Below are 144,179 nucleotides of genomic sequence, written 5' to 3'. Positions count from 1 at the left end.
CGAAGGACCCAACTCTGGGATGGATTGGATGGCTACAGTTTTAAACTATGTGTACTCAACAAGAGTTAACTGTCATGGACCCATGAGAGCTAGCCTGTTGGCAAAAAATTATGAAGGGGTAGAGACCATGGGTTCAAGTGCAAGAGAAAACAAAAGGGTTCGTTGTAGTCTAGCGTAACACCGACAATTTCACCATACTCAAAGAGAATAAGGTGTCTCACCCGAGGTGTGTCGTGACCTTACTTAGTTAAGGGATTGGAACTAGACATTGAGAGAAGTAGCGCATAGGTTAACAGTTTCATTTAATGTAGAAATATGGTATCAGAAGTATAACCATCACGAAAGACAACAAATAAAGCATTCAAAGGAACAAATAGTATACACATGCATTCATAATTAAATTTTAAAAGGGCCCCATAAAATCTACGCATGCAAATCCATAAACATACTTGCAACTCCTTTCCATTAGATTCATCCATCAATACATCATTACATTCAGGCTCTGAGGCTTTTCTAATAGAGACATGAAATCATAATACAAACCAATCCAAAATCAGATAAACACATAACACAGTTAAGTCCATAGACTGAACGACAACATTTCAGTACACAAGCCTCTTCCCTTCATTTTTCCTTTTCCCTAAGATTTTATGCACTTCGCTTGCCTGAACTGTTTATTTCTTCCTCGAATTCCCCACCCTTTTCTTTTCAGCTGCTTATGTAGCTCAACTATGACTGCTTCCTCATTTCGGCTTGGTTGTGACTACATGTCTCCCTATTTTCCCTGGCCAACCTTCTACAACTGATAGATCTTAGTGGATTTCTTCTCATTCCTCGACTGCTTTCTCTGTGACTTCCAGTCGGTCATATTTGGTCAAAACATATCAAAGCTTTCTCCCCAAAATGAAGGACCCAACAGGGCCAGACCATAATAAATTGACTCATCCCCGAGTCAATCATTTATTGACGCTTCTCGTGCTTCTTATTGTTGTGGGGCTCTTGCTGGTGCTTATATCCTATTACTGCAAACAAAGGACCCAACTCTCAGACGAATTGGATGGTTTCGATTTTAAACTGTGTGTACTTGGTAAGGGCCAACTGCCATGGACCCGTGAGAGTGCTAGCTTGTTCGATGAAGTGTGCAATGAGTTCAGATGTTGGTTGAGTGAGTCTTGCAGTCATGAGATAATTCCATTGAGCTTTTTCTATTGCGTTGATCTGTTGTAGTTTCTGGAAGTGGACATGTGTAGGTGGATTAAGGTTGTGGAGCAGAGTTTTTGTGGCGCGTAATTTGTCCTCAATTTGCTGGATTTGTTTTAGGATATTAGTCTGTGCAAAAAGCTCCTTTTGTCAGTTGAGGTCAAGGGAGGTCAAGGATTCATTGAAGAGTTGATTAGCTTGTTGGCACAAAGCATAGACCAGTTGATTTTTATTTGGAAGGAACCCTAACCAGTCGTGAACTTGAGTGAAGATTTCTTTAGCTTCTCCCGTAGCCTGTCGAGTGGAGGCTTTCAAGCAAGCCACTTCAGTGATTTTCTGCTCGATGTCACTGGCATAATAAGTTGTTGGATGAGGGAGCGCCCTTTTGGTGGCAGTAATAATTCTCTGAAGCTCCTTGTTTGCTAAGAAAAGGTCAGTGCATGCAGTTCGTATATGATTGCAGCAAACCAAAAGAGTGCAGGTCAAAAAGTCTTTTGGTGCATTTGGTATTTTCCGACAACTCTGGGCCAAAGATCCTAGAACTTTGCACTAATTTCATTAATTTGTTGTTGTACCTCTTGCTTCTCCTTGAGAAGTTGATCTTGATCAACCACAATAGAAAGAAAATGTTTTGTTGTTGCTCGTGCTCGGTTGTCAAATTGTTGTGCAATGCCTTTGCTTGGTGTGCAACCAGTTGAATAAAAGTAAACAATTGAGAATATGACCAACTCTGGAGGTCATAAAGTTTCATAGTAGCAGGTGGAGGATATCGAATTTGCAGTGGTTGGTTGTTGGCAACTGATTTCTCGGATTTCCCTTGGGGCAAAGTCTCCTGTTGTAGGGTCTCAGCGGTGTGGGTGTTGGTATGGTCTGGAATGGAATGTGATGGTGAAAGGGTAGTGGGGTTGGATGTCAGAGGCAAGGTGTGTATGACTTTTGTGCCCTAGGTATCAAAGTGGATAAGTTGAAGGATTATTATGAGCAGCCATAAAGCTAGCAACAAAGATAACATAGATGTATTAACTAACTCTGTGTTTGTAGAGTGAACAATGAGTGCATATTTGGTAGTGTCAGTGATAGACTGGATTACAGAGTCTACTTCCATTTCAATTTTGGCACTAAGGTGATTGTTGGAGGGAGGAACGTCTGAAATAGTGGTCGAGGGGGAGGTTGTGCGGGGTGATGGGTTGTGTGACGTTGGGTGTTATCACTCAGGTTGTTCCCAAAAGTTGTAAGAAAGGGAATACGGACGAGGTAACCACAGACCAAACTTTTAGATACATATTCTAGCCAATCTGTATCCAGAGAGGGCTCTCTCTTTATGATTTAGCTTTGTTTTTTAAAGGTTTTAGGCTAGTTATGAAGTACAAGGGTTTTCTTTGAGTTTGGGTGGTGAGATTCAATAGAACAGTGAGGTAAAACTGAAGAGTTCAGTCCATTGGGCATGATGGAGTCAAAGGAAACAGGCTTCCTGGATTCGGTTTCTAACAGAGGATGGCATCACAAAGCAAGGTACTCAAACCTGGAAAAATTAAAGAGCTGAAATCAGATGGAATGGGCTCAAATGGGTGAAGGGCAGTTAAGAATCCTTCATCATATTGAAAAGATGGAAATTGAATGATTACTGATAAGGAGCAGTTAAGAATTCACTGTTTTATGCTAATTCTGAAGAAAACACAGAGAATAATAAAGACTGAAAACAGAGTGCAGCTAAGCAAATTCTGAATTAATCTTTTTCTTTATCATTCATATCATGAAACACAGATGACGTAATAAACATGAAAACTGTAAAACACAAGTTATAAGGGACTTATTGATCCGGAGTTTGATTCAAGAATTCTGTGACAGGTCCTCTGCTTCAATTCCTTATCTAGTAGGCTAGACAACAAATGGTTCCAACAGCTCTTTATTCCAAAGTTCAATATTACAACAAAGTCTAAGGAAATCTACACATACCCAGCCTCTTCAAAACTCTGATGAAGGGCCTATTTATACAATAAAATATGTACAACCGGATGTCTCATCAAGGCTATGAGATAATATCTAAGTTTAACTTAAAGTAATTTACAAGCAAAGTAGAAACAGCTCGGGAAAAAATATCTGATGTTGTGCTGGATGCGGGCCTATTAGGTTTCAGCCTGCAGTTGTCTGAAGTAGCTATGCACCGACTGTTTGCATTAACTGTTCTTTAACTTCTGACCTGCTTCTCTTAGTTGGCTCGGATACTCTTTAATGCTGACTTGACTTGCCTTTATTTCTGCACTAATACTCTTTATGGCACATCTGATACTCTTTAATGTGTTTTGACTTTGATTTGATCCTCTTTAACTTGCTAAAATCGACTCCTCTGATACTCTTTATCGCTGATCTGACCCCTGCTCATCGCTTTTCTAGCAAAATGGAACTGCAAAATGTCTTCTCACCGCCTTTACTTTGGCCAATTCTGTGTCTGTATGTTTCTGCTGGCTGGGGCAGTAAGAATCCCTGTAAATCTCCATTTCTGTCTTTTGCAGGCTGGGAATCCTTCAGCGTTGTTTCGAATTGTAATAAAAGGAAGAAGAAAATGCACTGTGGAGGTTGAATAACAGGCTGTGGAGCTCGCTGTGGCCTTTCTGGTCGAAACATTGGAAACGCGACCACGAAATATTTGCATGCCCGGAGCACTGTTTTTGCAGCGAAAACATAAAAAATGACCTTTTTTTACCCTTCATTAGCCAAAAAGAATTTTGGCGGGAAAAAATTGATTTTTCGGGCGGGTGACGTCAGTGTGACATCAACGGGGGTACAGTAAGGATGTTGTGGCAAGTGACATGGCAGGATGACGTCGGAAAAGGACGGCTGACATCAGCGAGGGTTGGCGGGAGGGCGGTAAGTTGTTTTGCCCGCACCGCTTTTGGGCTAGGGCGATTTCGGACGGAGGGGCAGCGATCACGCTAGGAGAGCGACGCGTGGCGCTTGCACGAGGGAAATACCACTGTCTCCCCGGGCGGTAAAGTTCAGCGGATGAGGGGGTCGTGATATGTTTGTCAGCCGTTCGATGCGAGGGCGTCGATCAAACGGAGGGCGCTGTGCGGAGATGGAGGAGTTTTAATGCGCGGGGCCCGATCATATTAATGTTAAGTTAATGATATCGGGCGCAGTTTGATTGGTTGCGGGGTGATTAGGTTGTTAATTAACCAGATGTTAATTAACCCTTGAGCGTGCGGCGAGGGTTGTTTAATAAGCTCCAGATGAACCATTAATTCCCAATTTTAAATAGTGATATGGTTTATATTTAAACCAGGGCGGGGAATATTAATACATGGGGTTTTTATTTTATATACATATTACGAGAAGGGGAAATAAAGTATGGGAGTTATATAATAGTAGTCAATGGTTAATATGAATTTTTTGAAGTAAAAAGTGCTAAGTCATATGGTTAGAAACTTAGGCTAAAGGAAAAAATGTTTTTATGTGAGAAATATGGTTAGTCTCCTAAGTAAAACAGATTCTTACTTAGGCAAATTTTATGGAATGAGATGAGTGATTCAGTGATATTAAGCAGATCTTAATACCATTTGGGGAAGTTAGTAAATGATTTGGGAAAAAACATGAAGGGAAGTTAGTCATGCCTCGCTTGAGTTGCTCCAAGAGAAATATTTGTCGTAGTACTTGTGATAGAAGTAAGATTAACATTTTGAGAGACAAAATCAATCACAAGTCTCATTCTACAACTTCAAAACTACCTACCCAGACTACTTTTCCTAGCATTTTTTCTTCTTTACATTTGGGTGCACCTAGACTGGAAAACCCTCATCAACTTTTCTTTTATTTGTATGATAAGCCTATCTAAACCTGCACTTATTTCTTCCAAGGGCTCAAATTAAACAGTTGAGCTCCTTTGCTTCTCTACCTATCTACTTATCTGCCAAGATTAAGCTGTTTGGAAAGATTTTTATTCTCTATCTCTAAAACAGGAAATTAAAACATGAACTAGCCAAGATTAAGCTGTTTGGCCATTCACCAATTGTGGCAAAATTTCAACAAGCTGTACATGATGCTTTATTTACAGAAAATGAGATAGCAGTGGCATTTGGACTTGCACACTTTCCTGGTCTTTTTATTTGGCGTTCATTTTTCATTTTTTCTTTTGACCATTTATTTTTTTCACCCTTTGATTTTTCTTTTAGGGTATACCCTCTTTACATTTTTTAATTTTTATTTTTTCATAATATGGCAACCTTTACAGCAAGGAAAGGTATGAACATATTACAGAGCTCAACCAGTGACTCATGAAATATGACACCTATAACTATAGGATTATAACACTGGCTCCACTTGGGGATGGCTTTCCCTCGTGGAAAGTCAAGAACAATAGGTCAGATGGCCTTCTGCATAACTTTTGCTCTGCTATGAAATTTTCCTTTTACTGGCTGCTTTATTGTATATATGACAGCACACTTGTGGAGCTTAGGGCCTTCTCTTCGGGCTTCAACTGCAGCAAGTTACTATCCAATCCACATTTAAACACACATTTTTTCATTTTTTCTTCCTCCTTGAATCTTGCTTGAGCACCTTATCTCTTGGGCAGGAGCTTTTAGCCTTGGTCCTTTTCATAAAAAATCTTCTTAATTTTCTCCTGTACAACTTGAGATCTGGCCTGAAACAAAAAAGTGCTGCAACTTTCAAACCAGATTAGTAAATCATCAAAATCTTTAGGGCCTTTTGATTGGATTCAAACATTTAAGGATTTATTTTCTAACTTATTGATAACTGAATTAAAACAAACTGAAATCCTACCTACTTTACTCTAATCAGCTTTCTGACTGCTGGTTAGGTAAAATGAAACAACCAATGCAACCACTTAAGCATTATATACATCAATGACCTGTATTTCTTGTGTTTGATGGTGTTTAAAATTGAGATCTTACAATCAAATTTGGCTTTGTTAAACTTTGAGAAGATAAGGAAATCCCTGATCTCCTTTGCTAAATCTAGAAACTGAACAAAAGGGTCTTGTAAAATATATACACTATTCTTGAACCGATTCAAAGAACTGTACAAATGTCCTGGATAGCTCTCATGCCATGAAACTGAAATATCACCATTGTCTTTATCACCATGTATGTTTTCAACTGTTCTTTGTGGTGATATTTTAACTGATTGTAATGCCTGTCTTGTAAAACCATTATCATCTTGTTTTTGACTCTCACAATCTATTAATGGAGAAGAATTCTAATTTCTTTCATCATTCAACCTGTCAGTTGCTGGATCATAGAGAACTTGGAAGGATTCTTGCAACTTATTGCACACGGGTTCAAATGGAACTTGACAGATTTCTACCAGTTGTTCTTCTTTTTCTTTAAACAATTCAGATGATTCAAAACAAAGGGGCAAGGAATCAACTTGGGCTTTTTGATCATATGTTGCTGTTTCCAAGTCTTCTTCTACAACCTGACATTTAATGGCATTTGGGGCTGCAAATCTAAATATGACAAATCTTGAACAACGATTTGATTGCCCTCTAGATGGTTAATATCGGGACTTGTTGACATTTGATTTTTAATTGCCTGATAGTTATCTCTGATAAACTGAAAAGAATCAAAACAAAATATTAAAGTTCCTTTATTGATTTCAAAATTTTCTGCACTTTCCTCCCCATTCTCATTGCTGCAATGAACAAGTTGATCACTTCTTTCAAGCTGTTGGTCCTGAATTTTGTTATTCCCCAAATTATCTTCTGATTCCTCTGCAAGGTTAATTTGGATTTGAGAAACATAATCATCATCATATTGATCATATTTGGGTGAGCCATTGAAAGAAGGAATGTTATCAAATGCACACAGTAGATCAGGAGATTGCTCCTCCACACATTGCTCTATGAATCTGTCTTCTGATCTATGGTAGGTTGAGTTGGTAAAAATTTGTTCATGAATATCAACCCTTTCTTCTTGTGAAACAAATGTGTCATGATGATTTTGAACAAAGCATTCAACTTTCATTGTGATCTTCTGTATCATTTCCTCTGCTTTCTTTATCAAAATGTCAAGTTTTTCCTCTTTCTCTGTTTTCAACTTTTCTTTTCTAATTTTCAGATTAACCTCTACATCCACTGCCATGTTCTGCATCTATTCCATAGTGGAGGGGTTTCTCTCTCTCAGATGAAATTCTATCTCTGAATCAAATGCTCTTGGGTAATGCAGTAGAGCTGAATCAGGGGGAGGTTTTATATTCAATGGTATTGAATGATAGATTTGATTGAATCTGTCTGAAAATTGTTGTACTGTTTCATCTGGATGTCTTTTTAACTGATTATATTCTTCTATGATCATGAGGAGATTGACTTTGATTATCCATCTATCAAGGAAGAGTTTGAGAAACTGCTCAAGATTTGAGATGCTTGCCTCAGGCAGGGTTTTGAACCAACTCCTGACTTTGCCTTGCAAAGAAAGAGCAAAAAGCCTAATACTAACATCCTCTTCATCCACTTCAAATAAGTTAAGATAATCTTCAAAAACTTGGATATGCTTTTGGGCAGTGACACCATTCTCTCCATCAAATCTTGGGAGATACTTGGGATAATCGTTAGGGAAAGCATGGACTGTAGGAGGCAAAATGAGTGGTTTATACCTATCACGAACTTTATGAGGTACCGGAATATGTTCAGGGATTAGATGATTGGTCTTAATTTTTTGATTCTCCTTAACTGAAAAATGATCTTCATAAGAATTAGAAGACTATTGTTCAAATGTGTAAGGAGAATTTGCATCTATATTTCTGGAAGGAAAATAATAAAAATTTAATCTAAAGTCATCTCTAAAATACAATATACATTGAAAAATCTTGTCAATGAGAAAGAACATAATGTCTTGGATAACAATCCAAATTAAAAGCCCGATCTTTTGATACAGTTCTTTCAGGTTCATTTCTCCAGTGGAATCTTGATTGTGAAATTGATGTGGAGTCGTCAGGTGGATGATTTTAACCTTTGTGTGTCTGATCCCTGTCCACCATCACAGATCAGATCTAAACCTGTAAAACAGCTCTGAAGAAAAGGTTTAGTTTCTCCAGGAAACAAAATTTTTGAGTTTTTTATGATTATTTCGATTTTTTATGGTTTTTTCAAAACAACTTTTATGATTTCTTTAATAGGTTTTTTGATATGAGCTTTAAACTTTCTTAAATACTTTATTTGACAAGAGGAACTGATCAAGAATTTGAAATAACTATTCAAAACATAAACTAGATTGGAGATAGACTGAAGCAGCATTTATTTACTTCTGCAGTTGCAAAGCAAAAGCAGTTTCAAAGGCTACCTGGCTAACTTCAAGCTCCATCTGTAGCTTATGAAACAAACAACAGTAAAAAACAATTATTCAAATCCCCAGTGGAGTCGCCAATGATGTTATCACTCAGGTTGTTCCCAAAAGTTGTAAGAAAGGGAATACGGCCAAGGTAACCACAGACCAATCTTTTAGATATAGATTCTAGCCAATATGCATCCAAAGAGGAATCTCTCTTTATGATTTAGCTTTGTTTTTTTAAAGGTTTTAGGCTAGTTATGAAGTACAAGGGTTTTGTTTTGAGTTTGGGTGGTGAGATTCAATAGAACAGTGAGGTAAAACTGAAGAGTTCAGTCCATTGGGCATGATGGAGTCAAAGGAAACAGGCTTCCTGGATTCAGTTTCTAACAGAGGATGGCATCACAAAGCAAGTTACTCAAACCTGGAACAATTAAAGAGTTGAAATCAGATGGAATGGGCTCAAAAGGGTGAAGGGCAGTTAAGAATCCTTCATCATATTAAAAAGAGGGAAAGTGAATGATTACTGATAAGGAGCAGTTAAGAATTCACTGTTTTATGCTAATTCTGAAGAAAACACAGAGAATAATAAAGACTGAAAACATAGTGCAGCTAAGCAAATTCTGAATTAATCTTTTTCTTTATCATTCAGATCATGAAACACAGATGACATAATAAACATGAAAACTGTAAAACACAAGTTATAAGGGACTTATTGATCCGGAGTTTGATTCAAGAATTCTGTGACAGGTCCTCTGCTTCAATTCCTTATCCAGTAGGCCAGACAACAAATAGTTCCAACAGCTCTTTATTCCAAAGTTCAATATTACAACAGAGTCTAAGGAAATCTACACATACCCAACCTCTTCAAAACTCTGATGAAGGGGCTATTTATACAATAAAATATGTACAACCGGATGTCTCATCAAGGCTATGAGATAATATCTAAGTTTAACCTAAAGTAATTTACAAGCAAAGTAGAAACAGCTCGGGAAAAAATATCTGATGTTGTGCTGGATGCAGGCCTATTAGGGTTCGGCCTGCAGCTGTCTAAAGTAGCTGTGCGCCGACTGTTTGCATTAACTGTTCTTTAACTTTTGACCTGCTTCTCTTAGTCGGCTCGGATACTCTTTAATGCTGACTTGACTTGCCTTTATTTCTGCACTGATACTCTTTATGGCAGATCTGATACTCTTTAATGTGTTTTGACTTTGATTTGATCCTCTTTAACTTGCTAAAACCGACTCCTCTGATACTCTTTATCGTTGATCTGACCCCTGCTCGTCGCTTTTCTGGCAAATGGAACTGCAAAATGTCTTCTCACCACCTTTACTTTGGCCAATTCTGTGTTTGTAGGTTTCTGTTGGCTGGGGCAGTAAGAATCCCTGTAAATTTTCATTTGTCTTTTGTGGGCTGGGAATCCTTCAGCGATGTTTCGAATTGTAATAAAAGGAAGAAGAAAATGCACTGTGCAGGTTGAATAGCAGGCTGCGGAGCTCGCTGTGGCCTTTCTGGTCGAAGGCGGTCGAAACATTGGAAATGCGACCACGAAAGATTGCATGCCCGGAGCACTGCTTTTGCAGCGAAAACATAAAAAATGACCTTTTTTTACCCTTTATTAGCCAAAAAGAATTTTGGCGGGAAAAATTGATTTTTCAGGCGGGTGACGTCAGCATGACGTCAGTGGGGGTATGGTAAGGATGTCGTGGCAGGTGACATGGCGGGATGACGTCATCAAAGGATGGCTGACGTCAGCGGATGACGTCAGCGAGGGTCGGCGGGAGGGCGGTAAGCTGTTTTGCCCGCATTGCTTTTGGGCTAGGGCGGTTTTGGGCGGAGGGGTAGCGATCACGTTAGGAGAGCGACGTGTGGCGCTTGTACGGGGGAAATACCACTATCTCCCCAGGCGGTAAAGTTCAGCGGATGAGGGGGTCGCGATATGTTTGTCAGCTGTCCGATGCGAGGGCGCCGATCGGACGGAGGGCGCTGCGCGGAGATGGAGGAGTTTTAATGCACGGGGGCCCGATCATATTAATGTTAAGTTAATGATATCGGGCGCAGTTTGATTGGTTGCGGGGTGATTAGGTTGTTAATTAACCGGATGTTAATTAACCCTTGAGCACGCGGCGAGGGTTGTTTAATAAGCTCCAGATGAACCATTAATTCCCAATTTTAAACAGTGATATGGTTTATATTTAAACCGGGGCGGGGAATATTAATACATGGGGTTTTTATTTTAAATACATATTAAGGGAAGGGGAAATAAAGTATGGGAGTTATATAATAGCAGTCAATGGTTAATATGAATTTTTTTGAAGTAAAAAGCCCTAATTCATATGGTTAGAAACTTAGGCTAAAGGAAAAAATGTTTTTATGTGAGAAATATGGTTAGTCTCCTAAGTAAAACAGATTCTTACTTAGGCAAATTTTATGGAATGAGATGAGTGATTCAGTGATATTAAGCAGATCTTAATACCATTTGGGGAAGTTAGTAAATGATTTGGGACAAAACATGAAGGGATGTTAGTCACGCCTCGCTTGAGCTGCTCCAAGAGAAATATTTGCCATAGTACTTGTGATATAAGTAAGATTAACATTTTGAGAGACAAAACCAATCACAAGTCTCATTCTACAACTTCAAAACTACCTACCTAGCCTACTTTGCCTAGCATTTTTTCTTCTTTACATTTGGGTGCACTTAGACTGGCAAACCCTCATCAACTTTTCTTTTATTTGCATGATAAGCCTATCTAAGCCTGCACTTATTTCTTCCAAGGGCTCAGATTAAACAGTTGAGCTCCTTTGCTTCTCTACCTATCTACTTATCTGCCAAGAATAAGCTGTTTGGACAAATTTTTATTCTCTATCTCTAAAATAGGAAATTTAAACATGAACTGGCCAAGATTAAGCTGTTTGGCCATTCATCAATTGTGGCAAAATTTCAACAAGTTGTACATGATGCTTTATTTACAGAAAATGAGATAAAAGTGGCATTTGGACTTACACACTTTCCTGGTCTTTTTATTTGGCGTTCATTTTTCATTTTTTCTTTTGACCATTTATTTTTTTCACCCTTTGATTTTTCTTTTAGGGTATACCCTCTTTACATTTTTTAATTTTTATTTTTTCATAATATGGAAACCTTTACAGCAAGGAAAGGTATGAGCATATTACAGAGCTCAACCAGTCAATCATGAAATATGACACCTATAACTATAGGAGTATAACATTGGGGACACAATGGAAGTGGACGATGGGTTTTTCTCAAGGACTGGTGTGCTTGTGTGGGATTGTGGTTCCTCTTCGATGAGAACGACGATCTGGGCAGAGGTAACTTTAATGGGTTTCCTAGGAAGTGGTGGTGGCCTGGTAGCAATCAAGTGAGTATCTTGGATGGTGGGTTGAGTAGTAGAGTGGGGGCCCACAGAGGGAAGTGAAGCAATGACTGGGCTGAGTGACAAGGCAGTAATAGGACTAATAGTAACAAATTTAGAGAACAAGGGAAAATGACTTATCGATGACCTGAGACCCTCCAGAGTGTTGTGGACTAATATCAATGTTGTCTCAAACCTCTTGAAGACCGAATTGAGTGTCTCCTCTGCTACTCGCTTCCGGGAGATGGCGGAGGGGCTCTCACTTGAGAGTGGTTTAGGCAACATTCCTTCAAAAGAATACATCTTTTTGTTGTCCTGGACTGTACCAACAACCCCTGGTTAGGAAAGAACTTTGTTATGGAATGCCTCCTTAGAGATAATGTAAGGTTGGGCACACATCTGGAACTTGTCCAAATTGACACATTTAGGGTGAATCCAGGTGTTTCCATGGCGAACACCAAACCATATTTGATGTGAGTATTTGTCTAGAAGCATTGTTAGGATTCTGGGATTGGCTTTGGTGACAATTAACATCTTTTAATACCATCTTACGAAAGAGGCCTCATTTATTTCCTTATTGTTCAGGTCCCCTGAGGTCTGCCATGGTAAGTACTTGAGTGCTAGAGGTTGATCTTCAGAGACAGGTGCTAGCTCTCTGCCTTCCAGAGGGCACCACTTCATCATAGCCATAAAAACTACAAGATATCCATAGATGAAGTATGTTTCCCTTTTGTACACATATTCACGGGCTTCAAAAAGCTTGCTCAACAAATAACTACACCAATTCAAGTGTTTTCCCTTCTCGTAAGCTTCTGCCATTGAGATTGTGTCCAGAGTGCACTTGCCCTTTATGTAATGGCGCATTATTTTCCTAATAATTATATAGCAAGCTAATTTGATGGTGGGAGCGTTAATTGGCTCAATATTGGCTCCCTTGTCACCATGCTGAGTCTCATACTTGTTGTATTAATTGTTGTCACTCGTCTTCTTTCCACACTTGGAAGTAGTCTGGAATGTAGATGACATTACGTCCCTTCAGTGGATAGTCCTACCAATTACTAAATGTCATTAACATTTATGGGGTATTCTTTGTCTAACCAGAGAGAGCCTCCATGCAGTCGACTAATAAGGAGTTTAGTACACTTCATTGTTGCCCCTGAGGTGTCGAACACTGGTAAACCTCACAAATTCAGCAGCGTGGACCTTTGTATTCCTCTAAAATCCTCTTTGATTCTGGATGAATGCCTTCCATCTGTTCTAGTTACTGCCTCTGTAAAAACTTCACTCTTGAGCGCAGGGAAATGGAAAGAATCTGATAGGTCGTTATCCATGAGCGTGGCCTTCTCATATTTTCCATAGAGATTCTCAATATCAGTGACTTTGGAGTCCAATGGAGGGGTGGGAATAGAGATTTTGGAGACTTTGGTCATGGCTTCAATTCTACAACTATACACAATATACATAGGGGGTTTGAATTTGGGCTAAGGACCGAGGGAATTCGACACAGAAGTCAGACTGAGTAATTGGACCACTTACGCTTTCACAATGAAGAACTTAATGTGTCCATGCAAACTAAATTGAAAGACTTGACACGATGCTTTTGATTAGACCGTTTAACTAATTAATATGACAACTTTCTACACTCGATTCAAATCGTGGAATTAACGACGACTGTGACCTGAACCTGACCCGGATGACGTGAAAATTGGAAAGGCAGGTGATCATGATGATTAATTATGATGAGGTGATGGAGGAATCCAAAAATATGATAACCAAATTGTGTCAGGGATATTATGGGAGAGATTTAATCCAAACTTGAAATGACTTAGGGAATTATTACTAATTATTGTGGATAAGATGATTGCCACATGTGATTTCCCAGCCACAAGCAGTTGCAGAGGGTGCACTAGACTCATTAACAGACCTAACTGAGGTAGCTTTATTCGCGACTGACATATCTGAGATGATTGACCTGACTAACACAACTGAAATACCTGACACAACTGGAATAAATGGCGCAACTACAAAATTAACTGGCTTACTCTACCTAAACCTAATTACGATCACCTTAGAAGGTTTTCATGCATGTGTCGTTCACCCATCCAAGCAATAGGAGTCCATCCAATTGTGTGATTTTGACAACTCTAGACACTCTCAGTACTACAACAATGAATGGTCCTAACCAGTGAATTCACAACTTTCTAGGATGTTTTAGAAACTTATTGTCATATAAGAGAACTTGGTCCCCAACTTCAAAAGACTTTCGTTTTATGTGTCAGTTGTGTCATGCTTTTTGCCTCTCCTTTTCGAAAGTTTGGTCAAAATTTGCCAGAATCGGGCTTCGTCCAACTCCTAGAGCTCATCCAACCGCTTTGTATTAGATTCATCCTCTGACATGTGAGTGGCCAGTGCAATGAAAAGTTTGGGAATAATCAAATCGACAGATATTATAACTTATCAACCATAAACAAGTTGGAACGACATATATTTGTGCAGGCCCTTGATGGTTGTACAGTAGGCCAACAAAGTAACTGGTACCCACTCGTCCCAGTCATCTCGGTTAGCAGAGCATATCTTAGTGAGGCCTTTCTCTAAGATTTTATTAAAAGATTCCACAATGTTGTTTACTTGTGGATGGTATGGGTTTCTCTTGTGGTGCTGAATCATGAAGTTTTGCAGTAGTGTGGCGATTGTCTCATTAATAAAGTGGGTCCCCTAGTCACTTGTCAGGCTTTGGGGGCACCCAAACCGAGTGATAATATTTTTGAACATGAACCTGACAACAGTGTCTGCAGTGCAATATTTAACTAGAGTAGCTTCGACCCATCTAGTAAGGTAATTTGTGGAAGTGATAATGTACCGGGAATGGGAGTGTCGTGATGGTGGATTAATGGGCCCCACAAAGTCTATCACCCATTTCTGAACTACCTGGAGTGCCCACCCTTTGGCACTGCAAAGTAATTTCATCCTGGTGTGATGGTCATCCCACCCTTTGGCAAACACCATATCTCTTGGTGTACTCTTTTGCATCTCGGAAGAGTGTGGGCCATTAGAGTCTTGCTTGCAACACTTTTATCGCAGTAGATTTCCCACCCACATGTCCACTTGCAACTCCCGAATGGAATTCCCATAACACATCCTACTTCTCATGATCGAGGACACACCGTCAGAATATCTTATCAAGGCCCATCTCGTATAACCATCCTGTGATCAATTGGTAATCTGTAGCTCAAACTACCATGTGCCTTCATTGTGTCACTGTATACTCTTTTGGACACTTCCTTGTGGCCATAAATAATGCAATATCTTCCAAGTAGTTGGGTATGGATTCAACCTGAAACAGGCCAACATTTGATAGTTGATCATCAATTGACCCCCCAGCTTCGCCTAACTCTAGTTGGGAGAGATGATCAGGACCCACATTTGTCCTACTTGGTTTGAGGATTACTTCGAATGTGAACTCCTTGAACAATAGAAGCCATCTTTAAATCCTTCCTTCGAGCACATGCTTATTCACTAGGTACTTCAACATGGAGTGATTAGTAAAGAACTTGAACAAACCCCCCAGAAGGTAGTGCCAAAACTTCTATAGCAAGTACACCATTTTGAGAGCTTCGAGCTCGGTTGTGGTATAGTTATTTTCCATCATGGAAATTTTTCTACTGGCAAAGTAGATCAGGTGATTAAGGTTACCGTCTCCAGGCTGAGCCAAAAATACTCCCAGAGCAATTCCTGATGCGTCAATATGGACATGAAATTGCTTGTTCCAATCTGGGTAAACCAAGATTGGTGTGCTTGCCACCTTCTCTTTGAGAACATCAAAGGAAACATCACATTCGTCAGAGCAGGCAAACTTTTTAGATTTCTTCAACAACTTCTCCAATGGCGCAATGATTGAAGCATAGTTGCGGATGAACCTGTGGTAATATCTTGTGTGCCAAGAGTTGATCCCAGCTTCTTAGCACTTATCAGTCGAGGCATATTCAGAATTACCACAACCTTGGCAGGATCGACACACACTCCCTACTTACAAACTATATGCCCCAAGATCGTCCCAAATGGGACAACAAAAATGCATTTCTTCAAGTTCAAGGAGATCTGCAACTACCTGCAGCGGTCAAACATCACTCAGAGAAAACTGGAGTGTCTTTTTAATAACTTGTAGATTGTCCAATCGTCCATGTACACTTCTAGAAATCTATGAATGTAGTCCTGGAAGGAAGTGGTTACAATCCTTGAGAACATTGTTGGTGAATTATTTAATCCAAAGGGCATGCCATGGTAGGAATAAAACCCCCATTTGGTTGTGTAGGTGGTTTTATTCTTATTCTCCTCTGTAATACGAACTTGGTGGTAACCCGAGAACCCATTTGTGAGAGAGTAGGATTCATTACCTACAACATTATCGAGCACTTCGTCATTGAGGGGAGTGGGGAAGGGATCGTGAACACAGGCACTGTTCAGGATCCTGTAGTCCACACAGACTTAGATTTCTTCAAAATCCTTCTTGTTTTGGATGAAAATCAGACTGAGTGACTCAGCCTCATCAACAGGGAAGATAAGCCATGCTGCAAACATTTTGTCAATCTTCTTTTCCACCTTCTCCTTGACCCTCAAATTCAATATATATGGTCAGTGCTTTACTGGTCTCACATCTAGATTTGGTATGATCTTCATTTCACCCAACTCCCCCTTAATTCATTTAAGCTCCATAACATATGAAGGGAACAAGTCTTCATACTCCCTTAGGAGATAAAATATTTCCTTGGTAGTCTACTCATCCCAATAGTCCCCAATCAAATCTAATTTTGGCTTCTCTTCAATGCCGATAATGTGCTTCTGAAGCTTCAGAGGTTTTAGTTGTGGATACAGGCCCATCTTCGATGTTATGCTCCCCTTCAGATTCCTAAAATGTCAAGTGCCTTAACTCCTCTAAATCATCTCCATCAAGTTCAAGTTTTATCTTTCCGCAAGCCACAACTTTGTGGAATCTAGATTCATATATGTGATCGAAGGCATCCTAATCAAAGTAGTCCTCATTAAGCTTAACTACCGGGAACAAGACCCTCTTAACTACTTTCAGAGCATCGTTATCCTCTCGTCGTCATCAATGAAGAAGAAGTCACAGATGAAATCAATTTCCATACAATCACATTCACCGGTTTGTCTCCTTATTTCCTCCTTCACACACTGCACCTATGGAAATGTTCCCACAATGTGGATGAAGCTATGCACCCACGGAATTTCCAGAAGTCCTTCCCTGATCCACCTAGATTTACAACTTTGTATATGTTAGTGAGGATCAATATACCCTTCATACTTAGTGAGAATGGATGAGCAACCTTTTGAATGCCTGAATCAGGCTACCAATGCTGAACTAACCACCTCCCATTCTCTAAGATGGTTGCGGTGAGAGCCCCACCACCTTGCAGGCATCGCTTGAAGGGAAACATCCAACAAGGGAAATTTATGTACTTCCAAAACATTCAAATCAACTTCATTGATAAAATCAGTAACAAAACCCATACCATTAAAAATAGGAAATTCTCGTACCTCGGTAGCAACCCAATGGACATGGTGGATTGTTGCACATCGCCTTTTGTTGATCTTGTGTCTACCTTGCTGCCAGTCGTCCCATGCAGCTTCTAACTTGACTTCAGAGCTTTGAACACTTCTCCAGTTGATCGACCCTCCTGTTGTAGGATTGATGTAATCTTCCCTTTTCCTTGTTGCAAGCCGGTATAACTGGTCCAATAACTTAGGTTCTTCTATGTCGTCCACCGGCTCGGTGAACCTAGGGCCTTGGTAGGGGTCCAAGGGATGAATCACCCAGACTCCATCCACTTCAAAAGTCATGGTTTCTCTCTTTAGGTCAATCACTGCATAGTTTTAAAGGCCCACAACAATGTTAGATAGGGGTCTTTGTCTCCCATAATGTCTATTACCTCAAAATTTGCATATTTCTTTACACCTGCTATGTCGACTTCTACATCTTTCAGGCGTCCAATCGGGAGGATATAATATTGATTCACCATGGATAACTGAATCAGAGATAACACTAACTTGGGCCTTCCAAAGGCTTCCTAGGTCTTTCTTTGGTAGAATATTCACATATGAACCCAAGTCTAGCATTGTATCTTTAATCTGGAATCCTATAATCTAGGCATTGACCTGAAATTCTCTCCCTATCCTCTTCTTGTTCCTTCGCACCCATCTATAATTCCTTTCAGGAAAATTGGAAGAAATGAGCCCTTCAAAGAAATCCTCTGATCCAGATTGGATCATTATATTGTTTTTCATCCATCTTGATGCATTTGGAGTGGAAAAAGTGGAGGAATCAACACACGAGACCGTTTTTTACCGGCGGGACCCAGTTTGGAAAAACAGGGTCTGAAACCTTCCAGGTGTGTTTTGAAGCATCAAATGATGTTTTTTAGGGGTAAAACTTTTTCGCTTTAGCATTTCACCATTTCATGTTATTCTACACACAAAGATCTTTCCAACGGTGGAAGAAGCACGTCAATCGAAGTTTGTATGCAAAATCTATGCTAGTCAGAAGTTGAACTTCCTATTTTCACACCTACAGTTCGGGAGGATGCCGTGTAAGCCACCATTATTCATGGAAAAGGGGCTAGCCACATGATTATGATGTAAATGACTCTAGAAGAGTTTATATTATAACTCTAGTTAAGAGTTGATGTAGTCAAAATTAACCACTAGTAGGCTATCAAGTTGTGTTACAACTAGGCCACTAGGAGGAAGAGATATTTCATTCTTTTGAGAGAATTTGGTTCCATATATGAGAAAATATAGCCAAGAGTGTAGGTTTTCACCCCGTATATAAATTACCTACATACGAATTCTAAAACACAGAAAATAAACAATGCGAGAGCATAACACATATACACAGAGATTTTCCCTTGGATCCTAAAATCGGTACTACCAGCTTGATTTTTAATTATTGTCCTTTCAATGTTACAATACATATTTATACATGCCAAAGCATCCAATACCATGGACCGAAAACCATCGCGTCGAAAACCATGTGCGAAAAATCATGCACAAAACCATAGGTAGGTCCGACCAACCTAATATAGGGTCCAAAAACAAAATTTTCTGGGGCGCTGCCTGGTGGGCTCCAGTATTGCAGCAATAATGTTGCAACTCCTGGGACTCCCTTCTTTACTTTTATCAACCCAGTAGTTCGTAACAAACTTGGAAGCGACGGTGCTATATGCACAAGTACTAGCTCTTGCCGCAACTGTCACTGGATCAGCTGGCACAAGTCCGCTAGGAGCTTAAGCCAACTTCTATGAGCTCTGAGAAGAAGCTTTTAATGGTGATGGATGAAAGCTAACTCAAGGGAAGCTAGTCTACTTGCAGAAAGAAGTTGAAAGTGAAAAAGGAATGCAAACCCTAGCAAACCCTAGTTCTACAGACTAACCCTACCGGTGCAAGGAAAAAGATGAAAGCAGCAGAAATGGATGCCATTGACTTCTAGAAATGTAGAATGCATGTGACTAAGCTACTCTTGCAGTGAAATCTGAAAAGGAATGTCTTTTTGTATTTTTGAGTAATCTTGTAGAATTATTATGCATGTGCTTAACTATTTTGACTGTGTAGAGGTTTATTGATGGAAGGAAATGGCGAGGGCGCTTGCAGGAGGTTAGGAAGGTGAGAAGAGGGCCTAAGGGGTCCCTAACACCCTTCCAAAGAGTTTCACAGTGATCGGATCTCAAAAAACCGCTCTCGTGATCTTCTACAGGAAGTCTGCAGGGGTTCTACAGGATGTTCTACAAGATGTTCCGAAAGGAGATTTTGGAGGGTTGATGGTGGAAGAAAGGTGGAGAAGTGGAAATGGAGGTTGGATGAGGGTGTGAAGAGGTCTAAGACCTGGAAATTGGAGTTGAGAAGTGATGAGGATGGCTGGATTTGTTCAAGGGTGAATAGAGCAATGTTGCACAAAAATATGGAAATTAGGTCAAAGTGAGGAAATGTGGAAAATGAAGGGCAAGAATCTGAGCTATGGGATGGAACAGGTTGTGCTAATGGAGAGAGAGTAGGCAGGGAGGTTTATTAGGTGTTCTGCACACTACTTCTTGAAAGTGACCAAACAAAGATCATGCAAACCAAGTATCTAGCTATTCTAACCTAATTTGACCTAGGAACTAGCAATCATGATGAACAGAAATCCCTTGGTAGAAAATCATGTGAAACACTTATGAAAACCAAGCAAGAATGAACCTAAGCATGTAATCACATATGGTATCAACTTTTACAAATGAGAAACTAACACTAGCAATTGCATGAAGAAGCAAGAACAGTGTTTTTGTGGCAGCAAGGACATTGTGGCCTCAACTCATGGTCCCAAGGAGGGAGAGGTGAGATCCAAGGTTGCTTGATGGCCTTTTTCAAAGATATTTTCTGCTATCAACCTATCACATCACTCTGAAACATGAAATCTTTTTCAATCATCAAAACTGCCCTAGATAACCAAGCAAGATTTTGATCTACTAACAGAAACTATTTTATGAAGACAGTAAAGAAAAACATATAACAATACATGGAGGAGGTCCTGGAACTTGGGTTGGGCCCAACCCCAAGAGCTACAGGCTCTTAAAAGAAGCTCAGAACTAATGCAACATAAAACTGGTTTCCATTACTCAAAAAACAATCATGTCCAAAATGTGTTACAGCAAAAGCTTCAAAATGGGCTCAGAAATAAAGCAGCACTATAGTGCGAGATACAAATGTTCAACGAGTAACCTACGAAGGCTAGAAGCCTTCCTACTTATGCACTATGATGACCTCCAGCAGTCCTCCTTAATTCAAGGGGCTTGGCTGCTCAAAACTACAGTACTCAATCACTTCATAAAAGCTGCTCGGCTGCCTTTGGAAATCGACTTTGGTGGGCTGCTGAACTCCGAGCTGATGGTGGAGAACTCGAGGAAGGAGTCATTTAGTGCAGGAGACACCTTTCCTACGAATCCTCAGCCCTGTCCCCTCATATTTGGCTGTCAAATGGTCCATAAATGCTTGACCTTAGTCCAAAAGTTGTCCAAAAATCTGCAGCAAACACGTATTAGCCTTCATGGTCAAGTGACTATTCTCATTCATTCAATTAACATAAACATACTTCAAAAGAATACATAAACTATGAAGAATGGTGGATAAATGGAGAACAATAGGCAAAATGAGCCCAATAAGCTACCCATTTTTCGGGCTCATCATCACCCCCCTGCTAAATGGGTTGCTCATCCTCTGAGCAACTAATCTAGCTCATCATCCTTGATAGCTTTCACTGCCTCCCTCACGTCCCAGGTCTCCGAGGTGATGTCTTCTTCCCGGTCATGAAATCCTTGCATTGATTGTTTATAGAGGGGTACCCTTGCCAAGGCCTCCCTCATCCTGGTTGGAGAGTGGTATTCTCTTATCTTCAAACTGTGGGGCAGTGTGTTCCACCTCCTTGTGCAAGCATGAATGCATTTATCCCCCAACAATATTTCCATGTCCTCAAAGTGGGCAATAGCTTGAGCTTTTTGTTCAATGTAATCTGGTAAATCCTGAGGGTTGTTGGCCAGGTGCTGATGGGCATGTATTAAAGCTGATGTATCCTTTGGTTCTGCCCTGATCATGAGTGGTTCACTCAGCTCCCTGTTCATAATATCCCGAATCTCTGCTGCCCTCTTTTCCTCATGATTTAACCAGGAGGCCATGGCCATAAGTTGCACATCTCCCAATGTAGCATTGGGGTCCCAAAGAGTCATGTTTGGAAGGGCCAAGTTGTGTAAATAGAATTCGGATAACTTAGCCTTATCCTCTGCTGAGCTGCTATCACACAAGGTCATGAATTGATGGTAGCTTTGAAATGGAATGGTGCCCCTTTGGGCCAAGGTGTTAATCTGGAACTGCAACCATTGATCTTTAAGATATAGGGCATATGACTTGGCAGGTTGCCTACACTGCAAGGCCTCTACTGCCCAACTGGCCATGCAGGCTAGTTGGGCTTCCTTTTCTTGTACCTGTTGCTTTAGAGACTGTATTTCCTCAGCTGCCTGTGACTCCTTCTCCTGTAGCTGTTTTGTTAGTGCCTCAACCTTGGCCTGCAGCCCGTCCACTTTCTGCTGTTCATTAGAGGTTTCTTTGTCTGCTGAAGGCTTTTCCTATTGCTGTTGTTCTCCTAGAATGGAGGGCCTGTCGTCCTTATGAATTTCCTGTAGCTGTAGCTGCTGTTTCAGCAGCTCGTTCTCTTCCTGTAGTTTGGCCCTCTGACTGCTTTCCACATGCTTCACCATGGCTAATTCTCTCCTTGACTCCCTGAGTTGTTCTTCTAGGGGGCCTATGTCCGCCACACCCTTGGACTTGGCAATCCTCATCCAAGTGTGAGTCCTAATTCTTTCTTCTTCCAGTGCAAAGAAGAGTGGCACTGCAAATTTCTGGGGAATTATTTTCCCGGCTTCTAACAGGTTATAGTATGAGTCCAAGCTGGGCTGAGGGCTTGGTTCCAATATTTCCTCTGTCTTTTCTTCCTCCTGTGATTGTCTGGCCGCCTTTTCCTCCAATTTCTCGGTCGCTTTTAGCTTAGCCCGAGTTTCCTGTAGAGATTTCTCAGCTTCCTGTAGAACTGTCTTTGAGTCCATTGTCTTCAGTCTCTCTCTCCAGGTGGAAGTTTTTGGGCTTCCTCGTTCATAGGTGATGGATATCTTTGAAGGAGACCCTTCCTTTGGTTTAGGTGTTGTGTCCTCAATGATAATTGGCTCCTTTGACTGCGGCTGGGGTCTGCCTACTTTGATCCGTGTGCTCCTCCTTGCTTTAAAGTACATGGAGGTTTGCCTCTTTCGCTTCCCTTTTTGTTTTGGAGGTGTTTTTAAGGCGGCAAGCACAGCTGCTGCCTCTCTTGCCAATATTTCAGGTGATTTCCCCCTTTGCTGTTCTTTTTCCATGCTTCCTGTAGAAGTCCCTGTGTCAACTATTTCTGCCTGTATTGCAGCCATTTCAGGATCTGTTTTTCCCTTTTGTTTTGGTGTGACTGCTTTGGCTGTGACAGCCTTCACTTGGGATGTTTCTACCTTCTCTGCTCTCCTCTGCAGTCTCTTTTCCCTTGGGGTTTGTGTTGTTGTTCCTTGCTCTGTTTTAGGCTCAGCAATTTGGCCCTCTCCCCCTTTTTCTTTATGTCCTTGTTGTGCTTGAATGTCCTGTGTTCTTTCATCATTGGTTTTCTTACCTTCTTCAGTGTGTTCTCCCTCCTCACTGTTGGATGAGGTGATGTCTTCAGCCAGGATTCCAATATCGTCATCCCGGGACATGTTTTGGAAGATTTCCCAAGATATGGGGACAGTGTAGGTATGCAGGGCATCTTCCACTAATAGCTTAATGAGCCCATGATGGGCCAGCTGATCTGGGGTCCCTTCATTCAATTTTGTACCACATTCAATGAGTGACTGAAGAAGAAAATAGGGAATTCTCAGCTTCTGGGTTGGAGGTGAATCAATCTCATGCCTTAGTTCACACAACAACCTGAAATGGTATCCATAAAAAATGCTAAACCTCCCCTCACATGTAATGTACTTCATAATTTGAAGACTAACCTCACTCTAGAGAGGAGGCAAGCTGGTTCTCCTAACCCCGTTTTTGTCTTCTACAGGATGTTCCTCTGGTAGGAAGAACGTTTTCTTGGCAACCTGGCCCAATGACCTCTCTTCTTTGCTCCAAGGGAGCCCTAATGGCAGACCAGTAACACAGCTGATGAGCTCAGGGGTAATTTCTAGGGTCAAACCCCTAAAACTTACTGTGGCCTGTGTCTTTGATTGAGGTCTCAGGGACATCAAAAATTCCTCTGTTATCTCCTCGTCATGACCCCAAATTTTGTCAAAAAATGTCATCCAATTGGCCCGGGTGAAAAGATCCACCACCTCAGGATGCTCGTGCAGTTTGCTGGTGTCTGAGGGTTCTTTCCTTATGAATCCCCCTGGCATGGTGAGAGTGTTTTTCTTTTTGCTTTGATCAGAAAAAGGAATGTTGCTTATGGTTTTCCCCCTTAACTCAAGAAGGGATTTCTCGGGTATCAATATTAATTAACAGCTATTCCCTGGTTTTCAAAACTGTTGTTGCCCAGAACACGGCTGCCTGTTTATGAAAGGGAGAGTTTCGTTTCTACAGACAGAGTACAGAGCTCAATTTTCCTTCCCAACACATATACAAATATTCAAATTCAAAATTTCATACACAGGCTGACGTCCACAATTGCATATCTTTCTACAGGAGAATTAAAAAAAAAAAAAAAAATAGGAACGTGGAGGAGAATTTGGATGTAAAAACAACTAAGAAACCCAGTGCAACACGCAGGCAAATGTTTTTTTTCCAATCCCCAGGCAGATTTTTCTCTGGTTCCCCACTCTAATATCATTCAGTTCACCACCTTTTCAAATCAAACCATGCATAAAGAGGTTTTTTTCGAGCCTACCTCATTTGGAGCTCCAAATTCGGTGACGAGAAATCCCAGTTTTTTCTGCTCTGGAAGGATGTGCACGCTTTCCTGTAGAAGACTTCCCTAGTTCCTGTAGAATATCTCTGTGCTTCTGAGTGAGCCTGATATGCGGGTGATTCTTGAAAACAGGTAGAAATACCGGTGGTGGACGACTTGTTAACAGTTTCTGGAGTGGAGGACGCGTACTTCAGTCGAGGACGTTGCAAGTGCAAATGAACAGAGGGTGGTGTGAGTTTCAGCCAAGCATCTTTTAACTGCGGCGTAATTCGTGGCGAGGGGATGAGGTGGCCGGACCGAGCCGTTGATCCAACGTCATGGCCATAATTTCTCTACGTGTCTCTGGCTGCCATCACCTCCCCTCTGTTGTTAACCGCCGCCACCACTGCCAGTCCCGACGATTTCTCCCGGAGTGGACACTCCACACGTGTTGGATGCACGTCTCGTTGGAAATTTGAATGTAACTGAGCTCGTTCGGATCCCACGAGGCTATGACCAGTTGACTGGCCACCGATCCCATTCTATCCAACCATTTCCATAGGAATGCGGCTTTTTAAAATATAGTTTATGTAATTGACGAATGAGTTTAGACACTTACCTGCGTGGTCACGGCCACGTTATGCAGATTTCGGGTCTCTGAACCATTTCTTCGTTTGCTGCTGCTTCCTGCACGGGTTTTGGAACCCAATCCTTTAGTCGTTGACGTTGCATGCACGTGTTTCGGAATTCATTCCATTGGTTGTTGTCGCTGCATGCTCAAGTGTTGCTTGGTTTCAGCTGCTGACGATGTTTCCACATTGAAGACGAGCTCCTTGCATGTTTCCTTTGCTGTTTTTTGACTGTCCTCATCTCCAGAATATGTCTTCCAGAGGGATCAGCTGCTACAGGGTTCCTGTAGGATGTCCTGTAGCTGCTTGTCCTCCTGGGATGCAAGCTAAACGAGCAGGGCTATACTGCTGACAAGGGATTCGGCTGATGAGGGGTCCAGATGGAGATTGACAGGTAGGGAGAGCAAAACACCACTGCTAGATATGTCATTCAAAGTTCTTGCTGGCAGTGTGAGGAAAACAGGGTTGTTTTTTTTTTTTTTTGACTGTGCAGGCATATATAACAGAATGGGCGCAATAGAGGTGTGAGAAGATGAACAGGGTGATGTATGGCGATGGACGGAAACAGGGGTGGTTGCAGGCTTAATAAGCAGATTCCAACCTTCGGATTCCCTCCCACGATCAATTTTTGCCTGTCTGGAGGTTCTACAGGATCTTCCTGTAGAAGATATAGAACTTCCTGTAGAAGGTGAAATCTTAGCCTGAATGCGATCAAATCCTAGGAAAGGGGAGTGGTCATGGAGGAGGTGTGTGTGAGGGATGTTTGTAGTCTGGTGTTGACCTCTGTCCTTGTTTTGTGCGCCCCCCCGAACCTGCAATGTCTTCCCTGCAACCTGCAATTATTCAACAGAAATTAGGCCTATTTTTTTTATTTTTTTTGGTGAGACAGCTGGGGCGCCTCCAGGAGGTTTTCACCCTCACTGTCTGCCCCGGGCGCCTCTAAGAGGTTTTCACCCAAGGATCTTTTTATTCCTTTTTTTTTTATGATCAAGGTGTGGATGGAGTAGAGACAAGGCCCTGCTCCACTACCAGCACTGACTTATCCAGAGTTTCAATGAACTCCTGCTTGGAAAGGGGCTTCCTATAGATTTTCAGCCGGTGCCCGTTGACGAGCATGGGGATGGCTTCTTCATCAATGGTCCTGATAAGGACTGAACCATTGTTGTTGCATTTCTCCACTGCATATGGTCCCAGCCACCTTGTCCTCAACTTCCCTTTGAAATCCTTGTATCTTGAGTCATATAACAGTGCCCAATCTCCTGGCTGAAATTGCTTTTCGTTAAGGTGCCGATCATGCCATATCTTTCTCTAGAGCTGAACTACTTCTGAGTGGAGGAGGGCCTACATTCTCTGTTCATCTAATCCGTTCAGCTGTAGTAACCTTTCCTGTTGCGCATGGCTGAGATCCAGGTCCAGCTGAGCTGCCAACCTTAATGTGTTGTACTCGAACTCTATGGACAGCAGAGCCTTCTTCCCGTAGACCAGCTCATAAGGTGTGGAAGCTGTTGTGGTTTTCCAAGTGGTGTTGTAGGCCCAGGTGGCCTCAACCAAGTGATTTGCCCAATATTTTCTGCTGCTGCTCACCACCTTAGTCAAAATTTCTTCTAGAGCCCTATTAGTGACTTCCACCTGCCCATTTGCTTACGGATGATAGGGAGTGGAAGTTCTGTGCTTGATCTTGTGATGGGCGAGTAGGTCTTCAATCAGGTTAGAGGTGAACTGACTCCCTTGATCCGTGACTAATTCTCTTGGGTAGCCAAATTTGTAGAAGATATTTTCCCTTAAAAACTCAACCACTTTTTCTTCTGTCGCTGCCTTGATTGCCTTTGTTTCCGCCCACTTTGTCAGGTAGTCTGTGCACACAATGATGTAAGACTTTTGCTTTGAAGGAGGGTTGATAGGACCCACAAAATCCATGCCCCACTTCTCAAATGGCTCGAAAGTCACTTGAGGTTGGAGGGGCATTTCATCCCTCGAAGTCGGTTTCCCCATCCTTTGACATCGGTCACATTGGCTGATGTATCTTCTGACATCTTGATGAAGAGTGGGCCAATAGTAGCCTACCTGTAGAATTTTGAAGGCAGTCCTTTTTGCTGCAAAGTGGCCTCCACAGGGTCCATCGTGACAGGTTAGGAGAATGTCAAAAACTTCCTCCTCCCTAACACAATGCCTCAGGATCTGATCTGGGCCGAGTTTGAACAAGTTGCCCCCAATCCAAGTGAAGGGGGCGCTTTTCCTCACAATTCTGCTCTTTTCTTTCGAGGATAGGTGTGGAGGGAACTGTGCTGAGACCAAGTAGTTTTCTATATCAGCAAACCATGGAGAGAGTACTGAAATAGCAAACAGGTGTTCATCTGGCATCTGGTCATCCACCGTCCCTTCTTCATCTGCAGGCAAATCTAATCTAGACATAAAATCAGCAACGACATTTTCCTTCCCTGGCTTGTCAACAATGGTTAAGTCAAATTGCTGCAATAAAAGTAACCATCTAATGATACGAGCATTCACATCAGGTTTATTCATCAAATACCTTATCGTAGCATGATCAGTGTGTACAAATGTTTGATAACCAATGATGTAGTGTCTGAACTTATTTAGGGAATGGACTACAGCTAGGAGCTCTTTCTCAGTCACAGTATAGTTTAATTCTGCCTTGGATAGGTTTTTGCTGACAAAGTATATGGCATATGGTAGCTTCTCTTCAATTTGTCCTAAGGCTGCCCCTATGGCTTTGTTCGAGGCATCAGTGTGGATGTGGAAAGGTAGGGCCCAGTTTGGACCTCTCAGGATTGGGGCAGTTACCAGTTTATCTTTTAACTCATCCAGAGCCTCTTGGCAGTTGTCAGTCCATTTAAATTCAACATCTTTCCCCAAAAGACCAAACAATGGCGAGGCTAGCTTACTAAAGTCTTTGATGAATCTTCTATAGTATCCTGCTAAGCCTAGAAAACTTCGAACATCTCTTACCTTCTGAGGAGGTGGAACCTTTTGGATGATAGCAATTTTGTTAGGATCCACCTGTAATCCTTGCTAAGAGATTGTATGGCCTAGCACGGTCCCTTCAGTCATCAGGAATTCACATTTTTCAGGACTGAGGGACAGGTTCATCTCAATACACTTGGTTAAAACTTTTCCCAGGTTAGTCAATGCTTCTTGGAAGTTGGACCCATAAGGAGTAAAGTCATCCATGTAGATTTCTACTGAATCATGAACTAGCTCAGAAAATATGCTCAATACTGCTCTCTGGAAAGTGGCAGGAGCGTTGCATAGCCTAAAGGGAAGGACCCGGTAGGCAAAGGTTCCCCAACGACAAGTGAAGGTGGTCTTATCTTGGTCTTTCGGGCTGATTTGGATTTGATTATACCCGTTGAACCCATCTAGGAAAGAAAAGAACTTCTTCCCTGCCAGCCCATCTAGCACTTGATCTATGAAAGGCAAAGGGAAATGGTCCTTCATGGTGGCTTTGTTAAGTTCTCGATAATCTACAAAGATTCTCCACTTCCCATTTTTCTTGGGCACAAGCACTAGAGGAGAAACCCATTCGATGTTCGAGATGGGGTAGATGAATCCTGCATCCAACAACTTTTGCAATTCTTCTTTAACGATGTCCTTAAGGGCTGGATTCATTCTCCTCTGAGGTTGCCTGACTGGTTTAAAATCCTCTTTAATGTAAATGTGATGGGTACAGACCGACAGATGGACTCCTTTCATTTCCTTATAGCTCCAAGCGAAAGCCTCCAAATGGCGGTTCAATAGGCTACATAGCTCCTTCTCCTGAGAGGGAGATAAGGATGAGCTGATCTTCAAGGTTCTTTCAGGGCCAAATTCCACATTCTTAACTCTGGGAGAGGTCGGATCAGCCACACAGAGGTCCACTAAAGCACGGGATTGGGTACTTTCCACCAACTTCTCTAATGGCAACACACTAGGAGGTGGATTTTGAATCAACTTCTCAATTACGTCATCCTCGGTTTGAGGACCCCCCCGGGTGGCTTCCATTGTGCACACTGGTGCAGAGTAGACTTCGTCCTCATCTTCCTCCTCCAACCAGAGAGGTAAGTCATGTTCTAGCAGAGGTTGGGCAAGAGGGTATAGGACTAGCTGTTTGGACATAGGCCCATTCTTGATGGTCATGCTCCCAGCTCGACAACTGATGTAAGCATCTGCAATAGCTAACCAAGGCCTTCCCAAAATGAGGGGGTATCCAGTGAGTTTTGCTTTTGGCTGAAGGACCAAAAAGTCCGCAGGGTACTCCCAAGAATTAACAGAGACCAGGACATCCTCCACAATCCCTTCGGGAGTCATGGTGGAGCGGTCTGCTAACTGCAGTACTGTCAAGGTCTTCCTTAAGGAACTCTGAAGGTTGAGTTTGAGCATAGTGTCCCTGGTCATCACATTAATGGCAGCCCCTAGATCGATCAGGGTGCGGGGGATTATGGTGCCATTGATGTGGACATCTACTATAGGACTCCTAGGATCCAAATATTTTGGACAGATTATTTTCCCCAACATCAGATCGGACAGTTGTCCTATGACATTAATAGTCGGGGCATCTCTCTTGCGCCTGCCTGGGTGCCTGAAACACTTCTCCTTGATCAATTTGTTGTAGATTGGTACATCTTTTATGGCCTGGAGAAGTGGGATTTTCACACACAACTGTTTAAGTTCTCCCAAAAGTTCAGTCTCCTCTGGGTTTGGTTGCGTGGCTACTGTTAGTCTCTTAGGAAAGGGTGGAATGGCTTTGGGTTCACTTTCCTGTTTCCCTTCCTCATCCTCTAGGGGAGGAGGTTGGCGATCTGGAAGGACCTTTCCAGATCGTAGGTTGATCTCCTAAATCTCCACAACATAGGTAGGGCATGTTGTCTCTCCAGTGTATACCTGCTGGGCCTGTCTATTGTTGGGGTTCGGGTTCGGTTGAGCAGGCATCTAGGGTTGTCTTGGAGGAGCAGGAGGTAATGGTTGTGGTTGAGCAGGAGGTGGAGGCAAAATAGCAGGAGGAGAGTTGTATTGGGGCCTCCACCCCGGTTGAGGTGCATTCCACTGAGGTTGTGGCTGAACATGAGAGTGAAACGAATGAGCAGCAGGTTGAGTATGGTATTGAGATGGATAAGACCAAGGAGGAGGTGCGGACCAGGAAGGATGAGCAGGGGGGCCCCAAGAAGGCATATGAGCGGATTGGTTGGGGTTGTAATAGGTTTGGGATGTTCCTTGCATCCCCTGCTGGTAAGGTCTGGATCCATGCGGCCTCCTTTGGTTAAGGAAGTAGAGTGGCTCAGTGGCCCCTTCAGCCCCTTGGTACATGGCTTTAAGTCCGGGTAAGGTTGGGCACTGGTTTGTGGGGTGGTCTTCCTCACAAACGAAACATACCTCCACTGAGTGCAATGGACACTCATTCTTAGGATGCTTCCTTGTACACCTGGGACAAAAGATGGCCAAAGCCTTCTCAACTTCCTCCTTCTTCTGTTGGATTCGGAAGGTATCCAGTTGCATGGCAATGGTCTGTCTCATCTCACTTTTGAGGTCTTCCATCTGATTTGCAAACTCATGCTTGGAGAAGGTGGCACTAGCTGAAAGTGGATTCCCCCTACCTCTTTTCCGGGCTGCCCTAGAGTGGTTTCTAAACATAGTCTTTATGTCCTCATAAGGTAGTTGGTAGATGTCTCCTCCAGCTAGCAGATGGAGGGTATCTAGAAGGTCTTCAGGGACTCCTCAGAGCAGGACCAGCTTCAGAGATTCGGGGTCCAGTGTGCACCTGGCCCTTTTATAACTAAGTTGGAACCTTTCTTCATAGTCTTCTAAAGACTCATCACTTCCCATGGTCATCCGAAAGATCTCTCCCTTCATTTCCTTTGACCTACAGTAGTCCCAGTATTTGTTGTTAAAGGCTTGCTGCATCTGAGCCCAAGTTGTGATACTGTTTCCAGGTAACCCCATGAACCAGTGTAGTGCTGCATCCTTGAGGGTAGAGGGAAAGAGTTTCAACTTTTGCTCGTCTTCTGCATAGTCATAAGTTCGACAAAGGACAACAAACTCAAACAGGAAGGTATCAGGGTCTTCAGTGGTCAATCCATGGAAATGAGGTAAGGCTAAGGGACTTATGTTTTTCATTTTCATGTCCCCGTTGGTCTCTTGGATGGGAAAGGCACCTTCTATTCTCTCCTCATCTTCTCTACCGTTTCTGTTTTCAGCCATGGTCTCAAGAAGAACGTTTTCTTGCTCTTCTTCTGTTATAGGATTGTCGTATATCTCTGGAGGTTCACCTATAGGTTCTTCTGGATCATTGCCACCGAAGAAAAGAGAAGGGTGACTCAGTGATGTGGTGGGGGTGTTGGGTAAGAATTTCCCTGTATTGTCTCTGTTCCTACGAGGCATGAAATGGAATATTTTTGGTGGAGTTTTGGCGTTTTTTCTGCTTGTACCTGCAAAACTGAAATAGATTGAACTGCAACTAACTAAAATCTATCTTGCTGAAATGAAAATGCGGAATTGAAATGAAAGCAGGAAAGGACTAATCTATTTTGCTGAAACGAAATTGCGGAATTGAAATGCTAATCTACGTTTGCAGAATTGAAATGCTAATCTACGCTTGCAGAATTGAAATGCTAATCTACGCTTGCAGAATTGAAATTGAGGAATCGAAATGCTAATCTATGAAAGCAGGAAATATCTAATCTATGCTTGCTGAAATGAAATGAAAGCAAGAAATGTCTAATCTACTTTTGCGAAAATGAAATCGCAGAATGGAAATGAAACAACTATTCTACTCTTGCTGAAATAACTACTTAGCAGAAGATTGAAGTAGAAAGTAGAAGAAAAGCAGCAATCACAAATACTCTGACGCTTCCCCGGCAACGGCGCCAAAAAGATGGTGGGCTCTAGTATTGCAACAATAATGTTGCAACTCCTGGGACTCCCTTCTTTACTTTTATCAACCCGGTAGTTCGTAGCAAACTTGGAAGCGACAATGCTATATGCACAAGTACTAGCTCTTGCCGCAACTGTCACTGGATTAGCTGGCACAAGTCCGCTAGGAGCTTAAGCCAACTTCTATGAGCTCTGAGAAGAAGCTTTTAATGGTGATGGATGAAAGCTAACTCAAGGGAAGCTAGTCTACTTGCAGAAAGAAGCTGAAAGTGAAAAAGGAATGCAAACCCTAGCAAACCCTAGTTCTACAGACTAACCCTACCGGTGCAAGGAAAAAGATGAAAGTAGCGGAAATGGATGCCATTGACTTCTAGAAATGTAGAATGCATGTGACTAAGCTACTCTTGCAGTGAAATCTGAAAAGGAATGTCTTTTGTATTTTTGAGTAATCTTGTAGAATTATTATGCATGTGCTTAACTGTTTTGACTGTGCAGAGGTTGATTGATGGAAGGAAATGGTGAGGGCACTTGCAGGAGGTTGGGAAGGTGAGAAGAGGGCCTAAGGGGTCCCTAACACCCTTCTAGAGAGTTTCACAGTGATCGGATCTCAAAAAACCGCTCTCGTGAAGGGGTTCTACAGGATGTTCCGAAAGGAGATTTTGGAGGGTTGATGGTGGAAGAAAGGTGGAGAAGTGGAAATGGAGGTTGGATGAGGGTGTGAAGAGGTCTAAGACCTGGAAATTGGAGCTGAGAAGTGATGAGGATGGCTGGATTTGTTCAAGGGTGAATAGAGCAATGTTGCACAAAAATATGGAAATTAGGTCAAAGTGAGGAAATGTGGCAAACGAAGGGCAAGAATCTGAGCTAGGGGATGGAACAGGTTGTGCTGATGGAGGGAGGGTAGGCAGGGAGGTTTCTTAGGTGTTCTGCACACTACTTCTTGAAACTGACCAAACAAAGATCATGCAAACCAAGTATCTAGCTATTCTAACCTAATTTGACCTAGGAACTAGCAATCATGATGAACAGAAATCCCTTGGTAGAAAATCATGTGAAACACTTATGAAAACCAAGCAAGAATGAACCTAAGCATGTAATCACATATGGTATCAAATTTTACAAATGAGAAACTAACACTAGCAATTGCATGAAGAAGCAAGAACAATGTTTTTGTGGCAGCAAGGACACCGTGGCCTCAGCTCATGGTCCCGAGGAGGGAGAGGTGAGATCCAAGGTTGCTTGATGGCCTTTTTCGAAGATCTTTTCTGCTATCAACCTATCACATCACTCTGAAACATGAAAGCTTTTTCAATCATCAAAACTGTCCTAGATAACCAAGCAAGATTTTAATCTACTAACAGAAACTATTTTATGAAGACAGTAAAGAAAAACATATAACAATACATGGAGGAGGTCCTGGAACTTGGGTTGGGCCCAACCCCAAGAGCTATAGGCTCCTAAAAGAAGCTCAGAACTGATGCAACATAAAACTGGTTTCCATTACTCAAAAAACAATCATGTCCAAAATGTGTTACAACAGAAGCTCCAAAATGGGCTTAGAAATAAAGCAGCACTATAGTGCAAGATAAAAATGTTCAATGAGTAACCTACGAAGGCTGGAAGCCTTCCTACTTATGCACTACGAGGACCTCCAGCAGTCTTCCTTAATTCAAGGGGCTTGGCTGCTCAAAACTGCAGTACTCAATCACTTCATAAAAGCTGCTCGGATGCCTTTGGAAATCGACTTTGGTGGGCTGCTGAACTCCGAGCTGATGGTGGAGAACTCGAGGAAGGGGTCATTTAGTGCAGGAGACACCTTTCCTACAAATCCTCAGCCCTGTCCCCTCGTATTTGGTTGTCAAATGGTCCATAAATGCTTGACCTTGGTCCAAAAGTTGTCCAAAAATCTGCAGGAAACACGTATTAGCCTTCATGGTCAAGTGACTATTCTCATTCATTCAATTAACATAAACATACTTCAAAAGCATACATAAACTATGAAGAATGGTGGATAAATGGAGAACAATAGGCAAAATGAGCCCAATAAGTTACCCATTTTTGGGGCTCATCACTGCCCCAGACCCTATAGAGTGGGGTTACATGCACCCCTCAAACCCCCTGTGACCCCCCCCCCCCACCCCCTGCTACGCAATAGACGCATCGAAGGGGGGGCTCCGCCCCCCTTCTAACCCTCCGGTTAACTACGTCGGCTAGTCGTGGAAAGAATATAACACAACCCAACATTCTCCCACTTGTTGTTTTATTTCCACATGGGGCCATATGAGAGCTTAGTCATTTATCCAGCCCTGCAACGCCCATTTTTTCTCTACACCAAGAGAACTTCTCAAAGCTCACATATTTTGTCAATGCATCTGCAGTATTCTTCAAAGTGTCCACCTTTACCAGCAACACCTTTTTGTCTTCTATCATATCCCTCACAAAGTGATACTGAACATCAATGTGCTTTGTCTTTGAATGATATGCAGGGTTCTTTGCCAAGAAAATTGCACTTTGTCTATCACAGTCTATCCTTATAGCTCCCTGTACTAACCCCATACTTGAACACAATATCTTCAACCAAACTGCTTCCTTGCTTGCATGAGTGGCTGCCATGTATTCTGCCTCTGTAGTTGATAGTGCCACTACAGATTGTTTCTTGCTCATCCAACTGACTGCACCTCCAAATAGGTTAAACACATACCCACTTGTAGATCTTCTCTGATCCAGATCTCCAACCTAGTCTGCATCAACAAATCCATGAATATCGAAATTGTTGTCCAATCCTGGTCTTCCTTGGTAGCACAAACCATAATCACTAGTGCCACGCAAATACCTGAAAACCCGCTTCACTGTTGTCTGGTGCTCCTTCCCTGGTTTTGACATAAACCTGCTCAATACTCCCACTACATGTGCAATGTCTGGTCTAGTACAGACCATCGTATACATCAGGCTACCGACTGCACTTGCATATGGAACACGGGACATGTCCTCTTCCTCTTCTTGTGTCTTGGGACACTGTTCAGCAAATAGCTTTACACCTACAGGAATAGGAACCTTCACTGGTTTACTATCCTGCATATTAAACCTCTGCAATATTGTCTCGACATAATTCCTCTGGTTTAACCTGAGCTTCCTCTTTGTCCGATCTCTTTTAATTTGCATGCCCAAAATATAGTTTGCAGCAGCAAGATATTTCATGTCGAATTTGGAGGACAAATGGGTCTTCAAATACTGGATAATTTCTTTGTCATTTCCAACTAGCAACATATCATCCACATACAAGACCAGATACATAACACGATCACCAATTAATTTAAAATACACACTGTGATCTGCTTTGCTTTTGGTGAAGCCAAGTCCCTGTATAAATGTATCAAATTTCTGATACCACATCCTTGGTGACTGTTTTAACCCATACAGAGATTTCTTTAACTTGCATACCAGTTCTTTCTTACCCTTCACCGCAAAACCTTCAGGTTGCTTCATGTAGATCTCCTCTTCCAGATCCCCATGAAGAAATGTTGTCTTCACATCCATCTGTTCTACCTCAAAATCAAAAGCAGCAGCAACAGATAGGAGTAATCTAATAGAAGCTACCTTGGCAACACAAGAAAAAATATCACCAAAATCAATTCCCGGCACCTGGAAATAACCTTTTTCCACCAACCGAGCTTTGTATTTCTCCACCTTTCCTTCTGCATTTGTCTTCTTCTTGAACACCCATTTGTTGCCAATGGGTTTCCTTCCAGCCGAAAACTCCTCCAGATCCCATGCCTCATTTTTGTGCAAAGATGCCATTTCATCAACCATGGCCTCTTTCCAGAGTTTGCCATCCTTTGAATCTAGTTCTTCCTTCACAGTTCTGGGATCATCATCAGTAACAGATAAAGCAAAATTTGAACAGAAAGTAGATGGACTATACCTTTCTGACTGCGTTCTTTCTCGAACTGATCTTCTCACACCCGGAGTTTGTGGCTCTTCATCTTCTGATTCCTCCTCTGCTGTAGAGTCTGAATCTTCCTCCTTAAGCTCAAACTCTATCTTCTCAGGTTCCTTTGGTTGGACTTCATGTTTAATAACACCACATCTCGACTGTACACAACCTTCCTTGTTATTGGGTTCCAAAGCTTATAACCCTTTAAACCATCCTTATACCCAATAAAGATGCACTTTTCAGATTTACTATCCAACTTGGTTCGTTTCTCCTTTGGAACATGTACATATGCATCACATCCAAATACCCTCAGATGTGAAAGAGAGGGTTTCTTACCAGTCCATACCTCTTGTGGAGTCTTATCCTCGGTGATTTGTTGACCAGGTAACATGTTGTCTCCACCGCCTCTGCCCAGAATTCCTATCCTAACCCGGCACCACTGAGCATGCTTCTTGCCCTTTCCATCAACGTCTTGTTCATTCTTTCTGCAACTCCATTTTGCTGAGGTGTATATGGAGTAGTCTTTTGTCATGCTATACCACACTTCTTACAGAATTCTTAAAATTCCTTACTGCAAAACTCTCCACCGTTATCTGTCCTCAATACCTTTATCTTCTTTTCTGTCTGGTTTTCCACCATAGCCTTAAATTCTTTAAACCTGTCAAAGACTTCATATTTCTTCTTAAGGAAATATATCCATGCATTCCTTGAGAAGTCATCTATAAATGATACATAGTACACATACTTACCCAATGATGGAACCTTCACAGGTCCAAACACATCACTGTGCACAAGCTCTAATATATGTTTCGCCCTCTTACCACGAGAGGGGAAACTCACCCGATTCTGCTTCCCATATACACAATTTTCACAGAAATCAAAATCCAGAGAGCTATTACTCATACCTTTTACCATACCTTTACCATGAAGTATTAGAAGGCCCTTCTCTCCAATATGTCCAAGCCTTTGATGCCACGGCATGGTCTTCTCTCCATAGACCATTAGATTTTCCGCTCCACTTTCAGGAACCACGGAACTGTTGCACCCATCAACAACAGTGCTACCTTGCAGCTTGTACATAGTTCCAATTCGAACTCCCTGCATAAATACTAGTTCCCCCCGAACCATCTTGCAGGTATGCTTCTCGAACACTATTTTTACACCTGCATCATGCAACTTGCTTACAAAAATCAGATTTTTGGCTAATGTAGGAATATGCAGAACACCCGAAAGTGTTCTAACCCTTCCACCTTGCAACTTCAACTTTACTTTTCCACGACCAACGATTCTAGCCTTCCTATCATCCCCCAAGAAGACATCACCACCATCATATTTCTCATACTCGCAGAACCACTCTCTATGGGGAGTGAAGTGAAAGGATGCACCTAAGTCAATCAACCATACCTCATGATCTACATGTGTACTTGAAGAAGCCAAGTACACATCCCCACCTTCATCTGAGCTGGTTTTCGCCTCTGCGGAAGGAGCATCATCAAATCCCTTTCCTTTATCAGGAGCTTTAGATTTACAGTCCCTTTTGTAGTGCCCTTCCTTTCTGGATTTCCAGCACACCACCTTTATAGGTTTTCCTGGAGATTTAGATCTCCCTCTAGATTTAGATCTCCCACTCGATGACTTATTTTTGTTTATGTTCTGGGACCGTCCTCATACAGACAAGGCATCACCATTCTGACTCTCCATATTTTTCCGTCTCATTTCCTCCGTCGGCAAGGATGAGACTATTTCATCAAACTACAAGGTAGTTGCATTGCTACCTATTGCAATAACCAAACTATCCCATGAATCTGGTAGAGAACACAACAAACTGATGCACTTATCTTCATCTGAAATTTTAATTTCAACAGATAATAATTGACTTACCACAGTATTAAATGCGTTCAGATGCTCTGTCACAGAGTCTCCATCTTTCATCCTCAGGTTATATAGCTTTCTCTGTAGGAACAGTTTATTCACCAAATACTTAGATTGGTAGAAAGTCCCTAACTTTTCCCACAAAGCCTTCGCCGTAGCTTCCCCTGATACATTCAACAATACTGAATCTGAGACACACAATCGTATTGCGCTCTTTGCCTTCCGATCCAACTTCTTCCTTTCTTCATCGGACACTTCTGTTGGTTTAGTACCTGGATCTACCGCGATCCACTGATCTTTATCCACCAACAGATCCTCCATCTTGAGTTTCCATAACTCAAACCTCTGACCATTAAATTTCTCGATCTTTATCTTTCCACTGCTCGCCATGTTCTTTCACCACCAAAATCGATCTCGCAGATCTCCCATTGAACAGGGTCTACCACAGGCCTGAGCAAAACCCCTCAGCAACAAAGGCATCCCCTTGAAGCCAAAACATGGCTCTGATACCAAATTTAGGTTTTAACCTCGTACAGAAATTACCTGCATACGAATTCTAAAACACAGAAAATAAACAATGCAAGATCATAACACATAAAACACATATACACAGAGATTTTCCCCTGGATCCCAAAACCGGGACTACCAGCGTGATTTTTCATTATTGTCCTTTCAATGTTACAATACATATTTATACATGCCGAAGCATCCAATACCATGGATCGAAAACCATCGCGTCCAAAACCATGTGCGAAAAATCATGCACAAAACCATAGGTAGGTCTGCCCAACCTAATATAGGGTCCAAAAACAAAAAAAATTGGGGCGCTGCCCCAGACCCCATAGAGTGGGGTTACTTGCACCCCTCAAACCCCCTGTGACCCCCCCCCCACTATGCAATCAGCGCAACGAAGGGGGGGCTCTGCCCCCCTTCTAACTCCCCGGTTAACTACATCGACTAGTCGTGGAAAGAATATAACACAACCCAACAAAGAGAGATAAGAGGTAGAGCACATAGAGAGGATTTGTGCACTGTAGTAGCCCATGGGCCATAGGCATTACTTCTTTGTACCTGCGGCCATATTTCCATACAGAGAAAGAGATCGGAGTGATCTCACCTTCCAGTTGGGTTTTCTCCTGAAAGGTTTCCTAGAGAACATATCTTATGTCTTATGTGTGATTATTTTTTCGTTTTCTACTTTTCTGCATAATTTCCATTTGCATGCATGCACTCATTAAAGTTAAATCTACAGATCTTAAAATTTAATAAAACGGTAATAGTGTAGAATCTTAGATTTTTAATATAATATTATCAGATACGTTGTGACAAACTGTCTAGTGGAATATCCATGACAGTTTACATATCATCCCCTAGCATTTTCTCGTCGTTCACGATTTGCAATAACAACCTGAACTATTCTGTTATAGGTTGGGAATTAGTCTGTGGCAGTTTCAGACTTCTAGACTTCGAAGATTCTGGTTATTCTCTTTGGGGCTCATCAGTTGGAATCAACTTGTTAAAAATATTTGTGGCATCTTTGTAGTACTGATTTTGCTGGCTAGAATCATATGAGCACTTTGATGAGGCAGGCTTTATGATCATTGGTTGTTTAGAAGCTCCAAAGTTGGCTTCGGTCTTATTTCCTCCCCCGGTGACTACGTTAATGCTTTATAGGGGAGCTGGCTCGGGTTCCCTCGGTTCCACATTAATCAAAATTTCTACCATTTAACGGTTTCACTCCTCCCATCTAGTGATTAGCCTTGCGAAATCCTCTGTTGCATGCGTATTGACCCTACACTGAGAGCACAAGGGTCTTCTAAGTAGCAGGCAGTCTCTTGCAACATGCCCCTCCTGATCACAATTGTAGCAATGGATCGGACCTTTGCCTCCTATTCCTCAACCTCCTCATCTTCGAGGAGCTTCATTGATCCTCTAGGAAGACTGATCCAATCAGTATGTTAGGGCATCTAATGCCCTACACTGATCAATGTGGTGAGTCGACGAGCCACAAAACTCATAGAAAACGTTGTTTGGAACATTTAAATACTTCTATAAGATTGGACAGAGGTAAGGGAGATGCCCGTAGATCCTGTAGATTTCACAATATGTATTTGGAGTTGTACCCTGTTGATTAGGAAAGGCGTGGAACTATGTGTAACCTATATATAAACCTTGCATACCAATCTGCCCAACTCTGGTAGCGATCTAAGACGCAGAAGGCCCCACTGGTTTAGAGGGAGTGCTTGGGCCCCACAGTCTTAGGCATTCTATGGCATAATGCCCCTCAATAAGGAAGTTGGTAAACCACATGTGCGGTCGCGTAGGTCATGTCGGTTGCATGTCTCTCAACTTCTCTGTCATGTCAGCAATCTGATGTTGCAATACTATGAGAGTGGGGTCATGGGAAATCATTCCTCCTCGGTGTTCATGTGGATATCCTGTCATGGCCTCAATTCGGGTTGCTTGCTCGAGGGCGTCTTGCAGAGTATCAATCTTTTGTTGAGTCAACGACATATGGGTAAGTGGCAACAATGCTTTGATGAACCAATCTCGTTGATGATTGGGATCAATATGGTAGCTCATCTTTCCAATAACATCCTTAAATATTTGCATCATCTCCGAGGAAATTTCTCTTTCCGTTGCTTGATTTCCCACAGTTTGGATAACCCCTATTGGTTAATCTGCAAAAGTTTAAACTCTTGAACAAACTCCCGCCAAAATTCGTTTATCGTTGGATTCTGCTGTAACGCAGACCACTTGATAAACCATCTCAGTGCTATTTCTCGAAGAGTGGTATGAAATTCAATCAACTTCGTGGCATCTAGAGTTTGGCGAGCCCTCCAGATAGCCTCACATAGGTACCAATGTTGTTCGACATCCTCATTCCCTCTCCCAGAGAACTCAAGATATTGAGTTAAGGATCCCACCATATTACCATCCATACATGGTTGAATTGGCGAGATGAGTATGAATCCTTGGGAACCAAGTTGCGATGATCCTTGGAGACCTAAACTACAACTACTATTTCTACCACTAGAGGTACCAACCTTGTAGGTATTATGTACTCTGTGGACCTTTATAAATTTAATTATTTTAGATAAAAACTAACCAGGATTGTGACAAAGTACTAGGGAAAGGTTGGGCGAAGTACTATCTGAACTGTTGGGCAATGAGTCACTATTCTCGGGAGATGAATCATCCTCAGAAAACAATCTTATCATACTAAAGTGCATGTCATCATTTAGGCCCTCCTTTTGTCTTGTAGGACCCGATCCATCTGGCATCTCCATCTCTTCCGGTGGAGGGAAATATCTATTGCTTCTCTCAACTTCTGTCACTATGGTGGATCCAACCTCTCTTGCTGGACCAAGCTTCACTCTATCTTCATCCGCATCGATCCACAACTTCAGCAAGATTCCTTCTCCTTATCGTGCATCTGAGCTTCTTAACACCACTCCTGCTTGGTGTAGCTCCCTTTGTCGTCTATGGATCTCCTACAAAGATTTTTCCTGCTATTCTTTAGCTATTTGCGCTCTCCTTTGTGCCCTTAGATCTCTAGCCTTATGGAAGTCATCTACGCCCATCTCTTCAACATCTTCATAGCTCGTAGCCAGGTAGCATTCCTCACCTTATATCCTTCCCTTGGTACCAGGGCTTTAAGCTGCCACAGGTGGCCCTTGAAACACCAGCAAGTTCTCTTATACCATTAAGACTTTAATCTATAACAAGATATCCTTCAACATTCTTCCCCAAAATCCTAACTTGAACACGACCTCAGCCTTGGAAAAGGACAGATGGCCCTTTGCAACAAACTCGATGATGTACCCTTCCAAAGTGGTTTTCACCTAGAAGTCGACAACTCAAGTTAGATTTGTATCGAGGCAATGTAATTCAACGATGTCAGCCTGTCCAAGTACTAGGATATCTAATATGGTTGTCAGTATTTTCTTTTATCCGCAACCTTCACAACCAATTGTAGAGGTCCTTAAGGAACTTACACCAAAATATTGTGTATTGGTCGCTCACAAGCTTCGCATACAAAATTTATTCCTTCACTCACTTCACACTTCAATGATGAAGTTGCACTTGTTGAGAGGTAAAACTCTCTAACTATTCATGCCACCAATCTTGTAGATCCTTCTTAAAAATTCTTGACACCATGTTCGAGATCCCTTTGAGAAATTTCAGGTCCCAACAATGGAACCATTTGTTGGCAGAAAATTATGAAGGGGTAGAGACCCTCGGTTCAGGTGTAGGAGCCAACAAAAGGGTCCATTGTAGTCTAGCATAACGCCGACATTTTCATCTTACTCAAAAAGAATAAGGCATCTCACTCGAGGCATGTCGTGACCTTACTTATTTAAGGAATTGGAATTAGGCATCATGAGAAGTAATGCACAGGCTAATAGTTCAATTTAATGTAGAACTACGACATCAAAAGTAAAATCATCGTGAAAGATGATGAACAAAGCGTTCAAAGGAACATAGAGTATACACATACATTCATAATAAAATTTTAAAAGGGCCCCATAAAATCAACACAGGCAAATCCATAAACATCCCTGCAACTCCTTTCCATTAGATTCAATCATCAATACATCATTACATTCAAGCTTTGAGGCCTTTCCGATATAGACATGAAATCAGAATACAAATCAATTCAAAATCAGATAAACACAGAACACGACTAAGTACATAGACTCAACAACAACATTTCAGTACACAAGCCTCTTCCCTTTGTTTTTCCTTTTCCTTCAGCTTTTATGCACTTTGCTCACCTGAACTGTTGGTTTCTTCCTCGGATGCCCGACCCTTTCCTTCTCAGTTGCTTCTGTAGCTCGGCTGTGATTGCTTCCTCGACTGTTTCATCTTAGTTGTGACTGCATGTCTCCCTATTTTCCCCGGCCAACCTTCCACAACTGATAGATCTTAGCAGATTCCTTCTATTTCCTCGGCTACTTTCTCCACGACTCCCCTCGGTCATATTTGGTCAAACAAATATCAAAAATTTGTCCCCAAAACGAAGGACCCAACAATGTGTGTATATGGTTTAGAGTTTGTGTGCTTATGCGTATAATGCTTTTATATGTTTTGAGACTTAAAAACCTGATATTATAAATAGGTTAACTTATGCATGTTAATAAATACATTACAACTACAAACAAGATCATACAAAAAGAGTATGGGGGGCCAAGTCTCCATGGAAATATAAAAAGGGGTTGATAAGTTTTAATAAAAAATAAGAAGAGATCACATGCATATAAAAAAAGTCCCTTAAGTGACTTTGTAGGGTGCCATGAGTTAGAAAAAGGCCAAGCACATAAAAGAAAAGAGGATGGTATGATGAGGTAGTTAGTAGGAGTGGACACTCACGATGGAAATAAGAACTCCTAGAGCTCTAGTGCTAAGAACATCCTTGCCCGCCAGATTTGAAGTCCCTAGAGGTGGTATCACAACCCGAGGTACTGCAGGTGCAGAGAAGGGTGTGCACCACTTGAGTGATGGTTGATGGGGGATGTGAGATTGGAGGTTGTAGGTTATAGGGTTTGATATGAGGGTCTGAAGGGTACTTGGAGACCCTAAAGGGTAGCATGAACTCCTGGAGCCACAAGAATATGAGAACGTCCCTGTCCAGCTAAGTAAGATTCCCTGAAGGTGGTGACACAACCCGAGGGACTACAGGTGTAGAGAAGGCACCGCTTGGGTGTTTGCTGATGGGGGATGTGAGCCTGCAGGTTGGAGGTTGTTGGGGTTTGGTACCTTGGCCAATTTATGGTGCTAGACATATATCTGAACTTGAGCAAGTTGTTGCCCAATGTAGTTGAAGCCTTAACTCAGGGGTGACCCATTGTTGAGAGGAAATGAACATTGTAGTCTACGACTGGGAGGAACGTTGAAGGTTTGCAGCTAGCTAGCCATTTATTAGATAAGTGCTTTGTTAGCATTTACTTAATTATGTTGTAATTAATTGTGTTTTTCATGTGATGCATGCATTAATTTATAATTATTGTGTGTGAAAAAAAAACAATTACATGCCTACATATGAGTAAATGCCCTTAGAGTGCATTTAGGCATGCATAACACCCATACAAAAGCAAAATGAAAGGGGTTTTTTAGGAAATCGAGTCACATAAGTAGAAGGCACATAAATATGCCTTATCGAGTGGCTGGAGGCATCATTAGAGTTAAAAAAGGGAAAATGTCAATAACCCAATTTATAGAGGGTCATTGGGCATGGATACTCCCTACAAATGATTGAAATAAGCTGACAGTGGGTTCGTAATGTTATAGGTAGAGTTGATAGTGGGTTGAGGACATTACATGGATTTTATAGCAACCCCCAATCTACAGGATTTGTGAATGTATTTCAACATTGTAATATGATCAAACTTGATGTTATTCCAACGAGTCCTGTAAAAATTGGTTGTGAAACCATCAAGGCAGTCTTTGTCCAATTTCGTGCTCTAGTTGACCTCTATCACTTCATTTTCCCGAATCTCCTACATAAGAGAGAGTTTGTTTTCACATGTAATGAGGTTGGGGTTAATTTCAAGCATCTCTGCCACTGTTTCAGGGTTGGGGGTTGGGGGAGTGGAGAATAGATCTTGCAAATGGAGGAAGGCTTCATTTTTAATGGTAGGGAATTTTTATTATAATATTAATATTAACAACTTCTATAATTAAATTTGAAACATTTTTTTATTATCTGGAAAGAGTATTTATATTATATAAATTTGTGCTTGGCTCACGACAAATACATAAGGAATTACATAACAACTTCTTCAAAAAAAAATTCATTTTTTTCTTATCCAAGAAATATGCTAAACTTTCTTGAGGAGCATACTGTTGAGAAACAAAAATGGGGTTTCTGTATGTGTATACCTAACATAATTTCCATAATGGAACACAACATTCACAAAACATACAACTACTGATTAATAATAAAGCCCTTGAACAGTGTGAACCTACTAGAGTCCTGCAGAGGCTCATTGATGACTATGAACCATTATCTTGAGGGGCTAATTTGGACGTTGTTGACCTCCCTACATAACATAGATATCTTCTAGTTGCCACGAGGCCTCTATGGCTTCCCATTTTCAATGAGTTGATTTACATTGGGTTAAATTAATTTTTGAGTTATTAGACTCCATTAAGGGATGATTGATGGCCTAATTTGGCTATCTTGACCAGAGATTTCACTTCATCTATCCTTTTTGACAACTCCACTCCCATGCAATTCCAGGAGAGGACCCTCATTACTTGTATGAGTTTCCCCTTGCTAAGGAGATGATTCGCCTCCTTTTTTGGCATTTCTATATCCCTTTAGTTTTAGATCTAATATTGCTTGTGTTCTCATTTCCTTATCCTTCTCTATTTTTTTGTGCCTAACCTCTTTATTAGTCTGTCGACTAGCCTTCCGTTAAAGCCTTTCTAATTCTTTTTCCTTCTCTGCCTCTAACTTCTTGTCTCTTAAGATTAGAAAGGAAAGCCCCAATTTGGAGCTTTTAGGGGAGATGAATTATTCCTCTTCCGAGGAAGATTCCACTATTTTCTGCTTTGGTATTGGATCATTTTCTAATGGCACCATGGATTCATCATTTTGCTCTGGTTCACGCCCTCGTCCAGAATTTTCTACCTGCTCTTGTACATTGATTTTGAGAATTTCCCCTTCTTTAGTCACTAAATTGAGAGCCTTGAAGCTGTTATTTTTCTCATTTTGGCCTTTACTAGATCCTTCCCCTCCCCCCAGAGTGGATCGCTTAGGGGAAGTTGGTCCTTTCCCTTTGCTCCCATTCCGATCTAGCGAATTTGGTGGATTACTTTGTTGTTTAGTTGGTTCTCTTCTCCTCTTTTCTTGTTGCCATTGTTCTCCTTCATTCCCTTGTTTTTGCTGCTCCTCATGCTTTATTTTGCAGCTTCTTGCAAGGTGGCCATATTCATGGTAAACTTTGCATTTAAAAGGACATTGATTGTAGTCAACCTCCTGCATATGGTTCTAACTATCTAGGTTTAGGGTTATTGCTGTCGAGAGCTCCTTATCCAGATCTACCTCCATGCATATCCTTGCACAGGAGAAGAGCCCCTCTGGTGGCTCAACTTGATTAATGTAATTCCCAAATACATTGCTGATATTTCTGAAAGTAGTATCATTCCAACATTGCAAGGGAAAAAAAGGGAGCTTTACCCAAATAGGAACAACATATGGGATATCACTTTGCGGATTAAAATATGGGTTCCATCGATCCGAATATAACATTCGAGCCCTCATGAAGCAAGGCCTGCTTCGAATGATTAGGCCCTGATCATCCTTGTTCTCGAAAAATAAGGTAAAAAAAAAATTCCCGTAGAAAGCCGAAGTGACAAAACCCTCGATCATGGGTTGCCATTTTTTTTCAACCCATAATGTCACTAGATTCGGGGAGGGCCAAATCCCCATGAATTGGCCTACCAAGCCATGTTCAACCATTTGCAGGACTCGTGCTCTTGATTGTGGCCTAAAAACCTTGACCTTTGTAATGTCTTCCAACGTCTTGACAAAATGAAAAGTTTTTGCCTTCTGGTACCGTGGCCTATTTGTGACTAATGAGTTAAAAGCAACAATATCGAGAGCATGGGGTGGGAGCAAAGGTGAAGACCAGTCCGATCTAGCCATCTAGCCACAGAAAAAAGTGTTATATCCACTGAAACGCTCAGAGCCTACAAATATCCTAGTAAAACCCTATAATTAAATTTTAATTAAAAAATTAAAAAATATCTTTTCATAAAGGTCTACTAAATCTAATATAATTTTAAAATCATATTTAATAATAATATATTTTTAACTAAAAATTAAGTAATCATCTTAAATAAAATCTTATAATATTAAATTTAATATAATTATTTATTATTATTATTTTTTTGATTGGCTTGACCAATGGAGAATTTGAATCTTGAATCACATGATTTACATAATACTTCATAATATGACAATCACCAATTAAACTACTCCATACTTCATTAGACGACGATCACCAAGTAAACTACTCCATAAACATTTTTTAATAAATTACTTTAAAAATAATAATATATTAATCATTTTATTAAAAATTAAATTAAATTACTATCTATTAATTTTAAAAAAAATAAAATTACTATCTATTATTTATTAAATTATGATTTAATAATAAATACCATTTATAAAATTAACATTTTATTTATATTTATATTTTAATAAATTTTATATTCATTAACCATTATAATTTATTTTTCTAAATAAAATAAAATAAAAAAAATATTTAATTTTTTCAATTTTAAATATATTCCTATTGTATTATTATTTTTTTGATTACATTACAATATTATCAATATTTTTGTATTATTATTTTTTGATTACATTACAATATTATCAATATTTTTTTTTTCAAATTAGCAATGATGCTACAATATTGACTTAAACTACTAAACTTAATATTTAACATATAAATGATGCTACAATATTGACTTAAACTACTAAACTTAATATTTAACATATAAATTTTATGGCCATATTAGTATTGAGATCTAGCATTTTATTTAACAATATATGTTATTTGTTTCTTTTATTCTTTCTATTAGTTTATAAGTATGTGTGCTTATTGCTGAAGATTGTGTATGTCACACAAGTGAAGTACTACCGCAACCATTCGCAAGGAAGGGCTATCCTCATCTTTATTGAGTTTGGAAATAGTTTAAATTGTGTATCTCACACAAGTGAAGTACTACCGCAATCATTCGCAAGGAAGGGCTATCCTAATCTTTTTTAAGTTTGGAAATACTTTAAAGTTGCAAACAGTTGTGCCTACATATTTGTGTAAATTTGTGTAAGTTAATGATTTATAATATTTTAATATTATAGTTTCGTTTCAGAGGAACAATTATCAAGTGATTGATATAATGGATTTTATTTCTTTTACTTGATTTCAAATCTTAAGGAACGACATTTTTGGCTTTTTGTGATAAGGCTCAAGGAATAGGCTCCCCCACTTTCATGGAGTCTCGACTCTTACCAAGTCATAAATTCTTGGTATATCTAGCTTAATGTTGGATATCTTGGTGTTATGGTCATAGTCGCTAAGTCATAAATTCCTGATATATTTGGATTGTTGTTATCCTTGTGGGATGACTAAGTGATTGGTACAATGGGATGCTATCCCCTCCACCCAATTTCAAATTCCACGTGGGAATATCTTTGCCCTGTTGTGATAAGGCTCAAGGAGTAGGCTCCCCCACTTTTGCTCAGTCATAATTTCCTGGTATATCTGGATTATGGACTCTTGGAATACTCTTGGTGTTATAGTGACAGATGTTAGGTTTGAACTTGGGCCTCACCTAGATTACTCCAACGAGTTACCGATTCACCATGGTAAAAGAAGAAGATTAGTTTATCGTTGGATATACTCTTGGTATTATAGTGGCAGCGACTAGATTTGATTTTGGGTTCAAAGAGTTAAAACAAATAAAATTTAATATTGTAATTAATTATATATATTTTTAAATATTATTATATACAAATATTTGGTAAAAGAAGCATTTTATTTTTTATTTTACAATGGTTTTATGAATTTCTATTATTACAAAGTGTTTTTTTAATATTAATGAAATTAATTTAAATAATTAGAAGTTACAATTATTACTTTGTAACTTGAATATTTTTTATTTGTATTTAGTGAATAATGGGTAATTGGGTTGGTCTCGTACTTGTGTGACACGAGGTCGATTCCAACAACTACCACTATAACATCTATGTCCATACCTATGCCCCTTTCATAGGCATAGGTGAATCAAGAGGATTTGAAACTCAAACTTCCTTTTGCATAACACTTCATTTTCATTACCATCACCAATTGAGTAAGGCCCATTTTTTTTAAAGAAATATTATTATAATCAATTTAAACTTTTATTATAAATTTTATCATTAAAACTTATAATTAGGCCGATAGGCCTTTCTTTTGAATAAACTGATCTCCAGTTTTCGTCTATTTTTTCTGTTTAAACATGACATCTGTGGACCATATGACCATGACATATGTCTAATTCAGTTCCAAATATGCCCCACCGAATCAGTCAATCCCCACGCTTTGTTTAATCTTTGGAGCCCCATCGAGTCAATCGCCAAATTCTACGTTGGCGAACCCCATAACGCACAACTCACAACAATTTGGGTTTTGAAAGACGTTTAGTGGCAAGCGGTGAAATGGTTCTTCTTTTTGTGTCATTGCTTCTCTGCATCGCTGCCTCTCTACCTGCAACAATGACTATGAGGAATCCATATTCCCATCCTCATCTGCCTTCCATTGCTAAATGCATGGTGGAGGAAGATGAATTCATGTTATCATCAATGGATGCCCACGAGCAAAGGGACGTTGCTGCTCTCTTGTCATTCAAAAGCTGCATCACATCTGATCCCTTCGGAAAGCTCTCCAACTGGACGGCCCACAACTCCCACAATATCTGCTCCTCATGGTATGGCATTCGCTGCAGGCCACACACAAACAGAGTCGTCGCAATTGACCTTCATGTAGATGAAGATGAAGATGGAGATGAAAATGGGGTATTCGAAGGAGGATTGGAAGGTAGTCTTTCATCATCTCTTAGCAGCCTCTCATTATTGCATACTTTCAATATTTCTGGTAACTCTTTGACAGGAAGAATTTCGCCCGAATTTGGCTAGCTGAAAGCATTGCGAGTACTTGAACTCAGAGACAATGATACGAGTGGTTCTATTCCAGTTGAATTGGGCCTACTGTAGAAAGTACGTTCCTTGGACCTCTGCGAGAATGTGCTCAACGATTTTATTCTAGTGGAGTAACTGGAGTACTTGATTCTAGAAGGCAACGAATTCTTATGCAATAAACCGAGTTCGTTGGGTAATTTGACACACCTTACATATCTATCCATTTCTAGCCTTAATATTCCAGGTTCTATTCTTTCTGAAATATTCTGTCTATCTGTCTCCTCTCTAATTCTTAATCTTTACCACACAGGGAATATATACAACCATTACCAATTTGACCATAGGCCTTTATGACATTGGAGTCACTCATATCCCTCAAAGCATTGCAAACTTGACCAAACTAGCCTATTTAGTTTTGTCTTCAAATATGCTCACGGATAACATTTTTGTAACCGTGGTCAATTTGAATCAACTGAATTTTTTGTCTCAAAGATAATAAGTTGACTGGTAATATTCCTATAACTCTAGCAAGTTTGAATCAATTAACTATTTTAGCTCTTGACGATAACATTTTGATGGGGACAATTCCAAGTTTTATAGGAAAATTTTATTCATTGACTTTCTTAAGTTTGTCTTCAAATAAATTAATGGGTGAAATTCCTAAAGTTATTACCAATTTAGGAAAACTCAAATCTCTTTTACTCTTAGGCAGTAGTTTGATATGGGTAATTCCAAGTACAATAAGAAATTTAAGAAAAAATGAAATCTTTTTACTTTCAAATAATAATTTGATCGAGGTAATTCCAAGTACAATAGGAAAACTTCAATCATTGAAATATTTATTTTTGTATTCAAACAAATTAACACGTGGAATTCCATAATTAAAACCCTTTGTATACTATACATCTATAATAATAGATTTTTTGGGAGTATTCCTAACAATATCAATGGACTCCAAATTGGTGTATAAGACTCCATAATACCCTCTTGTTTGTGGGATAAAATATAATTAAAACCCTTTGTATACTATACATCTACAATAAGGAGTATTCCGAACAATATCAATGGACTCCAAACCAAATTGATGTATAGGACTCCATAATATGCTCTTGCTTGTGGGATAAAATATATGTTTTAAGGCAGTGATTTACTCTGTATTAACACAATGATTTACTAAAATCTGCAGTGATTTACTATCTGTTTTAATGTAGTGATTTACTAAAATCTATATAAAAGTAGACAATTCTCTTTTAAATTTGCACTTATACATATAATTTTTAAGCATAAACTCTTTTAACTATAATTTTTAGTAAAGTGCTGAGCTTGTAATCATGATTTACATATTTTTGACCTTTTGACAACATAGGGTAGTTAGGTAGTTAGCCTTATGCATTCAAGTTTTTTAATTTAATTTTATAATTATGACATATGGCGAGATAAATACATTATTGCTGGAAAGGGTTAACATGTCATACATGCTTTTTGAAAATTAAGATAGCGAGTTTCAATGAGTCAATCTTTATTAGCATCACGAGAAATATGGAATAATATGGGATGGATGAGAGTTAGTGTGTTAATCAAATTTAATTAAATATACAACTTAAATAATAATTATAAATTATGTTAAATAGCTAATTATTACAATAATAAAATTTTTAGTAAAGGTTCGGTAATTTTTTTAAGAAAAATAATATTTAAATGATTTAAAAAAAATATATTTTATACTTATTATAATATAAATTCTACGATGAAAGTATACCTTTCCCATACAACTTTTCCAAATTAACAAACAAATACCTTTCTCATCTGACTTTTCCAAATTAACAAACCTATCCACTTCCATTTACACTTTTTAAAACAATTGCTAACATACAAACCTATACTTTTCCCATAAAATAATTTATATCAACTACACAAATTCATTATTTTTATTCTACATAAAATTAACTATTATTTATTTTTATTTTTATTTTCGAGACATGAATAAAACAATTGCAAACTTTTCCTGACAAATTATATTCCAACCATTTTTCTCGTGCAGAATTAGATACCATACATCACGTGGCGTTCTCGTTGAGAGGAAAGTGCACTCCGACCATACAAATAAAAATAGCATAAATAGATTTGGCTTTTGCTTTGCTCGAACACATTTTTCCACAACAGAATCGCAACATTAGACACGCAATACCTTTGCCAGATAACTTGCTAACGATTCATATTTATATTCACAGTTAGCTTTCATTGTAAGGAAGATCTGAAATATTCCTATATAGCCGACGCTTGTGTAGGAGCTTTGAATTTTTCAAAGAACAGGAATACGAGCAAATGGGCATTTAGCACCGATTCTAAAAGAAATAGATAATAAAAATGTTTTTTGTGATTTTTTTAGATTTTTTGGTGTTGGAATTTTACGGAAAAATTTGTGGTGAAATATTGATTTGTGTTATTTAAATTGGTGTTATATATATATATTCAGCATCTTGAAAAATTCTTGGGCACTTTGATTGTACAGGGGTTACCTATCAAATTTGTGATTTCAATAGACACTGACCAGATTATAGAGAAATTAACCCAAAAAAACCCACCCTAAAAATTTCCAAAAAATCTCGCCAAAACTAACTAAGAAAATCAATAAAAAACTCAAATTACAATTATTCCACCTTAATATCAATAAAAAACTCAAATTACAATTATTCCACCTTAATATCTGATTTTTTTAAAGTTAAAAACTCAAATCACAACCATGGTAACGGTCATATTTGATAAAATTAGTTGAAAACTCAAATTTTAACCATTGTTGTACCTTTCATATCTTAAAAAAATCAATAAAAAATTCAAATTACAACCCTTGTGCCTGTCATTTATAAATGAAAATGTGGAGTAGAAAAATTATGTTTCAACCTTGAACTTTGCAACTTTGCCCACTCTTAATCAAAGTCAAAATTGAGCGCATTCATGAATCAGTTGCAGATCCAACGATTGCTTGTTGACCATTGGTCAGAGTACCAAGAGAATTTGCATGTGGGCATTCTAAATCCATGGCCCACTCATGTGAAGGACATATTATATTATATGTATGAATTCCATATATTTTTTTTAAATCCATGGCCCATTCATGTGAAGGATATATTATATGTATGAATTAAAATGTAGTTAAAAACTCAAATCACAACCATGGTACCTGTCATATCTGAGAAAAATAGTTAAAAACTCAAATTTGAACTATTGTTGTACCTTTCATATCTTAAAAGAATCAATAAAAAATTCAAGTTACAACCCTTGTGCTTGTCATTTGTAAATGAAAATGTGGAGTACAAAATTATGTTTCAACCTTGAACTTTGCAACTTTGCCCACTCTTAATCAAGGTCAAAATTGAGCGCATTCATGAATCAGTTACAGATCCAACGATTGGTTGTTGACCATTTATCAGAGTACCAAGAGGATTTGCATGTGGGGCAGTGTAAATCCATGGCCATTCATGTGAAGGATATATTATATTATATGTATGAATAAATTTTTGTAAATGCATGGCCCAATCATGTGAAGGATATATTATATGTATGAATTCCATATAATTTTCTAGAAGAGGAAAGGGCAATTTCCCTGGGATTGCCCAATGGAGCTTTAACTGAATTCATTTTACCCACAAAATAAGTTTAGAATTTGGAGTCTATTGCGGAGATCAAGTCAGTTTGGTATTGCGGAGATCAAGTCAGTTTGGGGGAGCGGAGCATGAGCGTTAGATAGACTGCATTAAATGATTTAGGTGGCGAATATCTTTCATTTCATTGGGATCTTCGGATGATTCTTTTCTTTATATTGTGTCCCAACACAAGAATAAATCCAAATCTCATACCCACGATCGTCTTGGATCTCATCCGCTCGCTCTGGTTTCTGAAGAAGCTCGGGCATGTTGGTAGCTCGGAAGAAGGTGAGTCCCAATTGCCCATCTGAAGATCTGAATGAATGCATATGCTGGTGTTTGGGCATCTGGTATGAAGCTTGAAGGTCAATGGCAGTAGATTCAATCTTTGTCTGGTTCTGTATTTAAAATCTCAGAGTCATATGTGGCCTGAATGTCATTGGCGGTAGATTCAGTTTCTCTCTTGTTCTGTATTTTAAAATCTCAGAGTCTCATGTGGGTCGTTTACGCACATTCAAAATGGTAATGATGGGTTTAAGCAAGGGAAGCATTCATCCGAATTTATCTTCTGTGATTTTCTTTTCAATGTTAATTGAAGCTGTATTCCTTATTTCTGTGGCCTTTGCATTCCTTCTTATTTTCGTGAGTGGTGCTTATCTTGAATTGTTCAAATTGTGTAAACCACTATCTTGGTTCACGGGTGTGGTGGACGGAGTGTTTAAGATGTCCACCTGGTTCTCTTCTTTCCGTGCTCTTGTTGTTTTCTTCTCTCTGTTTTTCATCTTTCTTATTTAACAGATGCTCCCCATTTTTTTGGCTAGAGTGGGGTAGCAGGCCTTAAGGAGAACGTGGGGTGGGCTTTTTTTTGACAGAAGCGCCCCATTTTCTGGCTGGAGTGTGGTCATCAAAAGCCATGACTAATGTCCAAGCTGCCCTCCAAATAGTTGCCCATTACTTCGTTGCACACTCCCTTTGTTAGACACTGGTGGAACGCAAAAGGCTCTAAATATTAGAAGTGTAGATGGAGGGCGTCCAAACATGAGAAGGTCTAGATGGAGGCCAACTATTTGTGAGGAAGAGAGGTGGGCAGCCCCAGGCCTTAAGAACATAGTGGTGGGCCTTTTTTTATACAGAATCTCCCCATTTTTTGAGTTGAGTGGGGTCGCAGGCCTTAAGGAGAACATGGGCTGGGCTTCTCTTTTTAACATTAGCTCCCATTTTTTTGATTAGAGCGAGGTCGTAGATCTTAATAAGAACATAGGGTTGGGCTTGAGCTCTTAATCTTCTTTATTGCTATGTTACCAACCAGCTCTGTTGAAAAAAAGAGAGTTTTCAGGTTTCCCTTGGGTGAAACTCAGCTGGGCTCTGCTGCTGACCTTAGTTAACTAGGTCACGAGTCTGACTCTCTGCTGACAACTTAAACTTGCCATCATTAAGTCATCTCTGTGAGCACTTGTGGGTTGGAACCTGATTGGTGAGTGCATTTCACAAAAATTACGCAAAACACACCTTTTTTTTAAACAGAGTGTGCCGAGGGTTTTGGGGGTTGCTGAATCGATCCTTTGCCTAAGAAGATTGGAAAATGCAAATTTTACTAATTGTTTGCTGGAAAAGTGAAGTTTGTTTCTTGTTTTGGATAATGCATATCAAGCTCCATCGGTGAGTACCTCATGAGTTATACCCTGCTAGACAAGTCAAAATTGCACGCAGATGGAAAAACTTGTTGGCATAAAATATAAATGCTGAAATAGAAAGAAAAATCCTTTTTTGAGCAATTTCTAGTTTCTGGACTGATCCAGTTCCTGCGGCAAAAATTACAGGCCTGTTCTGAGGCCTTAATTAGCCCTCTGAGGCAGGTTTCTGAGGCCTTTGTTTGGCCCTTCCTGAGGCTGATTTGGACCTCCTGAAGCAGAAGATTTTTGGCATCCTTCAAGTCTGTTCTAACTTCTAAGGCTAACCCGAAATCTTCCTGAAGCTGATCCGAGCCTAAGATTTTGAAAACTATGCCGAGGAAGTTGAATTTGTTTAACTTAGCCATATTAGTAGCAGTGACTGTAAGAAATGCCCTTTTTGCTTTCACATGATTAGGAAAATATCAAGTGTGGTTCACCAGTCAAACTTGGCTTTTATTTGACAAACCTAACAACAGAGAAGGTTGATTTAGGTGTTGAGATTGGCAAGATTAGGAATTTGAGCCAAAGTTTGATTTTGACAAAATTAGCATATTTGCGAATTGGGATAATAAGGTGAATTAGTTTACATGCAATAATGTCAACCAAGAATGCTAAACTGAATCTGCTTTTGGATTTGACCAATGATAGCAGGCACGACAACTAGCTCTAGTAATTCGACCCAGGTTTTTGATTTGACATTTATGGCAAGACAAATTAGGCCATTTGGGCCATCATATAGATATATACCCTACAACTAACTACCCTGTGTCAAACTAGGAGAATAGTTCACTTTCTCAACACTGCTCTTGACTCATTTTCCTTCATTCACTGGAATCCTTGAATCACTACATCATTGGACACTTTGAACCATTGCATCACAAACTGTATCCACCACAAATAGATGCTGCTTAGTGTAGACATACTTGAAAAAATAATCTAGCTTAAAAAAACCAAAAAAGCAGGAAAGATTGAAAATGAAGGTGATATCTATGTGACCATTACCAAATATAGCAAATCTAAAGTTACACTACCAATTATAGCAACCTGTTGCATGTGGATGAAAGCAGCCTCATCAGACTCGCTTTTCTAGAAGGAACCCAAATATTTTCTCAGAATTGGCATGAAAGCCTTGAATAGTCAGGAGTTGATGGTGTATCTCATCTTGCTAGAGAGAGCAAAAAGTAGACAAGGAGCTGGGTTGGCTCTCAAAGACAAACCTACACCCAACTTTCCAAAGGATGGATAAAGCTAAAATCCACATCTTGGAGAAAGCAGAATGAACAAGAAAACAATCATTGCCAAACATTGCAGCATGCCAATGCAACCTACTTTGAAAAAAGACATCTTGGAGGCATATCATCGCTTTTATTTGTGATAGTTGTGCTCTCAATGACATTATTTATGGTCACTAAATTGGACTTTCGTCAGATCTTATGTGGTATTGCTGTGTTGAGTTAGATTTGACCCAATTGGCTTTGAAACTATAGGGGTTGGCATGCTTTGAATAGAGTTATGCTTTGCATTCAATGGAGAATCTAGTCTACAGAGTGAAGTGATCTATAGTGATTGAGATGTGATCAAGGAGCATACATTGTTGGGTGTGTTTCTTCCTTCACAACTTATATATTTACATGTCTATGGGGGGCAACAATAATTCTCATGTTTGGAGACACAATTGTTTAGTTTAAGGCATGGTAGCCAAAACCATTCCACCTATATTAATAGATTTGAAATCTTCCTCACACATTGAGTTTTGTGTTCTTGATTCACATACATAGATTTCTGTTTTTCAAGCAACAAATTTAGAATATGAGCCTTTATACATGTTTGAAGCAGCTTTGGGATAACTTGGAACTGACACCTCTGGCATGAAATCTTTAGGGTAAGGTACTATTTGCATAATGGGTTTTTGCAAAAGGGTGCCTTGCTCTCCTACACAACAAGCTCCACATGTTATAGAGGATTTATGACATTGTGATCCACATCTAGCATAAACAGTTTTGACTATAAATCTTTGATTTGGTCATGGCTAAACACATCTATTGAACATGCTAACTAAATAAATTTAGAGGGTCTCTCTCTCTTGATGTTTTTTCCTCCTTGGATATACTTCTTTCACTTCTTCCGTGATAGTGAAAAGTGGATTAAGTGGGATCTCCCATGCCCAGGCTTAGGGCCTGATGTGATTGAACTAATATTCTTTGCAGGGGGGTAGATCCAACACTTTGCTTCAAAATCCTTGAGATCTCTCCCTTACCAACTTTAGGGCTCATTAGGCCCTTTGAGGTCATTTTTCCTTCTCGATTCATTTGTTTTTTTGTCTCTATCCTCGTTCTTTGAATGTTTGGAGCATCTTAAATCATTAACAATTATAATAAATTTCTTTGCACCTCCATGTCATTTCTCTCATAGGACCAATTAAGTCTCAATTTACTAACTCTCGTTGCTTTCTCTTTCTCCATGCACGTTCTTTGGCAAATTTAATCTTGTGTTTCTTGCTTAAGACACAAACTTCACATAGAAATGTGTCTAATCCAACAAGAAGAAACCAACGAGTCATATTTAGTTTCTTTAAAACCATTAGGTTGTGGTAGTTAAGGTGTGGCCAAAACCTCTAGAGTCAAAGTTGAAATTTTATGCATTTTTCTAAAAATTATTCTCCACTTTTTTTTGGTGAGTTGACTGATGTTTTCCCAAGTCAATTATTAGGTACTCCAGTCAGGGTATTTCTGAATCCAAGTCTTGCAACATTGCTTCAAATGACATCTTTAGATGTCTATTGAAGAATCTTGACATGTTCAGTTTGAAACTGAATCCCAAACTACTGCATTTTTTTCTTGCAATTTGACATCTCTTTCTTAAATGGTTCTCCTAGCATTGAATTATCTCTTAGGAGCATTTGAATAGATGATGCTTTCTTTTCGTGGGTCTGTCTGTTTGAAGCCATTTTCTTGTTGAAATTTTCAGTTCTAGGGCAATTAATGCAACCTTGGAAATTTCACCTCTTTCCTAGAGGTTTCCTGGATCTAGTCTCTGTGAATTTACAGCTTTAGGGCTGATCTGAAATATAATAAAACAGCAGCAACCAGAAGAAAATATTTCACTTCTAAACAACTCCAATCCACTAGGCAGTTAATGAGAAAAGATACCAAAACTTATGCCACAAGTTTCAGCACTCTTAAGGCAATCTTCATGATGCATAAACCACAACTGAAAATCACTTAATGACAACAATAATTAAAGCAGTGAATTCTGCCCTATTGTCTTCAATATCAAAGTTACTGTCAACAATTTCAGCCTGAACTTATCTCAAATGAACAAGACATATAAGTGCTGTAAATTACCAAACCATGAAGACAACGATAGCTGAAAATAAAATCTGCTACAAGACCATTTTGGACAACTAAACTTTATATATATAGATAAAATATGAAGTTCAAGTATATATTCCCAGCTTCAGATAAGTTGGTACAACCCTCTAATCTCTCCAAAACCCTAGCTAGAAAAAAACAAGAGAAACCCGAACTCCAAAAATACTCCATCAAGCTGAAGTGACACTGTCAATTCCTCCTTGGCCTTGTTAGCACTTTGTATATCACCAGGAGTGCAAGTCTCTACTAGATGACAATACAGGTGGAACTTGGAAGAGTTACTTGGCACTCTCTTCCATCATTTTAGGATGATCCTTGATTAAAAGGTCATCAATCTTCTTTTTCTGTCATCTATGAAGAGATGATTAGGATGTTGAATTCTTTAAGGGCTGTAACTTATTATGGATTGTTAAAATTTGGGTACCAGAGGACAAGTGGTTCCCTAAGGCTTTGATCTTTGGTCTAGGGAAAAGTGTCCAAATTTATTTGTACTTTTCTCCTAAAGTGACTTTATAAGTGGTAAAGTCATTTTAATTTAAAAGTGACTTTATAAGTGATAAAGTTACATTCTAATTTAAAAGTGACTTTATTAAACTCAATGAAGAATTAGAAAGTGAAAAAGTGACTATAGAAATAAAAGGCTAAGTGGGTCTTTGTTAAAATTGGCAACAGGGCAAAACTTCATGTGGGTCATCTTAGTCATGGCTAATAATATTTTTATTAGATTCCTCTCATCGAGAGGTGTAGGATTGATATAAAGATCATCCAATTCTGATAAGTATTCATGGAGATATGAATTTATTTTGATTATGGAATTATTATCAAGCCGACCTACAACTCGTGTAGGCTTAGAAGCCCAACAGTCGCATCTATTCACCCACCAACGTTGTGTATAAATATAAGAGGACTTTTCCTCATTTAGACTCACTCACTCATCTCATCACATCTCTCTCTCTACTGCACAGATATGAGTCTCTTCTCTACTGCGCTGAAATGGGTCTCTCTCTCACACATGTGAAACCGGAAGCTGTTGAATTTGAAGCTGCAACTGCAGAAGTAAAGATTGACTTACGTGGCCTAGAAGATCTCCTCTTTGGAACTGCGTTGTAGGTTCATCTGAACCTCTTCTGAAAGCCGCAACTTTTGGTGGTGGAATGAAGTCAATCCGACGAACGGTTTGCAAGATATCGACTGCCCTAGTTTGAAGCCAGAAACTGCTGAAACTGAAGCTGCAACTGCAGAAGTAAAGATTGACTTGCGTGGGCTAGAAGATCTCCTCATCTGAACTGCGCTGTAGGTTCATCTGAACCTTCTCTGGAAGCCGAAACTTTTGGTGGTGGAATGAAGTCAATCCGACTGTCGGTTTGTGAGATATGGTCTGCCCTAGTTTGATAATGAAGCCGCTAATGCTGATGCTACTGATCTAGGGTTTGCTACTGCTGATATGAATAAGATTTATTGTACTATTTCTCTCTGCTGAATTATTGAAGATAAAAGAAGATTTGATCAAAGGGTTTCCCCACACATTGTGGGGTTTGTCCCTGGCTAGTTGCCACATCTTGTGTCTCTTGTCTTGGCTTGTTTTCTGTCGATCGTTTAATGTTCTATCTGCATTTTACTTTATGTACATGTGATTGCTAATCGGTGGAATATAATAAGAAAAAGCAGTAAACTGTTATAAGCATAGAACATACAGCAAGAGAAAGGCACAGAAATCAAGGAAGAGGGACAACAAGTTCTGGGCATGTTTTTTGAGGTTGGTTGTACATCATTTAATGTTGTTTTATTGCTGTAAAAATTTCTGTTTTGTCTATTCGTTGATTGGCACGATTTTCAAGGTGGAGTTCAAGCACGGAAATCGAGATAAGTTGTAATTTGTGGTTGCTGGAATTTTTACTGTATATTTTAGTTTCTCTGTAAAATCATTTCAGAAATAAAGAAGAGCTCTCAAACTGGTTTTCCCCAAGAGTTGTAGGGGGTTTTTCTAGGGTCACATTGACCAAAAATCACTATGTTATTTTCTGTGTGTGGCTGTCATAATTTTGCTGTGTTTTATTTCTACAATTTCAACAGTTGTGAAATCTCTAAATTTGTGTTTTTAGAAAATTATTGCCATTTCCAGATTTTTATCATGCTTGGATTTTAAACTAAATGCATGGAGTGATAAGGAAAACTGATAACCGGTGTGGGGGTTGAAATTTCTTCATGGTATTAGAGGTTGGTTGGCTAGAAAGTGCAGTTTGGGACAGCAAAATGAAAATTACAACAAACTGATTTTTACACGGTAAATAGAAACCTTTACCACAGATTTGAAAATTTCAGTTTGGTAGGACAGTGAAACATGTCTTTGGGTTTGAGAGTTGAAGACCGGTTGGATGGGCCAAACAACTACAGTGCATGGAAAGAGAGAATCCATAGCATCTTTGAGGAAGCAGAAGTCTGGGGCATTATGTTAAATACCACACAGAACCCAGTAGTAGCACCTGCTGACCTTGTACAGTTGGTAGAGTTTAACAAAAAGAATGCTAAGGCAAAAAGATTGATTCTGGAAGGAATCAAAGATCATGTCATTCCTCATGTGAGAGGAAAGACTTATGCACATGAGATGTGGACAACGTTGACCAGTCTTTACCAGAGCTCAAATGAAAACAGAAAAATGGTCATAAAGGAGAAATTGAAGGCCATTAAAATGACTAAGCCTGACAGTGCTACAACATACCTCACAAAGATCACTTCAGTGAGAGATGAGTTGGCAGCCGTAGGTGAGATCATTGCACCCACTGAGTTGGTGAGAATTGCTTTGAATGGTCTTCCCAGGACTTGGGAGAATTTTGTGGATGGCATTGTTGCACGAGAAAACCTCCCTGATTGGGAGAGGTTGTGGGATGATTGCATTCAGAATGAGATCAGAAAGAACTATCTTGGGGCAGCCAAACAGGTGGAGGAGGATAACAATGTCGCATTGTTAGCAAGAGGCAAGAAGGGCAGAGCAAAGAAGCAAGCTTCCAACAATGGAGGCAAAAGCAAAGGTAAAGGGAAGCAACAGAACAAGGAGAAGGACTATTCCAAAGTCAAATGTTGGAATTGTCAAAAGTTGGGACACTACGCTGTTTTGTGTCCGGAGAAGAAGAACAAGAAAGGGAAAGACAAACCCATGGCAGCTTCTGCAGAGATAGAGATCTTCTCAGAGAGTTTTGATCGGGAGTTTGGGTTCATAGCTTGTGAGGCCACTGGTGCAAGATCACCTGCCATACAGGTTCAGAGGGAGTGTGCATTTCCCGCTACTAGCAGAGCATCTTCTAGCATTTGGTATGTTGACAGTAGCGCTTCCCGCCACATGACAGGAGTCAGAGAGTACTTCTCAGAGCTTTCATAGGGTGATATTGATATGGAGGTAATACTTGGTGATGACAACATTGTTAGAGCAGTTGGTGTGGGGACATTGACATTTGATAGGGGACCCAAACCTCCCTTGAAAGTGTCAGATGTTCTACATGTGCCTGGAATGAAGAAGAACTTGATATCCGTCTCAGCACTTGAGGATAGAGGGTATGATGTGTTGTTCAGGAGAGGGCAGGTGCTTATATATCTTAGGGGAACTCCAACTTCTTCAGCTAGAGGTGTGCACCATGCCAAGATGTACAAGTTTTCATTCTAGCGCTTGACGGCATTGAGTAGCAGCACCCGAGATAGGACCGACAACAGATCTAGTAGTTCAGAGTTGTGTGAGATTTGGCATCGTAGGATGGGGCACATGTATCACGGGGCCTTGAGTACATTACGGGAGATTACCATTGGTGTGCTAAATTTCAGTTCTGATCACCTTGATGTATGCAGAGGATGTGCTATGGGGAAGTTTGCTAGATCCCCTTTTCCCAACAGCGACAGCAGAGCGACCGGGATCTTGACTTGATTCATACCGATGTGAGTGGTCGGATGTCTCATGTATCATTGAGTGGCTATGAGTACTATGTTTTATTCATTGATGACCAGTCCAGGAAGACCTGGATTTATTTTTTGAAGACCAGGAGTGAGGTCTTCAAGCGGTTTCAAGAGTTCAAAGCTCTTGTGGAGACCCAAACAGGTAGGAAGATCAAGGTCCTCAGGTCGGACAATGGAGGGGAGTATGCCCTTGGTGAGTTTGTTGATTTTTGTGTTGAGGCAGGCATTAGATGGGAGTTCACAGTTCCTTACAACCCCCAACAGAATGGGGTTGTAGAGAGGAAGAATAGATTCATTGCAGGGGCTGCCAAAGCCATGCTTCATGATCAAGGGTTACCTTTATTTTTGTGGGTAGAGGTCTGCAACATTGCTGTGTACTTGTAGAACAGGAGTCCGCATCGTGCCTTGGGGAATGTGACTCCAGAGGAGGCTTTTTCTGGGAAGAAGCTTGATGTTGGGCACTTTCGTATCTTTGGGTGCCTTACATAGTCCTATGTCCCCAAGGAGAACATGACCAAGCTAGAGCCCACTGCAGACAAGGGCATCGTTGTGGGTTATAGCGAGACCTTGAAAGCTTATCGGATTTATATTCTTGCGTAGAGGAAAGTGGTTGTCAGGCGAGATGTGAAGTTTGAGGAGGAGAGAGCTTTCAGGAGGTCACAGGAGTTAGAGTATCCAGTGTCACCAGACCCTTAGGAGCAGTTGAGTCAGTCTCAGGGATCCAATGGTCAGGGATCAGGAGGTACATTGATTACAATGTCAGGTCCATCAGTGAGCAATGGCTCTCAGAGTCAGGTGCGTGGTTCCTCGGGCAGCATGCAGGGCAGTCCGCAAAGCAGTTCACAGGGTAGTCCACTAATGGACAGTTCGCATGGTACTTCAGCATCTATAGGCACAGATTCAGGCATGAGGTCAGTTGACATGCCTTCAGGAGTTTAGGCTTCTGATGATGATGAGAGAAGTATGCTCAGGGAAGAGGAAGCCCAAGTGGCTTCAAGATACCTTGCGCAAGGCCACATCAGTTGTTGGGCCAAAGAGACAGGTTAGAGAGAGTAAACCACCTGAGCGGTTCTGTAGTTACATGGCATTGGTAACAAGCATTGTTGACTCTGAGCCTTCTAGTTATGAGGAGGCAGGCAGCCAACAGGTCTGGACAGAGGGCATGATGGAGGAGTATTCTTCTATTATGAAGAACGATGTTTAGGAGGTAGTGCAGAGGCTTGAAGGTAAATCAGTTGTTACTTCCAGATGGCTCTACAAGATAAAACATGCTACAGATGGCAGCATCAAGAAGTTCAAGGCTCGATTTGTGGCGAGAGGGTTCTCACAGGTAGAGGGAGTTGACTATGAGGAGACCTTCGCTCCCGTAGCTCGGTATACATCTATTCGCTCCATTATATCGATTGCAGCAGAGATGGGTTGGAAGATCCACCAGATGGATGTGAAGACCACATTTCTCAATGGCTTCATTCAGGAGGAGGTTTATATTGAGCAGCCGCAGGGCTTTGAGGTGCATGGGAAGGAGTCCCATGTATGCAGATTGAAAAAGGCACTCTATGGCCTGAAGCAAGCTCCCAGAGCTTGGTACTCGAGGATTGATACATACTTGGAACAGTTAGGGTTCATAAAGAGTGAGGCTGATCCGAACCTATACTTCATGTGGTGGGTGAGGAGCCTCTCATTCTGGTGTTGTATGTTGATGACTTGATCATCACTGGTGCAGAGAGACTCATTAAGCGTTGCAAGAGAGATCTTGCTTCAGAGTTTGAGATGAAGGATATCGGCTTGATGCATTTTTTTTTGGGATTGGAGGTGTGGCAGGAGGAGGGGCATTTCTTCCTGGGACAAGGGAAGTACATTGTGGATATTCTTAGCAGATTTCACATGGAGGACTGCAAACCCATGTCTACACGTATGACCACTAATTGGAAGAAGCTTCACGCTTCTGATTCTGAGTTGGTGGATCCTACTCTATACAGACAGTTGATTGGTTGTTTGATGTATTTGGTCAACACTCGACCAGATATATGTTTTGCAATTAACACTATGAGTTAGTTCATGTGTCAGCCCAGGAGAGTGCACTAGGTGGCTGCAAAACACATTCTTCGTTACTTGCAGGGGACTGTGGATTTTGGTCTGGATTATAGACAGGGTGATGGAGTGAGACTGGCAGGGTACACGGATTCAGATTGGGTAGGTTGTGCTTCAGATAGGAAGAGTACTTCTGAGTGTTGTTTTGGGATGGGTTTGGCAGTTTTGACGTGGATCAACCAGAAAAAACAGTCAGTTGCATTGAGTTCAGCTGAGGCAGAGTATATGGCTGCTAGTTTGGCTAGTTGTGAGGCCATATGGCTTCGCAAGATGTTGTTGGTCTATTTGGTCAGGCATTGAGACCCTCGGTAATTTACTGTGATAATCAGAGTTGCATAAAACTCATGGAGAATCCAGTTTTTCATGACAAGTCAAAGCATATTGAGATCAAGTATCACTTCATTAGAGACTATGTCCAAAAGGGAGCTGTCAAGCTTCAGTAAATTTCCACAAATGATCAGGTAGCGGACATTTTCACGAAAGCCTTACCACGGGGCAAGCATGTCTACTTTAGAGACAAGATGGGAGTGGTGAGGAACACTTTCCTCGGTAAGAGGGAATGTTAAAATTTGGGTACCAGAGGACAAGTGGTTCCCTAAGGCTTTGATCTTTGGCCTAGGGAAAAGTGTCCAAATTTATTTTTACTTTTCTCTTAAAGTGACTTTATAAGTGGTAAAGTCAATTTAATTTTAAAGTGAAAGAATTAGAAAGTGAAAAAGTGACTATGGAAATAAAAGGCTAAGTGGGTCTTTATTTAAGTGGGTGAGTTAAAAAATAGAAAGTGAGAATTAAATGCACATTTATTCCCATCCCTAGATCTAAATGAATTTTAGCCATTAGATCTTAGGGTAACACAAAAGGTCATTTACAAAATAAAAGGAGAAGAGGAGGAATAGATCATTCATTCTTTCATGCACATTTGAGAGAAAGAAAGAGAGAGCAAAGGAGAAAATTTCTGAGCAATGAGGAAGTGAAGGAGAGCAACAATAAGACATTTCAGCAAATTTGGGCAGAAGCATTTATTGGCACGCATCCCAAGGAAAAACCGTACAACAGGAGAAAGGCACAAAAATCGAGGAATAGAGACAACAAGTTCTGGGCATGTTTTTTGATGCTGGCCGTACAACATTTAATACTGTTTTATTGCTGTAAAAATTTCTGTTTTGGCTGTTTGCTGATTGGCACGATTTTCAAGGTCTCGTTCAAGCACGGAAATCGAGATAAGTTGTAATTTGTGGTTGTTGGAATTTTTACTGTGTATTTCAGTTTCTCTGTAAAAACATTTTCAGAAATAAAGAAGAGCTCTCAAACTGGTTTTCCCCAAGAGTTGTAGGGGGTTTTTTCAGAGTCACATTGACCAAAAATCACTGTGTTATTTTCTGTGTGTGGCTGTTATAATTTTGCTATATTTTATTTCTGCAATTTCAACAGTTGTGAAATCTTTAAATTTGTGTTTTCAGAAAATTATTGTCATTTCCAAATTTTAGAATTTTTATCATGCTTGGATTTAAAACTAAATGCATGGAGTGATAAGGAAAACTGATAACTGGAGTGGTGGTTGAAATTTCTTCATGGATAAAAGGTGCAGTATCTAAAGTCAAATTGGCTACCTAAATTCAGTTTGATATTCGGATATAAAGCCACACGCCACAGGTATACCGACTAGGTTGGGATAGGTTATCTTGAGATGCTTCTTTGGTTCAGGTTTCAACCCAATGAGCACTGTAATTACAGGTTTGCAACAACACTCATAATCTGAGTAGTTTGATGATGATTGTCTTCAGTTATTTATTACCAGCTTTAAAGTAAAAGATATAAATATGTATTCAACAAATTGGCCAACAATTATAGGTCTGTCCTTTAGGTACTGTTGACTGTCAAGGAAATCGTCTTTTTGCAAATCTGGCTGTCAATCTGAATACAGTGGTTTTTCAACTTGGATTAATTGTCCTCGACCAGATTTTACGTATGTACTACAGCTGGTAAATAATAGATAATTACGAGGGTAGATTCCAGCACATAATATATAACCAAATGGGTATACATCTTCTCCCTGTAGATGCTCCAATAAAACTTATTATGCATATTTGTAAGACACAGTTAAGTCTAGTCTTCTTTCAATTTACAATGAGAAACACAACCAGACTTAAAGGGACAGATCAAGAGTAAGCTTTTTTTGGTAATTTCAAGATCTGTAGATTAGTCTTAAAGACAGTTTTGGATCAGTTTTAACTTTTAAATGAGTTTTAAAGACAGATTTTCTATGGTTGCAAGGTGGTTCCATTGCCTAGTAAAATCCTTGGGCATATGGGGTCCAGTGAGGCTGCTTAATAGGAAATGAAGATGGACAAGGCTACAAATTGCAAGCCTTTATTGATCTTCTCCTTGTTCTTGTGCTTATCAAAAATATCTATCAAAGGAGTTCACTAATGATGATAAATTCAAGACTGAGGCCTAGGTTTATTCCAGAAATGCTCATATATGTTTATTGCCAATCATAGAGAAAAATACATTAAATCGAACCATTTCAATGAAATAAACCAACATATAGGATCACTGTTACCAAGATTATGTGCATCATAACCATGAATGATGAAGAAACCACTAGAACAAACAACATTTAGATGTATAAAGCATCCTCATCTTGAAGGGTGCACTATCAAACCAATGAAAAACTTCAATGAAATACAGAAGACAAATGAAACAAGATTTTTAACACTCAATCCTTCAACAACCATTAAAATAGGATATATAGATGATGATCTCAAAACCACCTCCAATTAAGTAAAAATATCCATGCTAAAACCCTTGGTATATTCTAGTAGTGCATAAACAAGTAATATTTGACTTCATGAACAAGTCAAAGAAATAGAGGGGCCATGCAAATCTTTGTCAAGATGAGTCCAAGAAGTAGACAAATTCCTCATTCATGTGAAAAGAGCGCCAACATTACCCCCTATTCTTCTCCAAGGAGTTGTTCCATGAGAAAATGTGCAAATCCCTCAACTAGTGGCACATGCGAGCCTCCAAAGCATGATTAGGTGTGGGAATAACCTCCATGGAGTAAATCATCTCCACAAAAATGAGAAAGGTGGAGCATCAAGTGTAAATTGATGCTGCAAATAAAATCCAACCTCTAGTTGACTTCATCAGTGGGTGAATATCACAATTTCCAAGTCAAATATCATTGCCAAATATATGCCAATGGCCAGGCCATTGGGAGAGAGAATCAATATAACACATGTATAGGTGCCCAAATATGATATGAATGAGACTGTGTGTCAAAATAGTGGCCATGTGGAGCACATAAGTGTCTCCACATGTGTACAATAGGGTAGCACTCCATCTAAACATCATCTCAACCACATAATACACTGTAATACTAGTTAAAAATTACATTAAGAACTAGGGTGCAGTGTTAGAGACCTCAATGTTTAATTAGTAATTAAATCAGCCCAATCACCATCAACATGTATGCACAAGGAAACCACCCTCAAAAAACCATAATACCTATGATAATTAAGTAAATTAAGTGCTCATATATCTCTAGTAGACTAAGGCACTTATACATGAGCCCTATAATACCGATATCAATCATAATGATTGGAACCATATAGAAATATATGATAATCATAAATCAAATAATAGAAAGGGACAATGTGATATGCACTCTCCTAACCATTGAACCATAAAATCATCATCATAATGTTGCAGCCATTGAAATATGATATCAATACATATCGACATGAACTAGTAGCTTTGCACTAGATACCCATTGTTGAGTAGTGGTCAGTTCTTGAAGAACCATGAGGGTAATGCTAGGAAAAGTGTGTGCTTCCATAGTATGTCCATGAATAACATCAATCGATCACCCAGAGCACTTGTAAGTATCTGCCTCCTATAAAAGTGCTTTGAATCATGCTCATGCATCATACTAGGTAACATTTTTGTCATCAAGTTAAATATGGAATATGTGAGGTAATAGGCCTAATGCAAGGTGTTTCCTCTTCTCCTTCTCCTCAATAAGTACAATTTAGGTTTTGAAATTTTATCCACAAACCCTAGTATCAATGTTTCCTTAGGGATGAAACCATATCAAAAAGTCCTAGCACCTCATGACAATAGAGAGAAAGTGCAAGGAAGAATGATTGAGAACAACTCTCTCCTTCCTCTATTATATGAGAAGTGAAGGGAGGTCTACATGTCAAGTGGACCTAACTCACTACAAGCAACCTACAAAATGCAAAGTAGGCCTACACATGTGAAGGAACCTAAAAGTGACACATGTCAAGCTCCAAATTGATGACTATTCCACAAGCAAGGCTCTAAGTCAAGAGCGCTCCCACCATTCAATATCCAATGCTCCTCCTCCAAGGGTTCCAATGCTCCAACACCTCTCCAAGGCCATGTGCTCTTCTAGGTCCATTATCATAACATAAGCATCCTCAAGTCAACTCCAAGACTCCATGCAAGCATCCAAGCAACCCAATGATGTCTAGGGCTCAATATGTTCCTCTAGAATCCCAAATGATCCTATTCCAATGTAGGGTATTCTCTAAGCAAGCAACCTCTTCCATGTGGTTAGTATGTAGAATGTCACCACGTTGTTTGAAGATTCCCAATGTTCCAACAAAGAATGTTAATCAAGCATCCTTATGATGTCTAGTAACCAATGATTAAGCCACCTCTAATCAGCAAGTCCATCATGGATTGATCAAGGGCTAAGCAAACATCGTGCACCTGGCATCTCATGGAGCACCCCCAAACATGGTTTAAACACTTTTGGATAACCTTGAAAGCTAACATGATTCTCTCAAATTTTTATTTCCTTCCATGTTTTTAGTTGCAAACTTTATCTCAAGTTTGAGTGGTCTCAACATTGTCTGCAACCCCTTATGAAACTCAGATTTTCCCCCTCTCAATCTCGGTGTCACTTTTATTGCTCCAATGTTATGTTGGCTTTCCAAAGTGCACAAACATGGCAATACAAACAATTTTTCAAACTAAAACTATGTTATTTTTTTATTGCATAGGAACATGAATTTATAGTACAAAAATCGTTTAAATATTGGCTGTTGAGATTGAAAATAAACCCCTGAGAAAAAATAGCTTACCCTTGAATAGACTAAACTTATCCCTAAATTGTGTATCCTATCTTGTTTTATCATACTCTTATTTCTAGCAAAGTAGGCCGTCAAACTAAAACCATTTTCCTTAACAAAATAAATTTGTTGTATACAGATACATGTTTCATTAAATTAAGGACCAAAGGCATTTTCAGTGTTTGGGCAAGCTTAAGGAGCCCATGTTCAGTTGTTTGCTTCCATGTGCTGCAAAAGTTCTTTGACATAATCGACACCAGGGCCATCCTCATTGTCGATATAGACTCATTTAGTTCATTGAAGATGCTTAGTGGAACCCCAAGTTCCCAACCGAGCCTTTTTCAATGTTGCAACCTTGTGACTATATATTTGTATGTTAAATGTGCTTCTTTGGATCAACATCCCATTGTATTTATGGTCCCATAAGATGCTTAGGCATCTTGTGATACTGAAGGTGTAAGCAATTGCATTACAACTAGCTTCTTGGCTCTAACAGAGGAAAATACATTCCTGTTAATAGAATAGATGAAGTTATAGGTGGATCAATTCTTCTCAGCATTAAAGGCATCCACAATTTGGGATAGTAATGGAAAGCTATAAATGTATCTTACTTATCAAAGTTCTTGACCTCCTTCATCGTGCATGCTTCTTCATGAAATTTGGTTCCACTAATGTTTTGAAGGAGGCATTGAGTTCTGCATCAACAATTTGGGATAGTAATGGAAAGCTCTAAATTTATCTTACTTATCAAAGGTCTTGAGCTCCTTTGTCATGCATGCTTCTTCATGAAATTTGGTTCCACTAATGTTTTGAAGGAGACATTGAGTTCTGCAACTACTGGCATCTGCTGTCAAAGTAACCTGCATTCATCATTTTCATCTCTGGAATAGCAGCCCATAACCCTATGTCTACCCATTGATCATTGATTTCCCCAGGACTCTCTAGATATCACTAATGATCAAATGCATACCCTTCCATGTATAGTGGTTTTAAACTCTCCCACTTGCATTTAATAATGGATCAAATTTATGTTGTTGAATTTAGTGTGGGATGCCTGTAATTAATAATAGATCGCATCAGCTCAATTTCTCGTCAAATGTATCATTTTTCTCCAAATTGAGGAAATCTGTGTCTGCATAATGGATGCTTTCTACTATAGGGGTTCCCAACACAACTGCATACCTGCAATCTTCCCACCATTTTATTATTCAACACAGTTTGATTCATGTTTCCCTTTTTTCTCTTCTACACTCTCTGCTTGAACCAATTATTAGATACCATCATAGGCTACAAGTTCTCCCGCAATTTGATCATCCTCTCCAATAAAATAAAGTAACTATAATATCTTGTATCTACATCCTTAAGGAATTCCATACTTGCATGAGACTTGTATGGGGAGGTACAGTGGTTGCAGATAAACTTCTATATATCTTTATCAGATGTAAAATATTATAAACTAATGCTTCCAATCCTACCAATCTCCGTTAATTCATTTCTCAATGCATACTTACAGCATGGGTTGCATTACATATTCCTGTACCTACTCTAAACCAATAAAAACTGAGTAACAGATGTTTATTGTGACTGGTGACCTGCACCATGTTAGATGGTTCATCCTTCTCTATGACATTCCCAAGAAGATGAAGCTAGAAACTTCAATCCTTCTGAACAATTCACCACTTGGAAGAAGAGGGGAGCTACTAGATATACGACAATGATGATGATAAGTGGGAAAGGATTGACATCTGTACACCTATCCATAATAGCAGAGCACCCAGCCCTCACCCATGTTTGTCTCATTTCCTCTGTTTGTAGGCTAATCTTGGACACTTATTTGTTCAACAATGATGTCCTAAGTTTGCTTGCTGTTGGTGGGATAGGTTAAGATCCTATAGCTAAAACCTTCCTTAATATGTTCTTTCAGAAAATGATAGCAGGCAATGTGGAAGGTAATGCAATTGGAAATTGGAATATAATTTTTTTGCGACTGCATCATCTATGTCGTCATAACTGTTGCATGTTACACATTTTTCTGACATCATCATGCTACATTGGGTTCATTGATGTGTATTTTTCTATACAGGGTGAATTGCATAAATTGGTATTTCGATTTATGAATGCATAAAAAGTAGTAATTAGTTGTTAAATTTATACATTGAATTTGTAGACCATCATATAATTGTTTATCCCAGTTATTATCAAGGGCCTTTCCGATGAAATTTCATATTGTGAATGCATACATGATTGCTAAACAAAACATATAAAAGGCCAAGGACTCAAGGGTGACATTAACTCAATTGAACATGTATGTTTATTGAACTATGCAAGAAACATTGCAGATGATATTGTGGCATGCTAAAGAAAATTCAAATTAATTGAAATAAAATTGTGAGAAATATGCAGATTAATTGAATTAAACTTGTGAGAACGTGCATTATCCTCTGTGACTGAAATCATCAAACTATAACCGTTTAACATACACATGATTTTAAATCAACTAATTAAAAATGAAATAGCAAAAAAGGACAGTTCAAAAGAAACCATTCAGAAGTAATTGGAGATTTCTTTATGATAAACTGTATTAATTTATCTCTGAAATGAGAATGTTCATTTGCAAAAGTCTTATGCATTTTGGAAGGTGATTTAGAATGCAGTTAATATTTACTATCCTATTGTGTTCTTTGGTGCAGTGAGTTTCAAAATCTGATAATAAAATTATAGGTTCTATGTAGGCTTCGGCCAATTCATGCTGATCTGAGTTCCCAGTTTGCATCGTTCGTAGTTCCATATTAATGTTGTTTTTTATATTACTTATTCAGGAGTCCTTCATAGCAAGCAACTGTGATGATTTATAATCATTGATTTGAAAGGTACCTGAGCAATAGGAAGGGAAAGCATGAACTCACTGTGATTTATGTGGAAATAGTGAAAGTCTATAATTTGGAGTATTATTTCTGCAAGTTAAGGTACTCAATTGATATATAGACCTATGGGTGACAAAGTCAAAATGAATGGAAATGAAAGTATGAATCATGAAGAGTTGGATGGAAAATTCAATTCTACAAGTATGCCTAATTATATTGTCCCAGAAGCAACAGCAAATGGAACCTTGAAGTCTCATGAACTAAATAATTTGAACTTTATAGAGGGATTTAAAGAGAAAATTAATCTGCTGGAGAATCAGAAAGTTCAAACACATAGGCCCTTGACATTTTGGAGGGTACTAAGAGGGGTTATATGTCTAATGGTGCTTCTTTCTACAGCATTTATGGCATTGATTTTCTTTGGTCCTCCTTCATTTCTGGTACTACGGCTATTCAGCGTACATTATAGCAGAAAGGTGATATCCTTTTTATTTGGTCATTGGCTAGCCATGTGGCCGCTGTGGTTTGAAAAAATAAACGGGACAAAGGTTATATTTGCTGGAGAACGTGTTCCTGCCAGGGAACGCGTTTTGCTGCTTGCAAACCACCGAACAGAAGTAGATTGGATGTACATATGGGATCTTGCTTTGCGTAAAGATCGGCTGGGTTACATTAAGTATATACTCAAGAGCAGTGTCCGTAATGCACCAATTTTTGGTTGGGGTTTCCACATTCTTGAGTTCATTCTGGTTGAAAGAAAATGGGAAGTAGATGAGCCAGTCATAGAATCAATGCTCTCAACGTTCAAGGACCCACAAGATCCACTCTGGCTTATTCTCTTCCCAGAGGGCACTGACTTCACGTATTCACTCAACTTTTTTATTATTTGCATCTATCAAACTGCAGTTATACTGCTAAATGTTTTATTTTAGAACTATAATTTTTGTACAGTTTAAAACTATAGTATATTCTTGCATATCTTTCTCTTTGCAATATTACAATACTAGGAAGATAACACAATAATATTGTTATGTAATGTAAGTGATGAATATTATATATGTTAGGATTGGATTATTAATTGTGTAGGTTGGCTTGGCTATCCTTTAAAGTTTATTAAATTAGCGCCGTGAATGCAGAGACCAAAAATGCCTTCGGAGTCAACGGTTTGCTGAGGAAAATCATTTACCAATTCTAAAGAATGTGCTTCAACCTAAAACAAAAGGTTTTTATTCTTGTTTGACACTTCTAAGGGATTCCCTGGATGCAGGTTAGTGCTTTTCTGTTCTCTTTATTTCTTTTTTATCTTTCAATATAAAACTGCATTATCTTGATTCCCTATACAGACAAGTGGGAGAATTTACTCAACAAAAGGAAATTATTGTGAAGTCATACAATCAAACTTGATTGTTTTCTGACTAATGAGATTAACCTAAAAAAATCAACATTTACCAAGTCTGTTCAAAATGTTCAAAGAGGTTTTTTAACAGATCATAAATTCTAAGCCCAAGAAATGGTACTAGCAGTGAAATAATAGGAAGAAATGCAGTACAGAGTATGAACAACAAAGGCATAAACAGTAAAGCAGATACAAAAAAATGCAATCCATAATATAAGCAACGAGGGCATAAGCAGTAAAGCTGAGACAAACAATGAATTTTGGGGTAGGAACAAAATAGCTGGTGATAGAAGCAGTGGAACCATGAGTGGAAGCAATAAAACCATCCCCAAGAAGGTTGTTAACCTCTCTGATCATGAATTGGATGAGGGATGTTAGATGATCCAAAAATAATTTATTATCATAGGTTATAAAATTGAAATAAAATAATTATTAATTTAAGAAATTAAATTAATAATTATTATTCTAGAATGATTAATTATTTAATGGAGACAATTAGAAATTAGTATATTGTTGTAACAAGATATGACTCTCCAAATGTGTCGTATCTTAGGCTCTATTTTAGGAGATTAGTTAGCTAGTTGGTTTGAATAGCATTTAATGTAAATGGACACTTGTTATTTAATAAGTGATCCATAATTAGAGGTAGTTAGGACATGGAGCTTATAAATAGCTCATTGCAAGAGTGTTTGGTTGTTCGGGTGTAAACTCTTGCAAAATCAATTATGTAATTATTTTTTTCTGGTTAATAAAATTACGTGTCTGAGGACACTTCTGCCATTATTGTGGTATCAGAGCTCCAGTAATGATGCAGTGGATGTGAGGAGGATATTCTAGCTCAAAAAAGTCCTAGAAAACTCCATTCAATTGACCGGCAAATGATTGGTATGGAAATTGTCCAGTTTTTGTTTAAAAAAGAAAATAAATTTTATCATTGATTTTAGATTTTTAAAATCTAAAAATCATTTTTTAGTATTATCAAAAATTGCCCCTGTTTTTTGGAATTTTTGTTATTGCTCCGCTTCAACACTGTTTGGCCTGAAACTCGCGACTGGATATAGAAGCAGCCGTGATATTGTTGTTTCTGCTTGTATTGTCGTCCACAATGGCGGTGTCGTCGGTGTTTCCATATAAGGCCTCTAGCTGGTTGAAGAACTTATAGTTTTTCCCGTCTTGTCGACCGGACCTTTCCGCCTTAGTCCTCTTAGAGGAGCTTTGAGGGATGCATCACGGAAAGCGGCATCCATTTCTGATCGAATTTTGAGAAGGGCGAGGGTTTCTTGCCTCGGCCATAGGCTCCCTCCGGATCCACCTTGATTGCAAAACATATCTGCAGCGCTTCAACCTCTCTGCAATGACGCAGAGGGAGCACTGTTTTCCGATTGCAAATTTCAGATTACTAAACTGGTCATCACCGGGGTTGAAGAAGTTCGCATCATCCATCTGCGAAAATTTCTTTGCTGTTTTTGAAGAACTGTCTGCCTGAGTATCATTTTTTCTTTCTTGTTTTTCCGTTCCCTTGCTTGAGTGTCTGCTTCATGCTTTTGGTTCCTGATAATACTGGAAAGCTTACTAATGGATTTTGAATTGGAAGACACGTAAATAGCAACCCCATTTGATCCTGATTGAACCACTACTTTGCTAGATGCAAGCTCAAAATTATGATTTTTATCACCCGACCAGGAAATCAAAGGTCCTGCTACTACCTCCACCTCTTTCTTCTCGTCTTCATCTTCGATATGAATACAAGGTTCGACATTCTTAGATGTTTCTCCTATATATGATGAGGCTTGAATTTTCTCACATGTTAATGACCTGAAAATAAAAAATGCTTGGCATATTTCCTCTGGGCGGCCTCTTTCAATGCCATATAATGGATCTACTGCAAGGAACAATAAATCCTCCACAAGCTGATGAAGAAGAGATGCAGAACATGCCAAACATACATTAATTCCAGTCAAGAAGAATAGACCGAATTATGCAATGCGTGCAGAGGTTATGGAAAGAGCAAGAAGCTAGCGTGAGCCAGCCAACCACCAAGAATCCAGAGTGAAGCCTGTTAGCGTGTCAATGTAAAGCCAGAAGAAGCCAGAGTGACACCTGTCAGGTTGGATCATAAAGTTTTTTTTGTAATATAATGCATATTGTATTTTGGAGAAATCTCATGATTTTTTAATTTTGGAGTTTATGTTTTGTGGAGTAATAAGGGATATTTGTAGATGTTAAGGATTGTAAATTTTGGAGTAATAAGGAGACTTTAGTTGTAATTTGTTTTCGAAGAGATTGTAACTCAAAGTAATTTTACTTTGAGGGGGGACAATTTCTTTTTTACCATATTGTGCAAAAGCACCATTGTAAAAAGTCAAATTTTGAAAGTTGCCTTGTAAAAAGTTGAGAAATTGACTAGAGCCAAGTGCAAAGCTCAGTCAATTGTCTCCTGTTTTGACGACTATTCGTGGGTCAAGGCCAAGCCCCGATAGATCGTGTTTTTTTTTGCGTAGTGTGTTGTGTTGAATATCTTGTCATTTCTGTTCTGATTCTTGGTGCAACGCTTCAACGCTAAAATGTCTAAGTTGATTAATTTGTTTTCTGATTCCGACAAACTAGAAGGCACCAAATCTTATAAAACATGGCATCGACTCATCGAAAGCACACTCATTTACAATGAATTATGGCAGGGAATATGTGATGGAGATGTTAAGCCGAATAAACCCACAGATGTAGCTGCACTAGCAAAATGGGAAATCAAGAATGCTAAAGCTTTAGCTCTTATTAAATCGTCTGTGAATGATGAAATGTATGTCCATATAGAAAATGCTTTAGATGCATGGACTGCTTTGAAAACTTTTAAAGACCTCTTTGATACTCAGCCTGAATCAAAGAAAGTCGATCTACAATTAAAATTGTTGCAACAAAAATTAACTGAAGGCGGTGATGTTCTTGAATATCTCTCAAGACTTAAGAATATCAGGCAAGAAATTATTAATGCTGGTTTTCCCGCAATTGATGATAGCTTTATGGTCACAATTGTAATTGCTGGGCTTCCTTCTTCCTATACGCATTTTTTAGAGACTCTACAAGTAACTGGGAAATTAGAAAAACTAAAGTTTGATGAACTTTGTGAAATGTTGAGTCAACATGATAAAACTTTTGGGAAGAAGAAAGTTGGTGAAGATGTTTTTCTCATAGAAGCCAGCACTAGTAAGTCATCAGCAGATAGTTCTCGAGGAAGAGGCAGAGGGAATCAGAATCAAGCAGCACATAATCGAGGTCGAAGCCAAAGCAGAGGCAACAATTTTAACAGAGGAGGAAGAAATAATTTTCAAGGTAGAGGAAACAACCAAGGAAGAGGCAATTTTCAAGGACAAGGATATAATAATCAAGGTAGAGGACAATCTCAAAATAGAGGTCAAAGCAGAGGCAAAGGACAATCTTCAGGAAGAGGAAGAGACTTAAGTCAAATTGTGTGTCGAAGATGTAACAAAGTTGTCCATTATGCTGAAGATTGTCGAACATCACTTAATAAAATTCCCAAGTTTCAGCAGCATTCAGCACAATTTGCAAATGATCAAGATGAAGATAACTCAGAATATGTTTTTACTTCCTCACCAGCATCACAAATTTCATCCCATCTTAGAAGTGACTATGAAGATGCCTGGATCTTGGATTCCGGGACAACTCAACACATGACTTGTCGACGTGATTTTTTCTGGAATTTTCAAGATTGCCAACTTAATTCCATTTTTCTTCTTCCCAAAAGTTTTATCAAAAATTCTTTGATGGGAAGAAGAAAAATGGAATTAAGTTGGCAATCTTGAAAATTCCAGAAAAAATCACGTCGACAAGTCATGTGTTGAGTTGTCCCGGAATCCAAGATCCAGGCATCTTCATAGTCACTTCTAAGATGGGATGAAATTTGTGATGCTGGTGAGGAAGTAAAAACATATTATGAGTTATCTTCATCTTGATCATTTGCAAATTGTGCTGAATGCTGCTGAAACTTGGGAATTTTATTAAGTGATGTTCGACAATCTTAAGCATAATGGACAACTTTGTTACATCTTCGACACACAATTTGACTTAAGTCTCTTCCTCTTCCTGAAGATTGTCCTTTGCCTCTGCTTTGACCTCTATTTTGAGATTGTCCTCTACCTTGATTATTATATCCTTGTCCTTGAAAATTGCCTCTTCCTTGGTTGTTTCCTCTACCTTGAAAATTATTTCTTCCTCCTCTGTTAAAATTGTTGCCTCTGCTTTGGCTTCGACCTCGATTATGTGCTGCTTGATTCTGATTCCCTCTGCCTCTTCCTCGAGAACTATCTGCTGATGACTTACTAGTGTTGGCTTCTGTGAGAAAAACATCTTCACCAACTTTCTTCTTCCCAAAAGTTTTATCATGTTGACTCAACATTTCACAAAGTTCATCAAACTTTAGTTTTTCTAATTTCCCAGTTACTTGTAGAGTCTCTAAAAAATGTGTATAGGAAGAAGGAAGCCCAACAATTACAATTGTGACCATAAAACTATCATCAATTGCGGGAAAACCAGCATTAATAATTTCTTGCCTGATATTCTTAAGTCTTGAGATATATTCAAGAACATCACCGCCTTCAGTTAATTTTTGTTGCAACAATTTTAATTGTAGATCGACATTCAGAGTATCAAAGAGGTCTTTAAAAGTTTTCAAAGCAGTCCATGCATCTAAAGCATTTTCTATATGGACATACATTTCATCATTCACAGACGATTTAATAAGAGCTAAGGCTTTAGCATTCTTGATTTCCCATTTTGCTAGTGCAGCTGCATCTGTGGGTTTATTCGGCTTAACATCTCCATCACATATTCCCTGCCATAATTCATTGTAAATGAGTGTGATTTCGATGAGTCGATGCCATGTTTTATAAGATTTGGTGCCTTCTAGTTTGTCGGAATCAGAAAACAAATTAATCAACTTAGACATTTTAGCGTTGAAGCGTTGCACCAAGAATCAGAACAGAAATGACAAGATAGTCAACACAACACACTACGCAAAAAAAAACACGATCTATCGGGGCTTGGCCTTGACCCACGAATAGTCGTCAAAACAAGAGACAATTGACTGAGCTTTGCGCTTGGCTCTAGTCAATTTCTCAACTTTTTACAAGGCAACTTTCAAAATTTGACTTTTTACAATGGTGCTTTTGCACAATATGGTAAAAAAGAAATTGTCCCCCCTCAAAGTAAAATTACTTTGAGTTACAATCTATTCGAAAACAAATTACAGCTAAAGTCTCCTTATTACTCCAAAATTTACAATCCTTAACATTTACAAATACACAAAATGAGTGTTGTCAATGAAGAACTGGGGTTTGCTGTAGCCTCGAAGGTCATTCCAATTGATGAAATAGTTTGCTGCATAGAAAATGGAATCAAGGAACTATGTGATGAAAATAATGAGACATTGAGACAAGACTGTGCTCTTGCACTAAGAAGAGCCAAGCCACCATGCAATAATCTTATGAAGAATGAACGATTAGCTTTCAAAAGTCTGAGAGACAATGAGAACATAGTAGTATTGAGAGCTGACAAGGGAGAAGCTACAATATTTATGAACAAAAATGAAGATATAGCTATTGAGAGCTGACAAGGGTGGGGCTACAATAGTTATGAACAAAAAAGACTATATAGCTAAGATGTACGAACAACTCAACAATAGTGGCAGCTACAAAAAGCTCATAAGTCATGTGATTGAGAGAATTGGAAGGCTAAATCTTGATTCAGCCCCATCTCAGTCATTGGTTTGCTACAAAAATAGTTCTAAGGTACTTGAAGGGAACTCAAGACTTTGGACTCAAATATGCACAAGTGGATGACTTCAGTTTGATTGGATACTTTGATTCAGACTTTGATGGAGACAAGGAAAATGGAGTATCTACTTTAGGGTATGTTATGAGTCTTGGATCAGAGCTGTCTCTTGGAGGTCGCGCAAGCAATCAGCTCCAACAGATTCCACAGTAAAGGCAAAATATGTGGCAGCTGCAAAAGCAACCAAGGAAAATTCTTGAAGATTTGCAGGAGAAACAAGTGCATTCTAATCCTATTTTAATTGACAATACTTATGCAACAAAATTGGCCAAGAATCCAAAATTGTATGATTGAACCAGCATATCAATACAAATTATCATTTGATTCGACATCATGTTGAGGCCAAGACTATTCACCTACGCCATTGTTCCACAAATGAGCAGATTGCAGACATCTTCACCAAAGCACTTGGAAGAGAAAAGTTTGAAAGATTCAGAATGATGCTTGGACTTATAAACACCCCTTTAGATTGGGAGGGGATGTTGACACCTATTCGGGATTGCGCAAATATGTTGAAGAATGTAACTAGTTTCGGTCTTCATAATTGTCATTTGACTCTTGACATTATGTAATTCTTATGTATCTATTAAAATAAGAAAGAAAATGATGTAAAGAACAAAAAAAAATTATTTGTAAAGCATGGGTTTTGTAATGTCCCTATTTTTAGTTTTCTCCATATTACAACTAGGGTAGATTTATAGGGCAGGGGATGGCCAGGTTAGTGGATCAGGTTTATTCCATTAGGGGTCCTGATGGAGTTTTGAGGAGTTTTTATGGGGTCTGATGGCATTCGCTTGGCATATTCATCATCATGAGCAGTTTTGCACATCTTGTTTTTGGTTCCGTGACTTTCTGATAATTCTTGTAAAACGGGGTTATTATTGGGCATAACTTAATTAATTATACTCACGGTGGCTTCTCTTTTGTCTATATTTCTGCTTCCTTTGCAGTCACGAGTTGAATCTCATTTTACTTCTGCTCACCAGAAGAGATGGCGTCTGCTGTTTATGTTGCAAAATGCACACCATTCTCTGCGCCTTCGCCATTGTTCCACGGCGCCAAGCTTCGTTCTTCGGCCCTGCGCTCTAATTTGGCCAGATCGCACATGGTTTCCATGACCCCAAGGTTGGTTTGAAAATGTGTGACAGAAACGATTCATTATTTTGATTTTTTTGTTTTGAGAATTGTATTTAAATGGTTGATTTTTGTAGTTTTTTCTAAAAATAAATTATAGATTTAAATTTAGAAAGTAGAGTATGTATATTGTATAAAAAGAGTTAGTTTAGTTGTTTGAGTTTTTTAGGTAATGCATCTCTATTATTGAAAATAAGTTTAATTCTCTACCTCTGTTATCGTGAAGAAGTTTAATAGCTCGTTGGAACCCAAATGAGAAGATCTACAGGATGGGATGCTAAGAAGTGATTTCTGGTGGCCGAAGAGAGTATGGTGGACGATTTACCATTTTCCTTGATTAAAAATGACTTTAATTAGCCATTTAATTAAGGAAAAATAATTAATTGGAGGAAATGGGCCAAAAGTGACTTAAGTGAAATAAAATAAAATTAAAAGGTCACTTAAGTTAAAGTCAATGGAGGAGCTTCTAGAATAATAATAAAATAATAAAATAAGATGCTTCTAGAGGCTTGGAGATCTATCCATCAGATCTATAAAAGAGGAGGAGGTCATTTGGAGACATCTTGGATTTGATATTGTTTCTTGTATGAGAGGTTGAGAACCCGATTCTCTACTCTATTGGTAGCCCCAGGACGGAAACCTTTGGGTGTTTTAGAGAGATTGGGTGAGCACCCATCTCCCCTTGGTGGATTGATTTATCCAGAATTCACAGGAGAGCTCAACAACGACAATTTAGTTCAGTTTTGGTGGAGGGCCAGGGCAACATTGGAGCAAATTTCTTCAGTGGCTATTCTCTCAGCCATTTCCAGCTTTCTATGTACTCTTTATTTTTAATAAAATAACGCTGAGGATTCTGCATATATTTCTTGCCCATTTTAAGTTGCAGTTTATGCTTCGTGGTTTTGCTGTAAATTTCATGGTGAAAATTTGTGAAATTTGATGAATGAATTTTATGGATTAATTTTGAAGAAATATTTCCGAAATTTAAGTATTTCTGAGTTAGAATTTCAAGAAAACCCAAAATTGTTCCATTTGGGACATTACAGGTTTAATGCTCAAGTTATTTGTCACTAGGTCAAGCATCCATTGAATGCTCCTAGGGTTTGTCATGAGTCAAGAGTCATTGTCACTTTGTAAAAGACCCTTGCTGGCACTTTTATCAAGAAAAATAAAATTTATTTTTTGTATCTAGAAGTGTCTAGAGGGATCGCAAGAACAAGTTGGCCAACTAGCTAAATTCGGTGTAGAGTGGGCTTAAAAAGCCACTTGGAAGGCTATATAAGGAAGAAATTCGACCTCCATTTGGACACACATCAAGCATACAAGTTTGGGTTTGATCTGCAATTGGCAAGAAGTGTGAAAGTCCCATAAAACAAGGAGAAGGCTAAGAAAGAAAGGAAGAAGCTCTTGGAGAAATCGGAAGTCTGAAATTTGTCCTTTATTGTCCACACATGCGAGTACTATAGGGTTTCTAGGGTCCGAAATTGCAGAGAAAGTTGCAAATTGTTTGGGTAAGGACGAAAGGCTAGAAGAATCATTACCTTGAAGGGATGTTGCTTTGCCTATCCATGGAAGAGCCTTGTCTTGTTTTGCAGGAGGAAGGTTCGTTGGCTAGCTTGGTTCTTGGTGGGAGCCCTAGTATAGGGTTTGGTCTTGGAAGTCTCCTTTGATGTTGAATCTAAGAAGAGAAGTTCTTTCTGGGTTTTTCCCTTGGAAAGGTTTTGCCTTGGCGCTTGGAGCCTATATATTGTGTTCATGTGATTTATATTTTTTTGGCATTTATTTGATGATAAGAACATAAGCATAATTAAGGAGATGAACATAATGTCACAAATAACTGTCAAGTAAGGAAACGATGAATTAAAATGTTGCCCTAATCAATTTTCCAACATGGTATCAGAGCTTATGTCACGAATATAGGCAGCTGAAAGATCACTGGAAAGGTTTTGCCTTGCTCCAAAAGGCCAAAAGAATGGAACGTCTACAAAACCGAATTGTTCTAGTACAAGACCAAGGAAGAGTAGAAGGCTGAACGTGGGATCAAATTCCATTGTAATGTGATTCGATGATTTCATATCCATCTCATGGAATTAAGCGCTGTTTGAAGGGCTAGTCTATACATCGTAGAAGGCTTGTATTTCTGTGCTGTCTTTGTAATATTTGGTGGTAAGATAAGATCACACTTATTATAAAGATTGTAGAAAAATTGTCGGTCTTGTAGTGAATTGTTTTGAGGGACCAAATCTTGTGAACATTATGTTAGAGGAAGTCATTTTGCTAAGGTGGATCATCATGATCCTGTAAGAGTCATCATCATTGGAAGGCTCTTGGAAGAAGCATTATGACAAGATTAGTACATATTCCATATTGTATGGAAACAATACTTTAAAAATGATGAAGGGATGCGGTTGGTAAAATTGCAAGCTCATTTTGAAATACATACAACTAGATGATTGTGTGGAAGATTAGGAATGCATGTTTAAAAGTAACCTTGTATTTCTGTGCTGTCTTTGTAATATTTGGTGGTAAGATAAGATCACACTTATTATAAAGATTGTAGAAAAATTGTCGGTCTTGTAGTGAATTGTTTTGAGGGACCAAATCTTGTGAACATTATGTTAGAGGAAGTCATTTTGCTAAGGTGGATCATCATGATCCTGTAAGAGTCATCATCATTGGAAGGCTCTTGGAAGAAGCATTATGACAAGATTAGTACATATTCCATATTGTATGGAAACAATACTTTAAAAAGGATGAAGGGATGCAGTTGGTAAAATTGCAAGCTCATTTTGAAATACATACAACTAGATGATTGTGTGGAAGATTAGGAATGCATGTTTAAAAGTAACCTTTAGGTAGGATTCATATAATCCTGGAAGAAAGGTTGGTCACATGCATAGTGAATCTTTCATTTGATTATATGATGCCTAAGTAGATGAATTTGACTTACTCTAGAATGGATAGAATAATAAGACTTTCTCTCTAGAATATAATTACTAATGATCAATATCGAGTACAATCTTCGGAAGAAAATGGTAACTTGGCAATCAACTTCGATCCTTGGGCACTTCGATGCATGAAGGAAGATTCAGGTGGAGATGGACCATAATGATGTTGATGATGAGAAAGTCTTCATGATGAGTTAAGTCTGATATTTTATTGTTTGATTAACATATTGTTGTGCTACCTGGAAAAATGTTGCAGGATGACAATTGAGGCAAGTTCAACTGTATGGAATGTATGAAGACTGTTACTTGGCAATTGTGAAGTCAAGATGCGCTCATCTTGGGATTGAAAGGTAGCAGTGCGAGAAGATAACCTCGAGGTCAAGGGAGATCACTTTCTTGAGGAAGCTATGATCAGCCGGAAACTTGGGAAGGCTCAATATAATGCCTTCATTGAAATTGACAAGTTGAAAGTGATGTGCAAAATTAATGACCTGGAACCTGTCAGAAGATTGAAGAAGATGGCTCCATGATACCTCGAAAGGAAGTAGGCTCGATATGATGAGATGTGGAGAAAAGAGGGAGCCAAGCAATTATGAAGTCTTGGCAGCTGATCCTCTTATGAAGACAAGCTAGAAAGCTTGTGGATATGACTTCCCAATTAGAAAGGAAGTCATAAATCTCCTCTAGATTTGAGAGGGAGTGAAGGAGTCTCCTTGAATAGGAGCAAGGATCTATTCTCAAGTTAAAAGGAGAATAGGGATATCCTCCCTAGGTTGAGAGGGAGTGATGTTGGACATCACATGTGCATTCTCTGCTTCACGTGTCAAGCAGTTCACCAGGACTAATAGTTGTAAGTCTAAGGGAAGGCCTTGGAGAGAGAATTTTAGAGGATTGGATAAGCATCTGTGGTTTCCTTGAGGATAGAAAATCCAAGAAAGGAAAGGGACTGACACTCTTTGAGGATGTGACAGGTATTCGAGATAAGAGTGGGTGAAGAGGATTGATATTCTTTGAAGATTCAGGGCAAAAAATCCAAGATAAGAATAGTCCTTAAAGAACATACTTTGTGGACATTCAGATGGGGTATGTGCCTTATAGAGGTAGTGCGGTATCACACATAAAGCCTCCCAGCATAATGCTCTTGAATGAAGAAGAGCTTGCCTAGTTAGGCCTCAAAGACAATGTTGGTTGATCATAATGTTGATGCTTACAGTTGGCTTATCAATCCAACTCTTCTTATGAGAACTTTTCAAAGGGAGTACTATCCTTGTACTGCTTGGATAATTATGAATACCTCCCTAGTTAAGAGGGAGTGTTGAATAATGTAACTAGTTTCAGTGTTCATAATTGTCATTTGACTCTTGACATGATGTAATTCTTATGTATCTATTAAAAGAAGAAAGAAAATGATGTAAAGAACAAAAGAAAAATTATTTGTAAAGCATGGGTTTCATGCTCAAGTTATTTGTCACTTGGTCAAGCATCCATTGAATGCTCCTAGGGATTGTCATGAGTCAAGAGTCATTGTCTCTTTGTAAAAGACCCTTGTGGGCGCGTGTATCAAGAAAAAGAAAAAATATTTTTTGTATCCAGAAGTGTCTAGAGGTCTCTCAAGAACAAGTTGGCCAACCAACTAAAGTTAGCAAAAGAAAAAATATTTGTAAAGCATGGGTTTCATGCTCAAGTTATTTGTCACTTGGTCAAGCATCCATTTAATGCTCCTAGGGATTGTCATGAGTCAAGAGCCATTGCCACTTTGTAAAAGACCCTTGTGGGCACTTGTATCAAGAAAAAGAAAATTTATTTTTTGTATCTAGAAGTGTCTAGAGGGCTCTCAAGAACAAGTTTCCCAACCAACTAATTATCCAACCAGTACTATCCTTGTACTGGTTGGATAATTATGAATACTTCCTAGTTAAGAGGGTGTGTTGAAGAATGTAACTAGTTCAAGTGTTCATAGTTGTCATTGTCACTTTGTAAAAGACCCTTGCGGACACTTGTATCAAGAAAAAGAAAATTTATTTTTTGTATCTAGAAGTCTCTAGAGGGTTCTCAAGAACAAGTTGGCCAACCAACTAAAGTCAGCCTAGAGTGGGCTTAAAAAGCCACTTGGAAGGCTATATAAGGAAGAACTTCGACCTCCATTTGGACACACATCAAGCATACAAGTTTGGGTTCGATCTACAATTGGAAAGAAGTGCGAAAATCCTAGAAAACAAGGAGAAGGATAATGAAGGAAGGAAGAAGCTCTTGGAGAAATTGAAAGCCTGGAATCTATCCTTTATTGTCCACACATGCGAGTACTCTAGGGTTTCTAGGGTCCAAAATTGCAGAGAAAGTTGTAGTGCAGATTGTTTGGGTAAGGACAGAAGGCTAGAAGAATCATTATCTTGAGGGGATGTTTCTTCGCTATCCTTGGAAGAGTCTTGTCTTTTTTTGCAGGAGGAAGGTTAGTTGGCTAGCTTGGTTCTTGGTGGGAGCCCTGGTCTAAGGTTTGGTCTTGGAAGTCTCCTTTGAATTTGAATCTACCAGAGAAGAAGTTCTTTCTGGGTTTTTCCATGGCTTGGGGCCTATGTCTTGTGTTCATGTGATCTATATTGTTTTGGCATTTATTTGATGATAAGAACATAAGCATAATTAAGAAGATGAACATAATGTCACAAATAACTGTCAAGTAAGGAAAACATGAATTAAAATGCTGCCCTAATCAATTTTCCAACAAAATATATTGTAAACATGTAAATATAAAATAAGAAGACACGAAGACAACATTGGAATATGAATCCCAAGGGTCTCTCTCTCCTATGTGTATATTAATGTTCCTCTTAATAGAAAATAAAATTCTGGAGTTACCATCAATGTTTTAAGACTCCGACTCCGACTCCGACTCGGCCGAGGATCGACTCCGACTCCGACTCCGAAACGGTAATGACTCGGCCGGCTCGATTTCAATGACTCGGTCGTTGTAAAAAATACATTAAATATTTATTTTTTTTTATTAAAAAACATAATTTTTTTAAAATATTTTAAACATAATTTTAAAGATTTTCATTCATGTTTCCAGAATCCAAACACACAACATTATAATATAGATGGAAGACTAGGGGGTTATTCCCCCAATCATGGAGGGATATGTTAATAAGCTAGCATAGAAAATATAACGGGACATTCCCAAACAAACCAATTCTTAGAGAGATTGGTAAGCACTACCAAAGTTTGTTGATGGAAAGTGTGGTTGTCTTGAAATAAAACTATTTTTCAACAAGAACTTGATAACCCAAGGATCACAACTGCAAAGGCATGTGGATTAATGATGAAAACCATCAAAGTGTGGGGAATTAAAGGCCATAACACCCTATTTCTAGATCAACAAGAGAAAGATTGGATAGTTGATCTCCTTATGGGGTAAACCACTTGATGAATCTCAACATTCCAACAACCCTCACAAAGACGAAAAAGCTAGCTTTGAAAGGAGGTAGACTTCAAACAATTGCAATAATCACCACACAATCATATTCTTCGTTTCATAAAGAGTTAAAGGGCAACCCAATGGTAACAATTGTTGAGACAATCATCCTTGATCCACATGAAGATCAAGAATTCAGCTTTGAAAGGACATCAAGAATAACATAACGTAACCATGTTGAAGCTTCGCATTAAAGGGCTAAAACTCCTGGACCCAAGTTGCATCAAGAATATAATTGTCATCAGGGATCCTTCTTTAGTCATCAAACTTATGAATAATGTGACTACTCTGACTGATGGCAAACTTGCTCGGCATATTTTGAGAATCCAAAAGGAATCATATTGCTATGGAAATGTAAGTATTTCCATGATCTAATGGGGCATAGTTTTTTGGTAGATAGCCTCATCAATAATGCTTCAAAATTGAATGGTGGAGTTTTAAAAACAATGAGGAATATCCTCCTTCCAATACAATAGTTTTTATAACAAAAGTCATCCTTGAATGCATGCCCTCCATGCTGCATTTTAAATGAGGCGCAGATCATATAGATGGGGGAAATTTTCAATTGACATTATCACTCCTGTACCTTTGTACACTGCTCAGTTAACGAATAGCTGGCACTTTGAATTGATCTTGACATCAAAGTGTAACGAAGGTGAGATTATGGAGCCATTCATAGGTGTTGGTAACTCTGGTTTGGAGAGTCAGAATTGGAGCAGAGCTCTGTAAAGCTTGCCACCCCTTCAACTGCTTTCTTTCAATTCAACTCCAACATATCACCTGGGAAGTAACCATCCCTTTAGGCATGTCTGGATTGGAGCAGAGCTCTGTAAAGCTTGTCACCCCTTCAAGTGCTTTCTTTCAATTCAACTCCTGCAGATCACCAGGGAAGTAACAATCACTTTAGGCAATGTCTGGTTGAACTTTTAGTAGTATGCTTGGGCACTCTTGATTTATTTATAAAATGTGGGTACAAAGTGGCCTGTGTGGAGAGCCTTTTCTTTGGGTTTGGAAAGGAATTGGGTATATTGTCTCCATGCCAACCAGTAAGGACAGTGAGTATGCTTTCAATCTCTGTGAATTTGTGTTCAAAAACAATCTGAGTCAGTTTTCTTTTGGCTAGTCTAGTTGAAGTTTTTTTTTTTTACTTTTCAAATCTCGTCTGTGAAGAGGGAGATTGGTGGCAAAGACCTGTAATCACTTCGATCCTCTTGCAGGATTTTGGTTTGAGACCTTTGGACTGGCCTGCCAAGATTGAGGGGAATATGGATAGCTAAGGTAACAACAGAAACTACATCCGTGAAATCCATAGGATTCTTCACAAGCACAATGAATCCATCACTGGCAATAGGACTTCAATCTTCTCTGTTACAACCAAAGTTCGTGTGCTTGAATAAATTTGCAACAATCAGAATGTGATGATCATTGAAACTTTTCTCCAACAAATGAGATGAATTCAGGCTTTAGAAGCAGAATGTTCCTCGCTTTGAAATATGGTATGCAATTTAAACAGGGGTACAGAGTCTGCAAGATCTAATCTCAAATGCCAATGGGATATGTTCAAGGTGAGATAAACGAGAAAGAAGCAGCACATCAAATGCTGGAAGAAGTGGCCATGGAAAATCAAGAATCACAGCCCGCATATGTCAGCTAGGTGAAAAATCCCAAAAAAATGAATATTTTAATGCGGTTTACGTGTGCCTGGCCGTTCCCTTGTGACTCGGCCGAGTCATATCGGAACCGGCCGGGTTGGCCGAGTCACCCATGACTCGGCCAACCGGACCGTTTCCAAGGCCGGGTCACTCCCTCCAGCTGCAACTCGGATCAACTCGGCCGTTTCGGTTTCGAAACGGCCGGTTTTTAAAACACTGGTTACCATATCCCTGATCTGACAATATACTACTATTAGTACTAATATCTTTATTTATAGCCAGGTCTATGATAATAGGTATGTAATATTATTCTTACCATTGACAATATCTATTAATCTTATTATTTAATGTTATTTTTATTAATGCCATTACATTATTAGGGTAGGATCAATTCTTTACTTTATACTTTAGCACTCTACTATTATTAGATAATTATATATTCTAGGGTTTTAGCTTTTATTATACAATATTATTATTATTATATGTAATTGATTAATCTCTTCCTTCCCATTATTTTTTCATTCTTCTTCCTTTCTAGGGTTTTTTTTTTCTTTGTATTTTTGACAAGTCTCTTGTTTAACCGACTTTTTCCCCTCCCTTTTATTGCTTCTCCCTTACCCTGAATCTATTAATGATTAGCTCCTCCCTTTTCCTTAATTGGCATTTGATCCTGAAGATGAATCCAGCCAAGGATTTGAAACGTTGACTTTTGAGGAAGATGGACATTGTGGAAAATTCTCTAAGAAGCTCACAATTAAATATAAAAATGTCCAAGTGGGGAATATATAGTGTATATAATAAAAGGGGTTATGTTTAGTAGTTTGTGTTGGGAATTGTTTCTCGAGCAGGAACATCTCACATAGGTTCATTGTGAACGTGCAGAAAGTGGTTCAAGACATTTTGAGGGTGACCACCTAGGAAAAATGGTATTTAATTCTATTTTGTAATTCACTTAGGAAGTTAGGGTAACGTGAAATATCTTATATTTTTCAGTTGAGTCTAATAAAGTGCATGTAATGCATTAGTGACTTAGATTTAATATCAACTGTACATATCAAGGTCATATTAGGTTTTGGAGATTAGGGTTTCAGAAAAGCATAAATAAGACACAATAGAGAGAACAATGTACAGGTGAAAAGTTGAGCAGGTTGAGTGACCAGAGGAGAGAAAACACAGAGCAGGAAGAGGATCGACTTGTAGTTTTTCAGCAGGTTGAAGAGGCAGCCATACAGTTGCATGGTTCCACACAGGTGGTCTGTACAGCCACACAGAAACCATACAGGCTGTACAGCTGTTTTTTTTTTCCTTTTTGTGCAGGCTGTACTTTCTCAAAAGGCCATCCAGCTGAGTTTGAGATGTTTTTTTGTAATTATTCAGCTGCTGTTTTAGCAGCTTGTGGAAGTTTCCTTTTAAGTTTGAATGAGGAACAAAAAAGCTGTTTTTGAAGGAGAAATTATCTGTGTATGTGTGGAACTGTTTAATGCAGTGTTGCAAACATCTCGATAACATCCCGACTTTATCTTGAAATCACGATTTTTTGGCCTAGCTAATGTTTTCAGATTTTTACAGATATTTTGATGGTATCTTAATTTTTCCGATGTTTACCGATTTTTACCAATATTTTACCGATTTTTATGATTTTTTGGTTTTTTGAACCCTTGCCGATTTTATCCTGATGCCGATGTTTGCAACATTGGACTTTATTGCTTTTGCTGTTTACTTTTTTCCAGCTATTGTGTGATTGATGCTATGGTTTGAAATTTAATTTCTGCATTAATTAAATCCAATGATTTATTTGTTTAATTGAGAGATCGAAAGGATAGCAGTCACCTAGGGTTGGAAATTTCTATAGTTTGTTTATCCATTCATTTATCCATCCAAGGATATGCCTGTTCTTGTACTTTATCCCGATAATTTTATTATTCCATGATAAACATGGAAGTAATGGACAGTAACATTAGATGCATCAAGTTGCCATTGAATGACATGTTTTCTATTCTCATTAAGTTATTAACGTGTCAAGGCTACTGCACATTAGTAGTATTATAACCAATGTTTTAAAACTCCGACTCGGACTCCGACTCGCCCGAGGGTCGACGACTCCGACTCCGACTCTGACTCGGTATCGACTCGGCCGGCTCGATTTCAATGACTCGGTTGTTGTAAAAAAAACATTAAATATTTACTTTTTATAAAACCACATAATTTTAAAGATTTTCATTCATGTTTCCAAACACACAGCATTAGAATATAGATAGAAGACAACATATGATCAAAGTAGGCTAATGAATATATCCATTATATTAAAATGGGACCCAGTGCACTGTCCAATACATACACAATGATGATATAGAGATCATAACAAAAACACATAACCAAGGAGGCTAGAAATGGCCTCTACAACAAAAGTCTGTGACCAGTACTACTGGCTACTGCTAGAGTTGCCAACATCATCTGGCTCAGTGTTACTTGGGAGCAGGAGCGAAAGCGGGAGCGGGAGCGACATTTTCGGAAGCTCCCGATTTGGGAGCGAATCCCGAAGGAGTTCGAAAACCGATGTCACTAACATCAAGGTACATAAAGGGATTGGTGCTCTTGATTAAATACGAGTTCCATACCCTAATACATGACAAAATTCAATGGAAACATTGCAATCCCCCAATCCTGAAATCCTGAAAAACCGATAAGTATGTTGGATTTTGAATGAAATCTAAAATTCTACTTTCTCCATATGAAATCCAATGAGGCCGGAACCACTGTCAAACATCCTGAGTCATTTCATGGTAATGTTAAAAATTTAAGTAAAATCCTTTTACTTTAAGAATTTAACATTACCATGAATAGCATTGCCTTAGTAGGGCAATATGATCAAATACTAGGGTTTGGGAGAGGGGAATGGACCCCAAAGACTAGCAAACTAATTCATAAACCCCTTTGGAGTCCCCTACACTTACAAAAATTAAAAAAATAAATAAAAAAGGTGTGTTTTTATGGTTCACTGGCCATTGTCAGCTACCCGGCCGAGTAGTTACGGATTCGGCCAAGTCGGTCGAGTCAGTCATAACTCGGCCGGCCGAACCGAATTTTCTGTCGGGTTGAATTTATTTTTTTTGGTTATTTTATTTTATTTTATTTTCTTCTTTTTTCCGGCTCGGACCAACTCGGCCGAGTTGGTTTCGAGCCGGCCGGATCTTAAAACAATGATTATAACTCCTTTCTTTTCTTTCTACCCAAGGGAGATTTATTGGGCTATAGCAGAATTGCTCGGAAGAAAGAGAATTTCCGACTAATACTTGGAACTCTTAATCTGAACCAGCTCAGGCTGATTTGTATTATTATCTGCAATTGTTGATGTAAATTCACTTGCCACTTTCTTATTGAAGAGAACTTATTGGTTTTCAGTATATGCTTGAAGATGCTTGCATCTTATGCAGCCTTTAAGCATTGTTATGAGTTGAAGTGCCCACCTTAATTGGATCATTGTTGTTAGCAGATTCAGTGTCATTAGTAACTTTCCCTTTTTGTTAATTGGCATTGAATGAGTACTTTTTGATTGAGGTTTCAGATAACCAAGTGACTCTAGAAGAAGAGGTGAAGTGCTCGTAAGATTAAGAGGATTTCTCCATGTTTATGATGATGTACTATTTAATGGGTCATGAATTATCCAGAATTTACAATTTCAATGATTTATTAACTTCAGTGTTGCACTTAAAGTGGTAGTGGAGTAATGTCCCATATACAGTTATTTAAAAGAATGATTGATTAACACATGCAATTCTTGTTAATTTTGACACATTGTTGAGTTCATTAATGAGTGTGAAATTTGGTGAATTATGGTACTTAAGAAATGTTTTGCAATTGTGCTGTACCTGAAAAGTTTCCTCCAAGGAATCTACCAACAATTTAAAAAGTTGGATTGAAATTATTGTTGACAAGTCTGTTGTGTTAGGCTGAGGAATAGCTCCATAGATCAATGCATTTCATAAAGGTGAGCTATACATCAATACAAAGATAAGTGACCTTTGGTTTCATCTTCCAGGAGGTTTGAATGACTCTTCTTATCCACCTATGACTCTTCATATTCCTTGTAAGTTAACATTTACAAGAATATTTACAATTTTTACATGACTCTCAAGGATTAGGTGTCTAACCTTTTCTCTTCCAAGTGCATTGGTGAAGATTTCTGCAATTTGCTCACTTGTAAAACAATGTCTCAAATGAATAGTCTTGGCCTCAACATGATATTGAATCAAATGGTACTTTTTGTTGATATGCTTTGTTCGATCATGGAATCTGGGATTCTTGGCTAACTGGATTGCACTAATATTGCCTACTAGAAGAGAAGTAAAATTCATCTGTTTCTCTTGAAAATCTTCAAGTCTTTTCTTGAGCCACACAATCTCCTTTGTTCATTCTGCAACTGCCACATATTTTGCCTCTGTTGTGGAATTTTTTAGAACTCACTGTTTGCATGGTTCCTCTAGTATATAGCCGTTGATCCACGACTCATGAGATAGCCTGAAGTTGACACTCCAATTTCTTTATCCCCATTAAAGTCTGAGTCAGAATATCTAATTGGGTTGAATTCATCCACCTTGAACACACGAGTCCAAGTGTTGAGTTCCCTTTAGGTATTTTAGAATTCTTTTTGTAGCAGACCAATGTCCTTCACAAGGTTTATGCATAAACTTGAAAAGAATTCTAACAACAAATGAAATATCTAATGTGGTGGTGCCAGGTGGTGATGTAGATAAGACTTCCCACATGCTTGTACTTGATTGCATCCTCAAATTCATTCCCTTCAAATTCTGTTCCATTGGAGTAGAGAGGGTTAATTTCAACCATGCCAAACTTTTTGAATAATTTTCCAATGTCCTATTAGTAGATGAATATTTACTTTGGATTTTGAGTCACTTCAATAGCCAAATAGTAGGGAAGGTGTCCTAAGTCTATCATCTCAAAGCCTTTGTTCAACTCTTTCTTTATGGATGCAATATAGCTTTCATTGTTCCCTATTATCAATATATCATCTTCATTTACTACAACTACAAGATATACAACAAATTTTCCAATATTCTTGACAAACACAGTTGCATCATCAAGTTTAAAGTGCTTGAAATTCAATTTTAGAAGATGCTTAGTTAGCTTTTCATACAAGGCTCACTATGTTTGTCCTTTCACAACAAACCCTTTTGGCTAAGACATGAAGACATTCTCTTTCAAGTCTCCATTCAAGAAAATAGTTTTCACATCTATTTGATGAACTTATCATCCATTTTGTACTACCAAGGCAAACATGGTATGAATGGTGGCCCATTTTGTTGTGGGGGCAAAAATCTCCTCATAATCAATGCCTTCTTTTTGTGCAAATCCTTTTTGCCACGAGCCTTGTTTTGTTCTTGTCAATTGAGTCATTTGACTTGTACTTGTTTTTGAAGAACCGCTTGCAATTGATTGGTTTGGTTTTGAATGGAGGGTCCACCAACTTCCATTTCCCATTCTTGATGAGAGCATCACTCCTTTTGCATGGCTTCTTTGAACACATCACGAGAAGCAACTTCTTCAAAGGAAATTGGTTCGAAGTTAGTAGATAAATTCAATTCACAATCATATGAAACATCTATATCAACTACATCACATCCATCTTGTATAGTGCAGCCTTTGGTTCATCTTTTTTTGACCTCATCAGGATCAACACTTTCAAGTGTCTTTATGAGCCACTTTGGTGGACCTTTTTGATATGATATAGGCTCCATCAAGGCTCAACCTTTCAATCCTTTCAATCACATCATCCAATTGAACTTCTTGATTTGATGAAGTGGCCTAAACTTCATGAGGGGGAGATGGTGCTTCAGAATTTCAGAGATTGATCCAAGATAGGGACTGTCTCCCTTCAAGATGTGGAATTTCATCATCAAATTCATAATATGTCCTTACATGGGTGAGTCTATCTAGATTCCAAATGATCAAGTTGCTATGCAACGAGTTTGTCATTCTTGGGAGATTCAAGAAAAAATATATCTCTACAAACAATGGACTTCTTATTTATCTCATCGTAAAGACAACATGCCTTGGTGGTATTTGTGTACCCCAAGAAGATGCACTTCCAACTCCTTGCGTCGAGCTTGTTTCTTTGCTCTTTAGGAATTAAGGCATAGCAAGTGGAACTAAAGACCTTGAGATGCCTTACCAAAGGAATGTATCCATACCACATTTCATATGGAGTCTTGTTTACAAGAGAATGAGATGGACATTTGTTTTTACATATACTACAAATGGAATCACATCAAACCAAAACATCAACTTCACATTTTTGAAAAACATCATGGAATGAACCATATTTAAAAGAGCCTTGTTCATTCTTTTAGCTACACTATTTCTTTGAGGATTTTGTGGAACTATGGTTGGATGTTGAATCCCATGTTGGTGAAGATAGTTTTCAAATTCATTAGATGTATATTCTCCGCAATTATTAGTATGAAGAGTGCTGAAATGTGATTGTGCTTCATTTTGGATCTATACATGAATATTTTTAAAGGCTTCAAAAGCCTGAGATTTATATTTGAATAAGTACCCTTGAAACATTTTGGTGTAATCATTAATGTAAGACATGATATATTTATTTCCATAATCGATGGAACAGGCATGGGGCCACAAAATTAGAATGTACCAATCTAAGTTTTCTACATACTTTGAAAGTGGAATCATGGAAGGGTTGTTTTCTATGTTTTCCAAGGATACAAACATCACATTACTTCAGTTTCCTAGAAATAGTAGGCAAACTGGAAACACCGTTCTTTTTCAACAAAGGTTGTCATAACTAATGTGTCCACATCTAGCATGCAATAAGGGACTAGATGGCAGTGTACCTTCATTATGGTGAGAGAGGTATGTTGAATTCTATGCATGAACCCATGTAGCTTTCAACTTTAGCAATCTTTCATCCCCCACTCCTATCGTAATGACCATGTTGTTAGAAGCCTCCATTATTTCAACTTTGCCATTGAAGATATGAATGGAGTGGCCTTGCTGTTGAATATGCACAAAGAGACATCAAGTTCTTTCTCATTTCCTAGTGATGCCAATTCTCGAAGGTTTAAAAGTTGATTTGTTTGCAACATAGACTATACCATTTAAATTGTCATTGAGATCTTCAAAGACGTCTCTTCAAAAGGTTACGTGACATGTTGTACCTATTTCAAGCAACCATGCGTCTCGTCAAGTAGCAAACAAAGTATGAAATAAGTCTTCATTTACTCCTATTGCAATGGGCAACAATATAATAAGCATAATTAGTTGCTTTACCTTTCGCTAGATCTGATGCTTTAAGTTTGTCTTCGTTTGATCTTGCTTGTCCTTGATCTTCTTCCAGGGGATTTTGCATATCTTTGCCTCATGCCCATTTTTCCCACAATGGACACAATGAAGATTAGATCTCTCACCTTGATTGTACCTGCCCCTCAGCTTTGAAATTCTTTTTCCACATCTTCTTTTATTGCCGCCTTCTCTAAAATAATCATGTGATTGGTTCCTCACTTTTTGAGGAAGGCATACAATCTCTCTAGCGGGTTGAGTTGTCTTCTTCCATAAACTTTTGCACGTTCTGCAAATTTCTCCACGAAATAGTCAAATGTTATGGACTTCCTTTGGTCACTACCTTGCATAGATCCAAGGTAGTGGGAATGTGCAAGATAAAGGGCCTTGATGAAGGCTATGAGAGGAATGTCCATCTTCACTTTAGTGGCATCTATGTCATGCATGATGGTTTTAATCTCAAAAGCTGAAGCCATGGGATCATCATCTTTCAACTCTAGGTTGAAGAGCCTTACCAACAATTGTATGAGTTCCAATTCTAAGTGTGAGTCATACAAGTCCTCCAATTTCTTTAAAGCACCATAAAAATCCTTAGTAGAAACAATATGGTGACTCATCATGTCACTTACTATTGCGACAGTTAGGGAATATGCTTCTCTGTCTTTGTTCTTCCATATGTCAAGCTCCTTATCTGATGCAGGCTTGGTAGGTCCACTATCATCCTCTCCTTCATAGATGCAATGCCACAAATTGTTAAAAGTCAGTGTGTTTGATCTCTTTAGACATTATGGGTGGTTTTCCTTGCTAGTTAGCATCATGTCAACAATGGAGATGAAAGAATGCATCTTTGACAAAGCTCTAAGCTGGGTTTTGTATAAGAAAAAATTGCTGCAATAATAATAATTTCTACAATATTGGTGGGAAAACAAATTCCAAAATAGCTCTGAAATATCTTTGAAGTGCCAAATATACAACAACTTTCGATTAGACAACAAGGACTTTCGCTTGATAAAAATGTGTCTTTGACAAGTGAGCAGTAAAATCGTGTAATTGTCTTCCTTTAGGAATGAAGGTCTGAAATCTTCTAGTCACATGTCAGGCTTCAATGACCTTAGAGGGATGTCTTGCTGAAACAATTCTAGCTATGTTGCCTATCACATCGAGCTTAAAATCCATAGAATCTAGCAAAAATCCGTAGCCTATTTCAGCAAATTTACCTCTAAGATGTGTTGGATACCAAAGCTTCCAAAGCTAAACCCTAACTTCTGATAGGAGGTTGGTCAAGGTCTTCTCCAACTATGCCAAATTTTGTTGGACAACCACTAAATCAATTGGGACAAAATGGAAACCTACCAATTCTTTTATCGAGACGGAATAGTTGGGTAGTTTTGGCTAATTTTGAGAAATAAAATAATGGCAAGTTGATTTGTTTTGGCATGAAACGTTCCCTTTTTTCCAGGTTGGCTGTAGGTTCTTAGAGGAGCATGGAAGAGAGAGAGGCTGTGAGTTGAGGGAACGGGTGTGGAGTAGAGGAAACTAGCATGGGAGCATAGTTGAGCCAAGGGATTGGACATTGAGCAAAGGTGTTGATGTCTATAGCAGTGAACTTTACTTCTGCATAGGCTAAGTGTCAAGCATGCAAGGAGTCATCCAAGACCTTCTTAGGAACTTGCTCATGTTGAGTAAGTGTCTATTATGATCTTTTTCCTAAGTTTAACTTAGGAAGAACACATTGATTAATCAATTTATTAATGTTGGCTATTGGCTAAGGTTGTCTAAGGAAAAGTAAATTATTCAGTTTAGCGACTTAGATTTAATCTCAACCATTGATATCAAGTGGGTTATGATTTATCTTTCAATCTTAGCCCTCGATCACTTTGGAGATTAGGGCTTTAGATCTAGCTTAATCAAGAATTATAAACACAACTTAAGGGAAGGAGGAAGACACAACACAAGTGGCAACTAATTTCTACATATGAGAGAGATTTTTTCAAATGAGTGAGATAAGGGCTGAAGAGAAAAGAAAAATTGCAGCAGTGAGAGAAAATTCTGAAGAGGGAGATTGAATTGAGGTCTTCCAGCAAAGAGGGCTGTACCAGTTTCTGACCACAAGACAACATCAGCTTGCATGTGCCGCACAAGGAGAGGCCAAAAATCACACATGCCGCATGGAGGAGAGATTTAGTAGGTTCTCACGTGTGGTAGGGATGCACTAGAGTGGCCGTACAACAGTCTTGGGGTGCAGATCAGAATTTTCAGGGGGCCAAATTCTCAGGTTCAGTTTTTTTAAATTTCTGTATTTCTCTGTGGAGCATTATCCTTATAAGGGAGTGCTTATTTATTTGAGAAATAAAAGTGAATGATAGATTGGAGGGTTCATATGTTTTCTGCTCTGTGATTGATTTCCTACTTGCGCTTCTGCTGTTAGAAATTTTACTGTAATTTCAGAAAATAATTCACTGGTCTAAATAAACTTCTGGGTTATAAAAACTACTTATGATATAAATCAGATCTGGTATTTAGGAAATTAACAAGAGGAAACAGGCGTGGGAATGGCAGAATAACATTGGGAGAAGCAGAGACAGGACTACTCTTGATAGGAGAAGCAAAGTTCAGATCTAACGAGGGGCCATTTCTGTATGCAAGAGGAGAGAACCACGGAGTTAAGAATAGACAGCTCTGATACCATTGTCAAGCTCAGGAATAACTCCAATGGATCAATGAATTACATTAAGGTGAGCCATACATTACTACAAAAAGAAGTGATTTTTGGTTTCATCTTTCAAAAGGTCCGAATGACTCTTTCTATTCACCTATGACTCTTCATATTCCTCCTAAGTTAATATATACAAGAATATTTACAATTTACCATAATCTCTAAGGATTAGGTGTCTAACATGATGATTTGTTGGTTTATTAGTATGGTGTTACCTCCTGCACAATTTTTGTTCCAATGATTTATTGAGAGGTGCCTTGTATCAGATCAATATAGTTATATATTGTCACCAGGTTTGTTCCAATGGCACAATGGCTGAGAAGAATAATTTATCTAGCGTGGTGGTGCCTCAAAAATTTTTGGTATCAAGATTTATTAATAGGCATCTTACATCACATCAACATAGTGGATCAGATTGTTATTAATTGGTGCCAATGGGTTCTACTGCCACAATGATCTATGATTTTGTTTTCTTTCGACAAAAAGTCATCTCTCTTTTTGGTTCAGGTGGAAACAATTAGGGATACATTCAGGAATGACTTGCAAAATGCATCTAAACTACCTAGAGACTGAAACAACTAAGGATTAACCACCAAATTCTGGTTACTGTTGGGGCATTTACCCATTTTGGATCAAAGCAGAATGTACGAAAGCAACAAAAAGGACAGTCTAGTAGGCTGTAACCATCCTAGACTTTAGCATAAAGTATCCTGTCCTGGGATAGGGCACATGCCCAAACTAGCGATCTTGTGATTTTTGTTGGTTCTAGTACCAAAATATTGATCAGGTCCTTAGGGGGCTTTGACAGCAAAGATGATCTGGGTCTTGGTGGCAGCAGATCAAATTTCAAGCTAAACTTCATGTGATTTACAGCCTCCACACTGTGACTCAGGAATGATCTTGCATTCAATTCGCATGGAATGTCAACTGGCTTGCAATAAAATATGGGGATCACTAGCTATAGCTATAACTTCGATCTCTAGACACATGGCTTCTGTAATACAAGTGCTTAGCTCATGACATTCGAGATGATTGTGAGGTGTAGGTTTGACAAAATTGAAGTACCCAGTATACAAATGATCCAAATATCACAATAACATGCTCACAACCTTAATGTGAAAATCATATTAATTGTAATGATACCATTCACCACGACATTTTCCCTTGGCCCCCGGTTAAGAAAATTTGGTCATCCATGAGCTATCTGACCCTTAGGCCAAGCAAGAAAGGAGGGCTAAGAAATTGTAAGTTAGTGTAAAGTTTTGTAGATGTTCTATGCTAAGAGCAATTTCACTTTTCTCACAGCAATCATACAAGTAGATAAGCAAAATGCAGATAGAACATATAAGCGGATCTTACAGAAGACAAATCAGAAACAAGAAAAATGAATGTGTTCGTTTCGGCGGTCAACAGGATGCTTCAACCAGCAAAGTCTCCTTTGGTCAGCCAGCCCAACATGTGTCACAACAACCCTCCTGGTAGCTCGTACTTTTAGGATGAGAGAGGAAGATGTGAGTTTTGTTGTATTCAAATTCTCTCCAACTTTTCCTGTATATATATCCATCAATGAGGGTGTGTGACACATCTGTTGGGCATGTGAGCCTACATTACAAAACTGGCTGACCTTGCACATATAATTTATTAAGAATAATAAATTCAAAATATAAGTTCTGCTCATCGGATTAAGACTATTTTTATATGGATTTTACACCTCTCAGAAAGAGGAATCCAACAAAAATATTAGCTTCTTAATCTGAGCATCAGAACATGGAGTTTGGACCTAGTTGTCCAATTTTAACACTCCCTCTCAACTAGGGAGAACTCCATCTATTAGTGCAATTAACATCGTGAGTCATCCCGCCGAAACTTGCTTTGCTGGCTTCTTTATTTCAGAACAGAAGTGGGTCAGTCACAAAGACATCATTCCCCGACTGACATAATCAGTCCAGAGGTCCCAGACCTCATAAATCTTGATCCCAGATCAAGTGGTTGGACCATGCCATCCTAGATAGAGAGTACGGCAATCTCTGATGCGTCCATCAGTCTTTGCTAATAGTCTCTAGCTTTTCCACACCTCATTGGCCGAATGAGAGGTACTTCCCATGAGCCCTGAACTCAATGGGTAGGATGCATACGGGGCACAGATTAAATGAGTGTCGAACCAGCTCAATAATCACAAGGGTGGGGCAAAAGCATTATGAGTGCTTATAGCTCCGAGAAGCTATCCCCAAAGCCCCCCAGAGCTCCCAGAGCTCATCGTCCAACAGGACCCATATCATAGGGTCTTTCCACGACACCAAGACTCTCACGGAAGGTTAGGAACTTGACCTTCCCCAGGGGCTTAGTGAGAATATCCGCGACCTGCTCATCAGTTCCTATATGATCGAGCCTTACGGCGCCTCGCTGTACCATATCCCGGATAAAGTGGTACCTGATATCAATATGCTTGGATCGGTCGTGGAACACAGGATTCTCAGTCATACGAATCCCACTCTGATTATCACAGAGTATTACAGTGGTATCTAGCACATGTTGGAACAGCTCACTAAAGAGCTTCCTCAACCAAACTGCTTCACAACAGGCCATACTAGCAGCAATGTATTCGGCCTCTGCGGTGCTCAAAGCCACCGACTTCTGCTTCCTGCTCATCCATGAGATCGAAGCAGAACCAAGATTGAAACAGCATCCAGATGTGCTCTTACGATCCACCACACTGCCAGCCCAATCGGCATCAGTATATCCCCGGAGTATCACACTCCCGACAGTGTATCTCAGCCCATGGTTTATCGTGCCCTGAAGATATCTCAAAAGATTCTTGGCACCAACCCAGTGAAAATGATGACGCTCAACCATCTGTTGACTCAAAGTATTCACTGCAAAACATATGTCCGGACGGGTGTTCACTAAGAACATCAAAGCTCCTATGAGTTGACGATACTCAGTAGGATTGGCCAAGATAGGCCCTGCAGCGCTGCCACTCAACTTCTTAAAGTTGAGTTCCATTGGTGTTGACACGGACTTACAGTCCACCATCCCAAATCTTTCCAGAAGCTTCACAATATACTTTCCTTGAGAAAGGAGAATCTCTCCAGGTCTCTGCCAGACCTCCAGGCCTAGGAAATAGTGCATCAGTCCTAGGTCTTTCATCTCGAACTCAGCAGCAAGCTCCCTCTTACATTGATGAATGAGAGGGTCATCACCTGTCAGGAAGAGGTCGTCCACATACAGTACTAGAATGAGAGGCTTTCCTTCCTCAACCTTAAAGTAAAGGTTTGGATCATCATTGCTTCGAGTGAAGCCCAGCTTCATCAAGTAACTATCCATCCTCTCATACCAGGCTCTGGGTGCTTGCTTTAACCCATAGAGGGCTTTCTTCAACCTGCAGACATAAGTGTCTCGATCTTGAACTTCAAATCCCAGAGGTTGTTCTACATACACCTCTTCCTTTATTGCACCATGCAGAAAAGCGGTCTTGACATCCATCTGATGAATACTCCATCCTTGCGTAGCAGCAAGGGCTATGATGGATCAGATGGTGGTATATCGAGCCACAGGTGCAAATATATATCGTCATAGTCAATTCCTTCCTTTTGAGAGAAGCCACGGGCAACAAATCTTGCCTTAAACTTTTCAGCACTCCCATCAGATTCATGTTTAATCTTGTAGAGCCATTTAGCGGTGACAACAGATTTGTCCTTCGGTCTCGGGACCACATCCCAGACATCATTCTTCATAATAGCCTCATATTCTTCATGCATAGCATCCTTCCAGACTTGATGCTTGATGGCTTCCTCAAAAGATCCAGGTTCAGATTGTATAATAGTACTCATGGCAGCTAGATACCCTTGGTATCTACACGGCTTCTTGCTTTCTCGGAATGTTCCCCTTGGGGCAGCATGACCCTCAGCATCTTCGAGGGTGTCCCTGAGCCATGATGGCCTCTTTCCTAGAGAAGGGGAAGGATCAATAGGGTCCATTGGCCCTTCAACATCAGGCATAGTCTCATCCTGGGGTTCTTCCAGATTTCCAGGTCTTTCTTCATGGTTTTCTTCAGATCTAGGAAGATCTACTACTTTCTTCAGGGAAGCATCTTCGTCAAAAGTGACATCATGGCTTATCTCTACTTCCCTTTGACCAGGTACATAGACTCTATATGCCTTAGAAGTCTCACTGTAGCCCACAAACATTCCTTTCTTCCTAGTAGCATCCAGCTTACTTCTCTTTTCTTTCGGCACATGAAAATAGACAGGACATCCAAAAATTCTAAAATGTGAGACATCAGGTTTCTTACCAGAGAAAACCTCTTCGGGAGTTATGGAGTCCAAAGCGGAATGAGGGCATCGGTTTTGAATGTACACAACAGTATTTGCAGCTTCTCCCCACAGAAACTTTGGAAGACCCTGGTCACATAGCATGGCACGGGCAGCTTCCACAATAGTCCTATTCTTGCGTTCAGCAACACCATTCTGCTCAGGAGTATATGCAGTGGTAGTCTCCCTCTTAATGCCAGCTTCTCTGCAAAAGTCTTTGAACTCATTTGACTCATATGCAGTGCCATTGTCAGTCCTCAAAAGATATATTATTAACCCTTGTCAAATAATACAAAATATATACAACGTGTGTTGCCGGGCAAGTCCGCGGCCAACACACAATTCTTTTTAATAGAACCGCACATACAACTTATGTACTGTTTCAACCAAGCGCATCAGCACTCGTAGGAACCTGCACAACCACATGTGCTACCGTCCACGTGTCTGCCTTCTCTGGATTCCAATCCGGTTCTGCATGATCATGATACTGCTGCTATCCACGTGCCAGTATTCAGATATACCTGCACTGTGTTGTAAAATCCGTCCACGTGACAGTCCGCAGCTAACCCTGCATCTCCGTCCACGTGACAGTCCTTCGGTGATCTGCTGGGTAAGTCTTCGTGCCGTTTATTCAAGCGCTCCACGCTTTCATAACCCTGCACTACGACCCTTTCAACCGCTGCCCTGTATTCCTGCTGCCACGTAACAGCCTGGAGAACCCTCAGCCGGTCGTGTATTAACACTGTTGTGCCTTTATCTGTGAGTCTCAGCACTCACATAACTCTGCGCGGCCATATACCTGATGTATTACCAAGACCCGACTATCTGCTGCATATGCATATACCCTTCTACGCATTTATTTGAGAGCACCGACGCTCGTATAACCTGCGTATTTATACATACCCAACTACCACCCGAATCTGTTAAACCGAACTCCAGTCGATCTCTCAAACTCAGTCAGCATAACCCCGTGCTCTTGTGAGTGTGTGAGAGATAACTGTCGCTCTTCGAATCTCTGTCACCAACTGTTCTTCTCGTCGTTAATCCCACCGTGAACCAGGAATCAACATCTGCGCCTTATCTTCGAATACGCCTAAGCAGTGCGCATTAGAACTGCGCAGCCAACCGAGAGACTCCAAACGAGCGTTCTTACCTCTGAAAGAGCGGAGATATCTTTATGCTGAGATTGTCATATCAATCTATTCATGTAATGCAGAGACTTTCATTATAAGGATTAGGTCTCTGTTGAGAATCTATATAGCTCAGACCTCATTGCAGTGTCCTTATCCGAGATCTTCATTTCCTTATCCATCCGAGTTTTGTGCCTTTAATTCATAGGTATGCCGAGAGAATATTTAGCCCAGTTCATGGATCAATTCTGCGTCCTCATCATACCTTCGAGTTCTGGTCATGACTGTACCTAATACCCCGGTCGAGGTGCAGTCATACCCTAATGCGGGCCTGCTTCTCCATGCGAGATTTTGGAGCGAGGAAATGCGAGATCTTCTTCCTTGATTGCGAGCTTTGTTCCTCCTTGATTGCGGTTCTTCACACAGCGTATTGGTATTCCTCTTGGCAGCTACAGGTTTCCTTTGCGGCCAGAACTCTTCGACTGTGGCTAGACACTATTATGACAGCAGCGAGATCCTGGGACCTTTCCATGACTGCGTACATCCATGAATGCGTATAATACGTCTCTTCCACTGCAGCTACATCCCTTCAAGTATGCCGAGAGCCCAGAACATATGATAATGTTGCGTTTGACTGCAGCTTCATATGTTGACCCAATACATAGATTATGCTGCGTTCATGTATAGTCTAACTGCGTGTAGAACTCTGCCCTGTGTTAGGGCATCACGTTGACCGTATAAATGTCATGTATACCCAGAATATGAACGTAACCATGAACACCATATAAATGTGTCTCCATTATCTGCATGTAAGTATCTCCAGGACCTGTGCATCAATCATCAGCATATAAGGTTTTCTGGACAGCATATTGAGGCCTCACTTTGACAGCAAATTAGGGCATCCATTGACTGCGTCTAGAGTATCATTAAGACTGTGGCTAGGACTTTAGATAACCACGGTTTCTTCCATACTAGACTGTGGTTATGACTGCGGCTAGGTCTCCATGAACAGCGTATTATATTTCTTCATGAACAGCGTATTATATTTCTTCATGAACAGCGTATTGATTGACTGTGGTTCATATACTTTGCTGTGGCTACTTTTATCCCTGCGGCTTCATATACCTGCTTCTTAATTCATAAATGAATACATCTCCATTGCCTGTGGATCCATGACTGCGTTCTCCATTAGGGCATCATCATACTAGACCAGCTTAATCCATAGTGTATCTCCTTCTCCAAAACCCAAGACGTGGAGAGGAGATCACTTGAAGAGAGTTTGTCTTCACCTCAGCTCTGATACCATGTAAAGTTTTGTAGACGTTCTATGCTAAGAGCAATTTCACTTTTCTCACAGCAATCATACAAGTAGATAAGCAAAATGCAGATAGAACATATAAGCGGATCTTACAGAAGACAAATCAGAAACAAGAAAAATGAATGTGTTCGTTTCGGCGGTCAACAGGATGCTTCAACCAGCAAAGTCTCCTTTGGTCAGCCAGCCCAGCATGTGTCACAACAACCCTCCTGGTAGCTCATACTTTTAGGATGAGAGAGGAAGATGTGAGTTTTGTTGTATTCAAATTCTCTCCAACTTTTCCTGTATATATATCCATCAATGAGGGTGTGTGACACCTCTGTTGGGCATGTGAGCCTACATTACAAAACTGGCTGACCTTGCACATATAATTTATTAAGAATAATAAATTCAAAATATAAGTTCTGCTCATCGGATTAAGACTATTTTTATATGGATTTTACACCTCTCAGAAAGAGGAATCCAACAAAAATATTAGCCTCTTAATCTGAGCATCAGAACATGGAGTTTGGACCTAGTTGTCCAATTTTAACAGTTAGCATACTGCAAAGGATAACATATTTAATAAATAAGCAGTAACAGTCAGATGACATCCCAAAAGAAATCATTTGTCATAGTGAATCTTGGAATGAAGTATGTTTATAATTATAATTAGGACATGTAAAGTATCTCATTAGGTTCTTTAAGATCTGTATAATTTAATCAGATTGTAAAAAAGTTACATCTAAGAGAACCTTACCAACATGCTTTCTCAACACATATCATGTATTATTTGGATTAAACTATTAGTACAATGTGGGATGCAATCTTGTATATTCTATGCAAACAATTTTTTTCACTTCTATTTATTTTTTATTATTTTTTAATTACTATGGCTTGGTTTGCAGTAGTGTTGTTTGTTCTGTCTAATGGTTTTATTCCATGCTACCTGCAGTTTATGACATAACTATCGCTTACAAACATCGATGCCCTCTTTTCATGGATAATGCCTTTGGGACCGATCCAGCTGAGGTCCATGTCCATGTTCGTCGAATAACCTTGCATGAAATCCCGACCTCGGAGAATGAAGCTGCTGCTTGGCTTGTTGAAGCTTTTCGCCTAAAAGATGAACTGCTTTCGAATTTCTACAAAGAAGGGTCTTTCCCCAACCCTGGAACTGAAGAGGAACTCCCTAATTTCAAGTGCTGCTTGAACTTTCTTGTAATAATCGGCTTAAGTTTAATTCTTTTAATTTTAACTTTTTCTTCCTCTATGTGGATAAAAGTGTATGTTGCGTCAAGTTGTGTGTATCTCGCTGCTGCTACATACTTCAACAGCAGGCCAAAACCCATATTTGGATTTCTAAACAGGAGGAATCGTGGAAATAGCAATATATCATCAGATCAAGGTGGTAATTAAATACTCTGTTCCCAAATTCTCTCTCTCCCTTGCACACTAAAGAAATACTGTGTATTGGATACATTTAATTTTTTGGGGCTAAATGTATTTGCTCTGTGCCCTCAACAACCGAGGCCACCTTTCGTACATGTCTACGGAGTTGGTATTCAACTTTATTTTTTAGATGCACATATCTGTAATTTTGATGACACACTCTTTTGCTCAGAAGTACTTATTTATGGAGAGATTGCATTATCATATGCGCGTCTCGGTTTTCGATAATATCAGAATGTCTCAAGTGATGCAGATTGTTCCAAGTACTAGAAGAGAGCATTCGCTGTTGATTGATCAGGTTCCAAGGATTTAAAACATAGCAAGGCACATATTAGAACAACAATGCATTTTCCTGCAAAAGATTTTGCTCCGAGATTATTAAAATGTTATCATGTTCATATTTCTGCAGTAGTTGATTTTTTTTAATGATTTTGGGCTGAAGAAGCCGAGGGTCCAAGTGTAACTCCATACTTATTATTCCTGTTTTCTCATTAGTTTGAAGGTTCATATCGAATCCAAATGTAACTCGATACTTTTTAGGGACCTATTCTCTCATGAGGACTTGGAGGTCCCCATCAATCCAATAGCTGAATAGCTCCCAATATCATATGAGTTTCAACTTTGTGTGATAAAACATACATCTATGAATCATGAGATCTGTTGTTAAGAAATATTTGATACAGCATTAAGGGCATCTTGTGTATATTAATAACATTCCATTCACACCATGAACATTATACTTCTGGCAAAATTCAATAATTGAGATAGCTTGAAATGACATTAGGATTTGAAGAGGAAAACATTTTATTGCGAAGGTAACGATGAATTAACAAGCTTTGGGGATTAATATTTCTTTGGGATATATGCTTGATAATGCTTAATTATTTGTAATTTGGATTCTATGTAAAGATAACAATTAGATTATAAATCTGCATATAAGTTAATATTTCTTTGGGATATATGCTTGATAATGCTTAATTTGTAATTTGGATTCTACGTAAAGATAACAATTAGATTATAAATCTGCATATAAGTAATGTGTTGTTAAAATTCTTCACTAGTCTAGATAATTATATTTATTTTTTTAAAATGTTTTCCAATTAGGATGAGCCTAGGTTGGGACCAGTTCCAATGTTGGATGGAAGAATGATATGCCCACCTACTAGATGTTGTTACAACTCCCAAAGAAGGACAAGGAATCATTGAAGAAAAGAAATGAGAGGTGATGACACTATGTCAGAGCTAGCAAAGACAAGATATGAGGTTCTAGGATGGGCCTAGTGAAGGCTAGAGGCAAGAGGAAGCAATGTTAGAATAGAAGTAGAGAAGGAAAAAGGTGAAAGACAACTTTGCTTAGGATAGGCTTATTGAAAGCAAGAGGTCACAACGCTAAGGCAAAACTAGCAAAAGCAAGGGACAAAAGCTTGAGGGAGATGTCAAAGACATGGTTGAGGAAGCAACCCTATAGTTGTAGCTAAAGTCACCAAGTTCGGTGAATAAAATTGATTAAATTTGAAATTTGTCGAATTTCAATGTTGGGCGAATTTATTCAATGAAATTCGCAAATCTCAAGTCAAACAAGCCAAACACGAACATGAATAATTCACGAAATTTGTCTAAAATTCTATTGAATTTGTTTCGAGTTTGTTATTAAATCAAACGAAATTCAAAGAGGCTTGTAATAAAAAAATAAGAAAACAATAAAACTCGAAAGGCTAAAACCTACTAGCTTTAAAAAAAAATTCTAGTTTAATGTTGTCTTTGAATGTCAAACTTGAAATTCCAATTTGCCTGCACTAACGAAATGTTGTCTTTGAATGTCAAACTAGACAACAAGGAAGAGAGTAATACAGTTAAGTTAGTTTTGAGAGAATGTTGGGAGTTGTTGTTAATTTACATAGAAAACCGTTTTGTTTAATAATATTTTTCATTTATATTTGTTTATCTTCACAATAATTTCACAAAATTGGCTTAAAATTCTATTGAAATTTGTTTCAAGTTTGTTGTGAAATCACAAGAAATTCGAAGAGGTTCGTAATAACAAAAATAAAAAAAGCAATAAACTCGAAAGGTTAAACCTACTAGCTTTAAAAAAAATTCCAGGTTACCTACACTAGCAAAATGTTACCTTTAAATGTCACACTTGAAATTCCAGGTTGCCAGCACTAATGAAATATTGTCCTTGAATGCCAAACTAGACAACAAGGAAGAGAACAATACAAGTTAAGTTAGTTTTGGGAGGGATGTTAAGAGTCGTGCTTTTAATACACATAGAATACATTTTTTTTTTAATAATATTTTTCATTTATGTTTGTTTATCTTCACAATTTTGATATGTTATTTTTTTTTAAATACCATTCACACGTAAATCATATAAATTTATATATTTATAAACAATTATAATAGAAGTGTAATATTTCAATAAAATATAAAAGTTAAATATATAAAAGAAACACATGTAAATTAAAAAAAATATTTTAATCTTAAAGTTTTATTGTCATATATATATATATATATATATAATTTGTACCATACACTCTTAAATTATATAAATCTATATATTTATAAATAGTTATGATAGAAGTATAATATTTCAATAAAATATAAAAGTTGTATATATATATATATATATATATATCTGGTTCAATTCTCTGCCTTATTTGAATGTTATTCTTGGAAATAGCCATGTTGAATATATATATATATATAGTAAGTTTGATAATGGTGAGACTACAACATGGCTATTTCCAAGAATAACATGCAACATGTTGTAGTCTCACCATTATCAAACTTACTATATATATATATATATATTCAACATGGCTATTTCCAAGAATAACATTCAAATAAGGTGGAGAATTGCACTGGTTACTTAACATCTAGGAGTGTCTTAACAACATACCTAATCACCGTCTATCCAAGATCTTGGACATAAACATATTTATATTAAAAATATTTGAATTTTTAAATCTTGTTGTGGTATATATATATACTTTTTAAATTTTCTAGTATGTTGAACTTAATACCAAATTTTATTTTCAAAATTTTAAATGTAGAGTTTTTGTCAAATATTGAAGTCGTCGAACTTGAACACAAACAAAACGAAGTGATTTAGAGTTGTAGTTTAATGAGACATTATAACCAAAACCAACTTGTTATGTAAAAAAATTGTCTACAAAGAAGTTATTTTAAGTTAGACCTTGCCAGAGGTTGTGAAAATTCCAAACTGGAATCCTATTGTAGCAACTAGAAATTATTCTGCTAATTACTAATTTTATTTAACAATTTATTCGCTATTTCCTACGGAAAATACTGAATAAAGCACACAGTAATCTACACAAATAAAACCATAAAAGAATAAAACGTTGGAAGAAATGCTACCACACACATAAAATTAACACAATTATTTTTGAACAAAAGTCCCCGAAAAAACCTAATGCGGGAAAATCAATGTAGCAACTGAGGCTTTTATTATTGAGCAACAGTTAAATAATTCGAGTACAATCTGGATGCCAAATACTGGCAATCCTGTAGAGAAAATACTGACAAAAATCTGGCGAGGAATTTTCCTCACCCCACAGGCAAATCTAGGCTTTGACTACGGTTCAAGTGAGCTGTCCAAATTGCCTCTGCGCTGGCTTTGCGTCACCCTAGCGCAGTGCCTTCTGTGCTCAGTCCGAATCAACCTCTCCTCAAGCCATCTAGTCTAATGCTGTCGAGGAAAATGTCTCTCGTGGCCTTTGGAACCTCTGTCTAACTTCTGGCATTGAAACTCATCTTTCCCTAATAGAATTGAAGCTTCCTCTAGAGGCTACTGTGCTGCCCCAACGTTAGCCTCTCTGCAAATGCATAAACTAGATGTGGAAATATTCTTCCGAATTCACTGTCTTTGCCCCTCTCTCACTACTTTGATCTCTAGCTCTCTGTGGCAACTGATTGCTGCTACTCTGGAAATCGATTTGCTCATGAAATCAAACCTCTCTGGTGTTTTCTCCATCACCACATCAAATTCCTCTTATAACCCTCTATTGGAGCACCAACAATCAAGATTAATCAATGACTAGGAATATCGTTGGATCGATCCGTGTGAGTTTCTAGATGATTCTTGTCTTGAATTAATTAATATTGATTAATTAACCATATTCCCTAAGTTTAGAATTCATAAATATTTAAAATCTGGTTAATAATATAAGTAAGTCATTTCTAGGTGGAATTTCTAGAAACAATTTTTGGGTTTTGGAGATCTCATGTATTCTAGCCTCTCCACAAAATTTCAAAGCTAGAACACACCCGATGCTATAAAAACTAACACTCCCTCTTAGCGAGGAACGAGTTCTAGTGCTACTGCACACCCTATAGCAACACCCTGTCTCTATATCATCTCATGTAACGTTGCTGATGTCTGTCCATACTTCCCACCAACCACTATGCAACTTTGATATACGCTGCATCTGTGGTGTTGTTGACCCTGCTGTACTACTGCCAACACTGCAAATCCCTCTCATATGTTGCTATCGCAACTGAAAAACATCCAAAACACTGAATCAAATGTGATCAGTATAATGCATCTGTCACTTGAGTCCCTTCCTGTTGCTAGTATCTACACTGTTTATTATGAAACAAACTCACAAAAAGATAGAAAAGATAGATGAACACCTTAGAAATCAGCCTCTTTGAGGGGGAAACCTCCTTTACATTACACAAATGAACAATTCTTGGATGATACAAATGACAAGACCTCCTTTCTATGTATAAGAGTCTAAGGGGACATAATATAATCAGAACCGACATAACAATAATAATGTAAGGGCACAATAATAACAATAATGGGCTTCTATGGGGCATGATAATAACAATATGGGGACTACATGGGCACAACAATATAATAAGGGGGACGTACGTTTTGTAACAATTGCATCTCATGTAGATCAAAATATTGCTCCTTCTGTAGTATCCAATTTAATGGATCCTTGCCATCAAACTTCCTCATATCACCTTTTCTTGATTTTAGGAGCTCGATCTTGAAATGACTGTAACTCCGTAATTTTAGATCTCCAAGTTATGAAATTGAGTCATGCAGTAGCCCTTTGAGTTCTCTTTCTAACCTCGCAAGTTTGATCAAGATTGGATTCTACAAGGAAGAGTTATGTCAAATCTCCCACGATGACTTGATTATAGACTTGTTCAGTAGAGCGAACTTGTACGAAGTGCCACGTGTCATTGTTTCAACCATTGGACCTGAAACCGATACACAGAAAGCTACAGTTCGTCCTCTTTCTGTAACTTCTTACGAAATTTCAATCTAATGCTCAAAGAGTGACGATTTTCCCAAGGTCACCTATTTGGGATGTAATTTGGGAGCCTGCAGAAACCCTAAATGTCTTGCACTGTATCTCCGAAAATATAACAAAACAAGATTTGAAATTCGGGCCCGAGCTTCACCAAGTTTTCGGCTCAAATCGGTTTTAATTTCAAAGTCTGAAACTTTGTAGAAAAACAATTATAGCGAAAATGCCACGATGACTTGTTTGAGATGGAATTCTAGAGCTTGCAAAAACCCTAACTTCCTCAGATCATATCTCCAAAAATATAGCGAGACAAGATTTGAAATTCAGACCTGAGGTTCAACGAGATGTCGTCTCAAATGGGTTTTGTTTTTAGCTTCTGAAACGTTGCAGAGAAAATGTTATAACGAAAATTCCACGATGACATGTTTGGAGCAGCGAAACCTTAGAATCCAAAGCTCTGATACTAAATGTTATGAAACCAACTCACAAAAACATAGAAAAGATAGATGAACGCATTAGAAATCAACCTCTTCGAGGGGAAACCTCCTTTACATTACACAAATGAACAATTCTTGGATGATACAAATGACAAGACCTCCTTCCTATATATAGGAGTCTAAGGGGACATAATATAATTAGAACTGACATAACAATAATAATGTAAGGGCACAATAATAACAATAGTGGGCTTCTATGGGGCACAATAATAACAATATGGGGACTACATGGGCACAACAATATAATAAGCGGGTTGTACTAATAACAATAAGGGGTTAAACTAGTAGTATAGGGACCTAACATTGTCACTAAAGAATTTGCGCTATTGCTGACTTTGCATTGTGCTAACTGCACTGTTGCCAACTCTGCACTGCGCTCCCTAGCATCTGACTGCTATTAGTCTCTGTAACTGTCACTTTGGCATTTGATTGCATCAATTGTCACTGATCCATCCTGCTATTGAAAACTGTGGCCCTCGTAGCAAGGTATTGATCCATGAGGTGGACTCCTCAAGGATCTTGCCCATCTGTAGCACTTTGTGGCTACAACTCCAAATCAGCCCACCCCACTCCTGGAGCTATGTTGGTGATCATAGCGAAGTCTTCCCCCAACCTGGAGGATAGCTTATCAATTTCAGCATACGCTGCAGCCTGGTTCGCTTCTCCTCTTTGTCTTTCTTTTTGAGAGGACACTGGTTACTATAGTGATTGAGTTCACCACACCTGAAACACTTGACCTTCGATAGGTCCTTCTTCTTCCTTTGTAGCTCCCCATGTCCCTGACTGGGAACCTTAAATGCGAGGGCCACATTCTCCTCCTCCTTTACCTTCTTCAATCCACTGTTGCTTCCACTAATGGAGCTCTTCAATAGAGCTCGTCTCAACTCATCTTGTTGCAAATCGGCCCACATCCTGTTCCACCTTGGTAAGATATCATTGCCCAAGGTACTTTGGACGAATACTTGCCACTCCTCTGAGACACTGTTGAGTGCTAATCACACTAGCTTCATGGGTTGAGACACTTCCCTAATAGCTGACAACTGGTACCGTACCTCCTGAATCCTGGTGAGGAAGGGGTTGATGCCTTCCCCTTTCTGCATCTTGATGCATCTCAACTTTTCCTCTAAGTACATCTTCTGGTGCTCGTAAGTACCTTGGTATAACGTGGAGAGAGTCTCTAACATCTCCTTGGAAGTACCTTTTCCAGGTATATGTGAGACAATATGGTCCTAGACTCTGTCTAGGATTAACCTCTTCACCCGTGCGATCTCCTTTTTGTACTCTTTTAGCTGATCTGCATCCGTCCCCAGAAAAACCCAATGCGAGAAAACTGGTGCAACAGATGAGGGTTTTATTTTAGTATGCAACAATGAAATATGAGTGCAATATATGGATGCCCAACTGGAAATACAATCAGCGAGTATCTGGCAAAAATAATTAGAGAATACAATTCTCTCACCCACATGCAATCCTGGCTATGGCTTCTATGGAAAACAGGTCATCCAAACCCCAGCGTAAGCCCTCTGCACTGCCTCTGCGCTTCCTCTCACATGTATGGTTCGAATATGCCTATGATAACGCTATATAGCTTGCCTCTATCACTGGAAGTGACTCTATGGCACTCTGGAAAACTTTCCCGGCCTTTGGAAATAGAATCGACCTCCTCCTCAGCTAAATTGAACTGCTCTGCTTTAGCTACCGTGCAGTCCTTGTGCTGCTTCAACATGGATCACTTCTGTCACTTGCTGCTGTCTCTTCGGATCATTGTCTCTGCCCTTGATCCAAATTGGATCATTATATTGTGTCATCCATCTCGATGCACTTGGAGTGGAAAAAGTGGAGGAATCAGTGCACAGGACCGTTTTCACCGGCGGGACCCAGTTTGGCGAAACAGGGTTTGAAACCTTCTGGGAGTGTTTGGGGCATCAAACGACATTTTTTAGGGGTAAAACTTTTCCACTTAAGCGCAACACTTTTTCATGTTATTCTGCACACAGAGAGATTTCCAACGGCACAAGAATCACGTCAATCAGAGTCCGTATGCAAAAGTTACGCCACTCAGAAGTTGACCTTGTTTTCACACCTATGGTTCGGGAGGATGTCGCGTCAGCCCCTATTATTCATGGAAAAGGGGCCAACGACGTGTCTGTGATGTAAAATACTCTAAAAGAGTCTATTTTGAATCTCTAGTTAAGAGTTGATGTAGTCAAACTTAACCACTAGTAGGCTATCAGGGCGTGTTATAACCAGGCCAATAGGAGGAAGAGAGATTCCATTCTTTAGAGAGAATTTTGTTCCATAGTTGAGAAAAAATAGCCAGGAGAGATGGTGGTAGAGCACACATAGAGGATCTGTGCACTATAGCAGCCTACGGGCCACATGTATTACTTTTTTGTATCTGCAGCCATATTTCTAGACAGAGAAAGAGAGCGAAGCAACCTCACTTTCCAGCTGGGTTTTCTCCCGAAAGGGTTTCCCAGAGAGCATATCTTGTGTATTATGTGTGTGTGAGATTATTTTTTCATTCTCTACTTTTTTGTTTGATTTAATTTTACATGCGTGCACTAATTACAGTTAATTTTATAGATTTAGAAAGTAAATAAAACTATAATAGTGTAGAATCTCATATTTTAAATATAATATTATCAGATCTGTTGTGAGGAGATGTCCAGTGAAATATCCATGACAATTTACGGATCCTTTGGTATCAGAGTAGGTTTCTTTAGATATTTTGTGGAGATTACAGGGATCTAGATCGGCGGGGTCGAAAATCGTAAAACCATAATCATGGGCGACGAATATGTAAACGAACGTCGGGATCCTGTAGAGGTGAGGTTTTCGCGGCTCGAAGAACAAGTCACAGATATAAAATGCAATGTAAACCTCCTTATGGCATCCCTAAGCAATAAGATAGGGATATTTGGAGAAGAAGGGGGTTCGAATGTAGAGGATAAATTAGAAGGGGGATCGGGAAGACGTAGACAACCAACTGAAGAAAGAACTTGGAAAAGATCAACCCAGTTTGAGTGCCATGAACCAATCCTTGTTTGAAGTGGAAGAAAAATTTGTCATGAAGCCATACCACGATGAGAATGACGCTCTGAAGTTGAACCACTAGTTGTAACAACTGGAAGTTTATTTCATTGTCCATCATATCGAGGAAGGGTAGAAGATCTCATTCACATGACTGAAATTGGAGGGCCATGCACTGACTTGGTGGGAGAGACACACAAAAACCCTAAGGTTGGAGGGAGAACCTCTAGTGACTAAGTGGGAGGATTTCAAAACCCTCATTAAGTCATATTTTTCTCCCATTGGGTACGTGGAAGATCAATGGATCTGGTGGCATTACTTCAGGCAAAAGCTGGGTCAAAGCGTGTAGGAGTACACCATAAAATGCAGAAAGAGGGCTATAATGTTGGGTATCTCTCCAAAGAACCCAGATGTACTCCTCAAGTATTTGGGGGGTCTGCACTGCCATCTCTGTGAGCAAGTAATGTTGTTCAAGCACAAAACGATGGACGTGACTTGTGTACAAGCACAGTACTTGGAGAACATAGGCTTGGAAAGAGCGCAATCAAGTGGATCGAAGCAAAATGAGCAACAAGATTCTTCTAAGTATGGGAAGAAGAAGAAAAAAAGGGTGAAAAGATAAAAAGATGACAACCACAAAACACCAGTGCAAAGATCCTAGCAACCACTTGTTGATGCCTCGAAAATCCTTGCAACAACATCGGGGATAACCACCCGGTCCGGACCTTAGTACAGCTCCTTTTCCGTTTGGAATAGTGGCTCCGATTGGGGATAATGGGACTAGTTTCCCAAAAGTAGATAAACGGGATGAATGGATGATTTATAAACTAAGCTAGCGGTAAACGAATAACTAAACTATTAACAAGAATACAAGAACTATAACCTATCCCGGGAATCTATTGAACTTTAAAGTGCAGCGTTTAATGGTCTGTGTCTAAAGACAGGCATATAGATGACTCCATCGATCAGACATAGATATTAATTCATTTAAGATTACTGTGCCTAAATAGTTAAGCAAAGCGATTAAAGCAGTATTACTACACTCATCATTTATATTATCGACACATACATGATTAAAAGATAAGCATACCATAAAACATCCAATAGTGGAAGGAATATAGAACTGCTGTTAAAACATATGCATGCAATCAACAATAGCAAGGATAATCAAATAACAATTCACATAACAGGAATGAATTCAGACATAGATAGAAATACCATATGAGCTGCTTTGACACTCCCGATATCAATCGCTACTTGTAATTCTTTCTTCAACGCAGAAACATTCACAACAAAGACAATAGTGCACAATTGCATAAAAAGCCTCCTTGTTGAATTAAGAAAAACTGGTCCAGTTTCATAAAAGAATATTGACTGAAGCACAATAGTGCAAACTTCAGTCTTTAAGTCTGGTACAAAACTTTACGACCCTTTCCAAAACAATGAAAGGGTCTATAAATACTAAATTAATCTAAATATCTATTAAACTGAAATGAAACTAAATCGGTATCAATAAATTTTGATCCTATTTTTCTCAGCGATCTGGCAATCGGCGGCATGATTCATCAGGTAGGCTGCTTGCCTTTAAATCTGAGCTGACTTATCGCAAGCATTGGCTCTACTTCAGGAGGTTTGTTGAGGCACGAACTGAGCTGGGCGGCATAGGTGGCATCGTGAATATCGGGAATTATATACCCGATCGCATCTGTTAGGCACTTAAGGACGGCTCTCTGTGTATGCGGCTTTACCAGGAAGAGCCAATATGCTTCCATAGTTAAACTATTAATCCCAGCGATTAATCTCCCCTTTTCCTCTAAATCAGGATAGCATGATTGTTCCAATGTGTTTGTTGTTGTCATCTTTCCTGGTGTACATTGGGAAATCATATTTGCTAAGTAGAGAGTGTTGTTAACTAGATCAACTAGATTGCTGGAAGTTGATTTACATCTTGAAGCCGCCCTCTCAGTTTTCATCACCTGAGTGTGCCATTCTGTGAAGAGTATATCTTTATGTGTTTCTAGGATCCTGGGCAAATTTGCTGCTTTCCCTTGATCAGAATCTTGCCAGTCAAGATATGCGGTTATGATCTCTTCGGCTTGGTCTAACTCATTCCTGGCTTTCTCTACCTGCTGATTTATGGATGTCGTTAGCTCACACAATGGCTCTGCCTGAGCGATTTGTTGACATAGGAGCCTAATTTGGGATATTAATGCAGTGTTTATTTGCACTGCTTCTGCTCTGAATTCACCCACTTTTTGAGCGCCCTTTATCTTTTCGATCTGCAATGACAATTGAGCGATTTGCTCATCTTTTGTTTTCATCATTTGCTCGTTTGCTGCCCTCAATTGTGCCAATGCCTCCGATAATTCCTTCTGTTTCTGGATCGCGCTTTGGTCGACCCTTTGCTTTTCTGCCTGCAATTGCTGAGTTAATTGACTGTTCACTTGTTGTTGTGTCGACAACTGCTGCTCCGCCTGCTCTGCCTTCTGCTTTGATTCAGCCAACTCTGCTTGTAATGAGAAAATTTGTTGGTCCTTAGTCTTTAGTAGAAGACTTACCTCCGATGCCTTGTCGATTGTCGTTGCCGAATAGGCTCCCGCATACTGTGACAGTTTTGTTAGGTCATCGGAGGGGTCGAATTCCTCCTTCCAAACCACGCTGCCCGTTACAGTTTGTTCTGGAAAAAGGGGAGGTTGATCAATCTTCCTCCTTTTCCTTTGTCTTTTTACCACTGCCTTATGCCTCGGGCTGTAGAAAACATCCAGGGGAGGAATATCTTCCACCTGGAGAATGATTTGGTCGGAGGGGTCTTTTGATATTATCTCAACATCCTTGGAAATGGGTGGGCTGCTGGTTCCACTTAGAACCTGAGGTGAAGTGATGTCCTGTGTATCGTTTGTCTTGGAAGTGTCTGTATCCTTGGAACATTCCAACCCACTGATGATAGAGTCAAATTGCTTCCACTCCTGAAGCAATTTAGGGTCAATATTAGTATCTATATTGACATCAATGGTGGTTTGTTTTTCCTTTTTAGCTTGGGACTCCTTCCTCACTTTTTCCTGCTCTCTCTTCTGCTGTTCCTCTTGTTCTTTCTTTTGCCTTTCCTCTTGCTCTTTCTTTTGTTGCTCTTCCTGTGCTCTCTTCTGCCTTTCTTCTTTTTCTTTTCTCTGCCTTTCCTCCTGTTCCTTTTTATGATCCTTTGTTACAACCGGAGGTTCCTTTGACTGTTGCCGAACAGGCTCGCTTGATGATGTCGCCGGGGTTGTTGCTAGTAAATCTAGAGGCAGAGTTTGCAACCTCTGTTCTCTAAGCTTATTAAACTCAGTCAGCCCTTCATCATTATATTTCATTCGAGCGAATTCTTTAGCCTGACCTATTGTTTCGGCTGAAACGAATAGGTCGTCAAACATATCTTCTTTGTGCTCAAATTTTGTCAATTTGGCCTGTTCTAGTGCATTGTAGGCAACTTTCTTTGGATCATATGGCCTATTTGGGATAGTCGCCAGAGTTAAGGATTGAATCTTTGTGGCTTCCTTTTCTGCATGTTTGAGATCATGCAGAGTATAGACACCACACCTCAAGGGAAAAGAGAGCCAGCCCCTCTTCTTTTCTTTCTTGAGAGTCTGTGTAACACTCTCAGCCGTAATCTGATAAGCGATTTCTCTTGCTAGCAGTTTATCTGGTATATACAAAGGGAGAACATGTGGGTTGGCTTGGCTGCCGAAAACTCTTATGTAGGTAAATATCTCATCTCCAAACCAACTCGCTACCGCTGTTATATCAAACGAAGCTTGATAGGAAATCTTGGGAATGGGTTTATCAAAAATAGAATAATGAATAGGCACCATAAAGCCATTGCAGATTTGGTACAGATGGTGCTTGTAAGAGGAATTCCATAATTTCTGATGGTATATGTGGATAGCCGTGGGATCTTGTGGTGTCCACCTCCAGCCGAGCACGGGAAATTCAGAATTGAAACATAATGTATCTAAGATATATGCACTGTAATAGAATGGGGGAATTTTCCTTTCAGAGACGACAGTCTAATTTCTAAAATCACGCACAGCTTGTGCTAATTTGTCAGAAAGGATGGTGGCCCAATCCATAATTATACTGTTTACTGCTGCCTCCATTAGAGGAACCATTTCTATGGTAAAATTAGCAGAGTCATGCAATCCCCATAATCTACACATCATTATTCCCGCATAGCAATAAGGAGAAGCCAGAGAATCAACCGAGTACTTACCGGAAGATTCGTGTTTGTGTTTGGCTAGATTTTGTATCCAATCCCGGATGGGTTCGGATTCAACTTCATTTTCGCTTGCAAACTTCTCCAGGAACGCTTTATTATATATCTTCTCCGGCTCGGGCAAATGATATATTTGCCTTAGATCATCCGCCCTGAACGATCTGAAGATTCTTCCATCTCTAGTGCTGAAAGTTCTATCCAAGATTGGGATTTCTTGAATCACCCACCGCACTACGTCTGTGTATGGGAGAATTTTCTCCCTGGCCGCTATTCTGTGAAGGAAAGAGTCGGCTAAATCCTTGAGAGTACATTCAGACTTCCGAGTAGGATCCGCAGTAGCTTCTGTTACTGTCTTTACTGGTTCTTCGGCTTCAATTAGGTTGTAAGTGCCTTGCCAAGTAACTCTGGTGAGACCCGTGCATGTAGTATCAGATATTAAGCCCTTCTTCTTGTCCACGAGAGCTTGTCCTGCAGCTGGTGTATTGGAAGCGCCTGCGGTCTTCTTAGATTTCTTCCCCATCTTGTTTGAGCTTCCTTCTATGGATGAATTCTGCATAGCGGCGAAAATAAACGTAACACAGAGATATGATAATGAAAATCCAATATGGAAAGATATATCGATCAAAGCGTGCTGAGAAATTAACTCTTAAAAATGGCCGCGGATCCAATCCATGGGAAGATCTTACAGATACATTAAATGGCCGTTTAAGGCCTGCCACCCCTTAAATGCTCATTACACCATTATTCGGTTGAATGACTCGCTTAAGCGTGCTATGGATATTTTGGCAGTTGAGTGCAGGTGATGGATTATTTAAGAGATCAAACTTTTAAATACGAATGGATCATAATATCCCTCCATTTAACAGCTTTTTCGAAATCCGCGCTATATCGCAATTGGGCATCGGGAACACTTTAAATCTTTATGTTGACAATTTTGAAACGCCGATCGCCGATAGCAATATCGCATCGCATCAGAATGAAGGGGCATGACAATGTGCATAGATAGTGTCTTGCCGATTGCCGATTGCGAAATTGCATCGGACCGGGGTGAATGACTTAAGGTGCTTAGCCTGCATATAAAGTATCGCCGATAGCTTATCGCCGATTGCACATCGCATCGGGGCTTATGTCATGGGGGCGTTTTAAAATGTGTATAGAGTATTGCCGATAGCCGATTGCGAAATCGCATCGGCGGGATCCCATATGTCACTTATTTGCGTTTTCTATGTCATTGCGATATGCGATCTTGCGATCGCTTTATCGCAATGATAAAAGATTGTTATATTTGATTCAATATGGGTTTTTCAAAAGGTTTTATATAATGCCTTCATTTGGTTTGCGGACCTTTTACAAATAATGCAATATTGATACCAATTGACTTCTAAAGGGACCCATTTCATATAATAATTTTGTAAATAAAATGTTATGAAATGGGGGGGTTGTTGTGGAGTACAACAATTGGCGATTCGCTGGAAGAAACAGTTATCTCTGAAAAGTATAGAAATACTTAAACTTTTTCAAAAATAGAATTCTAATCAAAGGGGAAAATTCTAATATAACTAGGTATATATGCATTCCAAGTGAAATGAATTTATTTATGCTAATTTCCTCTCTTTTTTAAGAAAATAGATACATTCTAAGTTTTAAATGAGCCTCTATGGGTTTATAATGATAAAACAGAAAACTTCTCCAAATCAGCTTTTAAAGTGAACTCCTCTGTCATAGGTAGAGCCTCTGCTGCCAGCAAACGTTTATAGTTTCGACAGGGATACCTTTTAGCCATGTTATTGTCCATTGTTCCATTCAATTAAGAGTGCGATTAACAGAATGAATTCAAAACATGTTTTCATATTTTGTATTTCATTTCCTGTTGATAAGATAAAAAGCCATTGTCCTGGTTTGGTGGCCAACTGTTGACAATGCCATTCACTGGTAGTAGTTTAACTGAACAAGCTGGCTCGTGATGAGACCCCTTGTCTTGTAATTTCAAGCCATTACCCTGTTTTGGTATGCAGTATTGGTAATGTCAGTTAAACTATTTCCCTATGAACATGGTAAGCAGGCTTGCAATAAGACCTCTTATCTTTAATATCAGATATTTTAGAATTACACTCTGAGTAATCATAAACTTTAGTGAATGGGATGAACAATTTTCTCCTTAAGAGTAAATGGATGACAGGGTAAGAGTTGAAGATGCTGAAACTGGATTGGCTTCTATCTTGATATTGATAACCTTTTGAGACCAATTTGAAAACAGAGAATGATTTACAATACTTTTAAACTTTGAAAGGAGTTCACAAACTTGAACTGTAGTTTCAGAATACAATGATACCTAATTTCCTAGAAATTATCCCTTTTGGTTAAGAGTTCTATTATTTTAAAAGCAAATATCGCTGCACTCCTGTAGATCAAATTGTCAAACACAGCAAAGGTCAATAGTAGATACCTTACAACATTATTTTCTGCAAATCCTACAAACTACAAAAATCTATCAAACTAGAAGGAGAAGGAGTTACCTCCTCAATTAAAGAATTTCTTCAAGATAAGGCCATTAACAGGGAGAGAATCTCTCAACCCTGATAAGTCTTGCAATATAAAGGTCGAATGGACTATCTTTTCACAGATCTGAAACGGTCCAAGCCACATCTTTTGGAACTTGGTATGTTTACCCTTATCCTCATGGGCTTTGTCCCATTTCAGAACTAAGTCACCGACTTGGAATTGTTTTGAACCGGATGAGACTGAATCAAAAGCTGCCTTAATGACTTGCTGATGCTTGGCATGAATAACCCTGGCTTTTTCTCTTTCCTCTTCTAATTTTAGAATTTGGTCATGTCTAAGCTGAATAGAAGAGGAAGGACTTTCCTCAATGAACTGCACTAGGGCTAAAGAAGGAAGAACAATATTTGTGGGTAGTACTGCTTCTTTTCCATACACAAGATTGAACGGAGAAGATCCTATAGAAGCTTTCCGTGTTTTCCTATCAGCCCATAATGCAAACACTAAAGATTTGTGCCAGTTTTTATGATTCTGTTCGATAGTTCGCTTAATGATTTTGATCAGATTTTTATTAGTAGACTCTGCTAAACCATTACCCTGGGGATAGTAATTAGCAGAATATTTTAATTTAAATCCTCTTTTAATAGCGAAATCAAACATAACATTGCCTGAAAAGTAAGATGCATTATAAAAAACAAGAGCATTTGGGACACCAAACCTGGTAATGATGAATTGATCTATGAATTCAATGATTGCTTCAGAATTTGCTGTCTTTAAAGGGATTGCCTCAACCCACTTAGTAAAATAATTGGTAGCAGTAAGGATATACTTATGCTGTTTGGAAGATGGTGGAGTAATCTCCCCAATGATGTCCAATCCCCATTGCTCAAATGCTTGTTCAATGTTGACTGGTTGCAGAGGGAAAGCTGATTTACGTTGTCTTCCACTAGAAGTTTGACAATTGAGGCATTTCCTTACATATTCGTGGGCATCTTTAAACAGAGTAGGCCAATAGTAACCAGCATGAATAATTTTGTGCGCTGTTGTATCAGCTCCAAAATGTCCTCCCGCTGGTCCATCATGTAACTCCTGCAAAACCTTTTGTGCTTCAGTTTTCTCAAGGCATCTTAATAAGATGGAATCATAATTCTGCTTAAAAAGGACATCATCAATAATTGTAAAATTCTTTGCTTTCAACCTAATGGCCCTTTTGTTCTTGTAAGATAGATTCAGAGGTGCATATCCATTCTTTAAATAAAAGATTAAATCTGCATATTGAGATTCAGAATCAGTAACACTTATCTGATTGATTTCTTCAGTTTGCTCTGTATCGCTTGATTCTGGAATGTTGGATGCTCCTGCCAATATCCTGCAAAAACCTTGGCCCCTAACAATCTTTGCTGGTCTAATTTCTAAGTCATACTCTTGAAGCGCTGTGACCCAATTTGCCCTTTTTTCACCTAGTTATTTTTGGATTAATAGTTGCCTAACTGCTGGGAAAGGAACTATAATTTTTGTGTGAGTTTTCAAAAGGAATGGTCTATAATGCTTGACTGCTTTAAATACAGCAAAGGCTTGTTTTTCTACATCGGAGTAATTCAATTCAGCACCCTGAAGATTTGAGCTAAAAAATGAAATGGGTGCTTCCAAATTGTGATCATTTAGTTGCGTGAGTACTGCAGCATAAGATAAGTTGGATGCGATGGTATATAATGTAAAATGATTAGAAAAATTTGGAGTATTTAAAGTTGGGGCATTGATTATTGATTGCTTGATTAGATCAAAAGCTTCCTTTTCTGCTAATCCCCACTTAAAGACTGAATTTTTCTTAATCATTGTTTGAAGTGGCAAAATAATTTGAGAAAAATCTGGGACAAATCTTTTAACAAAATTGATCTGGCCTAAAAATGATTGCATCGATTTTTTATTGTGTGGGAAAGGGATTTCAAAGATTTCTTTGATCCGATCAGGATCAATATAAATGCCATTTTTGGATACAATAAAACCCAAGAGTTTTCCTTGATCAAGAGCAAAGAAAGACTTTTTAGGGTTAAGAGAAATACCATATCTTTTGCAACGCTGAAAGATTTGATTTAGGTCATGCAAATGATTATACCTCTCCTTAGAGAATACAGTAATATCGTCTAGATAAACGACTACTGTTCTATTAATTAACCCTCTAAAAGCTATATCCATAGCTCTTTGGAATGTTGCTCCTGCATTTATAAGTCCGAAAGGCATTTTCTGATATGCATACGTTCCCCATTTTGTTCTGAATGTGGTTTTAAGCTGGTCATCAGGATGAACCAGAACTTGGTTATATCCTGAAAAACCATCAAGAAAGGACATCAATTCAGAGCCTGCTACTGATTGGAGTATTTGCTCCATAGTAGGTAATGGGAAATTGTCCTTCAAGCTCGCTTTGTTCAAATTTCTGAAATCGATACAAATTCGAATGTCGCCATTTTTCTTTCTGACTGGCACCATATTAGAGACCCAGTTTGAGTGTCGGACAGGAAAAATAATCTTGGCTTTCAAGAGTTTGTTAAGTTCCGATTTTATCTGGCTCTCCAAATTTGGATGTATTTTTCTTAACTTCTGCTGAATCGGTTTCTGATCGGGAAGCATAGGAATGGTATGCTGGATAATGGATGTATCATAAGTCTTCAAATCATCATATTTCCAAGCAAAAACCTGTTTATTTTTCCTTAACAGTTTAATAAATGCCTCCTTCTCTTCCAAGGAAAGTCCTAATCCTAAATTAATATTTTGAGGAGCATGCTCAGTACCTAGATTTATCAATTCGAACCTAAGGGTAGAACTTTGGAGCTTTGCATTAATTACAGGTTTAAACCTGTCTTTGATATCATAAAGATCTTCGAGCTTTACCACTGGCTTAGGAATTGAATTTTCCTGAGGTGTTTCTTTCATTTGTAGATCATGGTCATTTTCCTCAATAATTTGATCGTCATAGGACTTTTCAGAAGTTAGAAATTGTAAAATATCCTCATCATGATTGAATACTCTCCAATTAGTGACATTGTCAGGAATTGAAGGCCTAAAAAGAAATTCTACGGAAAATCTATCTAGGCTGTAGTCTTTAGAAGGTAGAAGCTTGGAAGCTACATTGGCTAGGAGATTGGCTGCCGAGTTTTGAGATCTGGGAATGGAAGAAATGTTGAATGCAGAAAAGTGCAAGGTAAGTTCATGTACTAGCGATTGATAATGCTTGAGGTGATTTGAAAGACAATGAATTGCATTCCTCACCTGTTTAACAATAATTTCAGAATCGCCGAATACTTTCAAATATTGCACTTTAAGACCGATCGCTTTATACAATCCCTAGACTAAGGCTTCATATTCGGCTGTATTGTTAGTGCATTCAAATTCCAGCCTACAGGACAGCATTGTCTTTTCTCCTTGTGGACTAACCAAAATGCAACCTGCTCCTGAGCCCTCGCTAGACTTGGAGCCATCAAAATATAAAGACCAAAATAAAGAGGTATTAACAAATGTATTTACAATTTTCTCAGCATCATTGAAACATCTAGACCTATCAGTTTGTGAAAAATTTTCAATCTGAGATGTAAAATGATTGATTGAAAAAGGAGATGGTTGGGCAACAAAGTTACCAAAGAATGACTCTGACGAATAATTCCCCAAAATGTTGTTGTTGAACGCCACGGGTTGGTTTTCTTGCTCAAATTCAGTCACTGTATGGGTCATATGTTTCTCTCGATCGATCCTTATTTGATTTGGCTTGCCCTTGTAGGGAAGCCACATATGTGACCAATCAGTGGAAATATACCCATGCAATTTTTCGGACCAATCCCTACTCAGAATTAAACCGTAAAATTCAGGTATATCGGCTATTAGGATATCAATCCTTTGTACTACTCTGGGATCAGCAGACAACCTGATAGTTACGGAATTAATTTCTCCCACAACCTGCACTTTGGTCCTGTCCAACTGTACAATATGAATAGCAGACTTCTGGGGTTCAATGTTCAGTTTAGAGCAAACTGAAGTTGGCATTATGTTAGATGATGCCCCTGAGTCAATTAAACAGTTGTGCAGGTTTCTGTTGTAAATCTCATAGGTTAGCAGGAAGGGTGGAGTATGAGAATTTGATCTATCTCCAATTAGAACTGAATCGGTAGCTTCAACCATACCTGGAGGAGGTTGGCCTGAATCATTAGCGGCTTTTGCACTGGGAAGTGGTATAGAGGGAACAACATTCAATTCTTTAAGAAGTAATTTCTACTGATGCTTTAATTTACTAAGCTCAAACATAGTAATGTTTGCTTTAGTTTTCTTCATGTCATCAACAATGTTATACTCCATTGAATCAGATACGACTAATGTTTTGGATGTTGAAGGAATATTAGAAGTTGAAGGCTGGTTTTGGGGAACTGCTGCAGGTGATTTCTTTGCAGGTGTTTTTTGTTTGGTTGTAGTGGCATCTGCACTCCTCTTCTTTGATGATACTTGAACAGGTTCAGAAGTACTTTTGCTCCTAGTAGTGACCGGGAACGCCTCTTCTTCATTATCAGTATCGGAGTTGGGGAGTATAAAATCCCACATTCCATGACATTCTACTACTTCTTCTTCATCATCAGTCGGTGCGATTGTTTCCTCTTCCTCTTCTTCTTCTTGCTCTGAGTCTGCGTTAGATATGACATTTGGGGGCTTTGACTCATTTCTCTTAAAAGTTCTAAAGGGTCTTTTGGTTGAGGTTTCAGCCACTTGTTTCTTAATTTCGACCATTTCATTTGATAACATTTTTAAGACCTTTTGCAAACCTTCCATGTCGTATGGGTCTTTTGGGGTTTTCTTTCTTGAGTCATCTTTGAAAGAGACTTTTTTGGCTTTTCTGTCTTCCAGAGCAGCTTTCTTCTCTAGAACATTGATGCGCTTTTCCACAGCAAGTGCTTCTCTCATGTTTTCGGCTAAGGTAGGTTTCCCAGCCCTGTCTACAAAAATGGCTATATTGGCAGGTAGGGCGGTGATATACCATTCGCTTGGTTTGGAAGCCGTAGGGATTTTGTTCAGGAGTTTATTGAAGCGAGCATTAAATTCCTTTATTGGTTCTCTATTCTCTATTCTCAGATTGGAGAGATCATTTATTAAAGTTGCCAAAGACCTATCATCTCCATATTTGGTAAGAAACTGCTCTTGGCAAGTGTTCCAACTGGTGATGGAACCAGAGGGTAAAGAGAAATACCGGGATCCTGCTGATCCTTGTAAGGTGTAAGGGAAAAGTCTAACAACAACATCTTGTTCTGTTACTCCTTTCAAGTTGACTGCTAACTTGAAATTATTGATGTGTTCCTCAGCTTGAGTTCCATCATATGGATTAAACTTGGGTAGCCATTTTTCAGGATAATCTGGTAATGGATGCAATGGCGCAGGCATGTTGACTGCACCAGGTCTGGTCCATGGATCTGCCATTGTAATAGCAACAGTGGTTGATACTACTGTTGGAATTCCAGCTGTATGGGAAGGAAGCAATGCTGAGGAGTGGGCAGGTCGAGATGTTGAAGCTTCTAATCCCTAGTGAACAACAATATGTAATGGGGGGGTGGATGGTTGACTTTGCAGAGGGGAAGATGCAATGGAGGATATGGATGAAAGGTCTTCACTATCAGATCCTTCAGTATTTTTCTTCGCCTTTTTCCTTTTGGGTAAAGGGAACTCAGTGGGTTCAATACCGAGCTTTTCGCTCTGAAGTCTGGTGAGAGGGTGAGGTAAATTGAACTGCGAAGTCGCACTGCTTTGTGATACCTCAGATTTCTGTGGTGAAATCAAGAAGCTCTGAAGTTTGTGGATAAGAGACTGGACTTCAGGTGATTCAAGACTTAATTGTTCTGGAGTATGATGGGTTTGAGCAGTGGTAGTTGATTCCTCTTCTTCTTGTTTGGGTACTGGAGAACCAGTATGCAAATAGGAAGATCGAGGGGATTCGGAGGGAGAATTACTCTTAGAATGGCTTATAGGTTTTGGCTTATGTGCCATTCACAGTTGATGGCCCTCCTTCTAGCGCCAAAAATGTTGATGCCTCAAAAATCGCTGCAACAACATCGGGGATAACCACCCGGTCCGGACCTTAGTACAGCTCCTTTTCCGTTTGGAATAGTGGCTCCGACTGGGGATAATGGGACCAGTTTCCCAAAAGTAGATAAATGGGATGAATGGATGATTTATAAACTAAGCTAGCGGTAAACGAATAACTAAACTATTAACAAGAATACAAGAACTATAACCTATCCCGGGAATCTATTGAACTTTAAAGTGCAGCGTTTAATGGTCTGTGTCTAAAGACAGGCATATAGATGACTCCATCGATCAGACATAGATATTAATTCATTTAAGATTACTGTGCCTAAATAGTTAAGCAAAGCGATTAAAGCAGTATTACTACACTCATCATTTATATTATCGACACATACATGATTAAAAGATAAGCATACCATAAAACATCCAATAGTGGAAGGAATATAGAACTGCTGTTAAAACATATGCATGCAATCAACAATAGCAAGGATAATCAAATAACAATTCACATAACAGGAATGAATTCAGACATAGATAGAAATACCATATGAGCTGCTTTGACACTCCCGATATCAATCGCTACTTGTAATTCTTTCTTCAACGCAGAAACATTCACAACAAAGACAATAGTGCACAATTGCATAAAAAGCCTCCTTGTTGAATTAAGAAAAATTGGTCCAGTTTCATAAAAGAATATTGACTGAAGCACAATAGTGCAAACTTCAGTCTTTAAGTCTGGTACAAAACTTTACGACCCTTTCCAAAACAATGAAAGGGTCTATAAATACTAAATTAATCTAAATATCTATTAAACTGAAATGCAACTAAATCGGTATCAATAAATTTTGATCCTATTTTTCTCAGCGATCTGGCAATCGGCGGCATGATTCATCAGGTAGGCTGCTTGCCTTTAAATCTGAGCTGACTTATCGCAAGCATTGGCTCTACTTCAGGAGGTTTGTTGAGGCGCGAACTGAGCTGGGCGGCATAGGTGGCATCCTGAATATCGGGAATTATATACCCGATCGCATCTGTTAGGCACTTAAGGGCGGCTCTCTGTGTATGCGGCTTTACCAGGAAGAGCCAATATGCTTCCATAGTTAAACTATTAATCCCAGCGATTAATCTCCCCTTTTCCTCTAAATCAGGATAGCATGATTGTTCCAATGTGTTTGTTGTTGTCATCTTTCTTGGTGTACATTGGGAAATCATATTTGCTAAGTAGAGAGTGTTGTTAACTAGATCAACTAGATTGCTGGAAGTTGATTTACATCTTGAAGCCGCCCTCTCCGCTTTCATCACCTGAGTGTGCCATTCTGTGAAGAGTATATCTTTATGTGTTTCTAGGATCCTGGGCAAATTTGCTGCTTTCCCTTGATCAGAATATTGCCATTCAAGATATGCGGTTATGATCTCTTCGGCTTGGCCTAACTCATTCTTGGCTTTCTCTACCTGCTGATTTATGGATGTCGTTAGCTCACACAATGGCTCTGCCTGAGCGATTTGTTGACATAGGAGCCTAATTTGGGATATTAATGCAGTGTTTATTTGCACTGCTTCTGCTCTGAATTCACTCACTTGTTGAGCGCCCTTTATCTTTTCGAGCTGCGATGACAATTGAGCGATTTGCTCATCTTTTGTTTTCATCATTTGCTCGTTTGCTGCCCTCAATTGTGCCAATGCCTCCAATAATTCCTTCTGTTTCTGGATCGCGCTTTGGTCGACCCTTTGCTTTTCTGCCTGCAATTGCTGAGTTAATTGACTGTTCACTTGTTGTTGTGTCGACAACTGCTGCTCCGCCTGCTCTGCCTTCTGCTTTGATTCAGCCAACTCTGCTTGTAATGCGAAAATTTGTTGGTCCTTAGTCTTTAGTAGAAGACTTACCTCCGATGCCTTGTCGATTGTCGCTGCCGAATAGGCTCCCGCATACTGTGACAGTTTTGTTAGGTCATCGGAGGGGTCGAATTCCTCCTTCCAAACCACGCTGCCCGTTACAGTTTGTTCTGGAAAAAGGGGAGGTTGATCAATCTTCCTCCTTTTCCTTTGTCTTTTTACCACTGCCTTATGCCTCGGGCTGTAGAAAACATCCAGGGGAGGAATATCTTCTACCTGGAGAATGATTTGGTCGGAGGGGTCTTTTGGTATTATCTCAACATCCTTGGAAATGGGTGGGCCGCTGGTTCCACTTAGAACCTGAGGTGAAGTGATGTCCTGTGTATCGTTTGTCTTGGAAGTGTCTGTATCCTTGCAGCATTCCAACCCACTGATGATAGAGTCAAATTGCTTCCACTCCTGAAGCAATTTAGGGTCAATATTAGTATCTATATTGACATCAATGGTGGTTTGTTTTTCCTTTTCAGCTTGGGACTCCTTCCTCACTTTTTCCTGCTCTCTCTTTTGCTGTTCCTCTTGTTCTTTCTTTTGCCTTTCCTCTTGCTCTTTCTTTTGTTGCTCTTCCTGTGCTCTCTTCTGCCTTTCTTCTTTTTCTTTTCTCTGCCTTTCCTCCTGTTCCTTTTTATGATCCTTTGTTACAACCGGAGGTTCCTTTGAATGTTGCCGAACAGGCTCGCTTGATGATGTCGCCGGGGTTGTTGCTAGTAAATCTAGAGGCAGAGTTTTCAACCTCTGTTCTCTAAGCTTATTAAACTCAGTCAGACCTTCATCATTATATTTAATTTGAGCGAATTCTTTAGCCTGACCTATTGTTTCGGCTGAAACGAATAGGTCGTCAAACATATCTTCTTTGTGCTCAAATTTTGTCAATTTGGCCTGTTCTAGTGCATTGTAGGCAACTTTCTTTGGATCATATGGCCTATTTGGGATAGTCGCCAGAGTTAAGGATTGAATCTTTGTGGCTTCCTTTTCTGCATGTTTGAGATCATGCAGAGTATAGACACCACACCTCAAGGGAAAAGAGGGCCAGCCCCTCTTCTTTTCTTTCTTGAGAGTCTGTGTAACACTCTCAGCCGTAATCTGATAAGCGATTTCTCTTGCTAGCAGTTTATCTGGTATATACAAAGGGAGAACATGTGGGTTTGCTTGGCTGTCGAAAAATCTTATGTAGGTAAATCTCTCCTCTCCAAACCAACTCGCTACCGCTGTTATTTCAAACGAAGCTTGATAGGAAATCTTGGGAATGGGTTTATCAAAAATAGAATAATGAATAGGCACCATAAAGCCATTGCAGATTTGGTACAGATGGTGCTTGTAAGTGGACTTCCATAATTTCTGATGGTATATGTGGATAGCCGTGGGATCTTGTGGCGTCCACCTCCAGCCGAGCATGGGAAATTCAGAATTGAAACATAATGTATCTAAGATATATGCACTGTAATAGAATGGGGGAATTTTCCTTTCAGAGACGACAGTCTGATTTCTAAAATCACGCACAACTTGTGCTAATTTGTCAGAAAGGATGGTGGCCCAATCCATAATTATACTGTTTACTGCTGCCTCCATTAGAGGAACCATTTCTATGGTAAAATTAGCAGAGTCATGCAATCCCCATAATCTACACATCATTATTCCCGCATAGCAATAAGGAGAAGCCAGAGAATCAACCGAGTACTTACCGGAAGATTCGTGTTTGTGTTTGGCTGGATTTTGTCTCCAATCCCGGATGGGTTCGGATTCAACTTCATTTTCGCTTGCAAAATTTTCCAGGAACGCTTTATTATATATCTTCTCCGGCTCGGGCAAATGATACATTTGCCTTAGATCATCCGCCCTGAACGATCCGAAGATTCTTCCATCTCTAGTGCTGAAAGTTCTATCCAAGATTGGGATTTCTTGAATCGCCCACCGCACTACGTCTGTGTATGGGAGAATTTGCTCCCTGGCCACTATTCTGTGAAGGAAAGAGTCAGCTAAATCCTTGAGAGTACATTCAGACTTCCGAGTAGGATCCGCAGTAGCTTCTGTTACTGTCTTTACTAGTTCTTCGGCTTCAATTAGGTTGTAAGTGCCTTGCCAAGTAACTCTGGTGAGGCTCGTGCATGTAATATCAGATATTAAGCCCTTCTTCTTGTCCACGAGAGCTTGTCCTGCAGCTGGTGTAGTGGAAGCGCCTGCGGTCTTCTTAGATTTCTTCCCCATCTTGTTTGAGCTTCCTTCTATGGATGAATTCTGCATAGCGGCGAAAATAAACGTAACACAGATATATGCTAATGAAAATCCAATATGGAAAGATATATCGATCAAAGCGTGCTGAGAAATTAACTCTTAAAAATGGCTGCGGATCCAATCCATGGGAAGATCTTACAGATACATTAAATGGCCGTTTAAGGCCTGCCACTCCTTAAATGCTCATTACACCATTATTCGGCTGAATGACTCGCTTAAGCGTGCTATGGATATTTTGGTAGTTGAGTGCAGGTGATGGATTATTTAAGAGATCAAAATTTTAAATACGAATGGATCATAATATCCCTCCATTTAACAGCTTTTTCGAAATCCGCGCTATATCGCAATCGGGCATCGGGAACACTTTAAATCTTTATGTTGACAATTTTGAAATGCCGATCGCCGATAGCGATATCGCATCGCATCGGAATGAAGGGGCATGACAATGTGCATAGATAGTGTCTTGCCGATTGCCGATTGCGAAATTGCATCGGACCGGGGTGAATGACTTAAGGTGCTTAGCCTGCATATAAAGTATCGCCGATAGCTTATCGCCGATTGCACATCGCATCGGGGCTTATGTCATGGGGGCGTTTTAAAATATGTATAGAGTATTTCCGATAGCCGATTGCGAAATCGCATCGGCGGGATCCCATATGTCACTTATTTGCGTTTTCTATGTCATTGCGATATGCGATCTTGCGATCGCTTTATCGCAATGATAAAAGATTGTTATATTTGATTCAATATGGGTTTTTCAAAAGGTTTTATATAATGCCTTCATTTGGTTTGCGGACCTTTTACAAATAATGCAATATTGATACCAATTGACTTCTAAAGGGACCCATTTCATATAATAATTTTGTAAATAAAATGTTATGAAATGGGGGGGTTGTTATGGAGTACAACACCACTACAACCACTGCAACATTGATGGCCACATAGAGTAGAAGCACTGGAAGTTTCATCCAGATCTAGACTCGAAGAACAAGAAGAAAGATAATAAGAAGAATAATCTCATGGCCACTGATTCAAGAAGCTAAGTTCTCAGAGGTGGATGAGAAGATCGTTTGTACATCAGTGCAAAAGAAGGTGAATCTGAGTAGCCTTCAATAACAGGAAGAGAAATAAATGACCAAACTCTTCCATGTAAAGATATAGGTCAAGAAGACGAAGATTGATGCTCTGTTTGACTCAAGATCTCAAGAAAACCTCATTGCGGCAGATCTGGTCAAGAAGTTGAGGCTAGAATTTAATGATCATCCAAACCCATATCCACTAGGATGGGTACATAAAGATGCAGAGTTGGAGGTAACATAACAGTGCAAAATTATATTTGTTATCAGTGTTGATTTTATTGATGAAGTAGATCTGGATGTGGTTCCCCTTGATGTATGTGGAGTCGTGCTTGGGAGTCCATATATGTACATGCATGATGCAATATTCATGAGGAGAGATAACCAGTACCGGCTCACCAAGGATGGAAAATCGTTCATCATCAACGCACACAGAGACAAGTCGAAAATTTTACTAGTAAGTTCCAACTAGGGAAAGAAATTAATCATTTCGAACAAGAAATATGTTTTATTGTTTTTAAGAGAAAGTCATTGTGTAGAGGAGTCAATAAGAGGTAAGGTATCCCTAGAGGGGTATACTAAGAAACAAAAACAAAAATTGGAGGAGTTGTTATAGACATACAAGGATGTTTTCTGAGAGCCTAAATGGTTATCCCCTAAGGGAGAAGTGGATCATGAGATCCAACTATTTCCAAACTCCCCATTGCCAAATATTGGGATGTATACGCAGTTTGTTATAGAAGCAAGTGAGGTGAAGAAATAGTTGCAGCAACTACTAGAATAGGGTTTCATTCGACCAAGTACATCACCATGTGGGTCACCCATCATTGTGCCAAAGAAGGATGGGACTTGGAGGATGTGTACAGATTATAGGGCGTTGAATAAAATTACGTTCAAGAACAGATACCCCCTGCCCAAGATAGACGATCTTCTAGATTAGTTGCAGCAAGTAAAGCACTTCACCTCGATGGACTTGAAGTCCGGATATCACCAAGCTCGAGTCAAAGAAGAAGATATATGGAAGACCACCTTCAAAACCAGACAAGGTTTGTATGAGTGGTTAGTTATGCCATTTGGCTTATGTAATGCACCAGCTACATTTATGAGATTTATGAATGATGTACCACACCCTTTTATAGATTCATTTGTTATTGTCTATTTGGATGATATACTAGTATATAGTGCTACCTGGGAGGAGCACATTTCGCATTTTACGTAGGTGTTGGAAACATTGAAGAAGCACCAAAGGCTAGCAAATCTCAAGAAGTGCGAGTTTGTACAATAGTCCTTGGTGTATTTGGGATATGTGATTGGTGGAGGAGAATTGAACATAGATCCTTCCAAGATGGAGGCCATCATGAAATGGCTGGTGCCTACTAATGTTATTGAGGTTAGGAGTTTCATTGGAGCAACATAGTACCCGAGGAAATTCATAGCCTCGTTTTCAACAGTAGCAACATCGCTCCACGCCATAACAACAAGTGGTAAGAGTTTCTAGTGGGGAAAATGGAAACAAAAGGCTTTCGATGAGTTAAAGAAGAAGATCAATGAAGCACCGGTTTTGGCATTACGAAACTTGCAACGACCCTTTGAAGTGGAGATATATGCGAGTGGGTATGCTATGGGAGCTGTCTTGATGCAAGGAGGAAGGCCTGTTTGCTACCATTTTGAAGTATTTCATGGGGAAATTCTTAACTACCCTACCTATGATAAGGAGATCTATGCCATGGTGCAAGATGTGAAGAAGTGGAAGCACTATCTGATGGGAAAGGAGACAATAATCCACACAGATCACCAACCATTACAGTTCTTGCAGGCCCAGAATAAGTTACAACAGACTAGGCACTACAAGTGGATGGAGTTTTTACAACATTTTCATTTGGTGATAAAGTATAAGAAGGGAAGAAAAAACAAGTTGGCCGATATGATTTCAAGGCCACCCACATCAAATATTACAACTTTGGGGACTCTTATGCACATGGATCCATTCACCCATGATGCATACATAGAGGCATATTCAGAAGATGAAGACTTCAAGGAGGTGTATCAGTAGTTGCAGAGTTAGAGTTATGTGCACGATTGCGACATCATCGTTGACTACCATCTCCAGGATGGATTACTCTACAGGATGGATAAGCTATTTGTTCCTAAAGGTGAGCATTTGCAACTAATTAGAGAGGCTCACACCTCCAAGGTTGCAGGGAACTTTGGTGTAGGATATACCATGGATAACTTGCAGAGGTACGTGTATTGGCCCAATATGCAGGAGCATGTAGCTAGGTTCATAAGGGGATGAATGCTTTGTTGTACCAACAAGCATAGCAACAGGAAACATGATCTGTATCATCCCTTACCTATACCTACTTATCCTTGGGAAAACATTTCCATGGAATTTGTGGGAGGTTTACCGAAAACTAGGAAGGGACATGACTACTTGTTCATGGTAGTTGAAAGGATCAACAAGATGTGTGTTCTGATGCCCTGTAAAAAGACCATCAACAGAAAAGAAGAAACAAACTTGTTCTTTGGACAGGTCTAGGTACACTTTGGGATACCAAGGAGCATCATTTCAGATAGGGATACAATATTTCTCAGTGCATTCTAGACTACATTGTGGGACAAGATTGACATGAATTTGAAGATATCTACAACAGTCCATCCACAGATAGATGGGCAACCAGAAGTAGTCAATAGGAATTTGGTGCAGCTTTTGAGGGGTTATAACCAGAAGCATCCGAAGACCTAGGATGAAAATCTGGTATATATACAACATTCTTATAATAGAGCAGTCCACACTTCTACAGGAAAGTCCCCATTTGAAACTTGTTTTGGATATTTTCCACCTTCACCTTTGGATATTGCATATGGGTAGCAAGGAGGAGTGAAGGAAGACCTTACAGGAGATGCTTTGAGGGATGAAAAATTTATAGAGAAGATCAGGCAGATCCATATATAGGTACAAGAAACACTGCAGAAGTCACAGGTGAAGTATAAGGGCAAAGATGATTAGCATAAAACAAAGAAATCATTCAAGGTGGGAGATAGAGTATGGCTATAGTTGAACAAGGAGAGGCTGCAGGGGCATGGTAAGAAAATCAAGGCTTTAACGTATGGTCCCTTTGATATAATGGAAAAGGTGGGTGATAATGCCTATCGACTCAGTTTACCACCATATATGCACATTTACTCAGTTGTAAATGTAGAGAATTTGGAACTCTATGAGCCTTCCACGCTAGACCAAGAAGAGGAACATGTCCTACCTTATGTGGAGGATTTGGCACTAGACGCTCAGACAAAGTTGAGAGAAGATACAATTTTGCAGAAGAGGTCCAAAACTACAAGATAAGGGCAACAAGACCTTTGGCATATTGGGTTGAAGGGACAACTTCCAGGCAAAGCTAATTGGTACACTAGAGAGAAGGTGGAGGAAAAATTTCCTCACCTCATTCAGTAAAATATTTTGGGGACCAAAAGCCTCCCAAAATGGGGAGGTGCAATATGAGTTGGATCATTATATTCTTTTTCGTCTATCTCGATGCATTTGGAGTGGAAAAAGTGTAGGAATCAGCGCAAGGACCGTTATTACCACTGGGACCTAGTTTGGCGAAATAGGGTCTGAAACCTTATGGGAGTGTTTTGGGGCATCAAATGATGTTTTTTAGGGGTAAAATTGGTGGCCAAAGCGCAACATATTTTCATGCTATTCTACACATAGAGAGCTTTCCAACGACACAAGAATCACGTCAATTGGAGTCCGTATGAAAAAGTTATGTTCTTCAGAAGTTGACCTTCCTGTTTTCACACCTACAGTTTGGGATGATGCCGCTTCAACTGCCATTATTCATGGAAAAGGGGCTAGCCACATGTTTTTGATGTAAAAGACTCTAGAAGAGTCTATTTTGTAACTCTAGTTAAGAGTTGATGTAGTCAAACTTAACCACTAGTAGGCTATCAGGCTGTGTTATAACCGGGCCACTAGGAGGAAGAGGAATTCCATTCTTTCGAGAGAATTTTGTTCCATAGTTGAGAAAAGATAGCCATGAGAGATAGGAGGTAGAGCACACAAAGAGGATTTGTGCACTGTAGCAGTCCATACCACAAACATTACTTCTTTGTATATGCGGCCATATTTCCAGACAGAGAAGGAGAGCGAAGCGACCTCACATTTTAGCTGGGTTTTCTCCTGAAAGGGTTTCCCAAAGAAAATATCTTGTGTATTATGTGTGTGTGAGATTATTTTTTCATTCTCTACCTTTTTGCTTGATTTAATTTTACACGCATGCACTAATTATAGTTAATTTTACAGATATAAAAATTAAATAAAACTGTAACAGTGTAGAATCTCAGATTTTAAATATAATATCTGTTGTGAGGAGCTATGAAGTGGAATATCCATGAAAGTTTACGGATCAGACCCTCACTGACCATGCTTCGATCTATTTCTCTCTGGAAATTGCTGCTACTCTCTCAAAATCGGTTTGCCAAAGAAATCGAACTACAAAAGTGTCTTCTCCAAGAGCCCATCGACTTCCTCTTATAATCCACTGTTGGAGTACTAACGACCAAGATTAAAATTTAATCAATGGATAGGATCATTTTGGATTCGATTTGTGTAAGTTTCTAGATGATTCTCACCTTATCTCAGTTAATACTGATTAATTAACCATATTCTATAAGTTTAGAGTTAGGAAATATTTAAAAAATGACTAATTATCTAATTGAGACATTTCTAAGTGGAATTTCTAGAAACAATTTATAGGTTTTGGAGATCTCATATATTCTACGTTCTCCACCAAATTTTGTGGCTAAAACATATTCGATGCTACAAAAACTAACGCTCCCACTTAGCGAGGAATGTATTCTAGTGCTGCATACCCTGCCACAACATTTTGTCTCTGTATCATCTCTTGTCATGCTGCTGATGTATGGCTATTGCTGCCCACCAACTACTGCGCAACTATGATGCTGCATCTGTGCTATTGCTGATAGTGCTATACTGCTGCCAACACTGCATCTGCACTGCAATTGCCTCTCATCTGTTGATGCTGCAACTGCGACTATTGCAACTGAGAAGCATGCAAAACACTGAATTAACTATGTTTAGTATGATGCATCTATCTCCCGATTCTCTGACTACTGCTAGCATCAGCATTGTCATTGAAGAATCTATGCTACTATCAACTCTGCACTAAGCCACCTGCTCTGCTGTTAACACTGCACTGCGCTCCTCAGTATATGAATGCTACTAGTTTGCAAGTGTCACTCTGGTTCTGACTACATCAACTGCCACTGATTCATCCTGCCATTGAATATTGTGGGCCGCCGTAGCCAGGTAATGATCCATGAGGAGGACACCTCAAGGATCTTGCCCAAATATCTGCAACTCTGAGAGTTTGATCTACTCAAACTGTTGCTGCTACCTCTATACTGCTGTTGCAACTACTACAATAATGAGTCTGGTCTCTCAGATCATGAACCACTAGCTTCCATAGGAATGCTCCCTTTGAAACGAGACATACTCCGAGTTTAGATCTCCCTATGGGAAATCCCTCTACTCCTTCCTGACAACTCACACTGTCCTCCTGCACTGAAAACTGGACTGTGAAGTTCTGCACTGGGAATATTCTGGCTGGAACTACACCTGCATATTGCAGCTGGGAAATTCGCACTACCTATGTCACTGGTTCTAGATCTTCAACTATCTCCCGGGTACTGACTGCAACTAGATTTGCAGTTGTCATCTGAATGAATGGCTGCATCTACTGACACTAAACCTGCTACTGTGATACTATGTGTTGGGTGTGGAGCCTGATTGTCTTCTGTATTCAAAGGTATCGTTGCATTGGACCCCAGTTTGTAATGGGGCGGCAACACCACCTGTAACTTATTCACTGCAGGGGGGGTCCAGGGGGGGCAGTTGCAACCTTTGGAGCTCCCCCCAGGGGGATCGGGGGCAGTGCCCCCAAAGCTAAGAATAGATGTAAAATTGCCTTGTAAAATGTTGTAATTTCGTAGTCAATCTGGGCCGTTCATTAGGCAGAGATCTTACGGTAGAAGTTATGTTTAATTTATGGTTTTTTTCCCTAGATGGCAACCCCTTGCTATATATGAGGGAATTGTATTGCGTCTACGTAGATCTGTATTCTGAGTGAGGAAGATAGAGGAGATTGAGAAGAGGGAATTATAACGGATCTACTGTAGGTTGTATCTCTTCAGTTTGCTGGATAATATAAAAGGAAGGATTGGCTGTTTCTCCATGGACATAGCCCAAACTAGGTGAACCACGTATATTTGTGCCTCTCTTGTTTTATGCGTTTTCTGTGTTTATATTTCTGCAATATTTTATGTGTTTTATTGCTCTGTAATATATATGTTTCTAACACTATGGGCTCTTGTAGCAAAGGCGATGGTCCCGCTGTAACAATCTAGAATTGATGTCCTTGTTGCAACTGTGTCGTACCCTGCCCATCTAGCACACTGGAGTTTCATACTACTCCTCCTCCTGGATCTGGTGCCCCACTATATCCTTTTGAGACTAGTCCCTAGCTGGGAACCTTTCTTTCTTTGCAACTCACACTTCCTTCAACACCTATTTCCGACAACTGGAAGTCGAATTACTGCTCAGATCTGCATTCTGGATAACTTGCACAGTCTCCTCTGGAAATATCATAAGATCATCCTTGCAAAGCCACAAAATCTGTGAAACTCAAAACTAGAGAAAATAAACCCAAAAATATCCCTCTTTCCCACTATTTGGCTGCTAGATTTTCTACTTGCACTCCCTCTGGAGTGAGGAAATATACTCAACTACTACCAATCTACTGCTGGAAAAAATCGAACTTCTGAAACTCAAAGTCCCCTGAGAGAAATTTTCCCTCTGTTGTGTGTGCTTTTCTCTTCCACCCGACGCTGGTTCTGCTACAACACAAACCCTCTGCGCCTAGCCGAAAATATGATAAGTGAAAATATGAGTTGCAGCTACTCCCTCTAACTGCTGGAATCACTCTCTTGGCCAAATCGAATTTTGTGCACCCCTGCAACTAAAAATTGAACTGCAGGTCGAGCAATTTGGCCTGCCTGTTTGGGCACTGCATTGCCTCATAATTTTGGCTTGTTGCTCCCTCTGAGTAATGAAATTATTTATTTTCGCTTTTGAGCTTCTGGTTGATCACTTACGCTCTGATACCATGTAAAAATTCTAAACTGGAATCCTATTACAGTAACTGGAAATTATTCACTTAATTATTAATTTTATTTAACAATTTATTTGCTATTTCCTATGACAAATACTGAATAAATCACACTGAAATCTACTCAAAAAACTGTGGAAGAATAAAATGTTGGAAGAAATGCTAGCACACACACATAAAATTAACACAATTATTTTTGGACAAAAGTCCCTGGAAGAACTCAATGTGGGAAAACTGGTGCAACAGTTGAGGGTTTTATTATTAAGCAACAGTGAAATAATCTGAGTAAAATCTAGATGCCAAATAATGGCAATATTGCAAAGAAAATATTGACAAAAATCTAGTGAGGAATTTTCCTCACCCCACAAGCAAATACGGGCTCTAACTGCAGCTCCAAGTGATCCGTACAAACTGCCTCTATGCTGGATCTGTGTCACCCTAGCGCAGTGCCTTCTGTGATCAATCTAAATCAACCTCTCCTCAAGCTATCTAGTCTGCTGCTATCAGCGAAAATGTCGCTCCTGGCCTTCATAACCTTTGTCTAGCTTCTGGTACCGAAACTCGTCTTTTCCCAACAAAATCAACAGTGCTTCTAGAGGCTACTACATTGCCCTAGTGTCAACCTCTTTGTGGCTCTCCCGCCTCTGCAAATGCACTCACCAGATCTGAAAATCTTCCTCCCACTTCACTGTCTTTGCTCCTCTATTACTGTTTCTATCTCTAGATCTCTCTCCGACAACTAGCTTCTGCTACTCTAGAAATCGATCTGGTCATGAAATCGAACCTCTCTAGTGATTTCTCCATGACCACATCGACCTCCTCTTATAATCCTCTGTTAGAGCACCAATGACTAGGATTAAAACTTAATCAATGGCTAGGATCATACTTGGATTGATATGTGTGAGTTTCGAGATGATTCTTGCCTTGAATTGATTAATACTCATTAATTAACCATATTCCCTAAGTTTAGACTTAGGAAATATTTAAAAACTGGTTAATAATCTAATTAAGTCATTTCTAGGTAGAATTTCCAGAAACGATTTCTAGGTTTGGGAGATATCATGTATTCTAGCCTCTCCACAAAATTTCAAGGCTAGAACACATCCGATGCTACAAAAACTAACAAAGACAACCTAGTTGGGGTCAACTGCTAACAAGGTGACTGGGAAAATATGAGAAATGTAAAGAAGAGGAGATACCGCCTTGAGAAAATCAAGTTAGGGGAGACGGAAAGAGGTGAAGTGAGGGAATTGATGGTATCTTAAGATAGATAATACTTATCCATAGAATATCCAACATGGCCCCACAAAGGTCCCACTAAAGGATAATGCTTCACTCAACTTGGTAAACTATATTAATATATGGGGATCTTATGAGGTTAATATAACCTTGAGCTATTGCCAATGAACTAGGAATAAAGGGTGAAGCTTTCCTTGAGTGTTTATAGGACACACACAAGAGGAGAGGAAGTGAGTTGAAAGGGGAAAAAGGAGGGAATGGAATCCAAAAGGGAGGAGAGTGACTGGTCCAAGTAGCTCAAGGTAGGAAAATAAAAGAGAGAGGATCAAGAAAATGGGTAACCTAGTGGGGTTTGTGGAAGGATTCTTTAGGACATTTGAGGATAAAAGGTATCCTAGTATAGAAGAAGAGTTTGACCTACTTTAGGTGGATTATGGAGGCTGCCAAAGAAGAGGAGGCGATGGCTTGGAATATTCCTAGATACTACGAGGAAGAGACTAAGGGATGAATCTCAGGATAAACCTTAGGGTAGAGTGAGAGAGGAGTTTATTTTTATGAACCTAATAAGTCTTTCCTTTGTGGAAAAAAAGAGTTCACTTGTGAGAGTTAGGGGAAGGCCATCACTGCATCCAACCAAGGGCGTTTGAGGATGATATTATACTCCAAGTTTTCCTAGAGCACCATAAAATGGGTGTCCATTGTCTTGGGGCCAAGAGTCAAAGGGATCACTATAACTCGAGTTTTGGTCTTGAATTTGTTGGATTCATGAAGGGCCATAAGGGAAAGAGAGAAGCAATTAACACTGAGAGTGTGAAAGATAAGATTCATTATGATGTTAATGGAAATCAAGGATCAACAACAATTTATTTGATGAAGTTATCATGACAAAGCTCAATGAAGAATGAGTTAACCATAATGGCCTTTTGATCCTCTATGAAAGGATATAGGATAGATCAAAAGGGAAAAAAGGATCTTGACCTTGGGTAAGATTGGGGGAGAATTCGAAGGGATTCGATCATATGATATATTCGTTCAGGGCATACTCGAAGGAAGTCCATTAAATACATTCTTAAGACATGAAATGATAGCATTTGGACTATGAAGTGAAAGAAGATACACATTACCACCTAAAATAGGCGGCAGGGGAGGGGAGAGTTCAGAGGAATTGAGAGGATATTTCCTTTGGATTTGAGTGATGACCTTGACCCCTTGAGATAAAAGGAGGTAATTGGCATTGATGAGGTTTAGTTTTTGTGGAGGCTGATTTGGGAAGAGACCCTCCTAGTACATTTGAAGGATGATACATAGGTCAATGAGGTTTAGTAGAGAATTAGATGAAGGAAAAACCTTTTGGGGTGAGATATGGATGGTACAAAATTCAATGAGGTTAATTAGAGAATTAGATGAAGGGAACTCCCTTTTTGGATGAGATATGGATACAACTTTGGATCCAATATTTAGTAGCGTCTAGGCACTTTTGACAACTTGGATCCTTTTTGCAACCTTGGTAGAGAATTTATCAGAAGGATGGTTTAGTGAGAGATTTCCCCTTAGAATATTTAAAAGGAAATTCTTCTTCTACTTCATCTAAATAATTAGAGTTATGCTTGGTATAACCTTCTTGTTCTTTTTATAATTCTTTGGAGAGTTAGGCACAAGGTCCCTATATATCTCAATTTTAACATTTACATTTGTGACAACAATTTTTAGTTTTGGCATCGTGCTAATTTGACCTTTTTTTTTCACTCAATTATTTATGTTTTTGGCATTGCTCTATGTTATGAGAGTTACACTTGTGGCATTTAAACCACTTGTTAGTCTTAGGAGGGACAAATTTCACTTTTTCCTTTTCTTGGGTCAGGGTACCTTTGTCAACTCGTCCCTTGTTAGATTTCTATTAGAGACTTCGGGTATTAGGTGTCTTACATTTTGAATATCCAATAATAGCATTATCATAGGTATTTTTGAGTCAAAGGAGTTGGTTATGGAGTCTTTAGTAGAGATGGGATCTTTGATATAAACTTTGAATTTATTATCACAATTTAAAGCATCGATAAAAATGTGGAAGGGTTTCTTCTTGTAGATTTACATAGAATTGTGCAAAGCTGTATGCCATCAATAATGGAAAGTTGAATTAGGTTCATTTTCTTCTTGTTTAAGGTTAAAAAGGGTAAGAATATTATACTCATCTATTCTATAAATTTTGAATATTATTGGATGAATTGGTTTGAATATCATAATCCAACCCTTCATGTAGACAATGGAACCAATGAAGTGC

The 144,179-nt window shown here is 39.2% G+C and overlaps 1 protein-coding gene across 1 annotated transcript; it reads left to right on the top strand.

The window, feature by feature from the left end:
* Window positions 1-53,011: 53,011 nt before the first annotated feature.
* Window positions 53,012-106,860, top strand: LOC149209397 (putative 1-acyl-sn-glycerol-3-phosphate acyltransferase 5). The gene is made up of 4 exons (XM_089396353.1): window positions 53,012-53,240; window positions 71,951-72,857; window positions 73,132-73,262; window positions 106,158-106,860. Exons 2-4 carry the CDS (start codon window positions 72,121-72,123, stop codon window positions 106,619-106,621), a joined length of 1,332 nt encoding a protein of 443 aa, XP_089252479.1. The 5' UTR covers window positions 53,012-53,240; window positions 71,951-72,120; the 3' UTR covers window positions 106,622-106,860.
* Window positions 106,861-144,179: the final 37,319 nt, after the last annotated feature.

Source organism: Pinus tabuliformis, chromosome 1_2, assembly GCF_031772625.1.
Source record: "Pinus tabuliformis cultivar Carrire ecotype Pingquan chromosome 1_2, CPIR1, whole genome shotgun sequence".
Taxonomy (NCBI): Eukaryota; Viridiplantae; Streptophyta; class Pinopsida; order Pinales; family Pinaceae; genus Pinus; species Pinus tabuliformis.
The sequence above is the reverse complement of the archived record's forward strand: the minus strand, read 5'-3'. Positions and strand labels throughout refer to the sequence as shown.

What these genes read in the sequence shown, in the direction of transcription:
- LOC149209397 (XM_089396353.1), top strand. Translation starts at nt 72,121, where the DNA reads ATGGGTGACAAAGTCAAAATGAATGGAAATGAAAGTATGAATCATGAA. An exon ending in CCAGAGGGCACTGACTTCAC is followed by an intron (nt 72,858 to 73,131) that starts GTATTCACTCAA and finishes CCGTGAATGCAG; the next exon opens with AGACCAAAAATGCCTTCGGA. An exon ending in AAGGGATTCCCTGGATGCAG is followed by an intron (nt 73,263 to 106,157) that starts GTTAGTGCTTTT and finishes TGCTACCTGCAG; the next exon opens with TTTATGACATAACTATCGCT.